Source organism: Rana temporaria, chromosome 3 (assembly GCF_905171775.1).
Source record: "Rana temporaria chromosome 3, aRanTem1.1, whole genome shotgun sequence".
Classification (NCBI taxonomy): domain Eukaryota; kingdom Metazoa; phylum Chordata; class Amphibia; order Anura; family Ranidae; genus Rana; species Rana temporaria.
In genome coordinates this window covers 43,818,378-43,953,866 of record NC_053491.1, presented here as the reverse complement: position 1 = coordinate 43,953,866, position 135,489 = coordinate 43,818,378, and the positions used below count along the sequence as shown (strand labels likewise).

The 135,489-nt window shown below is 48.6% G+C and overlaps 3 protein-coding genes across 4 annotated transcripts; 1 reads left to right on the top strand and 2 right to left on the bottom strand.

Annotated features, from left to right (window-relative positions):
* Window positions 1-39,635: 39,635 nt before the first annotated feature.
* On the bottom strand, window positions 39,636-45,785 carry LOC120930284 (protein kinase C theta type-like). Its single transcript, XM_040341506.1, has 3 exons — window positions 45,631-45,785; window positions 41,354-41,539; window positions 39,636-39,836 (listed from the first exon to the last, which is right to left on the bottom strand). Exons 1-3 carry the CDS (start codon window positions 45,673-45,675, stop codon window positions 39,642-39,644), a joined length of 426 nt encoding a protein of 141 aa, XP_040197440.1. The 5' UTR covers window positions 45,676-45,785; the 3' UTR covers window positions 39,636-39,641.
* A 21,560-nt stretch (window positions 45,786-67,345) lies between these two features.
* Window positions 67,346-124,018, bottom strand: VPS33B (VPS33B late endosome and lysosome associated). Of its 2 annotated transcripts, XM_040342470.1 has the most exons (24): window positions 123,914-124,018; window positions 120,304-120,420; window positions 120,012-120,092; window positions 119,865-119,926; window positions 116,597-116,646; window positions 111,065-111,132; window positions 110,934-110,979; window positions 109,503-109,597; window positions 107,655-107,759; window positions 105,895-105,991; window positions 100,743-100,820; window positions 99,409-99,482; window positions 96,066-96,152; window positions 93,976-94,066; window positions 93,627-93,701; window positions 89,556-89,620; window positions 88,142-88,196; window positions 88,006-88,052; window positions 86,217-86,349; window positions 83,474-83,547; window positions 72,265-72,366; window positions 70,380-70,449; window positions 70,159-70,275; window positions 67,346-67,895 (listed from the first exon to the last, which is right to left on the bottom strand). In XM_040342470.1, exons 2-24 carry the CDS (start codon window positions 120,394-120,396, stop codon window positions 67,816-67,818), a joined length of 1,845 nt encoding a protein of 614 aa, XP_040198404.1. In that variant the 5' UTR covers window positions 120,397-120,420; window positions 123,914-124,018; the 3' UTR covers window positions 67,346-67,815. The 2 variants fall into 2 exon arrangements, with proteins under 2 accessions (XP_040198404.1, XP_040198405.1); XM_040342471.1 differs by lacking the exons at window positions 116,597-116,646; window positions 120,304-120,420; window positions 123,914-124,018 and having other exon boundaries at window positions 120,012-120,097.
* A 63-nt stretch (window positions 124,019-124,081) lies between these two features.
* NGRN (neugrin, neurite outgrowth associated) lies at window positions 124,082-134,758 on the top strand. The gene is made up of 3 exons (XM_040342473.1): window positions 124,082-124,373; window positions 128,129-128,239; window positions 134,085-134,758. Exons 1-3 carry the CDS (start codon window positions 124,183-124,185, stop codon window positions 134,710-134,712), a joined length of 930 nt encoding a protein of 309 aa, XP_040198407.1. The 5' UTR covers window positions 124,082-124,182; the 3' UTR covers window positions 134,713-134,758.
* Window positions 134,759-135,489: the final 731 nt, after the last annotated feature.

Sequence of the window (135,489 nt, the reverse complement as noted above, 5' to 3'; positions counted from 1 at the left end):
AGTGATGGAATTGCAGGGTGTCACCAAAACTAGTGTCCCCTCGTTAGAACATTTCCCCCATGTTGCTGTTCTTATATAGCTCCCAACTGTCCCCGATTTTAGGCTGCATTCACATCTAGACGGACGAAATCGCGGCGTTTTGTCGCCGCAAATCGCGGTAAAAATAGCGGCGTTTTGTACCGCGATTTGCGGCGACAAAACGCGGGTATTGTCCGCCTAGATGTGTCCCAAGATGACCCCCTCTATGGAGATGATTGCCATCTCCTAGCCGAACGCTCGAAGACGCCTGAAAAAAAGGTCCGGGACCTTTTTTCACGCCGCATGCGACCGGCGTCCCGCGTTCGGCGTGGAGATGTGAACCATCTCCATAGAGGGACATGTATTTCCAGCCCTCTGGCGGCAGAGGCGTAGCGCTACAGGCGTAAAAACGCCTAGATGTGAATGGGGTCTTAGGGAATGCCAGTCTATAGAGCTGAATTTGCATGGCACACGGATCAAACTCACAGGACCCTTTTTTTCCCCACAGCGTAGATTCGCACCGTCCTGATGGCACTAAGGCTAGGTTCGCACTACTGCGAATTCAAAATTGCGATTTCGTGGCCACGTTCTTTCCGCGATTCGCGGCCGCGATTTCAGGGAATGCCAGTCTATAGAGCTGAATTTGCATCGCACACGGATCAAACTCGCACAGGACCCTTTTTTTCCGCAGCTTAAATTCGCAACGCGCTGATGTGAACGGCACTAATGTTAAACTATGTCATTTAAATCACTTACGAATTTGAGAAATCGCAACGGCTCAAATTCGCAATAGAATTCGCAGCAGTGTGAACCTAGCCTTATGGAAAACAATGTTATTTTAATGACTTGCGAATTTGAGCGATTGGGTTGGGTAGGCTGCACACTGTTGGTTGAAGTGGTTTATAGGAGGTCGAATTTTGTGGAGCCTACCAAATTCCGGGTCACCCCCAGGACAACAGAGTTCATTGTCGTTGAAGTGCATAAACCGCAAGATCTGCTCGTATCTAGCCCTGGCCATGGAGGCAGAGAACACGGGCATATGGTGAATTGGGTCAGTGGATCAATAAGACCGCAACTCACTTTTTTAAGTTATGCCAATGAGGAGAGATAGGCCCAGAAAGGTCTTAAAGCGGTTCTCCACCCTAAAGTGGAGTCCCGCTGATCGGAACCCTCCCCCCCTCCGGTGTCACATTTGACACCTTTCAGGGGGGAGGGGGGTGCAGATACCTGTCTAAAGACAGGTATTTGCACCCACTTCCGGCCACACGATACGGGCATTCCGTCACATCCCGTCTGTCGCCCGTTGTGTGCTGGGAACACTCGGCACACAGCGGGAGCCAATCGGCTGGCGCGACTCGCGCATGCGCCGTAGGGAACCGGGCAGTGAAGCCGCAGCGCTTCACTTCCTGGTTCCCTCAGCGTGGATGGCGGGGGGAGCAGCAGAGAGACGAGCGATCGCTCGTGCTCTGCTGCGATCGGCGCTGGACTCCAGGACAGGTAAGTGTCCTAATATTAAAAGTCAGCAGCTGCAGTATTTGTAGCTGCTGGTTTTTAATATTATTTTCCCGTGGCACATCCGCTTTAAATTCAGAAATCGTAATAGGTTTCCAATCTCTGGCAAGGGTCAACTGGGGATTAGCGGCAATGAAATGACCAACATACAAATTGCTTTGTTCCACAATAGATTTATAGAGATCTTCCGTGAAAAATAGTGAATAAAAATCAAGGGACGGAAAAAAAAGTTTCCGGGTTGGCCAGTGAATGGGGGAAGTACGGGCGCTGCAGAAGTGGTGGGCTCCCAATTAGAATTAACAAATGCAGCGGGAAGGGCACTATGGGCTCGACGGGCCTGTGTTTGCCTTATTCTTGGTGAGTGCGGGGCACTACCTGTGCTTGCCACCGCACCAGCTTGAACTGCACTTATGGGACTTGCCACGTCACCACGTGATAGTGCAGTGCTGGTTTGACTATGACCAGGATGTACTAGGCCGCTGGTGCTTGCAGTTTACAGAAGGATGAGAGGCACAAGTACCGTCTCTCTGCTCCATTCAAGAGCCCTGCGGTTCTTGCACCTTAACAGTAGAGGAACGGTGTCGGGTACCCCTGACCTTAGCAGGGACCACTACTCCGTTGTCAGAGCTATCGGTCAGGGTGCAGCTTCTATCTACTAGTTTGTATGCCTCTTCATTCTCATCTGTCATGCTCAGCAACGTGTAGGCCTATTCACTAGTGTACCTCTGTTTGGACATTTTGGCCTCTAAATTTATAGGTACAGCTAGTGCTACTCACAGACAAAAAGAGCACTTGATTGTCAGAGCTTGCTTCAATCGCTACCAAAAACTGTTAGCGTTCACAGGGATCAGGCCTGACTCTGCAAACGCTGCAGTTCTGTGTGTTGTGTTTTGTAAGTGACAATGATCGATTGATACTGCACATTGAGTGGGTTGGGCTGGGCGGAGGGGCTAAACGCAGGTGCTAGCAGGTATCTGGGCTGATCCCGGTAATGCTGCATTTTTGGAAACCCTAAACTACTGGGGATGCTAGTATAGATCTGATCAGATCAAATATATTGATTTGTTCAGACACTATACTACTAAGGGAGGTGTATGGGTGCATGGGTGTTAGAACTACTGGCATTAATCTGACGCTGTGTGGGACAGACGCTGACCCTAACTGATGCTAAAACCTAACTGATGTTACCCGCTGGGTGATCAGGGGGTTAAACCTTTATTGGGTAATATATGGTAGGTGCCCTGACGCTATAACAAACTAACTAACCAGCGTCACCCGTAACACTAATACAGTGATCACTGGTGACTGGCTAAAAGGGGTTGTAAAGGAAAACATTTTTTTTTCATAATGAGCATCCTTTACCTGCAGACATTCCTCTTTTCACTTCCCCATTGTTCGTTTTTGCTCAGAAGTTGCTCTATTTCTTCTCTGTTCTGTTCACTTCCTGCTTTTCTGATTTTACTGACCACCATGAAGGGAGGCTTTACTGTGGTGGTCAGTAACATGCTCACCCCCTCCTGGGAACTACATCTGTGTGGCAGGACGCTCTCTACATGTTAGAGAATTCAAGGAGGTGTGAATTACTGGGCGTGCCTCAGTTCATACTGGGAAATGTAGTTCTTACATGAACGAGCGATGCAAACCAGGAAGTGAATGAGAGAACAGAAACTAGAACGCCGGAGGTGAAATAGATGAAGGAATTTAATAGGTATTTACTCGTTTTTTAACAGAATTACACTATTCTGTCTGTCTACCTTGCAGACATTTTTTTTAGGCAAAACTTTTTTTTCCTTTACAACTCCTTTAAGTAGGGGACAATCAAGGGGTTAAAACTAGGGTTGTCCAGATACCGATACCAGTATCGGTATCGGGACCGATACCGAGTATTTGCAGGAGTACTCGTACTCGCGCAAATACCCCCGATACCTAAATAGAATACTTCCCCCCCCCCTTCCCCCCCCCACTGCATCGTGCCGCCGCATCGAGGGACATGGCTAGAGGGACATTGCTGCATATGTGAGGGACATGGCTAGAGGGACATTGCTGCATATGTGAGGGACATTGCTGCATATGTGAGGGACATGGCTGCATATGTGAGGGACATGGCTGCATATGTGAGGGACATGGCTGCATATGTGAGGGACATTGCTGCATATGTGAGGGACATGGCTGCATATGTGAGGGACATGGCTAGAGGGACATTGCTGCATATGTGAGGGACATGGCTAGAGGGACATGGCTGCATATGTGAGGGACATGGCTAGAGGGACATGGCTGCATATGTGGGGGACATGGCTGCATATGGGGGGGACATGGCTGCATTTGGGGACACATTTAAAAAAAGTATCGGTATTCGGTATCGGCGACTACTTGAAAAAAAGTATCGGTACTTGTACTCGGTCCTAAAAAAGTGGTATCGGGACAACCCTAGTTAAAACCTTTATTAGGTAGTATATGGGGGTACCCTGACACTATAAAAACCTGAAATCATTGGCCTGGACCTGAAGACTGATCAGTTCTGTAACAAATCAGATCACCGCAGGCACAAGGGGGCGTGCGTGAGCGAGGGACGTACGGGCATGGGATAGCAGTCAGCAGATTTGACACAATAAAAACACTAAGGCCCCGTACACACGAGAGGATCGATCCGCTGAAATTGATCCGCTGACCGGTTTCAGCGGATAGATCCCCTGGTGTGTACAATCCAGCGGATCTGTTTCCGCGGATTTTTGTCCCCGGGGATGGATTTCCAGCGGATAAAAATTTCCTAACATGCTAAGAAATCTATCCGCTGGAATCCATTCCAACGGATTGATCCGCTGGTCTGTACAGACTCACCGGATCAATCCGTCCGAATCCATCCCCCGCATGCGTCGTAATGATTCGACGCATGCGTGGAAGTCCTTATATCACAGCGTCGCGTCACCGCAGACGGAATTCCGCGGGGATTTTGATCTCCTGGTTAGTACAACCAGGAGATCAAAATCCGCCAGAGGATTTATCCTCCGGACCGTTTCCGCGGATAAATCCTCTCGTGTGTACTAGGCATAATACCTTTGGTTGGAAAATATTTGGCTGCGGCCTTTATTATTACAAGGGGGGGGGGGGTGTATTTTTTACATACAGTACTGTAATCTATAAGATTACAGTATACTGTATGTAAGGTGTTTGTTTACCTTTTTGAATTTGGCGCCGTTCTCCGCTCCCGTGCTTCATAACGTCGCAGGGAACGGAGATCGGCGGCACACAGAGGCACTGTGTGAATCGAGCGAGCACCCGCTCGCTCACACAGCGCGGTGGCATCGCTGGATCCAGGGACAAGGTAAGTAAACCCTGCCTATGGATGCTGCGAGGCGAGCCCGAGTCTGACTCGGGGTTACCGATCGCAGCAAAAAAATGTAACCCCGAGTCAGACTCGGGAATACCGCCAGGGGGGTTAACTTTGTATCCAAAAACTGTCCCCATTAAAAGGTAACACTAGCCACATAATAAGGCCTCATGCATACTGGAGGTTAAAATAACGTTATAAACATGCCAGTAGCTTTGCAGTAATCTTTTGAATTTTTTCAACGTTTTTGCAATATCGTTTTTTAGCCTGTTTTTTAGTTTTTTTCTTTTTTTGCAGAATTATATTTTTTCAATGGATCAGAAACGTTAAAAAATGCTGGTGAGTGAAGTTTTTGAGCGCTTATCAACATTTATCAGCGTTAGAGTGTTTTTACAGCTGAAAACGTCTCTCAGAACCCACTATTTTTTTTTGTTTTTTTTTACTGCTGAAAAAGTCACTGCCCAAAACTGCTGGTAACAGCCTATGTGTTCATAGGCACATAGAATAACATGATGGAGAGTTTAATAACTGTAGAAAAAAATGTCTACAGACAAAAACAGCTGCTGTAAAAACTAGGGTTGTCCCGATACCGATACTAGTATCGGTATCGGGACCGATTCCGAGTATTTGCGGGAGTACTCGTACTCCCGCAAATACCCCCGATACCAGAATAGAATACTCCTCCCCCCCCCCCGCCGCCGCCGCCGCCAATGCCAATGCCGTTACGCCGCCGCCAATGCCGTTACGCCGCATCCCCGCTACCGCCGACTGACTGTGTAATACGCGCGCCGTTCCATTACAGCTTTGAATAGCTGTAATGATTGGCGCCGCGTATAGACACTCCCCCTTGCTCGGGTGAACTGTCCAATCCCAAGCGAGGGGGAGTGTCTATACGCAGCGCCAATCATTACAGCTATTCAAAGCTGTAATGGAACGGCGCGCGTATTACACTGACTGTCGGCGGTAGCGGGGATGCAGGACAGGTAAGCGGGACATGGCTGGCTACATGGGGGGAGACATGGCTGGCTACATGGGGGGAGACATGGCTGGCTACATGGGGGGGAGACATGGCTGGCTACATGGGGGGAGACATGGCTGGCTACATGGGGGGGAAACATGGCTGGCTACATGGGGGGAGACATGGCTGGCTACATGGGGGGAGACATGGCTGGCTACATGGGGGAGACATGGCTGGCTACATGGGGGGAGACATGGCTGGCTACATGGGGGGAGACATGGCTGGCTACATGGGGGGAGACATGGCTGGCTACATGGGGGGAGACATGGCTGGCTACATGGGGGGAGACATGGCTGGCTACATGGGGGGGAGACATGGCTGGCTACATGGGGGGGAGACTTTGCTGGCTACATGGGGGGGAGACTTTGCTGGCTACATGGGGGGGAGACTTTGCTGGCTACATGGGGGGGAGACATGGCTGGCTACATGGGGGGGAGACATGGCTGGCTACATGGGGGGGAGACATGGCTGGCTACATGGGGTGGAGACATGGCTGGCTACATGGGGGGGAGACATGGCTGGCTACATGGGGGGAGACATGGCTGGCTACATGGGGGAGACATGGCTACATGGGGGAGAAATGCTGCATGGGGGGGAGACATGGCTACATGGGGGAGACGTGCTGCATGGGGGAGAGACATGGCTACATGGGGGAGACATGGCTACATGGGGGAGACATGCTGCATGGGGGGAGACATGCTGCATGGGGGGGAGACATGGCTACATGGGGGAGACATGCTGCATGGGGGAGAGACATGGCTACATGGGGGAGAGACATGGCTACATGGGGGAGAGACATGGCTACATGGGGGAGACATGCTGCATGGGGGAGAGACATGGCTGCATGGGGGAGAGACATGGCTACATGGGGGAGACATGCTGCATGGGGGGGAGACATGCTGCATGGGGGGGAGACATGGCTACATGGGGGGGAGACATGGCTACATGGGGGAGACATGCTGCATGGGGGAGAGACATGGCTGCATGGGGGAGAGACATGGCTACATGGGGGAGACATGCTGCATGGGGGGGAGACATGCTGCATGGGGGGGAGACATGCTGCATGGGGGGGAGACATGGCTACATGGGGGGAGACATGCTGCATGGGGGGGAGACATGCTGCCTGGATATGGGGGGGACATGGCTGCATATGGGGGGGACATGGCTGCATATGGGGGGGACATGGCTGCATTTGTGGGGAGACATGGCTGCATTTGGGGACACATTTAAAAAAAAGTATCGGTATTCGGTATCGGCGACTACTTGAAAAAAAGTATCGGTACTTGTACTCAGTCCTAAAAAAGTGGTATCGGGACAACCCTAGTAAAAACGTCAAAATACATCCAGTGTGCATGAGGCCTAAAGTGTAACGCTGCAACATAGGGAGGGTGGGAGGGAACACCACAGCTGAGGCGACTGAGCCTCTGGGGCTCTGAACCCCTCTTTTTATTGAAAATTCTCCACAGAAAACCGCCTAAACTGCCCAGATACAGTGGTCACCTGACCAGTTCAGAGCAGAAAAGGGCCAATGGGAAGGCTTCCCGCACTTTTTTAAACTTGAGGAGGTTATCCAATAATACACTAGAAACTCCTAACACTGCCCAGATAGAGCCTGACCTTTTCCAGAGGCCAAGGACCAATGGTAATTCTTCCCGCAAATTTAACTGTGAGGGGAGACTAAAAACCCCGCTGCCGCAATCTCCCCCCTTTTCCTTGCAGAGGATATTGTAGCCAGAGGAGCCGTGTTATTCAACACAGGAGCAGGTAAAGCTATCTCTGTACTTTCTCTGACAGCATTCAATTCTCTAACAGTCCTAACTAAAACAGAGGAAAATAAATTGAGTAATTGTGGCGCAAACTCACCAGTGCCAGGTACAGCAGCAGCAGCACCTGGCTGTTGCTTCCTTGATGTGCAGACCCCCAGGATAGGATGTCCTTTGGGATGCTGACCAACCTCCAGAGGTGCTTGACACGCCGGCTGGGATCCGCTGTCTTTCATTGCCCCTTGCGACACAGGCAGCGCTATCCTCACCGGGCTCCTTCTTCCTGCGTTGTGCTCCCCAACCCCGCTTCCAGTCGTGCTACCCTTAGGCCCCTTTCACACAGACGGTTGTTTTGCCGCAGCTAAAAGCATGTTTATGTTTTGCTGGAATTCAAGACTCCAGGCACAGCGATTAGCTGCATTTGTACAGTACTTTTACCTGAGGTTGCGTTTAACCACGGCACGATATTGAACGGGGATCCGACTTGGATCCCTGCCAATATCAAGCACTGTGTCTGGTATGAATATTGAGATGGAACTCCACGCCAAATTTCAAATAAAAAAACGGCATGGGTTCCCCCTACAGGAGCATACCAGGCCCTTGGGTCTGCTATGGATTTTAAGGGGAACCCACGTACACCGAAAAACCGGGTGGGGTTCCCCCCAAAATCCATACCAGACCCGTATCCGAGCAGCAGCCCGACCGGTCAGGAAAGGGGATGGGGATGAGCGAGCGCCCCCCCTCCTTAACCGTGCCAGGCCGCATGCCCTCAACATGGGGGGTAGGTGCTTTGGGGCAGTGGGGCGCCCTGTTGCCCCCCACCAGAGGTGTATTTAGGTTTTGTGCTGCCCTAGGCCTGACTAAACTCGTGGACCCCCTAATTTAAATATGACACACCCCTTCCTGGCAAGGTCACGCCCCTTTCTGTTTAAGACCTGCCCATAAAAAAAATGAGTGGGGACACTAGTTCTGAGGGCCGGTTGGGGGGGGCAATGAATTCAATTAATTTGCATAGATTTCCTCTCACTTCCTGTTTGGCTATGGGGTAGGAAGTGAAGGGAAATTTCTGCAATTTGGACGGGGATGGTAAAAAATAAACTGTCAGGGGCTAACCCCCCCCCCCTTAATCTATCCAAAATTAAAAATAAAGTGTAGCCTATAGTTCTACTTTAAGCACAAATGTCTGATAATTTTATGGAGAGGACTAAGAAGATATAACCATGCCAATGGTGCAGCAGAACCCCCCCCCCCCCCACAGTTGCAGAATGCCGGCCGCCTGCATACCAGAAGCAGTGCGGCCGCTTTATGAGGGCGCTAGACTAATTTGCCTCTCAGCCCAGTCTGCCCCATAAGTCTGCCGCTACACTAACAGTGTAGCGCAAGCCGGCGGGGACTCTTTCTGTGCTGCCCCCCTGCAAAGTGCTGCCCTAGGCCTGGGCCTTGTTGGCCTAGGCCAGGATACAGCGCTGCCCCCCACCCCAAAGCACCTGTCCCCATGTTGATGAGGACAGGGCCTCTTCCCGACAACCCTGGCCGTTGGTTGTCGGGGTCTGCGGGAGGGGAGCTTATCGGAATCCGGGAGCCTCCTTTAATAAGGGGGCCCCCAGATGCAAGCCCCCTCCTGGGCTTCTTCAACGTCTTCTGCAGGGGGGGTCCCGGTTTTTATCGTCGTCTGGTTCTCTTCCGCCAGTGGGGGGGGTCCCGGTCTTCACCGCCGTCTGGTTCCCTTCCGCCGGGGGCCGCGGGCGAGCATGCTGGGACTGTGACGTCATTAGAGGCCTATATAAATCGGTGCGAGCCACGCGCACGGCATTACAGCGGGAGGAAGCGACGTGTCAACATCAAAGAAGAAAAGAGAAGAAGAAGAAGGCGGCAGAAGCCCGGGAACCCCCCTTGTAAAAGAGCTAAAGAAGAGAGCGGGGCCCCCGGCGGAAGAGAACCAGACGGCGGTGAAGACCGGGACCCCCACGGTGGAAGAGAACCAGAAGGCGGTGAAGACCAGGACTCCTCCCCCAACCCTCCCCCCGCAGAAGACGTTGAAGAAGCCCGGGAGGGGGCCGCTGTAAAAGAGCTAAAGAAGAAAGTGCCCCCCCCCCCGGCGGAAGAGAACCAGACGGCGTTGAAGACCGGGACACCCGGCAGAAGACATCGAAGAAGCAGGCCCCCCCTTGTAAAAGAGCTAAAGAAGAGAGGGGGCCCCCGGAGCTGACTAATAAATGACTTTAAAAACCCTGTGTAGTGTGTTTTTTTACATTTTTTTTTCTACCAGGTGAATGGGTAGGGGTACGATGTACCCCATACTCATTCACCTAGGGTGGGGGGGCCGGCATCTGGCGGCCCCCTTATTAAAGGAGGCTCCCGGATTCCGATAAGCTCCCCTCCTGCAGACCCAGACAACCAAAGGCCAGGGTTGTCGGGAAGACGCCCTGTTCTCATCAACATGGGGACAGCCTCATTACCATACAACACGCCCCCTCCAAGACATTTGAATTTGGCGCCCTTACGCCCGCCCGCTTTAGGCTACGCCGCCGTATATTAGCAGGCAAGTACATTGAGAATCATTACTTGCCTAGCTAACTTACGGCGGCGTAGCCTAAACACGCTAAGCTACGCCGCCGTAACTTTATTCCATTCTACCTGTATTCGGCCCCCTCGAACTTTGCGACCTTTTGCCACATTTCAGGCTTCAAACATAAAGATATAAAACTGTAATTTTTTTTGAAGAACCAACAACAAGTGGGACACAATCATGAAGTGGAACGAAATTTATTGGATATTTCAAACTTTTTTAACAAATAAAAAACTGAAAAATTGGGCGTGCAAAATTATTCAGCCCCCTTAAGTTAATACTTTGTAGCGCCACTTTTTGCTGCGATTACAGCTGTAGGTCGCTTGGGGTATGTCTCTATCAGTTTTGCACATCGAGAGACTGAAATTTTTGCCCATTCCTCCTTGCAAAACCGCTCGAGCTCAGTGAGGTTGGATGGAGAGCGTTTGTGAACAGCAGTTTTCAGTTCTTTCCACAGATTCTCGATTGGATTCAGGTCTGGACTTTGACTTGGCCATTCTAACACCTGGATATGTTTATTTGTGAACCATTCCATGGTAGATTTTGCTTTATGTTTTGGATCATTGTCTTGTTGGAAGACAAATCTCTGTTCCAGTCTCAGGTCTTTTGCATCAGGTTTTCTTCCAGAACGGTCCTGTATTTGGCTCCATCCATCTTCCCATCAATTTTAACCATCTTCCTTGTCCCTGCTGAAGAAAAGCAGGCCCAAACCATGATGCTGCCACCACCATGTTTCACAGTGGGGATGGTGTGTTCAGGGTGATGAGCTGTGTTGCTTTTACTCCAAACATAACGTTTTGCATTGTTGCCAAAATGTTCAATTTTGGTTTCATCTGACCAGAGCACCTTCTTCCACATGTTTGGTGTGTCTCCCAGGTGGCTTGTGGCAAACTTTAAATGACACTTTTTATGTATATCTTTAAGAAATGGCTTTCTTCTTGCCACTCTTCCATAAAGGCCAGATTTGTGCAGTATATGACTGATTGTTGTCCTATGGACAGAGTCTCCCATCTCAGCTGTAGATCTCTGCAGTTTATCCAGAGTGATCATGGGCCACTTGGCTGCATCTCTGATCAGTCTTCTCCTTGTATGAGCTGAAAGTTTAGAGGGACGGCCAGGTCTTCGTAGGTCTGATACTCCTTCCATTTCCATATTATCACTTGCACAGTGCTCCTTGGGATGTTTAAAGCTTGGGAAATCTTTTTGTATCCAAATCCGGCTTTAAACTTCTCCACAACAGTATCTCGGACCTGCCTGGTGTGTTCCTTGTTCTTCATGATGCTCTCTGCGCTTTAAACGGACCTCTGAGACTATCACAGTGCAGGTGCATTTATACGGACACTTGATTACACACAGGTGGATTCTATTAATCATCATTAGTCATTTAGGTCAACATTGGATCATTCAGAGATCCTCACTGAACTTCTGGAGAGAGTTTGCTGCACTGAAAGTAAAGGGGCTGAATAATTTTGCACGCCCAATTTTTCAGTTTTTTATTTGTTAAAAAAGTTTGAAATATCCAATAAATTTTGTTCCACTTCATGATTGTGTCCCACTTGTTGTTGATTCTTCAAAAAAAATTACAGTTTTATATCTTTATGTTTGAAGCCTGAAATGTGGCAAAAGTTCGCAAAGTTCAAGGGGGCCGAATACTTTCGCAAGGCACTGTAATTGATTTCAATGAGGCTGGTTCACATATGTGCGATGCATTCGCACTGCGCATTGCTGAAAAAACATGTGCGTTTTCTAGGCATTACGGTGCGGCTCAGGTGCGAATTTGTTAGGCCCATTATCTTCTATGGGCACGCATCTGATTCGCAGATGTGTTAATTTTTCTTCAGGATTTTTCTCATTCACCTCAATACACTTCCTCCCTCCCCTCTCCCAGGTCTCCAAATTTGCAGCTAAAACGGAGATGATCTGCTGAACAGTTCTCTTATCTCTCTGCAGAGATAAGAGAGCTGAAATTTGCTAGTGTGAATCCGGCTTAAAGCGGTAGTTCACCCTCTCGTACTTGATGTTACCATCGAGACAGGCATTGTAGCGCGAGCTACAGTATGCCTGTCCCGATTTTTTTAACCCCGTACTCACCTCGTAGTCGTCCATCGTAGATTCCGGCTCCCGCGGGGAATGGGCGTGCCTATGGAGAGGGAGGATGATTGACGGCCGGCCCTGGCACGTCACTCTCCCCGAAGACAGCCGGAGTAGGTCTCGGCTCTTCACGGCGCGTGCGCACAGGCTATGCGCACGCGTCGTGAAGACCAAGCCTATTTCGGCTATTTCCGGAGAAGCGTGACGCGCCAGAGCCGGCCGTCAATCATCCTCCGTCTCCAGAGGCACGCCCATTCCCCGGTATCTTCGATGGACGACTACAAGGTGAGTATGGGGGGAAAAAATTCGGGACAGGCATACTGTAGCTCGCGCTACAATGCCTGATTTAAAGGTAAAAGGAAAAAAAAATTTTTTTTTCCCGTCGATAGGGTGAACCCCCGCTTTAAACAAGGCATTCCCCTGTTCTGCCTAGTGACATGTCACTGATCTACTGTTCCCCGTGATCGGGAACAGTGATCAGTGACGTGTCACTGGTAGCTCCTCCCCCTAACAGTGAGAATCACTCCCTAGGACACACTTAACCCCTTCAGTGCCAACTAGTGGTTAATCCCTTCACTTGCACGACAGTTCACACTGCCATATGCGAACTGATGGGGAGTGTCATTAAATGTTAATGACACCCCCATTTCAGCTCGTGTATCGCACTGCGAACTGACAGTTCGGATCACATATGTGTGAACACCCATGCGATCCGATTCTGGTCCGAACAGAAAAAAGGGTCCTGTGCGCGTTTGGACCGAATGCGGTGCGATATCAGCCATACTATATGTATGGCTGAAATCGCATGGCACAGACATCGCATGTAATGTGAACAGCAGTGCGCTGCGAATCAAATGCGATGTCTGGCATCGCACAAGTGTGAACCGGGCCTCACGGTCACTTTTTAAAATTGAGAATTTTACAATTATTTTGGAGACTAGAGAAAGGCTTAGATTGCCTAAAGTCTAAAGCATAGATTGTGAGGGCAGAAAAACACATTTAGGTAGATTCAGGTAGATGGGCGCATATTTGGGCCGGCGTAACGCAACATACTTGCGCTACGCCGGCATAATCCGGAGAGCAAAGTTGATGATTCACAAAGCATTTGCGCGCCAATGTGCGCCGGCCGAACCTAAAGTTAGTAAGTGGAAGTGGGTGTCAACTTATGCAAATGATTGTCTGAGCGTGGTGCAGTGGCTTACGCCCGGCCTAACTTCAACGGAGCATGCGCAGTGATGTTTGAGCCGGAGCGCTTTCTTGTGCGCGCATCTAGGTGGGCCGAACTTCCTGTTGTACGCCGGCCTATTGGCTTGCGTCGAGCGTATAAATACGGCCAGACATGCGTCCGTCCCACGCAAAATTACATCCTGCTTTCCCCCCCTGAGCTTGGTAATTTTGCCCCTGGCTTCTAAATTTGGATTTAGGATGTCTGCTCCCGTGGCTGCTCCAGTGGCTGCTCCTGTCACCCATAGGAAAAAAAATTTAACTGCCCAGGAGAGGGCTATTATCATCACAGGGATGGAGGAGTTTCATGAGTCCCTCCATGGCCCTGAAAGCAGGAATACCACGCGTGCCAGGAGGCAGGAGATCCTTGACACTATTGCCACTAGGGTCAATGCCCTTGGCAATGTCCCCCGCATTGCTAAGGATATTTTGAAGAAAATCAATGATATGCGGCTTCGGGTGCGGGAGAAGCTCGCTAAAATTAACAAGCACAGGACTGGCACTGGGGGTGGACCACCCTGTAATGTGGAGCTGACCCCGGAGGATGAGCGGATCGCCCAGTGTCTGCACAGGGAGCAGGTGGAGGGTATTGAGGGGTTTGATTCCCGGCAAGAGGGCTTGAGGACAGGTAACTGTGTTTTATATTTCCTATCTGGTGTGTAGCATGTGTGGGTGGGGGAAGGGAACATGTGACAAGTGTGTGGGTCCCCCAACATGTGACTGCTTTATGTCATCCACAGATGTCCAGGAAGGGGCGGGCCCATCTGGGGTTGTTGGCCGTCCCACCACCTCTTCCGAGGAGCCTCATGAAGACCCCCAAGATACTGTGGTGGAGGGGACAGTCCACACCACGCCTATCGAGGTGGTGTTGGATGAGTCGGTGGACCTGAGCCAGATCGGGCTGATTATTGAGGAGACCATGTTCATGGTTCGGCCCTCTACCACCTCCACCCCCATGATAGGAAACCCCTCTCCCTCACCCACCAGCAGGGCAACCACCACCAGGACCTCCCCATACACCCGCTCAGTCGCCTCTTCTGGCCCCAGGATGGCGACCAAGAAGACCAGGGGTGTAGTGGGCGATGTCCAGGAGCAGATCGCCCAGGATCAAACCCGGCAGACCCGGCATATGGGGGATATTGCTGGGGATCTGCGGAAGATTTCAGAGGATGCTGGTCATCTGAGGGAGGCAGTGCAGGAGATGAGCTGTAACAGCTCTGCTGTAGCCACCTGCATGGTAGACCTGCAGGCCACCACGGCCAACCTTGTAACCAAGGTGGATTGCCTTTGTGAGGCAGTAAAGGCAAACACCACTGCGGTTCAGGCTGCCATACAGGAGGAAGGGAGACGGAGGCAGCAGACTGAGAGAGCCAACCTCACCAGACAATTGAGGATGCAGGCCCAGACAAACCTCTTCCTCAGCAGGATAGCGGTGGCCTTGGAGGCCAGGCAGCCGTCACCTGGCAGGAGTGGGCCACCTGCTGATGAGCCACCTGCCGATCAACCACCCCCCCACCGCCCCAGGCTCTGCCAATGCAGCTGAGGAGCCAATCAGCTGCCACCAGGCGCAGCCAAAGGAAGGCTTGTTTGTTTTGCTCAGGTGATGAGCTTTATGATTTATTTATTTGCTCAGGTGATGAGCTTTTTTATTTTTTACTTTGCTCAGGTGATGAGTTCATTTGATTTCTGCCAGCACACGGTGAGGAGTGCTGCTTCAGTGTGACTGGTGTGTGAATGGGGGGGGTGTCACTCCTGCTGGCAAAGGGGTGTCACCCTCTGCCGTGTGAAAGGTGTATGAATGTACAGTGACATAATTGGAGCCTTGGCGTGGCGTTGCTGCTCCCAAGTCCCGTGCGGTGTCCTTGGGTCTAATCCAATTAGATGAGGATGAAATGTGTCTGTGCTAGGGACCACAGTGGTGTGCATGCATGCATTCTCATTGTGACATGATTAATGTGTCTGTTTAACGTGTAAATATCTCTTCTGTGAGGCGTCTTCTGATTGCGGCTTCCACAGCAGACGGGTTATCCTCAGTTATGGGGGGAATGTCTGGTTCGGGGGTCAGGTCATCACGTAAATCAATCTGCAGGCTCTTTCTCACGGCGTAGTTGTGCAGAATGCAACATGCCCCGATGATCTGGCACACAAAGTTGGGGGAATACAACAGGGTACCCCCAGACTTATCCAGGCATCGGAAACGGGACTTCAGGAGGCAAAAGGTGCGTTCCACCACTCCACGGGTATGTGCATGTGCTTCATTGTATCTTCGCTCTCCTGGGGTTTGGGGATTCCGGAATGGAGTCATGAGATGGGGTCCAAGTGCATATGCAGAGTCACCTGGAAGGGAAAAGACAGGAGGATGTTAGTTGTGCATATGCCCCTCATTATGTCTGCATCATGGGGGGGGGACAGTCATGCCTGACACCCATGTCACTCACCAACCAGCCAGGTGTCCCCATACACGTTCTGGTCAAAATCTGTTGGGATATCGCTTTGACGGTATATGAAGCTGTCATGGCTGGACCCTGGGTGTTTGGCACGGACATGCCATATGAGGCATTGGGCATCGGCTATCACCTGTACGTTGATGGAATGCCAGTGCTTCCTATTGCGGTAAATGTGCTCTGTCTCACGGGGGGGCCGCAGTGCCACAGTGTGTAATCAATGGCCCCCACGGTGCGTGGGAATCTGTCAATTCGATAGAAATCCTCCATTGCCTTCTGCTGCAGGTCCTACTGGGTGGGTCTGATGAAGTGGTGGGACATGCGTCTGAGGATTGCGGGGACTACCCGGTGCACACATCTGCTCATGGTGGTTTGTGACATCCCAGCCACAGCTCCACTTGTACGCTGAAAAGATCCACTGGCAAGGAAATGGAGTGTTGCCAGGACCTTGACCAGTGGCTGCACTGCATGTCCACGATGTGTCTTGCTGGTGATGTCATCATGCAGGATTGTGGCTAAATCCAGGATGGCTTCACGGCTGAATCTGTAGATGCGATACACCTCTGATTCCCCCATGGCAAAGACGTTCATGCGCGTGCGGTATATCCTCTCCCGTGCCCTCCTACGAGTCCGTGGACCCATTAGTAGGGCAAGGACCACGCCTGCCCCTGGCATGTTGGCACACAGATGTGTTGTCCTGCAAGTGTGGGTGCTCTGCTTGCTCAGCTCGTCCGTAACGCTGCTGCTGGAGCTGCTCTCCAGCTGACCTGTGTCCGTCTGGTGCAAAGTTATTCCACCTTTTTGGTGGAATAACTTTAGGCCTGACATAACACTTGCGCGCACCGGGCTTAGCCTACATCGGGCGCACTTTCATTTGGGAATCGCCGCATCTCCGTAATTTGCATATTTAAATAGGAAATCAATGCAAGCGGAAGATGCGTCGCGCCTAAATATGCGCCCGGCTTAGAAAAGTTGCGTCGGTTGGAGAAAGCCTATTTTCAGGTGTATCTTGTTCTGTGGGTACGGAACAAAAGCGTGCCGGCGCATATTTACACCTACGCCGCGTATCTGTAGATAAGCCGGCCTAACTCTTTCTGAATCTACCTACTTTTCTCTAATAGAGCAGATCCTCTAGCCCTGGATAACAGGAAGGAATTCCCTATATATTTTGCGAGTGGAATGTGTAGGAATATAAAATTAATAAAAAAATAATATAAAATTCCCTGAGAACGTGATATCTTTTCCTAGTAAAGGTGAATGTTTCATTACAGGATTTAATCGTATATCCTGTTCTTGGGGTGAAGCTAGAAGACCCCTGATGTCTCCATTGAGAGGACCTTGTCACTACTGTCACATAAGGGGCTTGTCAGTGTATACTGTAGTAGTGTGGTACCCCAGGGGTGTGGTGACCCAGGGTTTTCAACTGGACTGGTTAAAGGGGCTCCAGGGAGCTTGCAGTTTACAGAGGAAACTGGCATTCCAGTTTCCTCAATTGTTAATAAAGTCCACTTTGGGACCCTGGAGCCTGGGGATTTCGTAGAGATCTGGGTGGGATGAAATCCCCCAGTCCTGGGTCCAGATTTTCAGGTTTACCAGCACACTGACTGGTCAGGTGTGTGCTGGCCTTTTTATAGACACCTGACCATGGTTCTGGGCTCCACCCTCCCGAGGAGTCCAGGCTTGGAAGGGAGAACCCAGAGGGCCAGATTCACGTAGATCAGCGGATCTTTAGATCCGCTCGATCTACCTGATTTAAGATCCGCTCCCGCAAGTTTGCGAGGCAAGTGGGTAATTCACAAACCACTTACCTCCAAACTTGCGGCTGCGAATCGTAAATCCCCCAGCGGAATTCAAATTCCGCGGCTAGGGGGAGTGTACTATTTAAATCAGGCACGTTCCCGCGCCGATTTAAATGAGCATGCGCCGTCCTCGGAATTTCCTGGCGTGCATTGCTCCCACTGACGTCACTAGGACGTCAGTGGTTTCGACGTGAGCGTAACTAGCGACGCGCGGGTTTCTAAATCAGCGTACGCAAACGACGTAAAAAAAAAATTAAAAGTGACGCGGGAACGACGGCTATACTTAACATTGGCTGCGCCTCATAGAAGCAGGGGTAAGTATACGCCGGGAAAGCCGCTACGGAAACGTCTTAAGAACACTGCGTCGGGTCCGCGTACGTTCGTGAATTCACGTATCTCGCTGATTTACATATTATTCAACGTAAATCAGCGGGAACACCCCCGGCGCCATTTTCAAATTGAAAATAAGATCCGACAGTGTAACACAGTGTAACACTGTCGGATCTTGGCCATATCTATGCGTACCTGATTCTATGAATCAGACGCATAGATAGGACCAGTTTAAGTCAGAGATCCGATGGTGTATCAGGAGATACACCGTCGTATCTCTTTGTGAATCTGGCCCAGAGAGTGCAGGTGTGCACTGAATTAGCTGGAGAGTGCAGGCTGCACTGTGACACCCCAGAGACCTGAAAAAAAAATGTAATTTTTCATCATGAAAAAAAACGAAATTTTTCCAACTTCATCATTAAAAATTATGTTGCCCACACACCATCATTTTTGAAAAATGATGAACAAAGCGACGGCACTCTAAAGGGGAAGTTCTATTCGCCTTGAGGCTACTTTTAGCTGGTTACTTGTTAGTAAAAAAGTTAGCTTTTTTGTCTGTTACAGCGTGATGAATGTGCTTACTCCATTATGAATGGTAGTTTACCTCCCGTCTCATAACTTGCTTCTGGGCATGTTTAAAACGTTGTTTTTGCCCACACACGATCATTTTTTATGACACAAAAAATGACATTTTAAAAAATGACATAAAAAATTGAATCATGTTAGAATTTTTTTTTGTCGTTTTTCAGAAGACAAAAAATGATGTTTTGCCCACACACGATTATTTTAAATGACGTTTTTAAAAATGTAATTTTTTTTTCATCACAAAAAGTGATCGTGTGTACGGGGGAAATAAGGTTACTGACAGGAGTCAGGAGGGCTCCATGCTGGAGCCTGAGCAGTGGTGCTACTGCTGAGGAGAGCCAGGTGGCTCGGTATTTTCTGTTGCACGTGTAAGCCAGGAGGCTGAAGGTATCATTTTGTATGGACAGTGAAAACCCCCTGCGTGGGAAACCAGTGTTTGGATTTTTGTTTTTTTGCCTTTTTAATAAAAGTGGGCCAACAAGCCCTTAAATATAATTCCGGACTGGCGCGAATCACTCAAAAACAGCTATACCACGAGAGTTAAAAACCCCCAACGTTACAATACATATATACTGTACATGGTTAGGACATATGCTAATATATAAACACCTATTACACATCCCTATACACACCAGAAGTGGAAGAAGTAGCCATAGAGCCCCTTCCAGCCTTGCAAATGTGGGCCTGTGCATCCAAGTGGTAATGACCCCCGGTCATGAAAGGAATAAATAAAAGAGGAAGCAATTCAAATGTAAATATACCAAATTTTTATTGTGTGTTTATGAAATTATAATTATGGACCAATACAGGCACGGACTGGCCATTGGGACTACCGGGAGTTTCCCGGTGGGCCGATGGCTTAGTGGGCCGGTCAGGTGCAGTCCTCGAGCCGCTCCTCTCTGACAGTGAGTAATCGCAATTTCACTCCTGTCAAGAGAAGCAGCAGCCATCACTTGCTGGAGTGAGTATTAGCCTTTCTGCTCCCTCTCGCCCTATAGGGGGAGATAGACAGCCGGCAGACTTTCCTTCCTCTCTCCGCTTATCACTTGTCACTTATCACATGACTGGAGGGAGGAACAATGCTGCCTTTCTGGAGAGCTGTGAATGAGTACATGTGGGAGAGGGAGGAAAGGGGGCACTCTGATTCAAGGGGGGGGGGACACTTTGATGGGGGACACCCTGGTGCAATGGCGGACACTCTTATGCAAGGGGGAAACTCAGATGAGGGACACTCTAATGCAATGGGGGACACTCTGATGCAAGGGGGGCTCTCTGATGCAATGGGGGACAAGCTGATGTAAGGGGGGACACTCTAATGTAAAGGGGGCTCTCTGGTACAAGGGGGGACTCTGGTACAAGGGGGGCACTCTGATGCAAGGGGAAACACTCTGATGTAAGGGGGACACTCTAATGCAAAGGGGGCTCTCTGGTGCAAGGGGGGACACTCTGATGCAAAGGGGGGGACACTCTGATGCAAGGGGGGCACTCTGATGTAAAGGGGGACTCTCTGATGCAAGGGGGGACACTGAAGGGGAACACTAATGCAAGGGGGACTCTCTGCAAGGGGGATCTCTGATGCAAGGGGGACTCTGATGGGGGACACTCTGATGCAAGGGAGACTCTGATGGGGGATACTCTGATACAAGGGGGGCTCTGATCAAAGGGGGACTCTCTGATGCAAGGGGGGCTCTGATGGGTGGACACTGATGTAAGGCCCCGTACACACGAGAGGATCTATCCGCTGGAATGTATCTGCGGATCAGTTCCAGCGGATAGATCCGCTGGTGTGTACAACCCAGCGGATATTTTTCCACTGATTTTTCTCGGGCCGACCGATTTCCAGCGGATAAAAATTTCTTAGCATGCTAAGAAATCTATCCGCTGGAATCGGCTCCAGCGGATCGATCCGATGGTCTGTACAGACTCACCGGATCGATCCGTCCGAAACCATCCCTCGCATGCGTCGTAATGATTCGACGCATGTGTGGAATTGCTTATATGACAGCGTCGCGCACGTCGCCGCGTCATCATCGCGGCGACGGCGCGTCACGTCACCGCGGTGTGAATTCGGCGCGGATTTCGATCCGATGGTGAGTACAATCCAGCGGATCGAAATCCTCAGAGGATTTATCCGCGGAAACGGTCCGGAGGACCGTATCCGCGGATAAATCCTCTCGTGTGTACTAGGCATTAGGGGGACTCTGATGCAAGGGGGACACTTAAAATTAAAGTGGGCCGGTCTGGATGAAGTCCAGGGCCAAAGTTCAGTCCCAGTCCAGCCCTGAACCTATACACATTTTTTCCTTTTACAACTATATAAACTCTGATTAAACCAAGAGTCCTTTGGTAAAATCAATTGGCCAGAAGTGAAGATCTAGTGATATTCTCGCCCGTTTGCTGGCACACTGTTGACCAAGAGATTCCAAGCCTGCCCACCACGGCAAGGTAGACTCTTCTAGGGCAGGACCTACACTAACTACACTAAGCTACCCTACTGGATGCTAGTCATCCTTTTTCTAATGTTGGATGTATGTTTGTAGTAGGCCTCATCCTATAATCTGTGTGTGCGATCTACTCTCTCCTAATTGGGTTGTCTGTCTGTGTGCATCTCTCTAAAGCATGGAGCGGTCAGTTTATGTACATCTGGACGTCCTCTGTTAGTGTAGGTCAGTGCATGCAGTCATTGTATGTTGTCCAGTGTTGCTTATTCATAGTTTAATATGTAGCATTGGGCAAAAATAGCGGCCATAACGGCACTCCATCCCCCCCCCCCCCTTATTCAATTTTTTTTAAATTATTATGGGCCATATTCTGAGTAAGGATACGATGGAGTATCTCAGGATACTCCATCGTATCTCTCTTTTTTGGCCCGTGTATCTATGCGACTGATTCTTAGAATAATTTTCGCATAGATACACTTAAGGGGCCAGATTCACAAAGAGATACGACGGTGTATCTACAGATACACCATCGTATCTCTGATTTTTACTGGTCCTATCTATGCACCTGATTCATAGAACCAGTTACGCATAGATAGGGCTGAGATCCGACAGTGTTACACTGTGTTACACTGTCGGATCTTTTTTTGGATTTAAAAATGGCGCCGGGGGCGTTCCCGCTGATTTACACTGAATAATATGTAAATCAGCGAGATACGCGAAATTCACTAACGTACGCGGACCCGACGCTGTGTTCTTACGTCGTTTCCGTAGCGCGGTTCCCGTCGTATACTTACCCCTGCTAAAAGCAGGGGTAAGTATTGTTAAGTATGGCCGTCGTTCCCGCGTCGAATTTGAAATTTCCTACGTCGTTTGTGTACGCCGATTCACGAACACGCGCGTCGCAAGTCCCGCTCACGTCGCAACCACTGACGTCCTATTGACGTCAGTGGGAGCAATGCACGCCGGGAAATTCCCCGGACGGCGCATGCGTATTTAAATCGGCGCGGGAGCGCGCCTGATTTAAATAGTACACTCCCCCAGCCGCGGAATTAGAATTCCGCCGGGGGAGTTAGGATCCGCCGTCGCAAGTTTGGAGGTAAGTGTGTTGTGAATTTGACACTTTCCTCACAAACTTGCGAGGGCGGATCTTAAAACACATAGGTTACACGGATCTAAAGATCCGCTAACCTTTGTGAATCTGGCCCAAGATCCGCCATGTGTAAGTCACTTACACTGTCGGATCTTAAATGTAATTACTCCGCCCGCCGCTAGATGGCGTTTACGTTCAGGTCTCATTTGTTTATGCAAATGAGCCTGATACGCCGATTCCCGAACGAATTCGCGTCGCGTAACCGTCGCTAACGTCGTTTGCGTAAGCGTAAACTTACCCCTGCTATATGAGGGGGTAAGTTTACGCAAGTCCCACGTAGGCCATGTTAAGTATGGCGTCGGGTCCGCGTCGTGTTTTTCCGTCGGCTACGTCGTTTCCCTAAGTCGTTCTTGAATACGACTTTACGTCAATGACGCACACGTCGGCGTCATTGACGTTTTACGCCGAGAACTGGAGCATGCGCACTGGGCTATTTTAAGCCCGGCGCATGCGCAGTTCGTTAGAATCGGGGGCGCGCTTAATTTAAATAGAAGCCGCCCCCTTGGAGATACGCGTGGCTACGCCGGGCCACTTACACTCCGCCGCCCCAAACTACGGAGCAAGTGTTTGGGGAATACAGCACTTGCTCCTGTAGGTTGGGGCGACGGAGTGTAAATGGCTTACGCGCCGCCCGCGGGAAATCTAAGAGAATATGGCCCTATTTATTTAATTGCTGGAAATAGCGGTAATGTAATGAATGTAATGTAATGTAATGAAGGGATACTGCTTTATCAAGGGGGGTACTGTAATGTAAAGGATGGCTGTCATGTAAAGGGGCAACTTGATATGTAAAGGGTGTGGGGGATGCATTGAAAAGAGTGGCACTGTGTAAAGGGGTGGACTGTGGGTACTGTGATGTATATGGAGGGAGTGTGATGCAAATCAGGACTGTAATGTAAAGGAAGGTGCTATAATGTAATTTAAAGGGGGGCTGCAAAGTAAAGGGGTGGCTGTGATGTAAAGAAAGCTGTAATTTAGAATGAGGGCTGTAATGTAAACAGGGGGACTGCAATATAAAGGGGGGGCTGCCATGTAAAAGGGGGCAGTGTTGTATATTATGATTGTATTGTAAAGGTGTACCACAATGTAAAGAGGAGCCCTGTGATGTATATGGAGTAACTGTTATGCGAATAGGGGACTGTTCCGTAAAGGGAGGGCTCTGTGATGTTATGGGAGCTATCACAGTGGCGGCCCATCCATAAGCGGGTGTGGCTTATGAGAAGTGGGAGGGACCAAATGTGGAGGGGTGGGGTCTTGCGCCCCCCCTATTCTAAAACTTCACCAGCCGCCACTGCTCTGGACCCTCTTGGTGGTAGATGAGTGCATATAGGTGGGGCCAGGGGGTAGTACCATTACGCTGGGCGTGGGGGAGTGTGGACAGATGAAACTTGGGTGGAAGTTCCACTGGCCACACTCACCCTATACTCAGGGTGGTAGCGTACACTCTTGGTGGTAGATGAGTGCATATAGGTGAGGGCAGGTGGTATTACCAGTACGCTGGGCGTGGGGGAGTGTGGACAGATGAAACTTGGGGGAAGTTCCACTGGCCACTCTCACCCTATACTCAGGGTGGTAGCGTACACTCTTGGTGGTAGATGAGTGCATATAGGTGAGGGCAGGTGGTATTACCAGTATAATAGGCATGGGGGAGTGAGGGCAGATGAAACTTGGGGGGAAGTTCCACTGGCCACTCTCACCCTATACTCAGGGTGGTAGCGTACACTCTTGGTGGTAGATGAGTGCATATAGGTGAGGGCAGGTGGCATTACCAGTATGCTGGGCGTGGGGGAGTGTGGACAGATGAAACTTGGGGGGAAGTTCCACTGGCCACTCTCACCCTATACTCAGGGTGGTAGCGTCCCCTCTTGGTGGTAGATGAGTGCATATAGGTGGGGGCAGGTGGTATTACCAGTACGCTGGGCGTGGGGGAGTGTGGACAGATGAAACTTGGGGGGAAGTTCCACTGGCCACTCTCACCCTATACTCAGGGTGGTAGCGTACCCTCTTGGTGGTAGATGAGTGCATATAGGTGAGGGCAGGTGGTATTACCAGTATGCTGGGCGTGGGGGAGTGTGGGACAGATGAAACTTGGGGGGAAGTTCCACTGGCCACTCTCACCCTATACTCAGGTGGTAGCGTCCCCTCTTGGTGGTAGATGAGTGCATATAGGTGAGGGCAGGTGGTATTACCAGTATGCTGGGCGTGGGGGAGTGAGAGCAGATGAAACTTGGGGGGAAGTTCCACTGGCCACACTCACCCCATACCCAGGGTGGTAGCGTCCCCTCTTGGTGGTAGATGAATGCATATAGGTGAGGGCAGGTGGTATTACCAGTATGCTGGGCGTGGGGCAGTGTGGACAGATGAAACTTGGGGGGAAGTTCCACTGGCCACACTCACCCCATACCCAGGGTGGTAGCGTCCCCTCTTGATTCATAGAACCAGTTACGCATAGATAGGGCTGAGATCCGACAGTGTTACACTGTGTTACACTGTCGGATCTTTTTTTGGATTTAAAAATGGCGCCGGGGGCGTTCCCGCTGATTTACACTGAATAATATGTAAATCAGCGAGATACGCGAAATTCACTAACGTACGCGGACCCGACGCTGTGTTCTTACGTCGTTTCCGTAGCGCGGTTCCCGTCGTATACTTACCCCTGCTAAAAGCAGGGGTAAGTATTGTTAAGTATGGCCGTCGTTCCCCCCGCGTCGAATTTGAAATTTCCTACGTCGTTTGTGTACGCCGATTCACGAACACGCGCGTCGCAAGTCCCGCTCACGTCGCAACCACTGACGTCCTATTGACGTCAGTGGGAGCAATGCACGCCGGGAAATTCCCCGGACGGCGCATGCGTATTTAAATCGGCGCGGGAGCGCGCCTGATTTAAATAGTACACTCCCCCAGCCGCGGAATTAGAATTCCGCCGGGGGAGTTAGGATCCGCCGTCGCAAGTTTGGAGGTAAGTGTGTTGTGAATTTGACACTTTCCTCACAAACTTGCGAGGGCGGATCTTAAAACACATAGGTTACACGGATCTAAAGATCCGCTAACCTTTGTGAATCTGGCCCAAGATCCGCCATGTGTAAGTCACTTACACTGTCGGATCTTAAATGTAATTACTACTCCGCCCGCCGCTAGATGGCGTTTACGTTCAGGTCTCATTTGTTTATGCAAATGAGCCTGATACGCCGATTCCCGAACGAATTCGCGTCGCGTAACCGTCGCTAACGTCGTTTGCGTAAGCGTAAACTTACCCCTGCTATATGAGGGGGTAAGTTTACGCAAGTCCCACGTAGGCCATGTTAAGTATGGCGTCGGGTCCGCGTCGTGTTTTTTCCGTCGGCTACGTCGTTTCCCTAAGTCGTTCTTGAATACGACTTTACGTCAATGACGCACACGTCGGCGTCATTGACGTTTTACGCCGAGAACTGGAGCATGCGCACTGGGCTATTTTAAGCCCGGCGCATGCGCAGTTCGTTAGAATCGGGGGGCGCGCTTAATTTAAATAGAAGCCGCCCCCTTGGAGATACGCGTGGCTACGCCGGGCCACTTACACTCCGCCGCCCCAAACTACGGAGCAAGTGTTTGGGGAATACAGCACTTGCTCCTGTAGGTTGGGGCGACGGAGTGTAAATGGCTTACGCGCCGCCCGCGGGAAATCTAAGAGAATATGGCCCTATTTATTTAATTGCTGGAAATAGCGGTAATGTAATGAATGTAATGTAATGTAATGAAGGGATACTGCTTTATCAAGGGGGGGTACTGTAATGTAAAGGATGGCTGTCATGTAAAGGGGCAACTTGATATGTAAAGGGTGTGGGGGATGCATTGAAAAGAGTGGCACTGTGTAAAGGGGTGACTGTGGGTACTGTGATGTATATGGAGGGAGTGTGATGCAAATCAGGACTGTAATGTAAAGGAAGGTGCTATAATGTAATTTAAAGGGGGGCTGCAAAGTAAAGGGGTGGCTGTGATGTAAAGAAAGCTGTAATTTAGAATGAGGGCTGTAATGTAAACAGGGGGACTGCAATATAAAGGGGGGCTGCCATGTAAAAGGGGGCAGTGTTGTATATTATGATTGTATTGTAAAGGTGTACCACAATGTAAAGAGGAGCCCTGTGATGTATATGGAGTAACTGTTATGCGAATAGGGGACTGTTCCGTAAAGGGAGGGCTCTGTGATGTTATGGGAGCTATCACAGTGGCGGCCCATCCATAAGCGGGTGTGGCTTATGAGAAGTGGGAGGGACCAAATGTGGAGGGGTGGGGTCTTGCGCCCCCCCTATTCTAAAACTTCACCAGCCGCCACTGCTCTGGACCCTCTTGGTGGTAGATGAGTGCATATAGGTGGGGCCAGGGGGTAGTACCATTACGCTGGGCGTGGGGGAGTGTGGACAGATGAAACTTGGGTGGAAGTTCCACTGGCCACACTCACCCTATACTCAGGGTGGTAGCGTACACTCTTGGTGGTAGATGAGTGCATATAGGTGAGGGCAGGTGGTATTACCAGTATAATAGGCATGGGGGAGTGAGGGCAGATGAAACTTGGGGGGAAGTTCCACTGGCCACTCTCACCCTATACTCAGGGTGGTAGCGTACACTCTTGGTGGTAGATGAGTGTATATAGGTGGGGCCAGGTGGTATTACCAGTACGCTGGGCGTGGGGGAGTGTGGACAGATGAAACTTGGGTGGAAGTTCCACTGGCCACACTCACCCTATACTCAGGGTGGTAGCGTACACTCTTGGTGGTAGATGAGTGCATATAGGTGAGGGCAGGTGGTATTACCAGTATAATAGGCATGGGGGAGTGAGGGCAGATGAAACTTGGGGGGAAGTTCCACTGGCCACTCTCACCCTATACTCAGGGTGGTAGCGTCCCCTCTTGGTGGTAGATGAGTGCATATAGGTGAGGGCAGGTGGCATTACCAGTATGCTGGGCGTGGGGCAGTGTGGACAGATGAAACTTGGGGGGAAGTTCCACTGGCCACTCTCACCCTATACTCAGGGTGGTAGCGTCCCCTCTTGGTGGTAGATGAGTGTATATAGGTGGGGCCAGGTGGTATTACCAGTATGCTGGGCGTGGGGCAGTGTGGACAGATGAAACTTGGGGGAAGTTCCACTGGCCACTCTCACCCTATACTCAGGGTGGTAGCGTCCCCTCTTGGTGGTAGATGAGTGCATATAGGTGAGGGCAGGTGGCATTACCAGTATGCTGGGCGTGGGGGAGTGTGGACAGATGAAACTTGGGGGGAAGTTCCACTGGCCACTCTCACCCTATACTCAGGGTGGTAGCGTCCCCTCTTGGTGGTAGATGAGTGTATATAGGTGGGGCCAGGTGGTATTACCAGTACGCTGGGCGTGGGGGAGTGTGGACAGATGAAACTTGGGGGGAAGTTCCACTGGCCACTCTCACCCTATACTCAGGGTGGTAGCGTCCCCTCTTGGTGGTAGATGAGTGCATATAGGTGAGGGCAGGTGGTATTACCAGTATAATAGGCATGGGGGAGTGAGGGCAGATGAAACTTGGGGGGAAGTTCCACTGGCCACTCTCACCCTATACTCAGGTGGTAGCGTCCCCTCTTGGTGGTAGATGAGTGCATATAGGTGAGGGCAGGTGGTATTACCAGTATGCTGGGCGTGGGGGAGTGAGAGCAGATGAAACTTGGGGGGAAGTTCCACTGGCCACACTCACCCCATACCCAGGGTGGTAGCGTCCCCTCTTGGTGGTAGATGAATGCATATAGGTGAGGGCAGGTGGTATTACCAGTATGCTGGGCGTGGGGCAGTGTGGACAGATGAAACTTGGGGGGAAGTTCCACTGGCCACACTCACCCCATACCCAGGGTGGTAGCGTCCCCTCTTGGTGGTAGATGAGTGGGTGTGTTGGGTTGTGAGGCAGTTGATCCAGAGGAAGGCGAAAAAACCCCAGAAAAGCATGATCAATGTGCTCAAGCTGGGAAAAAAATTCCTTCCTGATCCCCCGAGAGGCAATCGAATATCTCCTGGATCAGCCATGTGAGTGAGGGAGGGCGGGCAATTGGAGCCCCACCCTCGGTGGTAAGTGAGTGGAGATGTGGGTGTCAGTGTGTGGAGAGCAGGGGAGGAGGGACAATCCCCCACACAGAGCTCCAGAGGGAGGAGCCATTGCCCAGACTACAGGTGGGTCTCTCCTGCCCCCCCTCTCTCTCTCCTGCCCCCTCCCTCTCCCCCTCTCTCCTGCCCCCCCCTCTCTCTCTCCTGCCCCCTCTCTCTCTCTCCTGCCCCCTCCCTCTCTCTCCTGCCCCCTCCCCCTCTCTCCTGCCCCCCTCTCTCTCCTGCCCCCTTACCCTCTCTCTCCTGCCCCCTCCCCCTCTCCTGCCCCCTCCCCCTCTCTCCTGCCCCCTCCCCCTCTCTCCTGCCCCCCTCCCTCTCTCTCCTGCCCCCCTCCCTCTCTCTCCTGCCCCCTCTCTCTCTCTCCTGCCCCCTCCCCCTCTCTCCTGCCCCCTCTCTCTCTCCTGCCCCCTCCCTCTCTCTCCTGCCCCTCCCCCTCTCTCCTGCCCCCTCTCTCTCTCCTGCCCCCCTCCCTCTCTCTCCTGCCCCCCCTCCCCCTCTCTCCTCCCCCTCCCTCTCCTGCCCCCCTCCCTCTCTCTCCTGCCCCCCTCCCCCTCTCTCCTGCCCCCTCTCCCTCTCTCTCCTGCCCCCTCTCCCTCTCTCTCCTGCCCCCCTCCCTCTCTCTCCTGCCCCTCCCCCTCTCTCTCCTGCCCCCTCCCCCTCTCTCTCCTGCCCCTCTCCCTCCTGCCCCCCTCCCTCTCTCTCCTGCCCCTTCCCCTCTCTCCTGCCCCCCCCCTCTCTCTCTCCTGCCCCCTCTCCCTCTCTCTCCTGCCCCCCTCCCTCTCTCTCCTGCCCCCTCCTCCTCTCTCCTGCCCCCCTCCCTCTCTCTCCTGCCCCCCTCTCTCTCTGTTGCCCCCCCCCCCTCTCTCCTGCCCCCTCCCTCTCTCTCTCCTGCCCCCTCCCTCTCTCTCCTGCCCCCTCCCCCTCTCTCCTGCCCCCCCTCCCTCTCTCCTGCCCCCCCTCTCCTGCCCCCCCTCCCTCTCTCTCCTGCCCCCTCCCTCTCCTGCCCTCTCCTGCCCCCTCTCTCTCTCTCCTGCCCCCCTCCCCCTCTCTCTCCTGCCCCCCCTTCCTCTCTCTCCTGCCCCCTCTCTCCTGCCCCCCCTCCCTCTCTCTCCTGCCCCCTCCCCCTCTCTCCTGTCCCCCACTCTCTCTCTCCTGCCCCCCTCCCTCTCTCTCCTGCCCCCCTCTCTCTCTCTCCTACCCCTCCCTCTCTCTCCTGCCCCCTCCCTCCTGCCCCCCCTCTCTCTCTCCTGCCCCCTCCCCCTCTCTCCTGCCCCCCTCCCTCTCCTGACCCCCTCCCTCTCTCCTGCCCCCTCCCCCTCTCTCCTCCCCCTCCCTCTCTCTCCTGCCCCCTCCCCCTCTCTCCTGCCCCCCTCTTTCTCTCTCCTGCCCCCCTCCCTCTCTCTCCTGCCCCCTCCCCCTCTCTCCTTCCCCCCACTCTCTCTCCTGCCCCCCTCCCTCCTGCCCCTCCCCCTCTCTCTCCTGCCCCCTCCCCCTCTCTCCTGCCCCCTCCTCCTCTCTCCTGCCCCCCCTCCCTCTCTCTCCTGCCCCCCCTCCCTCTCTCTCCTGCCCCCTCTCTCTCTCTCTCTCTCCTGCCCCCTCCCCCTCTCTCCTGCCCCCCCTCTCTCTCTCTCTCTCCTGCCCCCTCCCTCTCTCTCTCTCCTGACCCTCCCTCTCTCTCCTGCCCCCCTCCCTCTCTCCTGCCCCCTCCCCCTCTCTCCTGCCCCCCTCATTCTCTCTCCTGCCCCCCTCCCTCTCTCTCCTGCCCCCTCCCCCTCTCTCCTGCCCCCTCTCCCTCTCCCTCTCTCTCCTGCCCCCCCTCCCTCTCTCTCCTGCCCCTCCCCCTCTCTCTCCTGCCCCCTCCCTCTCTCCTGCCCCCTCCCCCTCTCTCCTGCCCCCTCTCTCTCCTGCCCCCCCTCCCTCTCTCTCCTGCCCCCTCTCTCCTGCCCCCCTCTCTCTCTCTCCTGCCCCCCCTCCCCCTCTCTCCTGCCCCCTCTCCCTCTCTCTCCTGCCCCCTCTCCCTCTCTCTTTCCCCCCACTCTCTCTCCTGCCCCCTCCCTCTCTCTCCTGCCCCTCCCCCTCTCTCTCCTGCCCCCTCCCTCTCTCCTGCCCCCTCCCCCTCTCTCCTGCCCCCTCCTCCTCTCTCCTGCCCCCCCTCCCTCTCTCTCCTGCCCCCCTCTCTCCCTCTCTCTCCTGCCCCCCTCCCTCTCTCCTGCCCCCCTCCCCCTCTCTCTCCTGCCCTCTCTCCCTCCTGCCCCCCTCCCTCTCTCTCCTGCCCCCTCCTCCTCTTTCCTGCCCCCCTCCCTCTCTCTCCTGCCCCTTCCCCCTCTCTCCTGCCCCCTCTCTCTCTCCTGCCCCCTCTCCCTCTCTCTCCTGCCCCCCTCCCTCTCTCTCCTGCCCCCTCCTCCTCTCTCCTGCCCCCCTCCCTCTCTCTCCTGCCCCCCTCTCTCTCTGTTGCCCCCTCCCCCTCTCTCCTGCCCCCTCCCTCTCTCTCTCCTGCCCCCTCCCTCTCTCTCTCCTGCCCCCTCCCCCTCTCTCCTGCCCCCCCTCCCTCTCTCCTGCCCCCTCCCCCTCTCTCCTGCCCCCCTTCTCTCCTGCCCCCCCTCCCTCTCTCTCCTGCCCCCTCCCTCTCCTGCCCCCTCTCTCTCTCTCCTGCCCCCCCTCCCCCTCTCTCTCCTGCCCCCTTCCTCTCTCTCCTGCCCCCTCGCTCTCCTGCCCCCCCTCCCTCTCTCTCCTGCCCCTTTCCCCTCTCTCCTGTCCCCCACTCTCTCTCTCTCCTGCCCCCCTCCCTCTCTCTCCTGCCCCCCTCTCTCTCTCTCTCTCCTGCCCCCTCCCTCTCTCTCCTGCCCCCTCCCTCCTGCCCCCCTCTCTCTCTCCTGCCCTCTCCCCCTCTCTCCTGCCCCCCTCCCTCTCCTGACCCCCTCTCTCTCCTGCCCCCCCTCCCCCTCTCTCCCCCCCCCTCCCTCTCTCTCCTGCCCCCTCCCCCTCTCTCCTGCCCCCTCCCTCTCTCCTGCCCCCTCTCCCTCTCTCCTGCCCCCTCTCTTTCCTGCCCCCCTTCCTCTCTCTCCTGCCCCCTCTCTCTCCTGCCCCCCTCCCTCTCTCTCCTGCCCCCTCCCCCTCTCTCCTGTCCCCCACCCTCTCTCTCCTGCCCCCCTCCCTCTCTCTCCTGCCCCCCTCTCTCTCTCTCTCTCCTGCCCCCTCCCTCTCTCTCCTGCCCCCTCCCTCCTGCCCCCCTCTCTCTCTCCTGCCCCCTCCCCCTCTCTCCTGCCCCCCTCCCTCTCCTGACCTCCCTCCCCCCTCTCCCTCCTGCCCCCCCTTCCTCTCTCTCCTGCCCCCCCTCTCTCCCTCCTGCCCCCTCCCCCTCTCTCCTGCCCCCTCTCTCTCTCCTGCCCCCTCCCTCTCTCTCTCTCCTGCCCCCTCCCCCTCTCTCCTGCCCCCCTCTCTCTCTCCTGCCCCCCTCCCTCTCTCTCCTGCCCCCCCTCCCCTCTCTCCTGCCCCCCCTCCCTCTCCTGCCCCCTCCCCCTCTCTCCTGCCCCCCTCCCCCTCTCTCCTGCCCCCTCTCTCTCTCTCTCCTGCCCCCTCTCCCTCTCTCTCCTGCCCCCCTCCCTCTCTCTCCTGCCCCTCCCCCTCTCTCTCCTGCCCCCCCCCCTCTCTCTCCTGCCCCCTCTCCCTCCTGCCCCCCTCCCTCTCTCTCCTGCCCCCTCCTCCTCTTTCCTGCCCCCCTCCCTCTCTCTCCTGCCCCTTCCCCCTCTCTCCTGCCCCCTCTCTCTCTCCTGCCCCCTCTCCCTCTCTCTCCTGCCCCCTCCCTCTCTCTCCTGCCCCCTCCTCCTCTCTCCTGCCCCCCCTCCCTCTCTCTCCTGCCCCCCTCTCTCTCTGTTGCCCCCTCCCCTCTCTCCTGCCCCCTCCCTCTCTCTCTCCTGCCCCCTCCCTCTCTCTCTCCTGCCCCCTCCCCCCTCTCTCCTGCCCCCCTCCCTCTCTCCTGCCCCCCCCTCTCCTGCCCCCCCTCTCCTGCCCCCCCCTCCCTCTCTCTCCTGCCCCCTCCCTCTCCTGCCCCCCTCTCTCTCCTGCCCCTCTCTCCCCTCCCCCCTCCCCCTCTCTCTCCTGCCCCCCTTCCTCTCTCTCCTGCCCCCTCTCTCTCCTGCCCCCCCTCCCTCTCTCTCCTGCCCCCTCCCCCTCTCTCCTGCCCCCTCTCTCTCTCTCCTGCCCCCCTCCCTCTCTCTCCTGCCCCCCTCTCTCTCTCTCCTACCCCCTCCCTCTCTCTCCTGCCCCCTCCCTCCTGCCCCCCCTCTCTCTCTCCTGCCCCCTCCCCCTCTCTCCTGCCCCCCTCCCTCTCCTGACCCCCTCCCTCTCTCCTGCCCCCCTCCCCCTCTCTCCTCCCCCTCCCTCTCTCTCCTGCCCCCTCCCCCTCTCTCCTGCCCCCCTCTTTCTCTCTCCTGCCCCCCTCCCTCTCTCTCCTGCCCCCTCCCCCTCTCTCCTTCCCCCCACTCTCTCTCCTGCCCCCCTCCCTCCTGCCCCTCCCCCTCTCTCCTCCTGCCCCCTCCCTCTCTCCTGCCCCCTCCCCCTCTCTCCTGCCCCCCTCCTCCTCTCTCCTGCCCCCCCTCCCTCTCTCTCCTGCCCCCCTCTCTCTCTCTCTCTCTCCTGCCCCCCCCCCTCTCTCCTGCCCCCCCCTCTCTCTCTCTCTCCTGCCCCCTCCCTCTCTCTCTCTCCTGCCCCCTCCCTCTCTCTCCTGCCCCCCTCCCTCTCTCCTGCCCCCTCCCCCTCTCTCCTGCCCCCCTCTTTCTCTCTCCTGCCCCCCTCCCTCTCTCTCCTGCCCCCTCCCCCTCTCTCCTGCCCCCTCTCCCTCTCTCTCCTGCCCCCCCTCCCTCTCTCTCTCTGCCCCTCCCTCTCTCCTGCCCCCTCCCCCTCTCTCCTGCCCCCTCTCTCTCCTGCCCCCCCTCCCTCTCTCTCCTGCCCCCTCTCTCCTGCCCCCCTCTCTCTCTCTCTCCTGCCCCCCCCTCCCCCTCTCTCCTGCCCCCTCTCCCTCTCTCTCCTGCCCCCCTCTCCCTCTCTCTCCTGCCCCCTCCCCCTCTCTCCTTCCCCCCACTCTCTCTCCTGCCCCCCTCCCTCTCTCTCCTGCCCCTCCCCCTCTCTCTCCTGCCCCCTCCCTCTCTCCTGCCCCCTCCCCCTCTCTCCTGCCCCCTCCTCCTCTCTCCTGCCCCCCCTCCCTCTCTCTCCTGCCCCCCTCTCTCCCTCTCTCTCCTGCCCCCCTTCCTTCTCTCCTGCCCCCTCCCCCTCTCTCTCCTGCCCTCTCTCCCTCCTGCCCCCCTCCCTCTCTCTCCTGCCCCCTCCTCCTCTTTCCTGCCCCCCTCCCTCTCTCTCCTGCCCCTTCCCCCTCTCTCCTGCCCCCTCTTTCTCTCCTGCCCCCTCTCCCTCTCTCTCCTGCCCCCCTCCCTCTCTCTCCTGCCCCCTCCTCCTCTCTCCTGCCCCCTCCCTCTCTCTCCTGCCCCCCCTCTCTCTCTGTTGCCCCCTCCCCCTCTCTCCTGCCCCCCCCTTCCTCTCTCTCCTGCCCTCTCTCTCTCCTGCCCCCCCCTCCCTCTCTCTCCTGCCCCCTCCCCCTCTCTCCTGTCCCCCACTCTCTCTCTCCTGCCCCCTCCCTCTCTCTCCTGCCCCCCTCTCTCTCTCTCTCTCTCTCCTGCCCCCTCCCTCTCTCTCCTGCCCCCTCCCTCCTGCCCCCCTCTCTCTCTCCTGCCCCCTCCCCCTCTCTCCTGCCCCCCTCCCTCTCCTGACCCTCTCTCCTGCCCCCCTCCCCCTCTCTCCTCCCCCCCTCCCTCTCTCTCCTGCCCCTCCCCCTCTCTCCTGCCCCCCTCTTTCTCTCTCCTGCCCCCCTCCCCCTCTCTCCTGCCCCCTCTCCCTCTCTCTCCTGCCCCCCCTCCCTCTCTCTCCTGCCCCCTCCCTCTCTCTCCTGCCTCCCCTCCCTCTCTCTCCTGCCCCCCCTCTCTCCTGCCCCCTCTCTCTCTCTCCTGCCCCCCCTCCCCCTCTCTCCTGCCCCCTCTCCCTCTCTCTCCTGCCCCCTCTCCCTCTCTCTCCTGCCCCCCTTCCTCTCTCTCCTGCCCCCTCACCCTCTCTCCTTCCCCCCACTCTCTCTCCTGCCCCCTCCCTCTCTCTCCTGCCCCTCCCTCTCCTGCCCCCTTCCTCTCTCCTGCCCCCTCCCCCTCTCTCCTGCCCCCTCCTCTCTCCTGCCCCCCCTCCCTCTCTCTCCTGCCCCCCTCTCTCTCTCTCCTGCCCCCTCCTCTCTCTCTCCTGCCCCCTCCCTCTCTCTCTCCTGCCCCCCTCCCTCTCTCTCCTGCCCCCCTCCCTCTCTCCTGCCCCCTCCCCCTCTCTCCTGCCCCCTCCCCCTCTCTCCTGCCCCCTCCCCCTCTCTCCTGCCCCCCTCCCCCTCTCTCCTGCCCCCCCTCCCTCTCTCTCCTGCCCCCTCCCCCCTCCCCCTCTCTCCTGCCCCCCTCCCTCTCTCCTGCCCCCTCCCCCTCTCTCCTGCCCCCTCTCCCTCCTGCCCCCCCTCTCTCCTGCCCCCTCCCCCTCTCTCCTGCCCCCTCTCCCTCCTGCCTTCTCTCTCTCCTGCCCCCCCTTCCTCTCTCTCCTGCCCCCTCTCTCTCCAGCCCCCCCTCCCTCTCTCTCCTGCCCCTCCCCCTCTCTCCTGCCCCCCACTCTCTCTCTCTCCTGCCCCCCTCCCTCTCTCTCCTGCCCCCTCTCTCTCTCTCCTGCCCCCTCCCCCTCTCCCTCCTGCCCCCTCCCTCTCTCTCCTGCCCCCTCCCCTCTCTCCTGCCCCCCCTCTCTCTCTCCTGCCCCCCTCCCCCTCTCTCCTGCCCCCTCTCCCTCTCTCTCCTGCCCCCCCTTCCTCTCTCTCCTGCCCCCTCCCCCTCTCTCCTGCCCCCCCTCCCTCTCTCTCCTGCCCCCCCTCCCTCTCTCTCCTGCCCCCTCCCTCTCCTGCCCCCTCCCTCTCTATCTCTCCTGCCCCCTCCCTCCCTCTCCTGCCCCCTCCCCCTCTCTCCTGCCCCCCTTTCTCTCTCTCTCCTGCCCCCCCCTCCCCCTCTCTCCTGCCCCCTCTCCCTCTCTCTCCTGCCCCCCTTCCTCTCTCTCCTGCCCCCTCTCTCTCCTGCCCCCCTCCCTCTCCTGCCCCCTCCCCCTCTCTCCTGCCCCCTCCCCCTCTCTCCTGCCCCCCACTCTCTCTCTCTCTCCTGCCCCCCTCCTTCTCTCTCCTGCCCCCTCCCTCTCTCCTGCCCCCTCCCCCTCTCTCCTGCCCCCTCTCTCTCCTGCCCCCTCCCTCTCTTGCCCCCTCCCCCTCTCTCCTGCCCCCCTCTCTCTCTCCTGCCCCCTCCCCCTCTCTCCTGCCCCCTCTCCCTCTCTCTCCTGCCCCCTCTCCCTCTCTCTCCTGCCCCCCTCCCTCTCTCTCCTGCCCCTTCCCTCTCTCTCCTGCCCCCTCCTCCTCTCTCCTGCCCCTCCCCCTCTCTCCTGCCCCCCTCCCTCTCTCTCCTGCCCCTTCCCTCTCTCTCCTGCCCCCTCCTCCTCTCTCCTGCCCCCTCCTCCTCTCTCCTGCCCCCCTCCCTCTCTCTCCTGCCCCTTCCCTCTCTCTCCTGCCCCCTCCTCCTCTCTCCTGCCCCCCCTCCCTCTCTCTTTTTTGCACACATATTTACATATATACATACTTAGCTACGTATTTCAGACTTATACAACCATTTTAGCACCAATTTCCAAACATATACAACCATTAAAATTGGTAAACATACTGTTCTCAGTCCCCTCCATTACTGTTCTCAGTCCCCTCCATTACTGTTCTGAGCCCTCCCATTACTGTCCTCAGTGACCCCATTACTGTCCTTAGCTCCCCCCAATTACTGTTTTTAGTCCCCTCCACTACTGTCCTCATCAACCCCATTAATGTCCTGAGCCCTCCCATTTCTGTTTTCAGTGACCCCCATTACTGTCCGGTGCCCCCCCATTACTGCCCTCAGTGACCCCATTACTGTCCTCAGCTCCCCCCATTACTGTAGTCTCCCCCATTACTGTCCTTAGTCCCCTCCATTACTGTCCTCAGCAACCCCATTAATGTCCAGAGCCCTCATATTTCTGTCCTCAGTGACCCTATTACTGTCCTGTGCCCCCCATTACTGCCCTCAGTGACCCCATTACTGTCCTCAGATCCCCCCATTACTGTAGTCTCCCCCATTACTGTCCTCAGTCCCCTCCACTACTGTCTTTTGCCCCCCCCCCCATAAATGTTTCCTGAGCCCTCCCCCACCCCATTACTGTCCTGAACCCCCCTATTCCTGTCCACTGCCCCTTCATTACTTCCCTCTGTCCCCTCTATTACTGTTCCCTCTATTACTGACCCCTCTATTACTGTCCCCTCTATTACTGTCCCCTGTTCCCTCTATTACTGACCCCTCTATTACTGTCCCCTCTATTACTGTCCCCTGTCCCCTCTATTACTGACCCCTCTATTACTGTCCCCTCTATTACTGTCCCCTGTCCCTTCTATTACTGACCCCTCTATTACTGTCCCCTCTATTACTGACCCCTCTATTACTGTCCCCTCTATTACTGTCCCCTGTCCCCTCTATTACTGACCCCTCTATTACTGTCCCCTCTATTACTGTCCCCTCTATTACTGTCCCCTGTCCCCTCTATTACTGACCCCTCTATTACTGTCCCCTCTATTACTGACCCCTCTATTACTGTCCCCTGTCCCCTCTATTACTGTCCCCTCTATTACTGTCCCTTCTATTACTGACCCCTCTATTACTGTCCCCTCTATTACTGTCCCCTGTCCCCTCTATTACTGACCCCTCTATTACTGTCCCCTCTATTACTGTCCCCTGTCCCCTCTATTACTGACCCCTCTATTACTGTCCCCTCTATTACTGACCCCTCTATTACTGTCCCCTGTCCCCTCTATTACTGACCCCTCTATTACTGTCCCCTCTATTACTGACCCCTCTATTACTGTCCCCTCTATTACTGTCCCCTCTATTACTGTCCCCTCTATTACTGTCCCCTCTATTACTGTCCCCTGTCCCCTCTATTACTGACCCCTCTATTACTGACCCCTCTATTACTGTCCCCTCTATTACTGTCCCCTCTATTACTGTCCCCTCTATTACTGTCCCCTGTCCCCTCTATTACTGTCCCCTCTATTACTGTCCCCTCCATTACTGTGTTGAGCCCCCATTACTGTCCTTAGCCCCCAATTACTGTATTGAGTTCCCCATTATCGTCTTCAGTCCCCTTCATTACTGTCCTTGGTCTCCCCCATTACCGTCCTGACCCCCCCCCCCCATAACTCTCCTGAGTTCCCCGTTAACTGTCGTGTCTTAATAGTGAGATGTCAGGGGTCTGTTTAAAGTCCCGATTTATAAGGTTAAATAATGGTTGCTGAATTTAATGCGGGTAGATGCTTGAAAAATAGTACTATGTCTGAAATGCTTTGCAGTGATTTATGTTTTCCATAAGCTAGAAGTTGGTGTGTTAGCTCATCGCTTCAGCTTCTGCATGGCTGTCCATTCCTCGGTGACAAAGGGAACGTCATGGAACAGCAGCTGATCTTCGGGTAAAACACACAAATAAAACATTGACATATCGTGCATGGGTAATTCCTTTCTTGTCATGTTCCTGAAGCACTGAAAAAGAAAAATAGAGAACAATGAGATACACTAATAATTAGAAGAAATGCCTCTATGACCTCTGTGGGCCATTAAAGTTCATATGATTGTGGGATGTCAGATATAAGTTACCACTGTGCCTACACAAGGATATGGATTTTCAATACTAGAATTGAGCAGATTCCCTTCTGAAAAGGTTATATTTATTTCATTTTACTCACTTCTCTTGAGTCTTCAGGTTGAGAGTCGGGGTGAGAGGGCTAGGGTTGCCACCTGTCCAGGATTCACCCGGACAGTTCGGGTTTTGAATCATGTGTCAGGGTTTCAGTCCACCTGAAACCCGGACACATTGGCCCAGATTCAAGAAGCAATTGCGCCCGTGTAACCATAAGTTAGTTACACGGCGCAATTGCTTACTTGCTCCGGTGTAACGAGTGCTCCTGATTCAGGAACCTAGTTACACCGACTGCAGCCTAAAATCTGCGCGGCATAAGGCACTTATGCCTCGCAGATTTTAGGCTGCATTCTTGTGCTTGCCGCTAGGGGGCGCTCCCATTGTGATCAGCGTGTAGTATGCAAATTGCATACTACCAACTGATTCACAAACTTGCGCGGGCCCCGCGCAAGCCAGGTACGGAGTTTCCGTACGGCAACTTTAGCGCAAGGCTGCCCCTTCTAATAGTAGGGGCAGCCAATGCTAAAGTATAGCCGCCGCTCCCGCGACGTGAAATTTGAATTTCACGTCGTTTGCGTAAGTGCTTCGTGAATGGCGCTGGACGCCATTCACGTTCACTTTGAAGCAAATGACGTCCTTGCGACGTCATTTGCCGCAATGCACGTCGGGAAAATTTCCCGACGGAGCACGCGCTGTACGCTCGGCGCGGGAGCGCGCCTAATTTAAATGAGTCCCGCCCCCTGCGGAATCATTTAACTTGCGCGCGCTTACGCCGGGCAAATTTGCCGGCGCGCCCTCGCAATTCACGGAGCTACTGCTCCGTGAATCGAGGGCAGCGCAAAATATTTGCGGGGGCGCAGGGCAAAATCGTTGCCCTGCTCTCCCGCAAATATCGCGCAATTCTACCTGAATCTGGGCCATTATTCAGAACAGGCTGTGTCTCCCCAAGTGACCGAGATAGTCATACACAGATCTGTTGCCGCTGTGGGTGGCTGTTTGGGGGACAAGTTTGGCAACACTGAAGGGTGGGGTAATGAGGTCAGCAAGGGCAATTTGGCCACGCCCACTGGCGCGCTCTGTGCACTACATTACTACTATCTTTGGGGCACCCAAATGTGTCCCAGGTCTTTTATAATCCTATAGTCTTTACTGCAAAAAAAATTACCCTGTAGTTGGCTGAAAAAAAAAGGTGGCAACCCAAATGAGAGCTCATCTGAGGTCTGTTATTTGCTATACTTTCACAGTTTGACACCCGGTCTCCCAGCTTCACCCAGACTCTCAATCTGATGAGTCACATTCCAAGTACAGCTAAGATGGCAAATAAAATTGCTGCACAATTATAATAAGTGAACTTGCAATATTCAAATTCTTTCATAAATATGGTTTCTCTCAAGGCACAATGATACTGTCTCACAAACATAATTTTTCCCCCTCTAAATCCCCCCCATAAAAAAAGTGTCGTCATCGGTCACAGCCGTGTGTACAGTGACAAGCTGGCGGACCAAACATACAGCGCAAAACTTTTACTTACCTTTCGACGTATAGAAAATGGCGGGGGAGCTTCCCTTGCCTCCACCTCCTTCCAATTTATTTCATTGAAAAATGGATCCTCTCGAATCTTGGCAACTTCTTCTTTGCGCACCTGCGGATCTTTGCACAGGAGCTAGTGGGAAAAAAAGAGAAAAGCATAAGATGATAGTAATGACACAACATTGCAAGCAAAGAGGTCTATATATAAGGCCCCTTTCACACGGACAGACCAATCAGGTCTGCCTGTCAGTTTTTTAGGTGGACCGGATAGGACCATTCATTTCTCTCTATGGAGCGGCTGATATGTCCGTTGACACAGACATCCGATCTGATCCTGTCCACTAAAAACAGATATGTATTCGTTCCCCATCCATCCTGCGAATCGGATCAGCTGACAGCCGGATGAAAACGGACAGGCGTTCCATCTCCATCTTACAGCCCATAGATTACAGTGGGCTGTGTCCGCTCTACATCAGTGGAGTGGATACGGACCTGTCATCCGCTGGATCAGTGGAGAGGCCCGCTACTGAGCAGGCGGACCCTACCACTGTGAAAGGGGCCTAAAGATCTGCAGCTTCCACTCTCCACACATCGCAGGAAATACTCCACACGGCGCTGGTCATTTATATCCTATTCATAAAATACAGAGCGCAATGTGGAGTCTGCGGTGTGTTCTCCGCATAATGCTGCAGAGAATGCTTGTTCATTGGAGGAGAGCGATGTTGCATGACATTATTCAAAGTCATGTGACAGGTTTCCTCCACCTCTTAGCACACTTTTTTTTTACAATCATTAGAATGAATGGGGTTTCACTTACTTCAGCGTCCCAAAGCGAGTCAAGTGAAGTTAAGCCCACATTAAAAAAAAGGGCACTGGCTCATTGGCTGAGCCTATGGGCCAGATCCTCAAAAGGGATACGCCGGCGTATCTACTGATACGCCGTCGTATCTACTGTTCCGCCGTCGTATCCCTGTTTCTATCTTTGGAACTGATCCACAGAATCAGTTTCCAAGAGATAGACAGAAGATCCGGCAGGTGTAATAGTTTTACACTGCCGGATCTTAAGATGCAGTACCGCGACCGCCGCTGGGGGCATTCATCGTCGAAATTACACGTCGGGTATGCTAATGAGGAGTTACGTCGATCCTCAAAGCTTTTTCGCGTTCGCTACGTCGCCGCTACGTTAGTTTCCCGTCGCTTAGTTACACTTTTGTAAACCAGCCCTAATTTTACACAGCAGGTGTACTGCTGTGTAAAGTATGGCCGTCTTTCCCGCGTCAAATTTTTAAATTTTACATCGATTGCGTAAGCCGCACGGGAATACAGAACTACGCTACGCGCAAAAAATGACGTCACGTCGCGCAAAGCACGTCGGGAAAATTGCGTCACAAGCATGCGCAGTACGTCCGTCGCGGGAGCGCGCCTAATTTAAATGGGACTCGCCCCATTAGATTAGGAACGCCTTGCGCCGGACGGATTTGAGTTACACCGCCGCAAATTTCCAGGTAAGTGTGTTGTGGATCGATACCTAACTTAGGAAATTTGCGGCAGTGTAACTTAAATCGGTTAAATTACGTTGCGCTGTGGGGCTGTGGATCTGGCCCAATATGTCTACTTTCCTTGTCCTGCTGGGACTGTGTCACTACTTACCTTGTTTAGAAAGCTGACGAGGATGGGGTCAGCATTGTCTGGGTAACATGGCTCGAGCAATAATATGGGGTGCTGAAGTTGACCCTCCTTGTGTGTGAAAGGTTCTTTACCAAAGGCTGCTTTAAATAGTAAGATCCCCAATGCAAAGTAATCTGCGGCTAGTTCATATGGCATTCTGGAGTGTATCTGTGGGGAAATCAGAGAGAGAGAGAGAGAGAGAGAGAGAGAGAGAGAGAGATTAGGATCAAAGCGACAAATCAGATTAGAAAGCAACAGCATCACTTGGAACAAGGCGCCACCCAAACATTTTTCATTTATAATTTGTAACTTTAATTTACAAGCATTCAACTCCTTTGTGTAGCAGCAGACATAATCTAGCCATTACACCCTGTCCATTGTCTGTACACACAGAGCTATAAGTACAATTCTCTGCCCCTATCGGGCACATGGGACCCCCAGGACTGGATGGCTCCTGAGCTAAACTTCCAGTTCCAGGATACTATAGGAATGTGACATTTCTATAGTCTTGATTTTTACTTCTCTTAGATGTCATTCAATTAATAGCACATTCAAGAGAACCTGTCACCATGAATTAATCCTGTCCCATCTGAAACTTTCTATGTTAAAAATGTTGGCCCACATTCAGTAAGCAATTGCGCCTGCGTAACCATAGTTACGCAGCGCAATTGCTGACTTGCGCCGGCGTAACAAGTTCTCCTGATTCAGAGAACGCGTTACGCCGATTGCAGCCTAAAATCTGCGTGGCATAAGGCTCTTATGCCACGCAGATTTTAGGCTGCATTCTTGCGTTGACCGCTAGGGGGCGCTCCCATTGTGGTCAGCGTATAGTATGCAAATTGCATACTTACGCCGATTCACAATGTTTCACAATGTTGCGCGGGCCCTGCGTACGCAAGTTACGGAGTTTCCGTACGGCGTCTTTAGCGTAAGGCTGCCCCTTCTAATAGTAGGGGCAGCCAATGCTAAAGTATACCCTCCGTTCCCGTGTCGTGAAATTTGAATTTCACGCCGTTTGCGTAAGTGATACGTGAATGGCGCTGGACGCCATTCACGTTCACTTTGAAGCAAATGACGTCCTTGCGTTTCCCGACGGCGCATGCGCTTTACGATCGGCGCGGGAACGCGCCTAATTTAAATGATACCCGCCCCCGGCGGGATCATTTACATTGCGCGCGCTTACGCCGGGCAATTTTGCCGGCGCGCCCTCGCAATTTACGGAGCTACTGCTCCGTGAATCGAGGGCAGCGCAAAATATTTGCGGGGGCGCAGGGCAAAATCGTTGCCCTGCGCCTCCGCAAATAGAGCGCAGATCTCTTTGAATCCGGGCCGTTGTGTTTTTTCAACCTCCAAAAATGGTTCTGGTTCCAGGACAGGCCACACCTCCAGGGAAGGGCAGATGTAGGGACTAGCCAGCCATGGAACCAGCACTGCTACTGGAAGTCAGTGGCTTCCTTCAGGGACCCTCAGCCGAGATGATAAAGGTCCTCTCTGGTCAATATTTGCCATGTTTATACAGCTTCTCTATCATCTAGGCCCAGTCTGGTTCATTATTGCTCTTTATACACAGGTTCTCTTTAACCACTTCCCGACCGCCGCATGTATATGTACGTCCACAGAATGGCACGTAAAGGCAAATGGGCGTACAGGTACGTCCTTGCCTTCTAGCGGGTGGGGGGTCCGATCGGGACCCCCCCGCTACATGCGACGGTCGGATTCCCGCAGGGAGCAATCCGGGACGACGGCGCGGCTATTCGTTTATAGCCGCTCCGTCACGATCGCTCCCCAGATCTGAAGAACGGGGAGAGCCGTATGTAAACACGGCTTCCCCGTGCTTCACTATGGCGCTGCATCGATCGAGTGATCCCTTTTATAGGGAGACTCGATCGATGACGTCAGTCCTACAGCCACACCCCCCTACAGTTGTAAACACACACTAAGTGAACACTAAATCCTACAGCGCCCCCTGTGGTTAACTCCCAAACTGCAACTGTCATTTTCACAATAAACAATGCAATTTAAATGCATTTTTTGCTGTGAAAATGACAATGGTCCCAAAAATGTGTCAAAATTGTCCGAAGTGTCCACTATAATGTCGCAGTCACGAAAAAAATCGCTGATCGCCGCCATTAGTAGTAAAAAAAAAAAAATAATAAAAATGCAATAAAACTATCCCCTATTTTGTAAACGCTATAAATTTTGCGCAAACCAATCGATAAACGCCTATTGCGATTTTTTTTACGAAAAATAGATAGAAGAATACGTATCGGCCTAAACTGAGGGAAAAAAAATTATATATGTTTTTGGGGGATATTTATTATAGCAACAAGTAAAAAATATAGAATTTTTTTCAAAATTGTCGCTCTATTTTTGTTTATAGCGCAAAAAATAAAAACCGCAGAGGTGATCAAATACCACCAAAAGAAAGCTCTATTTGTGGGGAAAAAAGGACGCCAATTTTGTTTGGGAGCCACGTCGCACGAACGCGCAATTGTCTGTTAAAGCGACGCAGTGCCGAATCGCAAAACCTGGCCTGGGCATTTAGCTGCCTAAAGGTCCGGGGCTTAAGTGGTTAATGCAGGCTTAATTTGGTCTACAGTAGTGGTTCTCAACCTCGGTCCTCAAGTACCCCCGACAGGCCATGTTTTGGGAATTTCTCTTAGATAAAATAGTTGTCCAAAATACTAAGCCATTGGGCCAGATTCACGTAGATCAGCGGATCTTTAGATCCGCTCGATCTACCTGATTTAAGATCCGCTCCCGCAAGTTTGAGAGGCAAGTGGGTAATTCACAAACCACTTACCTCCAAACTTGCGGCGGCGGATCGTAAATCCCCCAGCGGAATTCAAATTCCCGCGCCGATTTAAATGAGCATGCGCCGTCCGCGGAATTTCCCGGCGTGCATTGCTCCCACTGACGTCGCTAGGACGTCAGTGGTTTCGACGCTTACGTAAACGACGTCCATCCGTATTCGAGAGCGACTTACGCAAACGACGTTAAAAAATGTAAAATCGACGCGGGAACGACGGCTATACTTAACATTGGCTGCGCCTCATAGAAGCAGGGGTAAGTAAACGCCGGGAAAGCCGCTACGGAAACGTCGTAAGAACACTGCGTCGGGTCCGCGTACGTTCGTGAATTCGCGTATCTCGCTGATTTACATATTATTCAACGTAAATAAGCGGGAACGCCCCCGGCGCCATTTTCAAATTGAAAATAAGATCCGACAGTGTAACACAGTGTAACACTGTCGGATCTTAGCCATATCTATGCGTACCTGATTCTATGAATCAGACGCATAGATAGGACCAGTGTAAGTCAGAGATACGATGGAGATACACCGTCGTATCTCTTTGTGAATCTGGCCCATTGACTCTGATTTAAAGTATCTAGGTTGAGAACCACTGATCTATAATATCTCTGGCCCAGATTCAACGAGATCTGCGCTATATTTGCGGAGGCGCAGGGCAACGATTTTGCCCTGCGCCCACGCAAATATTTTGCGCTGCCCTCGATTCACGGAGCAGTAGCTCCGTAAATTGCGAGGGGGCGTCGACAAAATTGCCCGGCGTAAGCGCGCGCAATGTAAATGATCCCGCCGGCGGCGGGAATCATTTAAATTAGGCGCGCTCCCGCGCCGAGCATAGAGCGCATGCTCCTTTAGGGAAACTTTCCCGACGTGCATTGCGGCAAATGACGTTGCAAGGACGTCATTTGCTTCAAAGTGAACGTGAATGGACGCCATTCACGAATCACTTACGCAAACGACGTGAAATTCAAATTTCACGTCGCGGGAACGGCGGCTATACTTTAGCATTGGCTGCCCCTACTATTAGAAGGGGCAGCCTTACGCTAAAGATGCCGTACAGAAACTCCGTACCTTGCGTACGCAGGGCCCGCGCAACATTGTGAATTGGCGTAAGTATGCAATTTGCATACTATACGCTGACCACAATGGGAGCGCCCCCTAGCGGTCAACGCAAGAAGGCAGCCTAAAATCTGCGTGGCATAAGAGCCTTATGCCACGCAGATTTTAGGCTGCAGTCGGCGTAACGAGTTCTCTGAATCAGGAGAACTCGTTACGCCGGCGCAAGTCAGCAATTGCGCTGCGTAACCTTCGTTTACGCAGGCGCAATTGCTTACTGAATCTGGGCCTCTGTTTCTACAGGTTCTCTTCAACTCTGGACAGGCTCAATCTGGTCTTTTATTGCCATGTTTATACATTTCTTAAGGACTAATATAAATGATATTTTACTTACCTCTGGAGCTGCAATTTCTGTGTCTCCAACTTGTCCAAGCACCATGTTAGATCCAAATACGTTGGCTACTGACAGGCCGTAGTCAGCAATTTTCACATGACCAGTGCCATCTATAAGAATGTTTCGTCTCGTCAGGTCTCTGCGGAGAGAAAAAAAGTGTCAGGTCTACAGTTCAGACAATAATCCCCCTTATATCCCATGTATCCAAGTATTACTGATTTATAGAAGGGTCGAGATTTACAAAGTTCCCTTTTCTAGCAGTGTGCACCACTGTATGGAGAAAGTCTTTGGGCAACTGTTGTGCCCTCTAACCACTGTGTACTGAGCCATCCTTGGAGGTTCAGTATACAGACACAAGTGTGCAGAGCTGGTCTTAGCGGCTCTGTACCTTGTGATAGCTGTGCTGACCAATCAGTGGGCCGGATTCAGGTAGAATTGCCCATTATTTACGGAGGCGCAGGGCAACGTTTTTGCCCTGCGCCCCCGCAAAGTTGCTCCGCTGCCCTTGATTCACGGAGCAGAAGCTCCGTGAATTGCGCTGGCGCGCCGGCAAAATGCCCGGCGCAGGAGCACGCAATTTAAATGATCCCGTAGGGGGCGGGAATCATTTAAATTAGGCGCGTTCCCGCGCCGATCGTAGCGCGCATGCTCCGCCTGGAAACTTTCCCGACGTGCATTGCGGCAAATGACGTCGCAAGGACGTCATTTGCTTTAAAGTGAACGTGAATGGCGTCCAGCGCCATTCACGATTCACTTACGCAAAGTACGTAAAATTCAAATTTCGCGACGCGGGAACGACGGGTATACGTAGCAGGGGCAGCCTTGCGCGAAAACCGCCGTACGTAAACGACGTAAATTGCGTACGCAGGGCTCGCGCAACGTTGTGAATCGGCGTTAGTATGCAATTTGCATACTATACACTGAGCACAACAAGAACGCCACCTAGCGGCCACCGCAAGAATGCAGCCTAAGATATGCGGGCATAAGAGTCTTATGTCGCGCAGATCTTAGGCTGCAGTCGGCGTAACAAGGTTCCTGAATCAGGAGCATTCGTTACGCCGGGGCAAGTAAGCAATTGCGCTGTGTAACCTATGGTTACACAAGCGCAATTGCTTCTTAAATCTACCCCAGTGATTACATGGCTTGTCCCCCATCCTCTTACAATAAAGGTGGAACAGGAATTGTAGTAAACTCATGAATGAGAATGAATGGATCTGCAGCAGCTGAGCTGACTGTGGGATTCTTTCTTTTTTTTTTTTTAACCCTTTTACTCCCCCTCCTCCCCCATACATCTGATCTCAATTTTTTGTCTATGTGATATATTACCCTTTCACCTCCCTTATCCTGCACATGTGTATATTAACCCCCTCATCTCCATCCTCCCACTGTATGTGACCTGTACATTAACCCCTTCACTTACCCTTTTCTGTACATTTAAAGTATTCAGTGCATTATCACAAAAGTCCATGTTTTAACCAGCTCATTGCCAGCATGTTTCTTTATTTCCAAAAATTGTGCAAAAGTAAGGGATCTCCTTGGGAAATCTAGGGCCAGATCCTCAAAAGGGATACGCCGGCGTAACTGCTGTTACGCCGTTATATCCCTGTTTCTAACTATGGAACTGATCCACAGAATCAGTTTTCCATAGTTAGGCAGAAGATCCGGCATGTGTAAGGGACTTACACTGCCGGATCTTAGGATGCAGTACCGCATCCGCCGCTGGGGGCATTTCGTGTCGAAATGCCGCCTCGGGTATGCAAATTAGCACTTACGGCGATCCACAAAGCTTTTCAGCTTCGTTTTTTCTTCGTAAGTTTTAGTTTGCAAACGCAAAATTAGGGCTGCTTTTACAAAGTGTAAACTGTTTACACCTTGTAAAAACAGACCCTTCTGTCCAGCGGGAGCGCGCCTCATTTAAATGGGAATCGCCCCCATGAAAATAGGAACGCCTTGCGCCGGCGGAATTTAAGTTACACAGCCCAACATTTCTAGGTAAGTGCTTTGTGGATCGGGCACTTAGGTAGAAATTTTAAGGCAGTGTAACTTAAATGGGAAAAATTAAGTTACGCCGGACCTTTGTGGATTACCCCCCTAATTTCCAAAAAGTGGTCAATCAGTTTTCCTATTGGCCTGGCATTTTTACTTTAACGGGCGGTAAGGGAAAGTTTTATTTTTTTTATATATTTGTATAGAATTTTTTTTAAATCCAATGCAAAAAAACATTTCTTCCTGTCTGAAGAAATGATGTAAAGTAGCTTTGGGTAAAGTTTGTATGACAGAGTAATTAGCAAAGCTTTGCAGCACTGAAAACTGAAAAACACCCTGGTAATGAAGGGGGGATTACAGGCCGGTACACAACTGGTGAAATAATTACATCAGAATCGATCAGTCCTGGTGGACAATCCAATCAAATCTGACCAAATCACCCCTTTTCTTTATGATGTAAGTGTGAAATGTTTCAGATGATACAATGTATGTTCTACTGTCCACTTATCCTTATGTGAGCGGGCCAGCAGAAGGTCAGCTATAGACATTGGCCCAGATTCAGGTACATTTGCGCTTTATTTGCGGAGGCACAGGGCAACGATTTTGCCCTGCGCCCCCGCAAATATTTTGCGCTGCCCTCGATTCACGGAGCAGTAGCTCCGTAAATTGTGAGGGCGCGCCCGCAAAATTGCCCGGCGTAAGCGCGCGCAATGTAAATGATCCCGCCGGGGGCGGGAATCATTTAAATTAGGCGCGCTCCCGCGCCGAGCATACAGCGCATGCTCCGTCGGGAAACTTTCCCGACGTGCATTGCGGCAAATGACGTCCAGCGTCATTCACGAAACACTTACGCAAACGACGTCAAATTCGAACGGTGCGACGCGGGAACGACGGGTATCCTTTAGCATTGGCTGCCCCTGCTTTTAGCATGGGCAGTCTTACGCTAAAGACCCCGTACGCAACCGACGTAACTTGCGTACGCAGGGGGCGCGCAACATTGTGAATCGGCGTAAGTACGCAAGGACGTCATTTGCTTCAAAGTGAACGTGAATGGCATCCAACGCCATTCACGAATCACTTACGCAAACGACGTGAAATTCAAATTTCACGTCGCGGGAACGGCGGCTATACTTTAGCATTGGCTGCCCCTACTATTAGAAGGGGCAGCCTTACGCTAAAGATGCCGTACGGAAACTCCGTACCTTGCGTACGCAGGGCCCGCGCAACATTGTGAATTGGCGTAAGTATGCAATTTGCATACTATACGCTGACCACAATGGGAGCGCCCCCTAGCGGTCATCGCAAGAATGCAGCCTAAAATCTGCGTGGCATAAGAGCCTTATGCCACGCAGATTTTAGGCTGCAGTCGGCGTAACCAGTTCTCTGAATCAGGAGAACTCGTTACGCCGGCGCAAGTCAGCAATTGCGCTGCGTAACTATGGTTACGCAGGCGCAATTGCTTTCTGAATCCGGGCCATTGGATGAAGGAAGAGTGTGTAGTGTGCACTCACCATCCTCCTTTTCCTCATAAATTGGATTTGATAGCAGTTTAGTTGTGGAGGAGGGGAGGGGGCAATTGTAAAATGATTGAAGAATTTATTAAATACCTGTGAAGTACTCGTTTGGAATGCAGGTGCTGCAGACCACACAGGAGCTCCGCTGACAGGAGTCTGAGGGTGGTCAGGTCCAAAGTTTTCTTGTTGTTTAACACATGAGATAGATCTCCTCCGCTCATATAGTCCATAACGTAGTACAAGCATTGCTGTGGAAAGGATAACAGAGAGGTTAGTAAAAGAATTTCATTAGAAGGTACAAATGAAAAAAACATGTTTTAATTCTCTACCAAAGTGCACTTCATGACGTCTATCTATATCTCCCTATATCTCTATCTATCTACATCTACAGATATCTAACTTTTTATCTATATAGGGCATCTTCACTCACTGGAAGAGATTTACTGAAACTGCAGCACTCATGCATGGTAGCCAATCAGCTTCTAACTTCAGATTGTTCAGTTAGGCTTTGATAATAATACCTGGAAGCTGATTGGTTTCTATGAAGAGCTGCACCATATTATGTATAGATATAAGTGACTCCATTATATAATCTGTTGTATGGTTTCACTTTCAGGCAGTTGCTGTAAATACTGGAGGGTTCCATGGTGAAAGGAGACACACATACTAAACTAATTACTGTACATTCTTTGGAAACTTGGGGCCAAATCCTCAAAAGAGATACGGCGGAGTAACTGCTGTTACTCCGTCGTATCCCTGGTCCTAACTATGGAACTGATCCACAGAATCAGTTTCCCATAGTTAGGACGAAGATCCGACATGTGTAATTGAATTACACTGTCGGGTTTTAGGATGCAGTACCGCATCCGCCGCTGGGGGCATTTTGCGTCGAAATGCCGCCTCGGGTATGCAAATTAGGACTTACGGAGATCCACAAAGCTTTTCAGCTTCGTTTTTTCTCCGTAAGTTATATTTTGCAAACGCAAAATTTGGGCTGCTTTTACAAGGTGTAAACTGTTTACACCTTGTAAAAACAGACCTTTCTTGCTCGCGACGCGATTTTTTTTAAATTTCCCTTTTTTTTTTTGGCCCCGTATCCTTTTTTTTTACCCAACGCAACTTTATTGTCACGTCACAATCCACAAAGCCTGACGTAACGTAATTTCGCGCTATGCACGTCGGGAAAATGACGTCACGAGCATGCGCAGTACGGCCGGCGCGGGAGCGCGCCTCATTTAAATGGTAATCGCCCCCTGGAGAAGAGGAACGCCTTGCGCCGGCGGAATTTAAGTTACACTGCTGCAAATTCCCAGGTAAGTGCTTTGTGGATCAGGCACTAACTTGGGAAATTTGCGGCGGTGTAACTTAAATGGAAAAAGTTAAGTTACGCCGCCTGGCTGAGGATTTGGCCCTTGTTTCTGGTGTCTTCCCCTACATCTGAATAATCTTATTTATTTGTATTTGAGCAATGTTTTTGCTCCTGTATATTACGATTTATATATGCTGTTCATTATTTATTTTATCTTTTTATTTTTCCCAGACTTACCTTTGTCTCGAACGTTGCATAGGCATAGATGCAGTAAGGATTGCCCCTGGCAATCTCCATGATTTCGCGCTCAACGCGGACACTGTCTTCATCCATTTTTTCAAGTAGAAGCCGTTTGCAGATCACCTTCACAACCATCAGTCTTCCAGTGTCACGGTGTGTTGCCAACGCCACCTGTAGGAGAGAGAAGGTTAGTACATCATCTTTTCCATATGCTCAAGCGGCAACATTATTCCTTAACATTCCTCCTATTACTAAACATTACTAACCCCCCCCCCCCCCTGTACTGCAAGAGTTTAAAGTGATTTCAAAGGCTCAAGGTTTTTTACCTTTTAGTATTCTATGCTTAAAAAAACTTCAATGTGCAGCTGTGCCGTCAGATCCCCCTTATACTTACCTGAGCTGAGCTCCATCTCGATCCAGCGATGTGCACAAGAGCCTTGGCTCTACGAGGACTCTCCTCTCTCATTGTCTGAGATAGCAGCAGGTGTCATTGGCTCCCAATGCTGTCAATCACAGCCAGTGAGCCAATGAGGAGAGAGGGGTGCAGGATTGGAGCCACAGCTCTGCATGTGAATGGACACATGGTGCTGTGGCTCTGAAGCGAGCCTGCTGGGGTGTCCCCATTGCAAGGTGCTTGCTATGGGGCGCTTGGCAGAATTGAGGTGTCAGGAACACCCGTGGGGAAACCAGGAAGAGGTGGATTAGGGCTGCTCTGTGCAAAATCATTGCACAGAGCAGGCAAATATGACATGTTTGTTATTTAAAAAAAAATAAGCCTCGTTATATTGCTTTAATTGCTCGTTGTACCTATGGAATGATGAATTTGGTGACATAATTAAAGCAGAGTTCCACTTGTTTTTATTTTTTTCTAAAAGTCAACAGCTATAGTAAGTGTAGCTGCTGACTTTTAATAAACACACACTGACCTGTCCCAAGGTCCAGTGATGCGGACGCCCGAACACTCGATCCTCTCCCCGGCATCGCAAGTGTAGGCAACCGACTGTGCCAGCTTGCGACTTCACAGCTGGGTGTGCACTGCGCATGTGCGAGTCGCTCTGCGCCTCCTCAGTGACCGGGCAATCTTTTGGGACCTATGACATGTCCCAGAAGATTGCAGGGAGGGAGGGGGAGAGCAGAAGTGGGAGCTGGGTATCTGTCAAAACTAGGTACCGACCCCCCCCCAAAAAAAAATGACATGCCAAATGTGACATGTAAGGGGGTGAGCCGTCCTTAATTGGAGCTTCCACTTTTGGGTGGAACTCTGCTTGAAAATAGATCATTAAGTAAAACTTATTTTTTTCATTTTGGATGGAGTAGAAGGGGGTTATAACCCCAGTAAGGTTTATTTTTGCCATCTTTGTCCGATTGGGGAGATCTACTTTCGCTTCCTGTCCCATAGCCAAACAAGAAGTGCAAGGAAATCTCTACAAATTAAGGGAAACTCTTGGGGACCCCGAGGTAATCAGAAATAGCGTCCCCATCGGAAGATTTCCCCTATACTACTTTTCTAGGGACAACCAGACATTTTGGGATTTTCTTTTACCTTCAAAGATGATAATAAACGGGACAATTAATGGGGAAAAAGATAGCAATAAAAACTGACAGGTGTTCTAATCCATCTCCACTATATCCGAAACTAAAAAAAAAGTTTTACCATTAGTTATACTTTAAAGTGGTGGTTCCCCCTTAAAAACAACTTTTTTTTATTCCACTGCCCCCCCACATTACAATCGAATTAAGGCTCTTATTTTTTTTTTGCTGCTGTACATACCTTGATACAGCATCTTCACCCGTGCATCCGGGTTGCGAGTCCCGCGGGAGTGGGCGTTCCTCACATGCTGTTGATTGACGTTTTGCCCAAAAACGAGCTCTCCCCCCGTCGCGTAAGCCGCGTCTCAATTGGCGAAAGGAGCCGAACGGCGATGCGCATGCGCAGTATAGCGCCGACTCGCCGTTTGGCTCCTTTCGCCAACCGTGACGCGGCTTACGCGACAGGGGAGAGCTCGTTTTTGGGCAAAGCGTCAATCAACAGCATGTGAGGAACGCCCACTCCCGCGGGACTCGCAACCCGGATGCACGGGTGAAGATGCTGTATCAAGGTATGTACAGCAGCAAAAAAAAAATAAGAGCCTTAATTCGATTGTAATGTGGGGGGGCAGTGGAATAAAAAAAAGTTGTTTTTAAGGGGGAACCACCGCTTTAACCTTCCTTACTACTGTAAGCTTCCTCCATGCTACATGGCCGCTCCCTCCAAGTCTCCTACCTTGACTGCCCAGCCGGTCCCAGCTCTCTGTCACCCTCCATATGGTGCAGACTCAGGAGTCCAGCATTATACAGGAGGATGCAGAGGGTCAGGGAAGCTGAGAACAGAGCTGGCTGCCGGGGAAGCCAATCATTTAAAGTGGTTGTAAACCCTCTGGGGGAAGTTACACCTACAGGTAAGCCTAGATTAAGGCTTACCTGTAGGTGTTTACAATACCTACACGGTTTAGGAGATATTTGCCAAAAAGAATACACCGATGTCTACGGCGCCTGTGCGCCATAGACATCGGCGCAGGCGCACTGCAAAGGACGGTTTTATGAATTGATAATGCCGGCTTTGACGGCTCCCAAGCACATGCGTGGAGTGACGTCATCGCCGCTCCGGCCAATCACAGCTGGAAGTAACCTTACGGAGAGATGTCTGCACCTGGAGGGGGAGACGAGGATGGCTTTGGGGGTTTCGATCTAAGGTAAGTAATTCATAATGAGCTAGTAGGCTAGTCATACTAGCTCATTATGCCTTTGTCTTGCAGGTTTTTATTTAAAAAAATTAAATAATAATTCTGCATTTACAAACACTTTAAGGGGAATCATTTAAAGTGACACTAAAGGTTCCTTTTTTATTTAATATAAATAACAAACATGTCCTGCTTACCTCAACTGTGCAGTTTGTTTTGCACAGAGTGGCTCTTCTGGGGTCCCACAGCTCCTCCCTGCTAGAGCTAACCCCCTCTGGGAAGCTCTCTCCCGAGGGGGTTAGCTTGCGGGCGTGCTCCCGTGTCATACAATCGGCATCCATAGCCGCCGATTGTATGACTTCCTAAAAGCCTTTCCTCCTGGCAGAGAAAAACTCCTGACACATGGCGCGTCTACAGGTGCCAAGTGCTTGTGTGTTAATTCATTTCATTGGGCGGAATAATATTGTATCGTGGCGACTGAAATCAACTAACACTCAAGCACTAAACGTGCCTAGTGTTAAAACGCATTTACAAGCGCCAAACGTTTTTTTCCTCCCAAAATCCTGCTGCTCCTGGATGCACTGGCAGTGAGGGTGGATTCTGCCCTTAAAAACCCCTGCCACTAAACGGCTGACACCCGTACAAGCAGCTGCAAATACATCCAGTGTGCATGAGGCCTAATTCTTATATAGTTACACAGTTATAGCTAGATTCACAAAGACCGCCCTAACTTTGCGGCGGCGTAGTGTATCCTGTTTACACTACGCCGCCGTAAGTTAGCGAGGCAAGTACATGATTCACAAAGTACTTGCCTGCTAAGTTACGGCGGCGTAGCGTAAATCGGGCGGGCGTAAGCGCTACTAATTCAAATTCGGCTGAGGGGGCGTGTTTTATGTTAATGGGGGTTGACCTGACGTGATTGACGTATTTTACGAACGGCGCATGCGCCGTCCGTGTACATATCCCAGTGTGCATTGCGGCAAAGTACGGCGCACGGTCCTATTGGTTTCGACGTTGACGTAAATCCCTATTCACGGACGACTTACGCAAACGACGTAAAATTTTCAAATTTTGACGCGGGAACGACGGTCATACTTAACATTACTATTTCAGCTATTTGATGGAATAACTTTAGGCCTGAAAGTGCGTTACGTAAATGGCGTATCTTTACTGCGTCGGGCAAGCGTACGTTCGTGAATCTGTGTATCTACTCATTTACATATTCTAGGCCGGCCGCAATGGAAGCGCCACCTAGCGGTCAGCCTAAAAATTACACTTTAGGATACGACGGTGTAAGACACTTACGCCGCTCGTATCTGAGCCTAATTTAAGCGTATCTGGTTTCCACTGATACGCCGGCCTGTGAATCGCCCCCATAGTCTGATTGAAAAAATACACAAGTCCATCCACACATTGTACGGTGAGATTGTACTGTGTATGGTGACCCTTAGAGAGAGGAGTAGTGAGGCACGGCCATTATAAAGAACTAGTAAGCAGGAAGCTTATCTTTGGTCACTTACCTTCCCAAAGTTTCCTTCTTGAATTATCCTGTGGTAGATGAAGCTGTGCAGATTCAGGGAACCCGGTGTATATTCTTCATATTCTTCATATTCTTCATCACTTTCTATGGTGTCCATTAATCTCCGGTCTTCTCCTAGAGAAAGAAAGAAATTACATTTATTACCTCATCGCCATACAAATCATCTTACTGTGCTTATTTCTATTGGAAATTGAATGCTCCTAAACAGGGAGAACTGATATGCTTAAAGCGGAGCTCCACCCAAAAGGGAAAGCTCCGCCTGTCTGCCCCCTCCCTCCGCTGCCACATTTGGCACCTTTTGGGGGAAGCAGGTACCCACAAAGAGGGGGGTTCTTCATCATAGGAACAAACTATATTACATGATATTGTAGTTTACCAATCATTGGATGTGATCGGTGCATTTCTTTTTTTTTTTTTTTATCAAGATTGTATTCCTTTATTTTCATGTGATGATTGGCCAGTAACACCCCTCCTGTTTTAGGGTGGTTACATTCACTCCACCGCTGTATCTATGGAGGAGCGTTCAGCAAGCAGCAATGTAACCACCGTTGGAAAGCAGCATTGTCAGTCAGTGGAGAGGGTCGTGTTAGATGGACTATTAGATTCACATGGACTTTACATAAGTGACTAATAAATTAAAGCCAAACTCCAGCTAACACTTTTTACAATATATTTTATTTCTTTTTTGTGATAAAGATTGTACATGAATGAATAAAAGATGACTATTGTAAGCACCCTTGTCAGTGTTAAATGGTTTGTCCCAACCGTTCAAATGTAACTTTTGCTGGACAGCGTGTTCTGTTAAAGAAAATTTAAACTTACAGGTTTACTGGCCGGATCACCAGGTAATAAACTATGTTATCGGGAAAACTGTTACAGGGGAGACAAGGACTGCGGTGTTAAAGCAGTATTAAACCCAAAAGCAGATATTTATTGGAGCATGGATGAGACAAACCACTTAACATTGGCAGGGGGGGTTAGTGATCAGCTTTTGTGTATTCATGCCAGGGCTGGACTGGGACAGAAATTTGGCCCTGGACTTCATCCAGACTGGCCCACTGAGCCATCGGCCCACCGGGAAACTCCCTGTAGTCCCAATGGCCAGTCCATCCCTGATTCATGCAAAACTTTCATCCCAACAGGAAAAATAACTGTTTGCTGTAACTGATTATACAGTGAGAGCTGACGTTTGCCTTCAATTTGTTAATGCATCTAAATTTTCTAAAACGTTTAACGCTCCCTTCCCGCCAGAATGACCATGGTGCTGTCTGCTGTGCATCCTCGGCTCCTTCTTACAGAGTTGTGTCTCACTAATACAGGAGGTCACCAGGTGATAACAGAAGGGAATGAATCCTCAGAAAAGGAAAGAAATGCAGCCACCACATCTAATGATTGGTAAGCTGCTATATATTACATATTTGGTTTGGGGTTCAACCACTTCAGCCCCGAAAAATGTACCCCTTTCATGACCAGGCCTTGTTTTGCGATACGGCACTGCATTACTTTAACTGACAATTGCGCGGTCATGCGACGCTTTACCCAAATAAAATGTATGTCCTTTTTTCTCACAAATACAGCTCTCTTATGGTGCTATTCGATCACGTCTGTGTTTTTTTATTTTTTGCACTATATACAAAAAAGGCCGACAATTTAAAAAAAAAAATTGTTCCTTTCTGCTATAAATCTTATCCAATAATTTTTTTTTTTAAATCTAATTTCTTTATCAATTTAAGCCAGTATGTATACTGCTACATATTTTTGTTAACAAAATCCCAATACGTGTATATTGATGACACTGGCAGGGAAGAGGTTAACATCAGGGGCTTTCAAAGGGTTAAATATATGCCCAAGTTGTGCTTACTAACTGTGGGGGATGGGTTTTGACTGGGGGAATGTAAAGATCTGTGTTACTGCTTAGCAGGAACACAGGATCAGCACATTCCCCTCTCACAGAGCTTTGTAAACAAGGCACACCGCCGTTCTGCCTTTATCCTGAACTAGGTATGTGATCTGGCACAGACCAGCCGCCCTGCTGCAGTATATCTGTATGGGTTGGTCACTGAGCGGTTAATACCGCTGCAATGCTACTGACAGCCTGTACCTTGTATGCCAGTTTTTATTTTGGCTACACTCACTTTTCTAAATCCTCCTGATAACAGAACAAATCTCTGCTTTTTTAAATTCCCTTCTATCTAATGTTCAAGTTGATGGAGAAATATCCCCTACTCCTCCCTATATACTATATGAAAATCCATCATTATAATACATACCTGCTTCTTCTGATCTTCTCCTCTTCATTACATGACTCTCACATTCTGTCTCTTTATCACATTTCCTCTTCTTTTCTCTCTGTTCTGCAGGGCTCTGCGCTGCCCTTCTCCTCTTCCTCACAGGACTCTCACATTCGTTCTCTTGATCATATTTCCTCTTCTTTCCTCTCTGTTCTGCAGGGCTCTGCGCTGCCCTTCTCCTCTTCCTCACAGGACTCTCACATTCGTTCTCTTGATCATATTTCCTCTTCTTTCCTCTCTGTTCTGCAGGGCTCTGTGCTACCCTTCTCCTCTTCCTCACAGGACTCTCACATTCCTTCTCTTGATCATATTTCCTCTTCTTTCCTCTCTGTTCTGCAGGGCTCTGCGCTGCCCTTCTCCTCTTCCTCACAGGACTCTCACATTCTTTCTCTTGATCATATTTCCTCTTCTTTCCTCTCTGTTCTGCAGGGCTCTGCGCTGACCTTCTCCTCTTCCTCACAGGACTCTCACATTCGTTCTCTTGATCATATTTCCTCTTCTTTCCTCTCTGTTCTGCAGGGCTCTGCGCTGCGCTTCTCCTCTTCATCACACGACTCTCACATTCTGTCTCTTCATCTGACTTCTTCTTTCCTATCTGTTGTACAAGTCTCAGCGCTGTCCTTAAGCTCCTGATCCCAGGACTCTTACATTCTGTCTCTTCATAAGATTTCCTCTTCTTTCCTCTCTGTTCTGCAGAGCTCTGTCCTGTCTCTGTAGCGTTGTCACATCTGCTTTGCTTCTTCAGACTTGCACCAGTCTCCTCCACACGGCTCTGTTCTGTGTCTATGATGCGATTCAATTCTTCCAATAAGGTCAGCTTTCTGGTATACGGCTTTGAAATGTCAGTTGTTACACAGGAGATGTTCCCAAGTACACGTTCATACTTCTTCCTAGGTTCTCCCAGGAAGAGTGGAGTAATCCTGAACTTGCCTCCTTCTATCACCTGCTTCCACCACCCTCCTTTTTTACGTGCAGGCATTTTTTTTAAATGTAGTAAATAACCCTTTTCCTCTTTAAATTAGTGTCTCCTTTCTCTAATATCTCTAATATATATTCTGTGATTTAAATCTAGCAGAATAAAGCAACTGTTTTTTCTCTGAACTGGAGCAACAGAAAATATGTCTTCACTCTCCGGCTGTTTCTGAGAAATAACTGCCAAACCTTCTGCTGGCCCTGGCAGCTATTTAAAGGGTAGGATCTGCTGTGATGTCATAACACCACCTGTTACCACGGCAACAGAAGCAAACTGCTTCTGAGAAATACCAAACAAACAGTTATCTCAACAACTTCACCTGTTACCCTGGCAACCTATTGGCCAATGAAATAGCTGCATTTCTTCAGGTACAAGGAATGCTAAGATTTGTAGCATATTGCAGATTGGCCAAGGATCAGGTTTCTTTCTTGTATAGGTCAGGAAGTAATAAATATCTTCTCATGTGTTTCACAGAATATTTGGTTTATTTTGATACCAGAGTTATGACTGCATAAAGGTCTGACATACTCTGTTGCATTGTACAATCGTACTCTAAGGCCCCATACACACGATAGAATCCACCCGCTGAAAAATCCCAGCAAATGGGTTTCAGCGGATAGATCCTATGGTGTGTACACTCCAGCGGATCTGTTTCCGCGGATATATCTCCCCTGGGATGGATTCCAGCAGATCGGATATTCGCTGACATGCTAAACAAATCTATCTGCTGGAATCCATCCCAACGGATGGATCCGCTGGTCTGTATAGACTCACCGGATCCATCCGTCCGAAGGGATCTCCCGCATGCGTCGTAATGATTCGACGCATGCGTGGAATTCCTTATATGACAGCGTCACGCACGTCGCCGCGTCATAATCGCGGCGACGGCGCGATACGTCATCGCCAGAGGATTTCGGCGCGGATTTCAATGCGATGGTGAGTACACTCCATCGCATGGAAATCCGCTGAAATCCTCAAGAGGATTTATCCGCGGAAACGGTCCGCTGGAACGTATTCGCGGATAAATCCTCCCGTGTGTACGGGGCCTAAGGCTCCACGCACACTGGACGCTAAAATAATGTTATAAAAATGCCACTAGCTTTGCAGTGAGTCGTTTAACGTTTTTTCAAGTTTTTGCGATAGTGTTTATTAGCATTTTCTGCTTTAGCATTTTTTATTTTATATTTTTAATGGATCAAAAACATTAAAAAAGAAGCTGGTGATCCACATTTTTGAGCGTTTTTCAACGTTTTTTTCAGTGTTTATGAGGGTTTACGAGTGTTTGGCGGTTTTTGTGGTCAGAAAAACGACTCCTGAACGCGATTTAAGGGTGTTCAGAAAACAGCCCATAAACTCCACTGCTGATAAACGTCCAAAAACGTCCATGTGTGCATGGACACATAGGATAACATAGTGGAGTTTATCGGTTTTTAAAAAAAAAATGCCCAAACTCCAAAAAACTGACGTTTATAAACTCCAGTGTGCATGGAGCCTTATATGCTGTATGAGTACATCTGGAGCACTATGTATATGGAGGCTGTGTCTAGAGCCATGTGTGTGTAGCATTACAGTGTTATTAACCACTTTCATACCAGGCACTTGCGCACCTTCCTGCCCAAGCCAATTTTCAGCTTTCAGTGCTGTCGCACTTTGAATGACAATTGCGCGGTCATGCTACACTGTACCCAAACATTTTTTGTATCATTTTGTTCCCACAAATAGAGCTTTCTTTTGGTGGTATTTGATCATGTCTGCAATTTTTATTTTTTGCGCAACAACTAAAAAAATACCGAAAATTTTGAATTTTTTTAATTTTTTTCTGTGAATTTTTTTGGTAAATAAGTACGTTTTCTACTTTGATTACGGGCACCGATGAGGTGGCACTGATGGGTGCCGATGAGGTGGCACTGATGGGCACCGGTGAGGCGGCACTGATGGGCACCAGTAAGGCAGCACTGATGGACACTGATAGGCGGCACTGGTGGGCACTGATAGGCGGCGCTGGTATGCGGCACTGATGGGCACTTATAGGCGGCACTGATAGGCACTCATAGGCGGCACTGATGGGCACTCATAGGCGGCAGTGGGCACTCATAGGCGACACTGGGCACTCATGGGCGGCACTTATGGGTGGCACAGATGGGCACTGGGCATGGAGGGGCACTGAGGGGTGGCACTGATGCTCACTGAGCGGTGGCACTGATGGACATTGAGGGGTGGCACTGATGGCATTGCTGGGCATCCTTGTTTATCCCAGTGCCCATGTTGCCAGTCAGTGCCTGTTTGTGGGCACTGATTGGCATCTATTCTCTTTTATTTTTTATTTTTTACTGCCCTTTTTTTTTTTTTACTGCCCTTCCCTGGTAGTCCAGTGTGGGCTTCCCTGGTGGTCCAGTGTGGGCTTCCCTGGTGGTCCAGTGTGGGCATCCGGAGGGGGGGCTGCGCTGATAAACAATCAGTGCGAACCCCCCCTGTCAGGAGAGCCGCTGATCGGCTCTCCTCTACTCACGTCTGTCAGACGCGAGTTACATAGTTACATAGTTAGTCAGGTTGAAAAAAGACACAAGTCCATCCAGTTCAACCACAAAAAAATAAACAAACAAAATAAAAAAACACAATACAATCCCATACACCCAACTCCATACCCACAGTTGATCCAGAGGAAGGCAAAAAACCCCAGCAGAGCACGAGATCCAATTTGCTACAGCAGGGGAAAAAATTCCTTCCTGATCCCCCGAGAGGCAATCGGATTTACCCTGGATCAACTTTACCTACAAATCTTAGTACTCAGTTATTTTATGTACATTTAGGAAAGAATCCAGGCCTTTCTTAAAGCAATCTACTGAGCTGGCCAGAACCACCTCTGGAGGGAGTCTGTTCCACATTTTCACAGCTCTTACTGTGAAAAAACCTTTCCGTATTTGGAAATGAAATCTCTTTTCCTCTAGACGTAAAGAGTGCCCCCTTGTCCTCAGTGTTGTACATGTTGATCATATCCCCCCTTATTCTCCTCTTCTCAAGAGTGATGATTTAGATTTAGTTCTTCTAATCTTTCCTCATAGCTGAGCTCCTCCATGCCTCTCATCAGTTTGGTTGCCCTTCTCTGCACTTTCTCCAGTTCTCCGATATCCTTTTTGAGAACTGGTGCCCAAAACTGAACTGCATATTCCAGATGAGGTCTTACTAATGATTTGTACAGGGGCAAAATTATATCTCTGTCTCTGGAGTCCATACCTCTCTTAATACAAGAAAGGACTTTGCTCGCTTTGGAAACCGCAGCTTGGCATTGCATGTTATTATTGAGCTTATGATCTACCAAGACCCCCAGATCCTTCTCCACTACGGATCCCCCCAGTTGTACTCCCCCTAGTATGTATGATGCATGCATATTCTTAGTCCCTAAGTGCATAACTTTACATTTATCAACATTAAACCTCATCTGCCACTCAGTCGCCCAATTAGACAGAGCATTGAGGTCGGCTTGTAAATTGGAGACATCCTGTAAGGACGTTATTCCACTGCATAGCTTGGTGTCATCTGCAAAGACAGAAATGTTACTTTTGATCTCAGACACAATATCATTTATAAATATATTGAAAAGTAAGGGTCCCAGAGCCCAGTGAGGAAGAGCCATCAACAGCTCTTCCTGTTTACATCGTGATCAGCCGTGATTGGACACGCCTGATCACGTGGTAAAGAGCCTCCGCCGGAGGCTCGTTACCGAGATCGGAGATGCAGGGTGTCAGACTGACACCCCGCATCACCGATCGCTGCGCTGTGCGCCCCCACAGGCTCGCGCGGCATGTAATCCTGCTGGACGTCAATAGACGTCCAGTCAGGATTTCACAACCACTTCCCGGACGTCAATTGTCTATTGACCGGGCGGGAAGTGGTTAAACAAGTTCATCTTTTGGGATAAATAATAAATGCACATATTCTTGCATGAAAAAAAATGTGCATTTATAATTTTTTTCCCTAAGAAACCTGGAAAGCATTGCACCCATGATCAGTGGATATGGCCGGCGCGGGAACGACTGCCATACTTAACATTAGCTACCCCTCATATAGCAGGGGTAACTATCCGCCGGAAAAAGCCGAACGCAAACGACGTAAAAAAAAAGCGACGGGCGGGCGTTCGGTCTTGAATCGGCGGTTCTCCTCATTTGCATATCCGACACGTAAAAAACTGCGACGACACCTAGCGGCCGGCGGTAGATTGCAGCCTGAGATCCGACTGGTGTAAGGCACTTACACCAGTCGGATCTAAGGGAGATCTATGCGGAACTGATTCTTTTGAATCAGTCGCATAGATCCGACCGCGGGATCTCAGAGATACGTCGGCGGATCAGGAGATCCGCCGTCGTATCCCCTTGATGAATCTTCCCCTGTGTCTCTACTTTTATACCATCTACGAAAGCGGCCAAAGATAGGTTCATCCAGCCTAAATCGGATGTCCGCTGAAACAAAAAAATATTAAAAGTCAGCAGCTACAAATACTGCAGCGGCTGACTTTTAATATTAGGACACTTACCTGTCCTGGCGTCCAGCGCCATCCGCAGCAGAGGACGAGCGATCACTCATCACTCTGCTGCCCCCCGCCATCCTCGGTGAGGGAACCAGGAAGTGAAGCTCACCGGCTTCACCGCCCGGTTCCCTACGGCGCATGCGCGAGTCGCGGCGCGCCTGTTGATTGGCTCCCGCTGTGCTCTGGGAGCCGAGTGTTCCAAGAACACAATGGGAGGGGGGACAGGAACTTACGTTCTGCCCGCAGACTGTGTGGCCGGAAGTGGGTGCAAATACCTGTCTTTAGACAGGTATCTGCACCCCCCTCCCCCCTGAAAGGTGTCAAATGTGACACCGGAGGGGGGGGAGGGTTCCGATCAGCGGGAGTTCCACTTTAGGGTGGAGCTCCTAAAGCGGGGGTTCACCCAAAAAAAAACATTTTAACATTACATTCAGGCGAGTTGTTATAATGACATTAGGCTGTTTTTTTTTTAAATCCTTGCCGTACATACCGTTTTATATATATATATGTTCACAGCGACTTCCGGGTATAATCTGCGGGACTGGGCATTCCTAATTGATTGACATGCTTCCGACCGGCGCATACAGCGCGTCACAAGTTGCCGAAAGAAGCCGAACGTCGGTGCGCAGGCGCCGTATAGAGCGACTCGCAGTCCCAGTCCTGGGGACCGGCTGCGTGGAAGAAAATTATGCCAAGGACCGGGGGGGTATTTTCCGCGGGCAATGGCTGGTTTTGGCGCTCATCACGGCACAATGGTTGATATGGTGTCAGGGTGATTGAAGCGCATTATTTCTATTATTACATTGTAGTAATAAAATAAATAGTTCAACTTACCATAATGTAGAATCAGTGGAAGCCCTGAGCGTGTCACTTGCCACTGTCGCCTGTCACCAGATGCGGAATGTCACTTGCCACAAGATGTGGATTGTCACGTTCCACATCACCTGCCATGCTTACTGCCACAAGATGTGGATTGTCACTTGCCACGTTGCCTCTCACCAGATGCGGAATGTCACTTCCCACATCACCTGCCACAAGATGCAGAATGTCACTTGCCACATCACCTGTCACACTGCCTGCCACAAGATGTGGATTGCCACCTGCCACGTTGCCTGTCACCAGATGCGGAGTTAGTGGAGCGCCCCTTGTGGTATATCATGCAGACAGCTGAGGGGGTGAACTACAAGTCCCAGCACACCTCACCTGTACTCTCACACACACCTGTCACCGTTAACATCACATCTCTGTGGGATCGCCCTTCTAGATGTAACAAGGTGTCTCCCTCCTCATGCTGCAGCGGTATCACCTGGCAAAGGGAGAGTCCAGGACTCATTCGTCTGTCACTCTCTGGCTCCACCCTTCTGCTAATTCCTGCTTAGCTGTCCGGGGGGGGGGCAGGCAATCTGTGCCGCTGAACAAGGAATCCAAGTTCTCCCAGCGAGGAGCCGCAGGAGAGCGGCGATGCGGGGCAGGCAGTGTGAGATGATGTCATCTCTCTGCTCCCCGCCCAACCTCCAACACTGAGGCAGAGCACTGGCTTTGTGGGCAATAGAGCAGTGATGCAGGGGGCGGAGAGAGATGATATCTCTGCTTGCCCGCCCGCCCGCTCACTTCTTCCATCCACCCAGCGCTCTCATGCCGGCAGCCCTGCATGTCTCGTGACGGCCGCCCGCACCCACGGCCCGCCTGCAGAAGGGCCACGGCCCGGTAGTAGGCCACAGAGCGGGGGTTGACGACCCCTGCACTAGGGTCAAAAAAAGATCTAGTCATATTCATCCATTCATGGCAAGTAAATCACAAGTATGTAGCCTATCGTGGTTTATAGGGCAGTGTGCACTAAGTTCCTCTGAATCCCCCCTCCCTTGCACATCACTCACAACTGAGGGATGTAACCTCTTATTAGCTCTCTCATCACCTCCTCCCATGCTCTCCTTCAGGACTTTTCCAGAGCCTCTCCAATCCTATGGAACCCCTTACCCCAATCTGTCCGATTACCTCCTACTCTATTAGCTTTTAGACGATCCCTGAAAACCCTTCTCTTCAGGTGCACTATGAACCCTTGCGCCTATTAAGATCCAAGACCCAACATTTAGCCACAGTTATTCCATCTAAACTTTCTTCCATGGGAGGCAAACGACTCCAGAGTAGGGGTGCCATGCTGTGGAATGCCCTCTCCTTGGAACTTAAGATGACACCTAACCTGCTCCTCTTCAGAAAAAAACTGAAGACGGAGCTGTTCGTCCAGGCTTATCGATACATTTTTTTTTTTCCTTTTCCCTCTCATAGTCCGCCCCCTCATTGAAGGGGCCACTTGCCTCTCTAATAAATATGATGTCTTCTACCCCTCCTCTAGTATCCCCACTGTTCCTTTTTTCTTTTCTATTTTTCTCTCATACATTTCACGGTTCTTTCCTCTTGCTCCCCTAAGGGCTGGATACCCTTTCCTTTCACCGCCCTCTCCTCTCTTTTCTCTCTCTTCCTCACCATGGATTGATTCAAAGTAACATCTCACCAGCGGCGCTTAGACGCTCACTTCACAGTGGGCATTTGGCGCCTAACTAAGCTCAATAATCAATCAATCAATCAATCAATCAATCAATCAAGCCTTTCCTACCCACACCTAACAACTGTATTATCATTTTTTCCCATCTGATCACCCCCCACATCTACTACCCTATATTCCACTTGACCCTCCCTTCTAGATTGTAAGCTCTAACAAGCAGGGCCCTCTGATCCCTCCTGTATTGATTTGTATTGTAACTGTACTGCCTTCCCCCATGTTGTAAAGTGCTACACAAACTGTTGGCACTAAATAAATCCTGTATAATAATAATATTAATAATGGCCCAGATTCAGGTAGGACTTGCGCTTTATTTGCGGAGGCACAGGGCAACGATTTTGCCCTGCGCCTACGCAAATATTTTGCGCTGCCCTCGATTCACGGAGCAGTAGTTCCGTAAATTGCGAGGGCGCGCCGGCAAAATTGCCCGGCGTAAGCGCGCGCAATGTAAATGATCCCGCCGGGGGCGGGAATCATTTAAATTAGGCGCGCTACCGCACCGAGCGTACAGCGCATGCTCCGTCGGGAAACTTTCCCGACGTGCATTGCGGCAAATGACGTCGCAAGGACGTCATTTGCTTCAAAGTGAACGTGAATGGCGTCCAGCGCCATTCACGATTCACTTACGCAAACAACGTAAAATTCGAACGTCGCGACGCGGGAACGCCGGGTATCCTTTAGCATTGGCTGCCCCTGCTTTTAGCATGGGCAGCCTTACGCTAAAGACGCCGTACGCAACCGACGTAACTTGCGTACGCAGGGGGCGCGCAACATTGTGAATCGGCGTAAGTATGCAATTTGCATACTATACGCTGACCACAATCAGTGTCATCTTAAGAGCATTATAGGCCCCCGGGCAATACAGTGCACTGGGGCCCTGTCTACACAAACACGCACGAGAATTTACTGACAAAAATCATAAAATTTACTGGCAGAACCACATTTTCTATTGCCACTGCAAAAAAAAGTACCTAAAATTACAGTTTTCAGTGCCGAACAATGCAAATGTCAGTATTTAAACTATAAACATATAGCTAGTGCTATTAGCAATGTGTTTAAGTTAAACAAAAGTAAAAAAAAAATAAAAAAAATGTCTTCATTGACATGAAGGTCAGGTTACTATAACCCAGCCAGCACAGAGTTTCCTCTTACATCAGAGTCTGCAGGATTCCCCCTTACAGTGAAAGGGAACTCTTATGTAAAGGGGAACGCTGCAGATCATGATCTAAGGAGGGAACTTTGATGTGGAGGGGGGCTCTGGTGACCAGAGACCACCTTATATCAGAGTCCACTGCTTTCTCTTTCCCACTTACATCAGGGTCCGCAGACTGAGTTCCCCCTTGCATTGTAAGGGGGAATCCTGCAGACTCTGATGTAAAGGGGAACTCTGATGTGGGGGGCACTCTGGTGACCAGAGACCACCTTCCGTAGAGTAAATACACTAAGGTAAGGGGGGTCACTATTATAGGAGGGGGAACCTTTATATCAGTGCCCCCTTACATTTTTGCATTCACTCCCCCCTTACATCAGCAACCCCCCACACTCGTGGAGGACCAAATATTCTCTGTGATTTCCGCAAACTGGGCATGGGCAGTTCTAACCTGTCACTCTCCACAATTTTTTACTGGGGTTGCTGGGCAGCCGGTGGGGCCCCCCAGGCAAGCGGGGCCCCCGGGCAACTGCCCAGCGTACCCAATGGAAAAGATGGCCCTGAAATGGGAGTGCCCCCTAGCGGTCAACGGAAGAATGCAGCCTAAAATCTGCGTGGCATAAGAGCCTTATGCCACGCAGATTTTAGGCTGCAGTCGGCGTAACAAGTTCTCTGAATCAGGAGAACTCGTTACGCCGGCGCAAGTCAGCAATTGCGCTGCGTAACTATGGTTACGCAGGCGCAATTGCTACCTGAATCTGTGCCAATATTAATATCCACTTTATTGGCTTCACAATGATTTCATAGTGCTAAAATACAGTTAGTTCCAAAAAGCAATCTTCAATCTCAGTGGCAAGAGATTCAAATTGCCTGTGCAGCATAGACAGAGAAGACAGGAAGCATGTGCTTGTAGAAAAGCTCATTTGGCCTGATACATTTTAATAGATAAAACTTGACCCATAGACTTACACTGAGAGAGAGGAATGGAAGCAAAGTCATTGATTAGCACTAATGAGCAAGCAGCAGAACCTGTACGGTGCATACAGTATATTTAAAACTATACACAGCTAAAATACAAAAGTTAATTTGTAGTATTATTTACGGTAAGCAGATCACAGTCACATACAATATATCTGTAAACAGGTTTTAAAAGACTACAGTTTCCCTTTAACAGACGTTTATTTGATGAAGAAAGGATCTGTTATTAATGGAGTTCCTTTAAGTATTTCCCATGTACAGTATGTACAATTAGTTCTTTTTGGACTTGTCAGTTGCAGGGAATGTTTTCATACTAATGAGTTCACATGTTATGAGAATTCGGCAAGATCATGGTTGTCCAGTGTCACCGTCTGTAAGAACATGGCAATCCCCGATGGGTCATGATTTAGTCTCTGTCAATGATTCCATCATCCGTGCAGCATTTGTAATAGACGTGGTTAGAAAAACAAATCTGTAACCTATAAAGAAGAAAACATACACAGTAAAACCTTGGTTTGAGAGCATTTTTACAAGACAAGCAAAATGTTTAAATACATTTTGACTTGATATACAAGCGATGTCTTGATATAAGAGGAGCGTCACGTCACAACCGAGTATAAAAGAAAAGAGAGGCGCCTCTAAGTGCAGCAATCTGGTTACATTTAATGAAGGTACAAAATTTGGAAACTCACATGGTTGATGATTAAAACAGGCCCATCTAAGTATGCAGGCATCCGGGGTAAAGCCGTCCACATAGACCGTCCTCCGCGCCGCCATTGATGTTGTCCCTTCCACGCTGCGCTCCACTAGCGGTTCCAGCCTCACTTTCAGATCACTCTACTGCAGGGGAATCTTCCCGGTCACGATTGCAGACTGACAGTGGTAAGAGCCGGCAGTGTGGCTGATGGTCTATGTGGACAGCTTTACCCCGGATGCCTACGTACTTAGATGTCCTTTTTTTTTAATCATCAACCATGCGAGTTTCGAAATGTTGTACCTTCAATAAATGTAACCATATTGCTACACTTAGAGGCGCCTCTCTTCTCTTTTATACTCTGTATGTATGGATTGCTGGATTTTGCTTCTAATCCCCTTGTGGATGGACATTTTATGGTTACACAACCTATCACATTGCTAATTATAATCATTTTTATAAACGGAAGGATTTATGAATAAATGGTTGTGGAATGAATCATTTGTGTTTCCATTATTTCTTATGGTAAAATTTGCTTTGATATACAAGTGCTTTGGATTACAAGCATACTTTCAGAATGAATTATGCTCGCAATCCAAAGTTTTACTGTACTCTAATGCCGCATACACACCATCACTTTATGTGATGAAAAAAAACGACATTTTCTGTGAAGTAAACAATGAAGTTTTTGAAACTTAAATTTTCAAAGACGAAGTTGCCTACACACCATCGTTTTTCTCACAATGTTCTAGCAAAGCGAGGTTACGTTCTCACCACTTTTTCCATTGAAGCTCGCTTCATAAGTAGCTTCTGGGCATGCGCGGGTGAAAAAACGTAGTTTTAAACGACGTTTTTTGCTACACACGGTCAATTTCTGTGAAGTAAAAAACGACGTTTTGAAAAACGACACAAAAAATTGAAGCATGCTTCAATTTTTTTTGGTCGTTTTTTACAAGACATAAAACGACGTTTTCCCCCACACACGGTCAATTAAAGTGACGTTTTTAAAAACGTCGTTTTTTTTTCATCACATAAAGTGATGGTGTGTACGGGGCATAAGTAATGTAAAGTGAATTGATCACACTGCCATTTAAATACATTATTAGAGGAAAACATTTACAGAAAATAAAGTGTTATGATGCGTTAGCCATAGAGAGTAGTAGAAAGTATAAATGTAGGCGATGCCTTTCATGTCGCTAACTGAATATCATTTTAGATGCAAGCTTTGGAAAACACTTTGGGCCAGATTCTCAGAGATCTGCGTATCTCTGCGGCGGCGTAACGTATGTAATTTACGTTACGCCGCCGCAAGTTTTACAGGCAAGTGCTTTATTCACAAAGAACTTGCCTGTAAAGTTGCGGCGGCATAGCGTAAATCCTCCGGAGCAAGCCCGCGTAATTCAAATGAGCCGTGTAGGGGGCGTAGAGCATTTAAATTAGGCGCGTTCCCACGCCGAACGTACTGCGCATGCGCCGCCCCTAAAATTTCCCAACGTGCATTGCGCTAAATGACGTCGCAAGGACGTCATTGGTTTCGACGTGAACGTAAATGGCGTCCAGCCCCATTCACGGACGAGTTACGCAAACAACGTAAAATTTTCAAATAGCGACGCGGGAACGACGGCCATACTTAACATTGGCTGTGCCTCATAGACCCAGGGGTAACTATCCGCCGGAAAAAGCCGAACGCAAACGACGTAAAAAAAAAGCACCGGGTGGTCGTTCGTTTCTGAATCGGCGTAACTCCTCATTTGCATATTCGTCGCGTAAAAACAACGAAACGCCACCTAGCGGCTGGCCTGGAATTGCAGCCTAAGATCCGATTGTGTAACACAGTTACACCTGTCGGATCTTAGGAATATCTATGCGTAACTGATTCTCTGAATCAGTCGCATAGATACGACCAGCAGAACTCAGAGATACGACGGCGTATCAGGAGATACACCGTCGTATCTCTTTGTGAATCTGGCCCTTTGTTCTTTTCTTCAACCATAAATACCCAAATGTTCCAAACAGTTATCAAGATATGAATAAATAATATACAGTACCTGTCTCTTTTCCCAGAAACCTCAACGCTGAGATCTCTGAAAATGTGCATCCTCCAAGGAAAACTGCCAGGATGATCCTCTGTGATTCCGAATATGAATTCCTATCCGAGATTTGCTCTGTAGTAGTAAGAATTACAGTCACATTATGCATACAACTAAACTACAGTAAGAGCTGCCTACTTATCATGTAAGAATAAATGATTTATTAAAAACTTCCATACCTGCAAACTCATTGCCATTAAGCAGACGTGTGACTTCTTCAAGACCCGTCCAACCTTTACGAGTCAAAACCTGAAAAATAGTTTATTCTTTGGCATTAGCTCAGAAAAATGCAATTAAAAACAATGGGCTAGATTCACAAAGACTTACGACGGCGTATCAGTAGATACGCCGTCGTAAGTCCGAATGCGGCGCCGTCGTATCTATAAGCGTATTCTCAATCTGAGATACGCTTATCTGTTGCTAAGATACCACCGGCGTAAGTCTCCTACGCCGTCGTATCTTAGCTGCATATTTACGCTGGCCGCTAGGGATGTGTACGTCGATTTACGCCGAGAATATGCAAATGATCAAGATACGCCTATTCACGAACGTACGCATGCCTGTCGCATGTAAGATACGCCGTTTACGTAAGGCGTTTTCAGGCGTAAAGATAAACCACCAAAAAGATGGCGCAGCCAATGTTAAGTATGGACGTCGGATCAGCGTAGAATATTCCAAGTTTTACGTCGTTTGCGTAAGTCGTCCGTGAATGGGGCTGGGCGTAAGTTACGTTCACATCGAAAGCATTGAGTATTTGCAACGTGATACTGAGCATGCGCGCGCATGCGCCGTACGATCGGCGCTTCATTTACATGTATGGTAATGAATCGTGAATTCATTACCATACAACTAGCCCCCTACCTGCCTATTTTGAATTAGGCGGGGTTACGCCGGGCCATTTGCGCTACGCCGACGTAACTTAGGAGGCAAGTGCTTTGTGAATACAGTACTTGCCTCACTATCTTACGTCGGCGTAGTGCAAAGGGGATGAGCTACGCCGACCTAAAGAAGCGCCGCTGTACCTGAATCTAGCTGATAGTGTTCTACTGAAGCCGGAAGAGTGACTATGTCAGTTAAAGTGGTTGTAAACTCTCTCTCAAAAAAAACAAAAAACACAACCTGCAAGACAAAGGCTTAAAAGGGTTGTAAAGGAATTTTTTTCCCCCCTAAATAGCTTCCTTTACCTTAGTGCAGTCCTCCTTCACTTACCTCATCCTTCCATTTTGCTTTTAAATGTCCTTATTTCTTCTGAGAAATCCTCACTTCCTGTTCTTCTGTCTGTAACTCCACACAGTAATGCAAGGCTTTCTCCCTGGTGTGAAGAAAGCCTCTTGAGGGGGGAGGGGGCAAGCAGGAGTATCAGGACACGCACTAACACACAGCTCCTTTCTCTATCTGCAAAGTAGAGCGTGTTCTGACTTGCCTGCTTGCCCCTCCCCCTCAAGAGGCTTTCTCCACACCAGGGAGAAGGCCTCGCATTACGGTGTGGAGTTACAGACAGAAGAACAGGAAGTGAGGACATTTAAAAGCAAAATGGAAGGATGAGGTAAGTGAAGGAGGACTGCACTAAGGTAAAGGAAGCTATTTAGGGAAAAAAATAATTCCTTTACAACCCCTTTAATGAGCTATATTAGCTCATTATGAAATACTTACCTTAGATCGAAGCTGTTGCAGCGGTCCGCGTACACCGATGTGACCGGCGACATGTCTTCCGGAGTTAATTCCGGGTTCGCGGGCTCCGACGCTGTGATTGGCTGCTGGAGCCGTGATGACGTTACTCCCGCGTATGCGCACGGGAGCAGCCGGTCACAGTATGGCTGCTCAAGAAACAGCACAGGATCGTTTCTTCAGTGCACATGTGCCCATAATGCCAGCACATGCGGATACAAGTAAATATCTCCTAAACGGTGCAAGTTTCGGAGATATTCACGGTACCTACAGGTAAGCCTTATTATAGGCTTACGTGTAGGGGAAAGTGGTAGTACAGGGATTACAACCACTTTAAGATACGTTGCACTCATATATGTTATCATTTGATTATGAATGAATGGAATGTTCACTTACCTGCTCTATTAATTTACAACTTAATGGAATGTAAGCTCCACTATAGACATACGCCATGTCCTTTGGGGTTTTCAGATCATATTCTCCATCCACACGTGGAATCTATCAAAACATTTGTTCAATCCAGTTTATTAATAATAATAATAAAAAAAAAAGGACATCACAGATTTATAGTACATGCGGGAAAAGCTATATACACATTTTGTCATGTTATTATAGAATTGGTTTGTCTTTCCTGTCATTGCAGTGTTGTCACCAAGTTCTCTTAACCACTTAAGGACCGCCTCCTGCACATATACGTTGGCAGAATGGCAAGGCTGGGCACAAGCACGTACCTGTACATCCTCTTTTAGTGCCCAGCCGTGGGTCGCGGGCGCGCTCCTGCGACCCGGTCCGAAGCTCCGTGGCCGCGGGACCCGCGAACCCGATCGCCGCTGGAGTCCCGCGATCGGTCCCCGGAGCTGAAGAACGGGGAGAGCTGTGTGTAAACACAGCTTCCCCGTTCTTCACTGTGGCGCCGTCATTGACTGTGTGATCCCTTACATAGGGAATCACAATTAATGACGTCACACCTACAGCCACACCCCCTACAGTTAGAAACACAGATGAGGTCACACTTAACCCCTTCAGCGCCCCCTTGTAAACAATGCATTTTCTCTTTCGTTCATAGACGGACACAGCCTTCATTGACCTTAGGGTTATGCTTCTTCCTACCAGGAGATTTAGGCAGAATTCTACAGCACTTAAGGTGTTAAAAACTTTCCTTAATGCCGCTCCTCCCAGGGGGCGTGGCTCCCCCAGGCATAACCCACACCCTGCTTTAGCAGCCTCAGTTTGTTTTCTGCCTAACGACAGGAGGTCAAGGCTATCTCTGGAGTTCCTGGACTCTGGAGTTTTTTTCTGGCGATTTTTCTCGCTTTTTTTATTATTTTGTTCCTGCATTTTTGAATCCTGCGATTCTTCTATCAACAGCTGACTGGGTGACAGGCTGGGTCCTCGACTCTTGTAGTCCCCCCAGGTTCGGCCTTCGAGCGTGTGCCGGCCCTCAGCTCCGCTTTGGGACGTCCACGACAGGCCCCATTGCTCCAGGGGCGGCCGGGGAACTTCGGTTCTAGGGCACACATATGACCGGTCTCTATGGCTTTGTCGCAGTGTGTCTGGCCGACAGCCATGCCGTTTACGGACGTTGGTTCTGTCTGGGATACCTCCAGCTGGGTAGTCGCAGGACAGGTAAGTAGTGGCCCCTTACTCAGGTAAGTGGTCTGGCTGGTGGTTTCCCTGGGGAGGTCGACTGAGGGTCCGCCCTGCTTTCCTCTCTCCCCTTCCTCTCCCTCCTTCCCCTGACTGGGTAGTGGCTGTGAAGGGGGGCCTCCTGGGTTTTCTTTGTTACCACCGGGGCCCGTGTGTTGTTAGGGGGACTGTGTTGTTACTCTGGGGGGTGCTGCTGTGTGCTGCTGTGTTCTATGAGGTAATTTTTACCTCAGACAGCGGCCGTCTTGGAAATCTCCTTGGTAACGCTGTGATTCTTTTCTGAGGTAACAGACAAAGCAGTCAGTGCTGCTGTGTTCTATGAGGTAATTTTTACCTCAGACAGCGGCCGTCTTGGAAATCTCCTTGGTAACGCTGTGATTCTTTTCTGAGGTAACAAAGCAGTCAGTGCTGCTGTGTTCTATGAGGTAATTTTTACCTCAGACAGCGGCCGTCTTGGAAATCTCCTTGGTAACGCTGTGATTCTTTTCTGAGGTAACAGACAAAGCAGTCAGTGCTGCTGTGTTCTATGAGGTAATTTTTACCTCAGACAGCGGCCGTCTTGGAAATCTCCTTGGTAACGATGTGATTCTTCCCTGAGATGACTCGGCACAGCCTCTGGTCAGTTTTAGTGCTGTTACAGTTTTAGTGCTGTGAATCTTCCATGAGGTGAATACACATCACAGTCAGCACATCAGAGCACACCTGAGGTTTTTCAGCTCCCTCTGCAGCTGGGTGGGGTGGTGAATACCGGGGGCCCCCATGCTCTGCAATAGCAGCAAGGAGGTGACCAGTGGGTTTTTTTTTTTTTTTTTTTGTCCTGCCTTGCAGGGTGGGTGACTCAGCGCTGACACTATGGAACTCAAGCTATGCCTGAGTTAACCCTTAACGCCCCTCCCCCTGCCACATCTGTTATGTTGGCTGTCCTGGGTTTCTTGCCAGGTTTGAAGCAGCTAGTGCCCGGATGGGGGGTAAAAAAGCGCCCCCTCCCTGAAGCCTGCTTCTGGGGATGACACAGAATCGCTGTTTTTTTCTGGTTCTGTTATGTCAGAGGCTGCGGGTTTTAACCCTTATGGATAGTGAGGATGACTCTGCTGCAGTCAGTTGCTGGCAAGAATTTGTTGGAGCTCTTGTTTCTGCGGTGCGTGAGACTCTAAAAATTGAGGATGTGGCGGAGACACCTCCGTGTCAGTACCAGCACACTACCACGCACCGCTGAAGTGTTTCCTTGTGTTCCTTATTTGGACTATATGTTATACAAGGAATGGGATGCACCGCAAAAAGTTTGTCAAAAAACTTTGCAACCCGTTACCCCCTTGAGGGGGGCTTTAAAAAAAAAAAAAAAAAAGTAGGTCTCTCCTCCGCCAGTGGACCCCCCTGTGTCCAGACTGCGCAAGGCCACCACATTGCCTGTGGAAGGGGCTCCTGCATTTCAGGATCCCGCTGATAGGAGAGTGGAGGCCGTGGCCTGCTCCCTATTCACGGTGGTGGGTTCGGCGGTGAGGCCGGCTCTGGCCGGGGCCCTGGCAGGCCCCGACTAAAAGGGCGAAGCTCCTGCTGCAGGAGCTGGAAGAAGGACCTCTAAGGTGGCCTTGGTGATGGCCGTTAAGGGTGAACGGTCCTTTTGGGTCTTCCCTGACTGGCATCATTGAGGATGCCACAGGTGGTAAGCGCATGCTGTTCCCACGGTTTGGGAAGGGCTAGGGACCTCGCCCTGTGCAAGGACCCTCCTTGCCTACCTCCGAGCGTTTTTTTTGCTCGCCCTGTGCGGTGGGGGTAGGTCTACATGGTGCTTGAATCCCCGCTGCGGGGTAGCAGCGCACCGGATACCGCATGCCTAACAAGTCTGCGGACATACCTGCTTCCGCCTGAAGGTCTGCTCCCGCCCGTGTCTCGGGTGGGAGACTGGCTTCGCATTGCGAAGTGTTTTCCTTGGGGTACAAGATTGAGTTTCTCTCTTGTCTGCCAAACAGGTTTTTTCCCTCCGGCTTCTGGCCTCCTCCGGTTCGCCGGTTGACTCCGTCAGGGGCTGTGCAGGATCTTCTGGTCAGGGGAGTGATTGTGCCAGTTCCCTCGTTGGAACGGTCTCGGGGTTTTACTCCATTCTGTTTGTGTCCCCATGGAGGATGGAGCCCGGTCGATCCTGGGCCTCAAGTCCCTCGTTTTGTTTTGTCAGGTTTTTCTGGCATCCTTGGATGTCATGAACGTGTACCTGCATATCCTCAAACCACCAGAGATTCTGTGCTTTGCGGTCGGGGGGGACCATTTTCAATGGTGTCCTTCCCATTCGGCGGGTTTTCGCCAAGGTGCTCGTACCGATACTGGCCCGGCTGTGACAGCGGGGGTTTGTTATCATGGGATGTCTGGACGACATTCTCCTACGAGCTTCTTCGAGCTCTGCATTGGTGGAGCCGTGTCTATCACGTGTCAGGCTCTCCGAGTGTTCGGCTGGTTTCTGGATTGTCCTGAAATCAGGGTTGATTCCGTCTCAGGGATACCTGAGACTGGTCCTGGATTCCTCCGGGGCGGGAGTGTTTTTCTCCTAGCGGAAAAACTTCAGACTCTGCTATCTGCTGTGCAGCAGTTGCCGACCCAGAAGCGGTCATCTCTGCGATTCTGCAGGAAGGTTCTGGGTCAGTTGGTAGCCTCTTTCGAGGCGGTTCCGTATGCCCAATTCCACGCCAGGGTACTACGGAGGGAACTGCTGTCACGATGGGACTAGCTTCCGTCATCTCTGGATTACCAGATTCAGTTGAGTCATCTGAACATGTCTCCCCTGGTATGGTGGCTGGCGTTTCCGGTGCTTCGGGCCGGAAAGTAATTTTTCTGCAGGCCACTGGACAGTGTTCACGACGGATGCCAGCCTCTCCGGTTGGGGAGGGGCGCTTGGGGCACCCAGTCAGCCCAGGGGCACTGGACTCAGGTGGAGTCCTGCCTACTGATCAACGTTCTGGAGCTCCGAGCAATCAAGCTTTGCCTTACCAGGTGGTCCCTGGATCTACAGGACCGACCGGTCAGGATCCTGTCCGATAACACCACGTCCGTGGCGTAGGTTGATCATCAGGGAGGCACACGGAGTTCTGTTGCAGCGACGGGGGTCACGCGCATTCTTTCGGTGGGCCGAAGGGTCCGTTCCGGCTCTATCGGCCAGGTACATTCCGGGAATACGGAATTGGCTAGCCGACTACCTAAGTCGCACTGCACTGGGCCAAGGAGAGTGGTCTCTCCACCCGCAGGTGTTTCGGGGTCTGTGCCGAAAGTGGGGCACTCCGGACGTGGACCTTCTAGCGTCCCGTCTCTATCGGTAGGTACAACGGTTCGTGGCCAGGTTTAAGGACCCGTGGGCGGACGCGTCAGGCGCGTTGGTGGCTCCTTGGGGTCGCTGTCGCCTACTTTACACCTTCCCTCCTCGGAAGCTTCTTCCTCGCCTGCTGCGCAGAGTAGAAGCTGTAGGGATTCTATCGGTCCTGATTGCCCCAGATAGGCCGCGTCGCTTCTGGTACGCGGACCAGGTGCGTCTGCTGGCAGACGCCCCCTAGCGTCTTCCCCTGGGAATTGATTTTCTGTTACAGGGTCCAATCTTCCACCCTGTTTCACAGCCACCGGCCTTAGCGGCGTGGCTGTTGAGAGCCAGGGGCTTAAGGACCGAGGCCTATTGGGCTCGGTGGTCTCTACCGTGCTGCCTGCACGGAGGTCTACCTCACGTAGGTTTTTTCCTCATACATGGAAGGCCTACTTCTCTGTGTGTGGGGAGATGAACTGGCACTCTCGTACATGCGTTGTGTACAGGATTCTGCTGTCTTTGCAGCAGGGAGTGGTTCAGGCTCTCGCCTTACGTACGGTTAGGAGCCAGATTTCTGCTCTGGCTGTTTTTTACTTGCAGCGACCCTTGGCATCGCACTCCTGGGTGCGTGCGTTGGGTCAGGGGGTCTGGCAGGTGGCCCCTCTGGTGCGCCCTCCATTACCCCCATGGGACTTGAATTTAGTCCTTTCAGTGCTTCGGGATGCTCCCTTTGAGGACATTCGGGAGGTTTTTTGTTTTATTGTCACAAAAGGTGATTTTATTTCTGGTAGCAATTACCTCGATCAGACGGGTGTCTGTCTGTTCTGGCGGCCTTGTCTTGCAAGGCTCCCTGCTTGGTCATCCGTAAGGATGAGGTGGTGCTGCGGCCGCAGCCGTTTTTCTCCCTAAGGTCGTTTCGGCTTTTCACTTGGATGTGGACATTGTTCTTCCATCCTTGTGTCCTCAGCCGAAGAACCCGAAGGAGGCCACTTTACATTCTTTGGATGTGGTTCGGGCCCTTCGAGTTTATTTGTCGGCGACAGCTCCGTTCCGGATGTCGGACTCGCTGTTCGTGTCTGTGTCCGGTCCCAGTAAGGGCCTGGCAGTTTCGTCGGCCACCATTTCCAGGTGGATCCGACGGATTGTGCTTCAGGCCTATGCCCTGAAGGGCGGGCGCCCCCCTTTCGGGTCATGGCGCATTCGACCAGGGCGATCGGGGCCTCTTGGGCTTCCCGACACCAAGCCTCTGTGTTACTGGTGTGTAAGGCTGCGACCTGGTCGTCGGTCCACGCTTTTTCAAAGTTTTATATGGTGGATGTGAGTGCATCTTCGGATGCCTCCATTGGCCGCAGGGTGTTACAGGCGGCAGTTTAAGGTTGGAGTTCCTCCGTTGAGTAACTCCGGTTTTTGTTTGGGGTGTAACCTGTTTTTGCTGTGTTATTTTTCCCACCCCTCGAATTTTTTTGACACTGCTTAGGGACGTCCCTAAGGTCAATGAAGGCTGTGTCCGTCTATGAACGAAAGAGAAAAAAGGATTTTTGTACTCACCGTAAAATCCATTTCTCTGAGTTCATAGACGGACACAGCACCCACCCCTCCTTTGTTTGTACTGCTTGTTACGAACTGAGGCTGCTAAAGCAGGGTGTGGGTTATGCCTGGGGGAGCCACGCCCCCTGGGAGGAGCGGCATTAAGGAAAGTTTTTAACACCTTAAGTGCTGTAGAATTCTGCCTAAATCTCCTGGTAGGAAGAAGCATAACCCTAAGGTCAATGAAGGCTGTGTCCGTCTATGAACTCAGAGAAATGGATTTTACGGTGAGTACAAAAATCCTTTTTTTACTGCATTTTTTGCTGTGAAAATGACAATGGTCCCAAAAATGTGTCAAAATTGTCCGATGTGTCCGCCATAATGTCGCAGTCACAAAAAAAAAAAAATCGCTGATCGCCGCCATTAGTAGTAAAAAAAAAAAAAAAATGAATAAAAATGCAATAAAACTATCCCCTATTTTGTAAACGCTATAAATTTTGCGCAAACCAATCGATAAACGCTTATTGCGTCTTTTTTTTACCAAAAATAGGTAGAAGAATACGTATCGACCTAAACTGACACATTTTTTTTTATATATATATTTTTTTGGGGGATATTTATTATAGCAAAAAGTAAAAAACATTGAATTTTTTTTAAAATTGTCGCTCTATTTTTGTTTATAGCGCAAAAAATAAAAACCGCAGAGGTGATCAAATACCACCAAAAGAAAGCTCTATTTGTGGAAAAAAAAACAACGCCAATTTTGTTTGGGAGCCACGTCGCACGACCGCGCAATTGTCAGTTAAAGCGACGCACTGCCGAATCGCAAAAACTGGGCAGGTCCTTTAGCTGCCTAAAGGTCCGGGTCTTAAGTGGTTAAAGAGACAGTGTCAAGTTTCCCATTTTCCATGTAGAGCAAAGTGATAGTGTCATTGCAAAGACCCCTCTGATCCCCTTAGAAGTGGTCCATAATCGTTCCTTCTTTCTCCGAAGCTGTCCACAACACCTGACACTTCCAGGTAGGGAGGTGCAAGTGGCCTCCTCCCCTATCACAGTACTTGGGTCCAGCAGCCAATTGCAAGGCCAACGCACATGACCGGAGAAGTGACATCACTGATCCCTGGGTCGCAGGTACTTGTCATTTCAGTGCCAGCTGGGGAAGAGATAGGAGCAGCAAGGGAGTGCTGGTAACGGGAGTATGGGGTGTTGGGGACCTTTATTAAAACAGTCACTTTGCCCTGCATAGGATGCAAACAATTTCATTATAAGATATTGAGTTATCAAACATCTTATGAGAGCATGCTCCCTTGTATAGAAAGAAACCTTTTACAGTGTCGCATAGTACAAATATAAAGTGCAATTTCTTAACAAGGAACTCCAGTCTGTTCACATAATTTGCCATTCTGAAGCTTCCCTCCAACCACTTTGCATATTATTTTATATATACTGAGATTCTGTACTTGCCAAATATGCTGCAGAAATCTCCCTCCACTGAGTCTGGCTGCAGCCATTTTAACTGTGGGCAGCTGAAGCTGCTGTCTGTTCACTTCCTGGATTTACACAGACACTTAGAGGCACACTTCCAGCTCTGCAGCTCTCATTGGACCTCCTACATCCACCCTCCCTTACTGGAAAACTCTCACAAGAGTGAGAGAGAGAGAGAGAGAGAGAGAGAGCTGTACATGATGTCATAAGCCTAGGCTAATTAACAGACAAGAAACAGGAAGTGGGCTGTATAAGGAATTTACTGGCAGAAATGACATAGAGTGATATACAGTGGTAGCACTATACTCTTCCCCTTAGTGACTGTGCTCAAGTTCCTATGCTCCCTTGTATGCACACATCAGTCACATGACCACTGGATTTGGCGTATGCTGTATATTGTACATTCTGAATATTATATGCTGTGTGCTTTGTATTGAGTCTTGTGTATGCCTTATTTTTATACTAGGCCAGGGGTCTCTAAAGTACGGCCCACTGGCCACATGCAGACCAACTTTTATTAGCCCCCATCTAGGGTTAGGGTGTATCCTTATTGTACACAGCTTGAGGACTTTGGTCAACAGAGGCTGTCTATTGGTTCCCACTTCAAATCTCCCACCTTTCATGTAATGGGAGACTTGGATTAGGACCCTGATAAGGAGATTCTGATGAGGGCTGAGATACAAAGAAGACTTTAATGTGAACCCTGATGCACAATGGGGTTTGATGCAGATTCTGATGTATGTTGGGGGGGGGGGGGGGGGGGGCTCTGGAAGGGACCCTAATGTAACGAGAGGTATAGACTCCAAAAAGAAAGATAATTTTGCCCATGTACAAATCATTAGTAAGACCTCATCTGGAATACACAGTTCAGTTTTGGGACCCAGTTCTCAAAAAGGATATCGGGGAACTGGAGAAAGTGCAGAGAAGGGCAACCAAACTGATAAGAGGCATGGAGGAGCTCAGCTATGAGGAAAGATTAGAGGAACTGAATTTATTCACTCTTGAGAAGAGGAGAATTAGAGCCCTTTCACACTGCTGTCGCCCATATCGTTGGCGTTAAAATAGCGGTAAAAGGCTGCTATTTTACTGTCGGATTTGAGGTGCATTTCGGCCGCTTTTAACCTCTGCTAGCAGCCGAGGAAGGGTTAATACCGTCCGCAATGTGCCGCTACAGTGGCGTATTGACGGCGGTACTGCGCCATTGATTTCAATGGGCAGGAGCGCATTAGGAGCGGTGAGTTCACTGCTCCTAATGTGCTCCAAAGAAGCTGCTGGCAGGACTTTTTCTGACGTCCTGCCAGCGCAAAACCCTCAAGTGTGAAAGCCCTCAGGCTTTCACACTGGAGACAATAGGGCAGTTGTTTAAAGGCAGATTACAGGTGCTATTTTTAACGCTATAGAGTCCTCAGTGTGAAAGGGGTCCAAGGGGGGATATGATCAACATGTACAAATATATAAGGGGACCATATAGTGAACTTGGTGGTGAGTTATTCACTTTAAGGTCATCACAAAGGACAAGGGGGCACTCTTTATGTCTAGAGGAAAAAATATTTTGGCCTGGATTCAGATACAATGGTGTATCTATCGGCGGGCGTAACGTATCTCAGATACGTTACGCCTCCGTAAATTAGGGCGCAAGTTCCGTATTCAGAAAGAACTTGCGCCCTAAGTTAAGGCGGCGTAACGTATGTGGTCCGGCGTAAGCCCGCGGCCGTCCGTGAACGTATCCCAGTGCGCATGCTCCAAATTAACCCGCAAAAAGCTAATGCTTTCGACATGAACGTAAATTACGCCCAGCCCTATTCGCGAACGACTTACGCAAACGACGTAATCGACGGAAAATACGACGCTGGCCCGACGTCCATACTTAACATAGGATACCCCTCATATAGCAGGGGTAAATTTACGCCGGAAAAAGCCTAATGTAAACGACGTAAAAAAATGCGCCGGGCGGACGTACGTTTCTGAATCGGCGTATCTACCTAATTAGCATATTCCTCGCGTAAATCTACGGAAGCGCCACCTAGCGGCCAGCGTAAATATGCAGCCTAAGATACAACGGTGTAAGAGATTTACGCCAGTCGGATCTTAGGTAAATCTATGCGTAACTGATTCTCTGAATCAGTCGCATAGATGCGACCCCGCAACTCAGAGTTACGACGGCGTATCCGGAGATACGCCGTCGTAACTCCTATCTGAATCCGGGCCCTTATCTCCAAATACGGAAAGGTTTCTTCACAGTAAGAGCTGTGAAAATGTGGAATAGACTCCCTGCAGAGGTGGTTCTGGCCAGCTCAGTAGATTGCTTTAATAAAAAGGCCTGGATACTTTCCTAAATGTACATAATATAACAGAGTACTAACATTTATAGGTAAAGTTGATCCAGGGAAAATCTGATTATCTCTGGGGGGAACAGAAAGAGTATTAATACCAAGTTTATCACATTTACATCTGTAAAACAGCCTTTAACCACTTAAGGACCAAGTCTGTTTTTCAGACTCTGTGGACCAGATTCAAGTACAAAAGCGGCGGCGTAACGTATCGCATTTACGTTACACCGCCGCAAGTTTTACGGGCAAGTGCTTGATTCACGTAGCGTAAATCCCTCCGGCGCAAGCCCGCCTAATTCAAATGGGGCGTGGATCATTTAAATTAGGCGCGTTCCCGCGCCGAACCGACTGCGCATGCTCCGTTTTGAAATTTCCCGCCGTACTTAGCGCGAAATTACGTCGCACCGATGTGATTTTTGGAACGTCGATGTGAGTTACGTCCTTTCCTATTCACGGACGACTTACGCAAAAAAAAAAAAAAATTAAAATTTGACGCGGGAACGACGGCCATACTTTAACATGGCAAGTCTAAATATAGGCCAAGAAATAGCAGCTTTAACTATACGCCGGGAAAAGCCGACTAGCGACGACGTAAGAGAATGCGACGGCCGCGTGTGCCTTCGTGAATCGCCGGAAAAAGCTAATTAGCATACCCGACGAGGAAAACTACGCAAACTCCACCCAGCGGGCGCCGAAGTATTACACCTACGATCCGAAGGCGTACGCCTGTCGGATCAAAGCCAAAAGCCGTCGTATCTTGGTTTGAGGATTCAAACTAAAGATAGGCCCTGTGTTTACAAGTTTAAGACAGTTTTTTTTTTGCTAGAAAATTACTTAGAACCCCCAAACAATATATTTTTTTTCTAACACCCTAGACAATAAAATGGCGGTCATTGCAATATTTTTTGTCACACCGTATTTGCGCAGCAGTCTTACAAGCGCACTTTTTTTTGGAAAAAATTCACTTTTTTGAATTAAAAAAATAAGACAACAGTAAAGTTAGCTCAATTTTTTTTATATTGTGAAAGATAATGTTACGCCGAGTAAAATGATACCCAACATGTCACGCTTCAAAATTGCGCCCGCTCGTGGAATGGCGTCAAACTTTTACCCTTAAAAATCTCCATAGGCGATGTTTAAAACAATTCTATAGGTTACATCTTTTGAGTTACAGAGGTCTAGGGCTAGAATTATTGCTCTCACTCTAACGATTGCGGCAATACCTCACTTGTGCGGTTTGAACACCGTTTTCATATGCGGCCGCATAGAACAACATCAATCTAGTAGCACAGTGTATGGTGCCTGAAGTTGTTTAATCAAATCCTAAACCACTTACTAGTCCAAGTCTTTTGCTGATGCCTCGGAAATGGCCCTTCTTGGCTAAAGATGAGAACGCATCAGTAATTTTTCCTAAAGGTAACATAAGGTGGGATATGAAATACAGGAAATTCAGAGAGATAATATAGCAAACTGTTCAACCACAATCTCATTTTGTGAACTTTGAAGTTGCTTGAAAAACTTCTAGGGATGTAATACATTTTTTTATGAATTGTACTGAAAGTGAATGTGCATAAAAACAAAAACAAATACACCTGCTGGACCAGCAACATTTCAGTCAATGTGTGGCCTCTCACGCAACACAAGTAGATTATTTAACAGGGTTCTGTTAAAGCAGGCATGTCCAAAGTCCGTCCCGGGGGCCAAATGCGGCCCCCCTGTTGATTTAATATAGCCCCCCTGGGGATTTGGATATATATATTGTTTTTGGCCCCCCAGGGCCACAAAAGATATATACTGTATTTTTTGGTGCTGCCTTGGAGGGGACAGGGAGGGGGCAGGAAGAGCGCCGTCAGATTACATGAAGAGAATCTCCTGTTTACTCAGCAGCGTCTCTATTGGAAGTCCCGTCTCCTGGGATGCCATTGGACGACTGTTCTGTCTATCATAGGAGGCGGGACTTTGTACTAAAGAGGCCACAGAGTAAACAAGAGATTCTCCTGTATGTAATCTGTCGGCACTCGTCCCGCCCCTCCCTCTGCCCTCCGAGGCTGCAGATGGGCATCGTTTAGGCTGCACTAATGGCAATGGTAAGGCTGCATTCATGGCACATGTGAGGCTGCATTGGTTGCAATGGTAAGGCTGCATTGGTTGCAATGGTAAGGCTGCATTGGTTGCAATGGTAAGGCTGCATTCATGGCACATGTGAGGCTGCATTGGTTGCAATGGTAAGGCTGCATTGGTTGCAATGGTAAGGCTGCATTTTTGGCACATGTGAGGCTGCATTTATGGCACATGTGAGGCTGCATTTATGGCACCTGTGAGGCTGCATTTATGGCACATGTGAGGCTGCATTTATGGCAATGGTAAGCCCATGCGTGTTATACGCCGATAAATACGGTATAACCAAATAACACGCCCAAGCTCATCCTTAGTCCTAAGCAGCGCTCTGGGATTCGTTGGGGCCACAAAAGAAATATATACTGTATATTCAAATAACATGCCCGAGCTCATCTCTTCACCACACACAGCCACAGAGGCAAGAGAATTATTGTTGGGCAGTGTAGTAGTGCGAACACACTTAGACCAAATTTTAACGGTTCAAAGAATTTTAGGCAAAATGGTCGGCCCTCACGCATGTTCACTTAATTAAATCTGGCCCTCTTTGAAAAAAGTTTGGACACCCCTGTGTTAAAGGGACAGGTCCTAAAAATTCCGGCGATCAGAGGCTGTAGCCAATCAGCTGCAGCCAGATGATTAGTGTATTCTGACAATGACAGGGGCTGTAATTTACTGTAACATGCAATGCAATATGGCTACCTAGAGGCATTCTTTACACAGATGGTGTAGAGAACGTCCCCCTAAAAATGAAATTTTCAACTTGTGTGATTGGCTCACTGATTTTCCCAGAAGACTGCACTATGATACAAGTCAGATTTTGGGCATCCTCTGCAAACAAAAATGTAATTTCTGGTGAGATACTCCCAATAGGAAATCACGTCTAAAGGGATGAAGACCCTGACACTTTCCTCATTAGAACCCTGTAAGTGCAGCAGCTGATCGATAATTATGAAATCACTCCAATTCGCATTCACTCAGCACATGGACAGATTTTCCTTAGAATAACAAAAGGTAGGAATCTGCACTTTTTTTTTTAAATCACTGGAATGTACATAGATCACCCAGAGGGGGATATGATTTTTTCCTCAACACTGTGGCCCAGATTCACACAGCAATTACGCCAACGTAAGTGCAAATGTGCGCCGGCATATGTGTGCGGCAGACCCACAAACCAACATGCGCCTAAAAACAGGCTACACCCCGCCGACGTAGCTTGCACACGCTGGTGTAGGGTGGGCGCACATATGGGCTTGGCGCATGGTGCTGCTCCCATTGATTAGCCATTTAAACATGCAAATGAGGGAAATACGTCGATTCACGAATGTGTGTGTGCCTGGCGCACGCTACGCGAGATGCGCGCAAGTTGTACGTCCGGCGTAAAGTTATTCCCCATAAATGAGGTGCAACCCGGCAACAGACATGCACAGGTCTACACCAGGGAACACAAGCCGGCGTATTGTGCGTTGGAGGTGTGTCTGGCTGGGCGTACGTTATGTTAACGGCGTACGCGGTGATCCTGCATAGCTTAGGCAGTTGTGCCGGCATGGTTGTGAGCAGGCGCAGGGGGGTGCTGTGCATGCGTCCACGTCACGGCGCATGCGCAGTTCATGATACGTACCGGTCTGGCGCTCGGCCCATCATTTGCATGGGGTCACGCCCACTTCCACCTACGCCGGCGTGCGTCTTCGAAACCCACGCCACGCTGGCACACCATTGGGAGCACTGGCTTGCTGAATGCAATGCTTGCCTCTCCGCGCTGCGTTGGCGTGGCGTACGGTGTTTGCTTTACGGCGGCGTAATGTGCGCCTTGCGCTCTGTGAATCTAGGCCTGTATGTATCAGAACATACTATTGCATACTCCTATAGTTACTCTATATGTATGCGCTTTCGCTGGAATTTTGATTTGCGGGGATTACATAGGCCTTTGCTACAACAGGTTTGCTTTAGGGAAATTCTCTCACCTGCTGCTTTGTCTGTGACCAGTTTGCTGACTCTGCTCTCCACAGCAGTCAGCGTCTCTCCCGGGACTTGTTCAGTGAGGAGGCCGGTTCGTTTTAGGTTGGAGAATGTCAACAGATGCTCTGGGCCATAACTCTACAAAAAATATAGGATGCAAAGTCATTATAAATATATGTTAGGAAGCTGTGACCCCCGAAAGGTGTTTCACTGTACATTTCTGGGGTACTTAGATGAGCAGACATGATATTTGTACAACCTGAGAGTAAAGAAGAAAAACGAATCAGAAACGTTAACAGAATTTTGAAGAAAAGGCGTGCAGTGCTGGGCAGGCTACACTGCAAAGATCTTTGTGGACAGAGCACAGGTAAGTATGGGACTTAAAGGGGTTGTAAATGTTAGTTTTTTTATTTTCTAAATAGCTTTCTTTAAGCCAGTGCTTTGTTGGTTCACTTACCTTTTCCTTCCATTTCTCTTCTAAATGTCTGAATTTCTCACTTCCTGTTCCTCCTCAGTAAGCTTGCCCCCATCATCCAAACTGTTTTGGCTGGAGGTTAGTCAGCGTGCTCGCCCCCTGCCTTGGGACTACATCCCTGCGGGGAGACGCTGTCACAGCGTCTCACCGCAGGGATGTAGTCCCAAGGGAGGGGGCAAGCATGCCGAGTAACCCCCAGCCAGAACGGCTCGGACGATGGGGGCAAGCTTACTGAGGAGGAACAGGAAGTGAGAAATTCAGACAAAGAAAAAGAAAATTTAGAAGGAAAAGGTAAGTGAACCAACAATGCACTAGCTTAACCACTCAAGGACCGCCTCCTGCACATATACGTCGGCAGAATGGCACGGCTGGGCACATGCACGTACAGGTACGTGCTGTGCTATTGTCCAGCCGTGGGTCAAAGGAGCGCGCCCGCGACCCGGTCCGAAGCTCCTTGACCGGGATCCGATCGCCGCTGGAGTCCCGCGATCGGTCCCCGGAGCTGAAGAACGGGGACAGCTGTGTGTAAACACAGCTTCCCCGTTCTTCACTGTGGCTCCGTCATCGATCGTGTGATCCCTTTTATAGGGAAACACAATCGATGACGTCACACCTACAGCCACACCCCCTACAGTTAGAAACACAAATGAGGTCACACATAACCCCTTCAGCGCCCCCTTGTGGTTAACTCCCAAACTGCAATTGTCATTTTCACAGTAAACAATGCATTTTTAATTTGGCCCTGGACTTCATCCAGACTGGCCCACTTTGACAGGTCTCTCCCATGAGGGCCGGACAACTCCCGCACCCCCCCCCCCGGCCACCCAAGCCCCCTCTCCCCCTTCACTAGCCACTAGCTATTATACTTTATTAGAGTAGAACGGCTGGTACTGGTATTCTTATAGGCAGTACCAGTGGGGAAGCTAGACATTATTTCACCCGGGGCAAAGAATCAGTTCGGTGCCCCCCCCCTTATGGGACAAGATAAGGCAGAAGTGAGAAACTCCCAGGCCATAGCTGTTGAGTCAGATGTCTGTCCCCTCCCCCATGCTCCTCTGTCATCCCCCCTGCTCCTCTGGTCCTCCCCCTGCTTCTCTGTTTCCCCCAGGTGAGCACTGCAGGGAGGGAGAGGAGGTGAGCGCTGCGGGAAGGGAGAGACAGAGGAGCGGAGGGGGGCGGCAGTCCGCTGTCACTGGAAGGTAAATGGAAGGAGATCTACATCTCTGCATATACATTTTATTAAAAAGCAGATTTCCATGGACCCCACAGAAGAAAACATTTCTAGGGTTACTGATGAAACATTTATTAGCATCACACACCTGTAAGTATTGAGTCTTCAGTGATTTGTAATCTTTAGGTATTAAACCTGCAAACATGATACAGTTAGTAACGGCACGAGACACAAATTCACAACGTTCTACAGATAAAGTTACAGGAATACAAGATCACACCTACCATTCTCTGTGATGGACAGCAGACATAGCAAGCGTAGGCTATCTATGGGGGAGATCTACAAAAAAGGATGCCAACCGTTAAAAGAACTAACATTTTTTGTGTCTCTTTACATAGTTGGTAAGGTTGAATAGACACCAGTTCAACTTGAGCGTGTGTGTGTTTATATCAATACCATTTCCCATATCCCTGTACAATGCGTTCTAGAAGAAACATAGCTAAAAAAAATGCATTTATCTACACTCCTCACTGACACCACCAACTGTGGAAGGGAATTCCACATTCTTACCACTCTAACAATAAAGAACCCGTTACACAGTTTAAGACTGAACTGCCTCTCCTCCATTGTGTGGCCATGTGTCTTTTTTAGAGACCTTCGATTTAAAGGGGTTGTAAAGGTAAAAAAAAATTCCCCTAAATAGCTTCCTTTACCTTAGTGCAGTCCTCCTTCACTTACCTCATCCTTCCATTTTGCTTTTAAATGTCCTTATTTCTTCTGAGAAATCCTCACTTCCCGTTCTTCTGTCTGTAACTACACGCAGTAATGCGACACTTTCTCCCTGGTGTGGAGAAAGCCTCTTGAGGGGGTAGGGGGCGAGCAGTCGTGTCAGGACGCGCTCTATGTTGCAGATAGAGAAAGGAGCTGTGTGTTAGTGGGCGTCCTGACACTCCTGCTTTGCTGCCATGAGCGCAATGGTTTATTTCATTGCAGGGATGGGGGTGCCCTGTGCCAGATGCTTCTGTTACAAGGCTAAAAGGAATAAATGACAGCGACATCACTGCTCACCCCCTAACCTTAAGGGAGTGGGGGGAGGCGCAGTTTGGCATCTTTGCCATGGGAGTTGGATGACCTTGTCTTGGAACTGGGGACCAAAACTGGACAGCTTACTTAATTAAAGGGGGGGTTCCACCTGCGATTTTTTTTTTTTAAAGTCAGCAGCTACAAACACTGTAGCTGCTGACTTTTAATAAGAACACTTACCTGTCCTAGGTGCCCGCGATGTCAGCTGCCCCCGAGTCCGATCCCTCGATGCTTGCAGCTCCCGGCGCCGCCATCCTCAGTAAGGGAAACAGGCAGTGAAGCCGTGCGGCTTCACTGCCCGTTTCCTACTGCGCATGCGCGAGCCACGCGGCTCTTTGTGAATGGGCCGGCTGCTCTCTGGGATACACACAGTTCCCAGAAGGCACAGCAACTAGGAAGGAGGAAGAAGACCCACCGCGGATGATGAAGAGGCAGATTACAGACTTACGCATAGCAACCGCTATTTCTGGTAAGTATAATAAAAAAAGAATAAAAAAAAAAATTCCATTTTTTTTTTTTTTAGGATTTTTGGAAAAAAAATAATTTTCAGGGTGGAACTCCACTCCAGTCTTATATCTTACCCTTAAACTATGATGTAATGTATGGTTGACTCACCTGTCTGTTAATGTGCTCTTCTATTACACCGATGCTCTCTCGAATATCAAAGCCCTCCAGTAGCGCTATATATACAAATATTGTGACAGAATACAACATTAGAGGCTTTTTAGTTCATCAGTGGATCACAAAAAAGGATTTATTCATCAACACAGCACTAAGAATAAAGATGTAGTAGTCATTGCCACCTATCAGATTTCACAAGTAGTCAGAAAAATTAAATTGAAAAAATACTTACCCTGTCTCCAATCTTAGCTAATCCACCCTTAACCCATCTACATACTAATGCCCTGTACACACGATAGGTTAGTCTGATGAAAACGGTCTGATGGACCGCTTTCATCAGACTAACCTATCGTGTGTGCGCCCCATCGTTTTTTTATCCATCAGTCAAAAAAAATCCTCAGTTTAGGCCGATACGTATTCTTCGACTTATTTTTGGTAAAAAAAAAATTGATTGCAATAAGCATTTATCGATTGGTTTGCACAAAATTTATAGTGTTTACAAAATAGGGGATAGTTTTATTGCATTTTTTTTTTAATTTTATTTTTTTACTACTAATGGCAGCGATCAGCGTTTTTTTTTGTGACTGCGACATTATGGCGGACACTTCGGACAATTTTGATAAATTTTTGGGACCATTGTCATTTTCACAGCAAAAAATGCAGTAAAAATGCATTGTTTACTGTGAAAATGACAATTGCAGTTTGGGAGTTAACCACAAGGGGGCGCTGAAGGGGTTAAGTGTGACCTCATCTGTGTTTCTAACTGTAGGGGGGTGTGGCTGTAGGTGTGACGTCATCGATTGTGGTTCCCTATATTAAAGAACACACGATCGATGACGGCGCCACAGTGAAGAACGGGGAAGCTGTGTTTACACGTGGCTCTCCCCGTTCTTCAGCTCCGGGGACCGATCGCGGGACTCCAGCAGCGATCGGGTTCCGCGGCCACGGAGCTTCGAACCGCGGCTGGGCACTTAAAGAGGACGTACCTGTACGTGCTTGTGCCCAGCCGTGCCATTCTGCCGACGTATATGTGCAGGAGGCGGTCCTTAAGTGGTTAAAGATGGCAGAGATTTACAAAGGCTACGGCTCATCCTTTCCTGCACACAAGTTGTATCATATCAGGCTGACAATGGGGGTGCCTGCACTGCTTTCCGAAATGAGAGAGAAGAGGCAGAGCAGGGAAAACTGGCACAAAATCACACATGCAATTGCTCTTATCTGTTGCTGTTGTATATGTCTTTAAACAACTTCAGAATTCAAGTACAGTTCAGGCAAGTTCCAGGAGGCAGAGCTGAGACTTCCTACAGAAATAATAATGTAATGTAGGGCTTAATTTTTGTTTCCTATAAATTATCTAGTGGACTACAGTGAGAAATACAAGGATTACTTTACAATTGTATACTACTTATCATCGACAGCAACACCATCCAAACAGGGTAACAGCTTTACCCAATGGTAATGTATGTGTGACGTGACCCTTAGGCCTCGTATACACGACCGAACATGTCTGCTGAAACTGGTCTGCGGACCAGTTTCAGCGGACATGTTCGGTCGTCTGTACGTCCGACCGGACAATTTTCCGGCGGATCGGACAGGTTTCCAGCGGACAAATGTTTCTTAGCATGCTAAGAAACATGTCCGCTGGAAGCCTGTCCGTCGGACATGTTCGGTCGTCTGTACGACTTACCGGACATGTCCGCTCGGCCGAAAGCCCTCGCATGCGTCAAAGTGATTCGACGCATGTGTGGAAGCATTGACCTTCCAGGGTCGCGCACGTCGCCACGGCGACGGCACGGCCATGTCACCGCGTATCCTGTACGCAGGGATTTTGGTTTGATGGTGTGTACAACCATCAGACCAAAATCCGTCAGCGGACATGTCCGATGAAAACGGTCCGGAGGACCATTTTCATCGGACAGTCCGTCCGTGTGTAGGAGGCCTTACTGCTCTCTGATGTCAGAGTTTAGCAAAATTGCAGGCATTTCAGGCATGGATATTTGTACTGTTCACAGAAAGTATTGGTGGTTTCCTGAAGTGGCTTAAACAAAAGTTTTTGAGGTAGTAAGCTGTGATTTGCCATTGAAATAAATAGTTTTTTAGGGACAAGTTCATTTCTTAAAGCGGAGTTCCAGCCGTTTCATGTTTATTAAAAGTCAGCAGCTACAAAAAGTGTAGCTGCTGACTTTTAATAAACAGACACTTACCTGCTCCACGGTCCAGCGATCCGGCCTCCCGGAGCGTCGCTCCTCCTCCCTCTCCGCCAGCGCTTCCATTCATATTGTGGGCACCCTGCCATGACAATTTTCGACTTCACGGCCGGGCACTCACTGCGCATGCGCGAGTCGCGCTGCGCTCTATGAATGGACAGGCGATCTCCTGGGACCAGTCACGTGTCACAGGAGATGGCCTAGAGGGAGGGGCCCCCTAAGGCGAGAGGAGGAGTCGCCGAGGCGGTCCCTGGGCAGAAGAAGGAAGTGGAACAGGAAGTTCCACTCCTACCGAAGCCCCCCACCCCCACCAAAAAAATGACATGCCAAATGGAGGGGGTCCTCTGGTTTACTACATGCTACCAGCAATTTTTCAGCAGTTTTTATTTTCCATATATTTGTTTTGTTATTGTTCTGATATGTTTTAATGTTTGTACTAATTGATATGTTTCTTGATGTTTTCTTGTTCATGTCATATCCTATGTACTATTAGACCGTTATGCTCCTGATGAAGCGTCTTTTCAACGCGAAACATGTTGAGTAAAAGCGAGTAAAAGCAACCCCCATCACTCCGCATATTCAACGCAGTTCCAAGGATCTAAAAGTTTTTATATAATTTCTGGTGCTGTATGATTTCTGTTCCATTAACATACATGCACTAGTATCAACTTTTATGAAATTTCTCCTATGTATGTACTGTGAATAATATGCCGATATTATAGTATCATGTTCACAAAGTTTTGTATTTAATTTGTTGTTCTGTAAATTTTCTACTTTTATGAATAGATATACCCATTTGTACGGCGGCGCAGCGTATCGTATTTACGCTACGCCGCCGCAACTTACAGGAGCAAGTGCAGTATTCACAAAGCACTTGCTCCGTAAGTTGTGGCGGCGTAGCGTAAATGGGGCCAGCGTAAGCCCGCGTAATTCAAATGTGGAAGGGGGGGCGTGTTTTATGCTAATGTGTGATGACCTGACGTGATTGACGTGTTTTAGGAACGGCGCATGCGTCGTCTGTGTACATATCCCAGTGTGCATTGCTCCCAAAGTACGCCGCAACGACGTATTGGTTTCGACGTGAACGTAAATTACGCCCAGACCTATTCGCGAACGACTTACGCAAACAACGTATAAAATTCTCATTTCGAAGCGGGAACGACGTCCATACTTAACATTGGCTGCGCCACCTAATAGCAGGAGCAACGTTACGCCGAAAACGCCTTACGCAAACGACGTAAAAAACTACCGCCGGGCGCACGTACGTTTGTGAATCGACGTAACTAGGTAATTTGCATACTCTACGCCGAAAACAACGGAAGCGCCCCTAGCGGCCAGCGTGAGAATGCACACAATTATACGCCGCCACATTCAAGTTACGTCGGAGGAGGAAGCCTATTTTTTGGCTGTATCTGCGTTGGAGAATCTGCGTAACGATACGCCAATTACGGTGGCGTATCTGGAGATACGCCGCCGTAAATGCTACCTGAATCTAGCCCAGAGTCCTTTCCTCTCTCCTTGCTTTGAGTGACAGGTTATTTACATATCTAGCTTGGACATGGTTTTCTCAGGGAGTCTGAGAATGCAGCTGGTTCCACCAGCTGACCATAGAGCTGATCAGAGACCGATGAACGAATAAATGATTGCTGAATCTAGCCCATAGTATTTTTACTATATCTACCTGTACCGTCTAAAGTCCATTTCATTAGCCCAACTCTATTCCTAGTTACATGCCAAATGTGGCATGTAAGGGGGTGAGGAGTGCTTAAAGCGGAAGTTCCACTTTTGGGTGGAACTCCGCTTTAAGTGAATTGGTCCAAACACACACAGAAATATTAAAATCTTGGAAAATACTCACAGTGCTCTGTTTTTAGTAATTCTTGAAAATCTTGTTTGGTTTTCCTCTTCATTATAGATTCACAGGCCCCAATATCTTTATTAAAAAAAAAAAATATATGAAAGTTATCATTAACCTCTTTTTATTTTTTTGCATTTTTCCAAAATAAATGCAAGGAGCATTTGTTGACATGTTTTATCCTATGTTCAAAAACAGCAAGAAACAGTTGAATAAAATACTTGATTTACAAAACAGCAGGGTGACGGCTCTTTCCATAAAAATAGAAAAATCCGTATAGAACCCTTTTAGGTGCTGTGCAGTAATATGTGCAGTAATATAAAGTAAGGAGTTGAGAAGGATTACCACATACGTAAACTCAGTAACCGATGTTCTTGTTTCAATCCCTTCAGTTCTTGGGAAACAAAAGACTTCATTTGTTTAATGTCCATTCCTTGACGTTTCTAAGATTGAGTAAGAGAATGCAAATCAACGACGAATGTGCCCAATACATGTCTGTAAACAAGATTAATTGGATCCACTGGCATAAGCATAGGGGTAGCTTTAGTTCACACTCACATTAGTCTACATATTCTGTCACCAGGGACTTACATAAATTAAAATTGTGCTAACAAGAACATGTTTTTTTTGCTGCTGTAGTACAATTTTTTTTTTAGCATTTTTATACATGTATTCCACAATGAGGTTACTATCAAAAAGCTGTGATCAAACACCTATTTTGATCAGATTAAAGTGATTGTAAAGTCAATTTTTTTCCCCTATAAAACTAACAAACATGTTATACTTACCTGCTCTGTTGCAGTGGATTTGCACAGAGCAGCCCCAATACTCCTCTTCTTGGGTCCCTCTTCTGTGATCCTGGCCCCCTCTCCTGTTAAATGCCCCCACAGCAAGCAGCTTGCTTAGGGGGGCACCTGAGCTGAGTCACAGCTCCCTGTGTGCATTCAGACCTCCAGGCCCCGCCCTCTCTCCCCTGATTGGCTAGCCACCTTTGATTGACAGCAGCGAGAGCACAGGGAGAGCATACAGACGTCATGCACACATATGCTTGTATATGTCCATACATTAGATTATCAGAAAAAAGCTGGGACTTGAGGCCACACTTGGGAAACACTATATTAGGGAAAATACAGCAGATGGCTCTCTGTTATAAACTGGCCAAATGAGCCTGTAACGGAATGGCCCGTGATACCCAGAGACTTTTGAAGGATGCAGGGTACTCCTGTGGCAGCTTCACTAATGACTCTTGGGTCTAGGGTCATCCTATGTCCAATAGGGGCATAGGATGACTGAGAAATTATATCTCGGATTACATGAGATGGGACAGTAACGATAATTCATGTATTGCAGGATATCTTGAAATATTACAGGTGGTTAATTCTGACCACAACAGGTCAACAGCAGAGTGACTCATTCATGTGGGGACACATAGACTGTTGAGGTGCTAATTAAGTCTACCTGGCTGTAGTGATGAAAGCTGTGATTGCATTCTATTGTCTATTGTGTTAATTAAGCCTGGCTCCTAAGATATTTCATGGTGCTAGGTGCTATGCTAACTAACCCTGTATTGTGTGAAAGTTCTATTGATGATAGATATGTGTTGGCAGTCTGAAAGGTCAGATGTCTGACCTTTCAGGTGTAGTGGATTAGCATGTCAATTATGTTTACTAAAGGAATGTGTTTTATGTAGCAGGTGAGAATAACTTAACGCAGAGTCAGAACGTCTGGGTAATGATGAGTAATTAGCTTATCTGAATGTCAATATCTAACGGAATGTGTATTGAGCACCCCTTTGTGTGATGTTGTGGGTGGAGTGTTTCATTGTCCCTGTGATTACTGCAGCATGCTTTGTAACTGTATATAACCAGCCTGAGTTTACCATTAAAGTGTCATTCATTTTGGAACCAGAGACAGAGCTGTGTGTGTCTCGTTTCTGGGGGAAATCCAATGGGTCCTGTCTGCTGGATTGTGGAGTGTCGGATAAGCTGTCTTGGGTAAATGGAATATCGTAAATGGCGTTAACCCCTGACCATTACACACATATCTGAATCTAGAAGCTACTAAGCTGGCCAGAGGGGAATGTGTGAACTCCATAGCATGGTAGGATAAAGAACAATGTAGTAAAAGCAGCACAGGGATGAGGTCAGGTGTGTCCAGGCACAAGTCCACATGCACGCCCCTTGTATACATGTGGATGCAGGCTGGGCATGCTTCTGACACCTATGATTGTCTTTGTACTTTGACAGCTTCCTCTCACCATAGCTCAGGAATTTTGGACTCGTGTCTGAACCCGCTGAAGCTCACCCCTAATCTTGAAGGTTGTGACTAGAGTAATAGACTGAGAACCTGCTCACTTTTCCACCTTTAACTGTAGAAGTTACATTTTAATTATGGCTGCAATTTGGACATGGACAGTTGACTTGCATAAATCAAATTACTTACATCATACTGACTTTGCAGATTGCGAGCTTTCTGACTCAGAAAGCTGAAGATATTGGAAAAATGTTCATTCCGAATTTCACCAAATACCTAGAAAGATCACAAAAAAATCAGCATGTCATCTGTACATGTTATACATTATGGGCCAGATTCACGTAGATGGGCGTATTTGTGGGCGGGCGGGCGTATTTGATTTACGTTACGCCGCCGCAAGTTTATCAGGCAAGTGCTTTATTCACAAAGCACTTGCCTGTAAAGTTGCGGCGGCGTAGCGTAAATCACCCGGCGGAATTCAAATTCGGCGGGTAGGGGGCGTGCTTCATTTAAATGATGCGTTTCCCCGCGCCGAACGAACTGTGCATGCGCCGTCCCATAAATATCCCGGCGTGCATTGCTTTAAATGACGTCGCAAGGACGTCATTGGTTTTGACGTGGACGTAAATGGCGTCCAGCCCCATTCACGGACGAGTTACGCAAACAACGTAAAATTTTCAAATTGCGACGCGGGAACGACGGCCATACTTAACATTGGATACGCCACCTAGGGAGCATGTTTATCTTTACGCGGCGTGTCTCTTACGGAAACGGCGTATCTTTACTGCGACGGGCAAGCGTACATTCATGAATCGGCGTAACGACTCATTTGCATATTCTACGCCAAACTCAATGGAAGCGGCACCTAGCGGCCAGCGTAAATATTGCAGCCTAAGATACGACGGCGCAGGCCGTCGTATCTTAGGCATGTTTAAGTGTATCTCAGTTTGAGAATACACTTAAACATACAACGGGCTTAGATTCGGAGTTACGTCGGCGTAACTCTTTGTGAATCCGGCCCTATGCATTTTTCAAAGATGTGTAGAAGTTCAAAGATAGTATCATTCACTAATGTCAGAATTGACTTAAATTACAATCTAGTGTGGGATTCTAGCCAAGTTTCCAGGAGAGTGTTTGGGACTACTTCTGTAAAATAATGGCGTTTGAAAGATTATGGATCACTAAGACCAACAGTTTCTGCTCAATTACAGCAATCTTCTATATGGTCAAGATTTAAAGCGATATTAAAAGCAGAATAAAAAAAATATAAAAAAAAAGGAACAAAACATGTCATACGTACAGCCTCTGCTCAGTGGTTTTGCACAGAGCAGCCCCGTTGCTCCTCTTCTCGGGTCCCCCACCAGCCCCCCTGCTGAGAGCTAACAGCCTGCTATCGAGGCTCTGTGTGTCCATTTACATGCAGAGCCGTGTCTTGGCCCTGCCCCTTTCTCTCGTCATTGGCTCACTGGTTATGATTAACAACAGCGGGAACCAATAGTGCCTGCTGCTCTCTCTCATAATGAGGAGAGGGAGTCATCGTACAGCCGAGGCTCTCGTGCTCATCGCTGGATCAAGACGGTGCTCAGGTATTGGGGGGGGGGGGGGGGGGGGGGCTACTGCGGCAGCGGCACACAGAAGGATTTTTAATTTCATGCATAGAATAATTGAAGATAAAAAACCTTGAGCCTTTAGAACCACTCTAAATATATTTTAGATGCACCAATATTTATTTCTGCATTTGGCAAGTGGTATCAATGAAAGCTGTGAAGGAGACTAAAGAAATGTCCAACGAGTCACAGTTTTGTTGTGTTCTATACCTAAATATTAAATGGGACCCAACTAGAAATGATCTTCCCCTGTAAAGTGACTAGCAGATGTATAGATTTCCCCAGTTGTTCCATCCCACTGGTTTACCGCAGGAAGCATGATGTTTGCAGCTGGATGTCAACTTGGCTCTAGGGCTTCTGACTAGATTGACTCATGGACGATCCAGATCTGGTTATAGATCATCTGAAGTCTGAAAGTTGCTGCCCGATCTCACACATTTAGAAGATGATTATGCAGGATCAAATCAGTTAACAGGCAAGCAGCTGTCAGACTTCAGGTGTTCTCTGACCCCTCCGAATGCCCCGACTATGGCAGCTCCCTTATTTCCATCCTGACAGATTCTGCTGGGCTGTCTATGTACGGCAATATCATGTAAGAGGAAGGCGTCAGCTAGCTCAGTATCGGGCATTAATACTGTATTTATCGGCGTATAACACGCACTTTTTTCCCCTTAAAATCAGGGGGAAATCGTGGGTGCGCGTTATACGCTGATGTCATTTTCTTTTACCAATGGGGGGGATGCGGGGATTGAGCGGGGGTGTCGTGCCGGCCATCCCACCTCTCCTGGTCCTGGGACAGCCCGCCGGCGTACTAAAAAGATTTTAAAAATCGATCGTCCCTTCTCTCCTCTTCTTGCTCCTCCTCCCCCTCCGAGTGTAGCTTTAGATTGGAGGAGGAGAGCGATCATGTGACCAGCCGAGGGGAACACAGGAGGGAACACAGTATGTATATCTATTGCTTTCAGAATATTTGTATTTTTTTTTTCCTACAAAGCAGCTCCCTCATACGTAAAAGAGAATCATTAAAAGTCTCCTGGGAGTGCAAGGGGGCGGTGTAATGTAAAGGAGCTGTGTACTGTGCAGGGGGACAATGCTGAGATCTGTGTGTAATGTGCTGAGATCTGTGTGTGATGGGCTGAGATCTATGTGTAATGTGCTGAGATCTGTGTGTAATGTGCTGAGATCTGTGTGTAATGTGCTGAGATCTGTGTGTAATGTGCTGAGATCTGTGTGTAATGTGCTGAGATCTGTGTGTAATGTGCTGAGATCTGTGTGTAATGTGCTGAGATCTGTGTGTAATGTGCTGAGATCTGTGTGTAATGTGCTGAGATCTGTGTGTAATGTGCTGAGATCTGTGTGTAATGTGCTGAGATCTGTGTGTAATGTGCTGAGATCTGTGTGTAATGTGCTGAGATCTGTGTGTAATGTGCTGAGATCTGTGTGTAATGTGCTGAGATCTGTGTGTAATGTGCTGCGATCTGTGTGTAATGTGCTGAGATCTATGTGCTGAGATCTATGTGTAATGTGCTGAGATCTGTGTAATATGCAGGGGGGGGGGGGGCTTTGGTCTGTGTAATGTGCAGGGGGGCTTTGGAATATAAAAGGGGCTGTTGAAAGTTTTTTTCCTAAAACTTCCCTCTTAAAATTAGGGTGCGCGTTATACGCCGGTGCGTGTTCTACGCCGATAAATACGGTAGTTTATAAAAAAAAGGATGTGTCCTGCGCTTAAGATGTTTGAATGAAAAAGGCTGCTGCCCCCCTATTAAATTCCCCAAAGGGGAACCTGTAGTAGAAGGAAAAAAGAAGGGGTACGTGGGGGTAGTGGCGTTGCCTTTCCTTCTACTGGAAAATAGTTGTACTGGGTCTCCTGCAAGTTAAGTTAAAGGTCTTACATATACATAAAAAAAAGAGAGTAATTTTTTTACCTTATCCTGAGAGTTTAGAAGAACTTTAATACTCTTATCAGAAGATGTGACTTCTGGTCCAAACTCCACACTTCCTATACATAAAAAAACATTATATTTAATGTAAGCATTATCACTAGAAACCTCACATAACCCTCCTGACCCTAGGGATCAAAAAGATGTGCCATCAGTTGAGAAGCATAGACTCCTAAATGCCCCAGTGTCAGGGAACTGTCCGCAGAAGGTCTATCAATGTCCAGCAGAATCGCGGATCAACAAATGCAATGCGCATGCACGTGCGCACACAAGCAAGAACGGTCAGGAAGTTACGTTCTCCAGTGCGCACGCGCGTGCGCCATAACGCACGCAATACGTGATTGACTCTAGGCGTTCAGTGGCCTATTTAAAGCCTGTTGCAGCAGTCAGTAACTGCTGCATGATCTTCAGCCTTCCTGTGTGTTCCTGAGCTCCTGACCCTGCTATCTTGGATTATCGTTATCGATGCGGCTTGCCTAACCAGTCCTTATCTGTGTGTGACACCGGCTTGACCCTTGGCTTGTTCCAGTTTATCACTTCTGTCTGCTGATCCCGTGTATGACCCCGGCTTGATCCTCGAACTGTTCCAGTGACTCTGTTTGCTAACCTGTGTATGACTTCCGGCTTGGCTCCTGACTCCACTTCTGGTTTTCCCCCGCTGCACAGCCTCATCTGGTACTTCCGAGGTACCCCTGCCATGCTGTCTACTCTGCTCGTCAGCTGACCTCCAACAGACATCTCATCACCACCTATTGCAGCTGGCAACCTCTGCCTCTTTGTGTATAGCACTCCCTGTGCCACCTTCAGGGGGCGCTCTGCACTTAGTCGTAAGGGAAGCCCTCCCAGCACTTCGGCCTCTGAGAAAGGTACGTGACACCCAGTCATAATTACCAATACCATTCCAGGTGTCCTCCCGGTGGTTCTCTTCTAAAAGAGTCTTTTTTTTTTTTAAAGTGTAATTCCAGGCAGGCATGAAAACACAATTTAATCCAGATAGGTATTCATTGGAAACTAATGTATTTTTACAAAGAATACCCTAATCTTTCTTGATGTTAGTCTCCTGTAATATCTGCAATAGAGACTGCACTAGGCAAAGTTAGCACACTGAGTCAATCAGTATTGTTTAGCTTAGCAGTAATGTTAGTCTAAAGCCTCATACACACGATCGGATTTCCATCGGACAAATATGCACAATTGTCAGTTAAAGCGACGCAGTGCTGAAGTGGTTAGGTGCTGCACATGCATTGCAATTTAAAAAAAAAAACAACAAAAAAAAAACATGCGGAGGACACAATTCTTGAAAAACAGGAAAAACTTACCACATTTAATCCGGAAAATATCATCAACAAGCCCTTCATACACCACCTGCGAGCACAATGGAGTGACGTAATCCACATCTGCAATTTAACAAAAAAGAAAATGTTTAATATGTACCCCGTGTGCCCATAAGCATCGGCTATATCACTCAGCCTTGCAGCCTGCCTTGCTCTAAGGTCCACAATTGTCTTGTACTTTATACACAAGAATCTATCCTATTCTCCAATAGCAATAATAGATCTCACTATGTCTTCACAGCTCTGAAATCTGTGTGAAGAAAAATGACTTAAAAGTGTTACTAAACCTAAAATATTTTTTTTTACCTTAATGCGTTGTTTGCATTTAGGTAAAAAAAAATTTTAGTGTCCCTGTGCCCCCCCTTTCCTGTGTGAAGGGGAAGAGGGGGGAAAATAGATCAGCGCTGTTCAGGGCTGCATCTATTCTCCCCTTACTTCCTCTTTACACAGCATTTGAGCAGCAGCAGGAGGCATTGGCTCTTGCTGCTGTCAATCAGAAGAAGTGGGGGGCGGGCCTAAGTCTCACTGTGTAACTCTTTTGCCGCGTACACACCATCACTTTATGTGATGAAAAAAAACACAACGTTTTTAACCACTTGCCGCCCGCCAATGACAGATTGACGTTGGCAAAGTGGTTGTAGAATCCTGACTGGACGTCATATGACGTCCTCAGGATTCTTAGCCGCTGCGCGCCCCCGGGGGCGCGCATCGCGGCGATCGTTGTTGCGGGGTGTCAGTCTGACACCCCGCAACACCGATCTCGGTAAAGAGTCTCTCACGGAGACTCTTTACCACGTGATCAGCCGTGTCCAACCACGGCTGATCACGATGTAAACAGGAAGAGCCGTTGATGGCTCTTCCTCACTCGCGTCTGACAGACACGAGTAGAGGAGAGCCGATCGGCGGCTCTCCTGACAGGGGGGGTTCGCGCTGATTGTTTATCAGCGCAGCCCCCCCTCGGATCGCCACATGGACCACCAGGGATGCCCACCAGGGAAGGGCAAAACAAAAAAAAAAATGGGGAAAAAAAAGTAAAAAAAAAAAAAAAAAAAAAGTCTGAAAAAAAAAAAAATAAGTCTGGAAAAAAAAAAAAGATGCAAAAAAAAGATGCCACTGGCTGGCAACAAGTGACTGGCAACAAGTAAATCAGTGCCTCCCCACAGTGTCAATCAGTGCCACCCCACAGTGTCCATCAGTGCCACCCCACAGTGCCCATCTGTGCCACCCATAAGTGCCACCCCACAGTGCCCATCTGTGCCGCCCATGAGTGCCCATCTGTGCCGCCTATGAGTGCCCTTCAGTGCCGCCCATGAGTGCCCATCAGTGCCGCCCATGAGTGCCCCATCAGTGCCGCCTATGTGTGCCCATGAGTGCTGCCTATGTGTGCCCATCAGTGCTGCATACCAGCGCCGCCAATCAGTGCCACCTCATCTGTGCCCGTCAGTACTACCTCGTCGATGTCCATCAGTGCCACCATATCAGTGCCCGTAATTGAAAGAGAAAACTTACTTATTTACAAAAAAATTACAGAAAAAAATAAAAACATAATTTTTTTCCAAATTTTCTGTCTTTTTTTAGTTGTTGCGCAAAAAAAAAAAAATCGCAGAGGTGATCAAATACCACCAAAAGAAAGCTCTATTTGTGGGTAAAAAAGGACGCCAATTTTGTTTGGGTACAGTGTAGCATGACCGCGCAATTGCCATTCAAAGTGCGACAGTGCTGAAAGCTGAAAATTGGCCTGGGCGGGAAGGTACGTAAGTGCCTGGTATGGAAGTGGTTAAAAACGTCAATTAAAATGACCGTGTGTGGGGGAAAACGTTGTTTTATGTCTTGTGAAAAACGACAAAAAAAAAATTGAAGCATGCTTCAATTTTTTGTGTCGTTTTTCAAAACGTCGTTTTTTGTGTCACAAAAATTGACTGCGTGTAGCTAAAACGACGTTTAAAACAACGTTTTTATACCCGCGCATGCTCAGAAGCTAGTTATGAAGCGAGCTTCAATGGAAAAGAGTGGTGAACGTAACCTCGCTTTGCTAGAGCATTTTGAAAAAACGATGGTGTGTAGGCAACGTCTTTTTTGAAAATTAAGTTTCAAAAACGTCGTTTTTTTACTTTACAAAAAATGTCGTTTTTTTTTCATCATATACGTAAAGTGATGGTGTGTACGCGGCATATGGAGTGTGGTTCCGTAGACAAACAGCTCGGGATTGTGGGGACTATCTCTCCCCATAGCCAGCAGCTGGCTATGGTAGTCCCGCAAAAGAAAAGGAGGAGCCAAGATTGCGGCCAGGGACCAGAGAAAAGGAGGACCGGGGCCACTCTGAGCAAAAAAATGTTTTACTATCCAAAGTTAGAACAACAAGGTCAGATGATTTAATAGATGGAAAGTTGAAAAAAATTACTGAACTTCCGCTTTAAAGTTTAGTCTTTCAAGTTACAGTGACATTTTCTTCAATTCCCAGCAGGTTAAATAATTTTTCCTTTATGGTGGACGTTAGTCAAAGGGGAAAAGAGGGATTGAGGGACAAAGAATTTTTTTTTATTTTTAACACAGAATTTTAACAGATGCTCTCCAAAAATTGCTAGAAAACAATAAGAGGGATTTGCAAGGAAGCAATAAAGAGCCTCTATGTACAGATAATATTATCTGGTTTTATTAACCGCTTGCCGACCGCCCACCGTAGTTTTACGGCGGCAGGTCGGCTTGGCTGCGCAAAATCACGTAATGGAACGTGATTTTGCATTGAGGCCACTAGGGGCGCGCGCACGCCTCCTGCTTGCCCCTAGTGCTGATGCGAGTGCCTGGCGGGCGCGATCACCGCCGGGCACCTGCGATCGCTCGTGACAGAGCGAGAACCGGGAGCTGTGTGTGTAAACACACAGCTCCCGGTTCTTTCAGGGGGAGAAATTACTGATCGTATGTATGAACAGCGGTCTGTCATTTCCCCATGTCAGTCCCATCCCCCCTTCAGTTAGAACACAATGAGGGAAAATAATTAACCCCTTGATCGCCCCCTAGTGTTAACCCTTTCCCTGCCAGTGACATTTTTACAGTAATCAATGCATTTTTATAGCACTGATCGCTATTAAAATGTCAATGGTCCCAAAAATGCGTCAAAAGTGTCCGATGTGTCCGCCATAAGGTCGCAGTTCCGATAAAAAAAAAACAAAAAAAAAAAAAACATAAAACTATCCCCTATTTTGTAGACGCTATAACTTTTGCGCAAACCAATCAATAAACGCTTATTGCGATTTTTTTATGAAAAATATGTAGAAGAATAAGTATCGGCCTAAACTGAGGAAACATTTTTTTTTTATATATATTTTTGGGGGATATTTATTATAGCAAAAAGTAAAAAATAGTATTATTTTTTTCCAAATAGTCGCTATGGGCCAAATCCTCAAAAAAGCTGCCTAACTTAACTTTCAGCAGTTAAGTTACACAGGCGTTAAATTTCTACCTAAGTGCCCGATCCACAAAGCACTTACCTAGAAATTACACGCCGTGTAACTTAAGTGCCTCCGTCGCAAGGCGGGCGTCTGATCAAGGGGGCGATTCCTATTTAAATGAGGCGCGCTCCCGCGCCGGACGTTCGGCGCATGCGTGTGACGTCATTTTTCCCGACGTGCATCGCGCGAACGTACTTTACGTCGGGCTTTGTGGATTGCGACGGGACAATAAAGTTGCGTCGGGTAAAAAAAAAGTTACGCGCCGGGAAAAAAATTCCGAAATTTTAAAAAAAACGCGGCGATCGAAAAAAAGGTTTGTTTTTACAAGGTCTAAACAGTTTAGGCCTTGTAAAAGCATCCCTAATTTTACGCATGCAAAACGTAACTTACGCAGAAAACACAAAGCTAAAAAGCTTTGTGGATCTGCCTAAGTACTCATTTGCATACGCAAAGCGGCATTTCGACTCAAAATGCCCCCAGCGGCGGATACGGTACTGCATCCTAAGATCCGACAGTGTAAGGCCGGGTACACACGAACAAACATGTATGGTGAAAGAGGTCCGTCGGACCGTTTTCACCATACATGTCTGCCAGAGGGCTTCTGTACGATGGTTGTACACACCATCGTACAGAAGTCCGCGCGTAAACAATACGCGGGGCGTGTCCGCGGTGTCGCCGCGTCGATGACGCGGTGTCGCCGCGACAATGACGCAGCGACGTGGGCGGCCCGCCTTTAAAATGCTTCCACGCATGCGTCGAAGTCAATCGACGCATGCGAGGGACGGCGGGCGCCTGGACATGTACGGTAGGTCTGTACTGACGACCGTACATGTCCGAGCGGGCAGGATTCCAGCGGACTGTTTTAAAACAAGTCCAGGAATATTTGTCCGCTGGGAAAAGGCCCGGCGGGCAAATGTTTGCTGGAATTCGGCCCGCTCGCGCCCACACACGACCAAACATGTCTGCTGAAACTGGCCTGCGGACCAGTTTCAGCAGACATGTTTGGTCGTGAGTACGGGGCCTAAGTCTATTACAGATGTCGGATCTAATGCCTATCTTTGGAAAAATCCTTCTGAGGATCGTTTCCAAAGATAGGCACAGGGATACGCAGGCTGAACAGCAGTTCCGCCTGCGTATCTCCTTTGAAGATTTGGCCCTATATTTTTGTTTATAGTGCTAAAAAATAAAAAACTGCAGAGGTGATCAAATACCACCAAAAGAAAGCTCCATTTGTGGGAAAAAAAGGATGCAATTTTGTTTGGGAGCCACGTGGCACGACCGCGCAATTGTCAGTTAAAGCGACGCAGTGCAGAATCGCAAAAAGTGGCCCGGTCATTGACCAGCAAAATGATCTGGGGCTGAAGTGGTTAAAAATTTTTAATACTATAGTAAAAAAGCAAACTGTATATATAAGCGTGCTGAACTTTTGCAATTGTTCAAGGTCTTCTTACTTTAAATTTTTTTTGCATTCCTTCTGCATTACAGTGAATTGTTGGTGTACTCTGTGTGTACCTTTTTCATTCTTAACCTCATCACTTTACTAAAAGTAATAACCCCGGTGTGTAGCCTGTATATGATGTTGTTACCAATGCCCTCCACTGATTAGTGTACTGTACAACATTCACAATAAGATGTTGTAAGATACCAGTCCATATTTGTGGTATTGTATTCATTGCAACAATCCAAACCTCTGTCAATCATGAATACATGTCCGATTTCTGGCTTTCGGTCTTTCCGATCGCTTTCCTCCTGATCTAGGTACGCCTGCCATATGTCAAGGACCATCTGCATAAAAGTATAAAAATATATTGTCAGATAAATTTTTGCAGCAAATCATTTATTTTCTATAACCCTCCTTGCCACTAATAATAAAATCTTAAATGGTCATGCAGATCTCCAATCTTTCACTTGGAACAAGAAAGTCGACTACATTGCTCAGCCTGCATGCAGACACAGGTTGTGTAACCCCTCCCCCCTACACATCTTATTTAACCACTTAAGGACCGCCTCCTGCACATATACGTCAGCAGAATGGCACGGCTGGGCACATCAACGTATATGCACGTTGATCTTTAAGCCCAGCCGAGGGTCGCGGACGCGACCCGGTCCGAAGCTCCGGGACCCGATCGCCGCGGGAGTCCCGCGATCGCTCCCCGGAGCTGAAGAACGGGGAGAACCGTGTGTAAACACGGCTTCCCCGTTCTTCACTGTGGCGGTGTCATCGATCGTGTGATCTCTTTTATAGGGATCCACAATCGATGACGTCACACCTACAGCCACACCCCCCTACAGTTGTAAACACACATTAGGTGACACATAACCTCCTTCCGCGCCCCCTTGTGTTTAACTCCCAAACTGCAACTGTCATTTTCACAGTAAACAATGCATTTTAAATGCATTTTTTGCTGTGAAAATGACAATGGTCCCAAAAATGTGTCAAAATTGTCCAAAGTGTCCGCCATAATGTCGCAGTCACGAAAAAAAATCGCTGATCGCCGCCATTAGTAGTAAAAAAAAAATATTAATAAAAATGCAATAAAACTATTCCCTATTTTGTAAACGCTATAAATTTTGCGCAAACCAACCGATAAAACGCTTATTGCGATTTTTTTTACCAAAAATAGGTCGAAGAATACGTATCGGCCTAAACTGAGGAAAAATAATGTTTTTTTTATATATTTTTGGGGGATATTTATTATAGCAAAAAGTAAAAAATAATGAATTTTTTTCAAAATTTTCGCTCTATTTTTGTTTATAGCGCAAAAAATAAAAACCGCAGAGGTGATCAAATACCACCAAAAGAAAGCTCTATTTGTGGGCAAAAAAGGACGCCAATTTTGTTTGGAAGCCACGTCGCACGACCGCGCAATTGTCTGTTAAAGCGACGCAGTCCCGAATCGCAAAACCTGGCCTGGTCCAGCTGCATTTTGGTCCGGGGGTTAAAGCCGGGGTTCACCCAAAAAAAATGTTTTAACATGACATTCAGCCGAGTTGTCAGAATGACAATCGGCTGTTTTTTTTTTATTTCATTGCCGTACATACCGTATTTTCACCGCCGCTTCCGGGTACGTAATCTGCGGGACTGGGCGTTTCTAATTGATTGACATCCTTCCGACCGGCGAGTTGCCGAAAGAAGCCGGACTGCGAGTCGGCTCTATACGGCGCCTGCGCACCGACGTTCGGCTTCTTTCGGCAACTCGTGACGCGCTGTATGCGCCGGTCGGAAGGATGTCAATCAATTAGGAACGCCCAGTGCCGCAGATTACATACCCGGAAGCGGCGGTGAAAATACGGTATGTACAGCAATAAAGTGAAAAAAAAAAAAAAAAACAGCCGATTGTCATTCTGACAAGTCGGCTGAATGTCATGTTAAAAAATTTTTTTTTGGGTGAACCCCCGCTTTAAGCGGTTAAAACAATTTCCAATAATGATTTTATATAATCCTTACCTTAGAACATCTTCCTATTCCGTATATCTTCGAGATTGGGCCAAAGATGGAATTCAATAAATTAAGCGCTCGGGGGACAGTGGCAATCCACCTCTGGTCTCCTTCCTTGGAAAAAAAATGAATGAATAAATTGGTCTGTCCATACAGTACAAAATATTACAGCAATGATACAATTATATATTTGTCATAATCACTTGCAAGAATGATGTAAATAGTATACGCATGTCATTTTGTACAACACTGAACACCATGCATCCTTAAATCAGTAATAAACACGGAAAAAAAAACATTTGTCCCCCCAAGCGGTTTAAGTTATAATGTGCTAGTATGCACTGCATACTAGCACATTATGAAAGACTTACCTCAACACTAAGCCCTCCAGCTGCGCGCTGTCACCAGTGCTGTCGCCTCCATCTTCACCCAGTCTTCCTTGCAGGTTCACGGGCTCAGGCCTTTTGAATGGCTGGGCTGCAAAGACCTCACTCCTGCACATGTGCATCGCGGCACAGTGATCTCAATGGACGTCATACTCCAGTGTGCCATCCATTCAGAGCGCAGTGTGCATGCGCCGTTAATGTCACATTCTGCTACAAATGTAATTATCTCCAAAACGGTGCAAGTTTAGGACGTATGCACTGTACCTGCAGGTAGGCCTTATTATTATAGGCTTACCTGTAGGTACAAGACATAAAGCGAAGGTTACAACTGCTTTAACAATTCTCAGCTTATAAGCAATGTGTAGTAATAGAAAATACTGTATGTAGAAATAAAATATTTGAATTGCTCTTTTCCAAAGTTTGTGTCCAGGGTAGGGGCGTCCATTAAGGGCAGAGACACAGTGGCTGCATATGATGGGCACAGACTGAGGCTGCAATTGATGGGGCACAATGGCTGCAATTGATGGGGCACAGAGGCTGTAATTGATGGGGCACAGTGGCTGCATTTCACGGGGCACAGTGGCTTCATTTCACGAGCACAGTGGCTGCAATTGATGGGCACAGTGAATGCATATGATAGGCACAGTGAATGCATATGATGGGCACAGTGGATGCATATGATGGGCACAGTGGATGCATATGATGGGCACAGTGGTTGCATTTCATGGGGCACAGTGGCTGCATTTCATTTCAAAATAAAAAAGTTCATTATACATATAGATTAAAAAGGTTGTGAAGGTAACATTTTTTTCCCCTAAATAGCTTCCTTTACCCTAGTGTAGTCCTCCTTCACTTTCCTCATCCTTCCATTTTGCTTTTAAATGTCCTTATTTCTTCTGAGAAATCCTCACTTCCTGTTCTTCTGTCTGTAACTCCACACAGTAATGCGAGGCTTTCTCCCTGGTGTGGAGAAAGCCTCTTAAGGGGGGAGGGGGCGAGCAGGAGGGTCTCTACTTTGCAGATAGAGAAAATAGCGGTGTGTTAGTGGGCGTCCTGACACTCCTGCTCCCCCCTTAAGAGGCTTTCTCCACACCAGGGAGAAAGCCTCGCATTACTGTGTGGAGTTACAGACAGAAGAACAGGAAGTGAGGATTTCTCAGAAGAAATAAGGACATTTAAAAGCAAAATGGAAGAATGAGGTAAGTGAAGGAGGACTGCACTAAGGTAAAGGAAGCTATTTAGGGAAAACATTTTTTACCTTTACAACCCCTTTAAGGCTAGCATACAGATATATTTTTTGCATTAAATGTTTTTGGACGATTCAGATTTATATACATACAGTACCAAGAATTTTTCAAATATTTTAACAGAGTCCCTGGCTTTAGCATTTATTACTGGTCAGAGGTTTGTGCATGCCTGATGCTCTTTGCTTAGTTTACACATTATTATGAGGATCACTGGTATTACTTACTAGAAAATAGTCCCGAAAAAATTCTGGCAGCTCCATGCTGATAATATCATCATCCAGTGGAAGGAGGTAAAAAGACCATTCATCAGTGGTCACATCTGTATATAGAAAATACACATACACTTGCAATGACACAGATACAGACTGAAATATGCATAACACGTGGCAGTTAAAGTGGAACTAAATATAACTACAATACTAAGATAAGCAGGGCAATAACCTTGCAAGAAGATCTGAACAAATTAATGGGGTGGGCAACTACATGGCAAATGAGGTTTAATGTAGAACATTTTTAAATAATGCATTTGGGTGGCAGAAATATGAATGCAATCTACTCACTAGGGGGAGAACCTCTGGGGGAATCTAGGATGGAAAAGGATCTGGGGGTCCTAGTAGATGATAGGCTCAGCAATTGCCTGCAGTGCTGTGGAGGGGGTGGGATCAGTAGGCTCAGGCTCGCTGAGAGGCTGAGCCAGGTTCTGGTCCAATTATGTGGGCGGATCTTGACCATATGGTTGTGATCTTGCTCCAGACTGGACCGGTGATCTGCCGAGCTGGTTACGGCTATCGTGAAAGTTCCTGCGCAGGCGCAATCTGATCTGCCGAGATGGTTCCGGCTAACGGGAAAGTTCCTTCAAGGACTGCGCAGGCGCAAACTTGCCGACGGAAATCTCCGAACCTCGGCCGGCATCCAGGGCGATGTGGATTTCGAGGAAAGTGGCCAGTCGGCCTCACTTCGCTCGGACGGCTCGCTCCGCTCGGCCTCCTGGCTTTTTTTTTTAACATCCTCCAATCCACTGGGATGTTAAAGAATGAGCCTGGATGGCGGGCGAGGTTCGGAGATTTCCGTCGGCAAGTTTGCGCCTGCGCAGTCATTGAAGGAACTTCCCCGTTAGGGGAACCTTAAGGACAAGTCACCGGCTCTGTAATGTCAGCCGACAGTGGGATTCAGCTCGCTGTCTGCTGAAAACGGGTCACAGACGTGCAAAACTAACTGCACTCCTGTGATCCACAGGAGAAGTACAGCCTAACAAGCTTTGACTGTACCTCTCCTTTAAGAGGCTGATTCAGTGAAATTTCAAGTGCACTTTGCACTTGTAGTGCAAAGTGGATTTGCCTTTTGTAAATAACCCCCTTTGTCTTGCTCTCCAACTGAAGATCTATACCTCAGTACGGACAGAGTGCTGGAGGATAAGTGAGCAGGGCCTGGCATTGCACCACCAATTTGCAGGCAAATTTACAAACAATAATAAATGCACATTCTTTTCCACAAATATGTGAAATTTTCGATCAAATTACTCCTCAGTGCTTGCAGGGTGTGGAATAAGAGAGACCTATTTTCATGATTTTTAAGAACATCGACTTAAAAAGGTAAAATCACTTTAATTTATTACAATGTATGCAAATCAGCAGAATTTCATAAACAACACTTACCACCATATATCCCCTCCTGCTCCAGAATCATGTCACATGTATGAAACTGAGGGACAAAGAAAGACAATGTAATAAAGGTTCAAGAAGAAAAAAAAAAGTCATTGGCAAATAATAAAAATTATAAAGCTTACTTTTTGGGGGCTAAATATGATCTTGTACTTTCTACTGATTTTAGATTTCTTGTCTTTATTTACAAGGTCTGTAAAAAAAAAAAAAAAGCTAAGAACAACCTATATACTTTTTCTGCGATAATGAGTAAATGACAGGTTAAGTCAGGCTCACATATGTAAAAGTTATCTTTGTACAGGAGGAGAGCCACCTTTGTTTATTACATAAGCAGGTAATCCTTCCTGGTTTTGCCCTGGCCACTTTTTATTCCACTAGAAGTCTACCAGACAGGGTGAGTGAGTGAGCGAGCAAGGGAGTAACTTGTATAGTGCTATAAATGCGAACTAGGCGCTTTTTGCAGCCAGTGTCCGCCTGGGTCTTCAGAAGAGGTGGGTCTTAAGCTTCTTCCTGAAGGCCCGATGGTTTTCTTCCATGCGGATGTCCATGGGTAGGGATGAGCCGAACACTCCCCCGTTCGGTTCGCACCAGAACCTTCGAACGGACCGAACGTACGCGCAAACTTTTAGAACCCCATTGAAGTCTATGGGACTCGAACGTTCGAATTCAAAAGTGCTAATTTTAACCACTTAAGCCCCGGGCCTTTAGGCAGCTAAATGCCCAGGCCAGGTTTTGCGATTCGGCACTGCGTCGCTTTAACAGACAATTGCGCGGTCGTGCGACGTGGCTTCGAAACAAAGTTGGCGTCCTTTTTTCCCCACAAATAGAGCTTTCTTTTGGTGGTATTTGATCACCTCTGCGTTTTTTATTTTTTGCGCTATAAACAAAAATAGAGCGACAATTTTGAAAAAAATGCAATATTTTTGACTTTTTTCTGTAATAAATATACCCCAAAAACATATATAAAATTTATTTTTTTCCTCAGTTTAGGCCGATACGTATTCTTCTACCTATTTTTGGTCAAAATAAAATCGCAATAAGCGTTTATCGATTGGTTTGCGCAAAATTTATAGCGTTTACAAAATAGGGGATATTTTTATTGCATTTTTATAAAAAAAATTTTTTACTACTAATGGTGGCGATCAGCGATTTTTTTCATGACTGGGACATTATGGCGGACACTTCGGACAATTTTGACACATTTTTGGGACCATTGTCATTTTCACAGCAAAACATGCATCTAAATTGCATTCTTTTTTGTGAAAATGACAGTTGCAGTTTGGGAGTTAACCACAGGGGGCGCTGAACGTGTTAGGCTTCACCTAGTGTGTGTTTACAACAGTAGGGGGGTGTGGCTGTAGGTCTGATCTCATTGATTGTGTCTCCCCTATAAAGGGGATGACACGATCGATGCGCCGCCACAGTGAAGCCATGTTTACATACGGCTCTCCTCGTTCTTACGCTCCGGGGAGCGATTGCGACAGAGCGGCTATAAACGAATAGCCGCGCCGTCGTCCCGGATCGCTCCACGAGGTAAGCCGCCAGCCGCACGCAGCGGAGGGGGTCCCAATCGGACCCCCGACCCGCGGAAAGGCAAGGACGTATATATATGCCCATCTGCCTGTCCGTGCCATTTTGCGGACGTAAATAGTCGTGCGGCGGGCGTTAAGTGGTTAAAGGCTGATATGCAAGTTATTGTCATAAAATGGGTTTGAGAACCCGGTCTTGCCCCAGGGAACATGTATCAATGGAAAAAAAAGTTTAAAAACTGTAGTTTTTTTTCTGGAGCAGTGATTTTAATGATGGTTGAAGTGAAAAAAAAAATTGAAAAATTCCTTTAAATATCGTACCTGCTGGGTGTCTATAGTATGCCTGTGAAGTGGCACGTGTTTAGAACTGTCCCTGCACAAAACGACATTACTATAAGAAAAAAGTCATTGAAAACTGCTTGCGGCTTTAATGTAATGTCTGGTCCCTGCAATATGGATGAAAATCATTGAGAAAAATAGCATGGGTCCCCCCCCTCCCCCCAAGTCATTACCAGCCCCTTTGGCCCTATATACTTTGAACAGCAGTATACAGGGGGTGCAAACAAGACAGGGACTGTAGGGACTGAAGTAGAATCTGTTTGTAATTTTGAACTCGTACTTTTTTAAAGTGTAGCTCCAGCCAAAAAATCTATTTTTAAGCTTTTTGGAAAACATAGAGAAGGGTTATCACCTGTAACATTTTTTTTTGCTGTCTGTGTGCATCTGTTCAGAAGATTGCACCTCACTTTCTGTCCCAATGACAAAAGATTTTTTTGAAAATTCGTTTTTTTTTAGTGAAACAAGGATTGGTGATAAAGCATTAGTAGACAGGAGACACCTCTTACAGAAGAGAATTTCCCTTCCTAGGGGTAGATTTCCTCTCACTTCCTGTTCTCTCCTTCCGTTTGTAAGTTGGATGTTTGAAAGTAGGGGTCTGCCGTATATACTCTGCATAAATTTGGTCCCTAGGTGTTGGTGTTGCCACAACACTGTAAGCCCTCACAGTTAGTCTTGGTGGGCGCTGGAACGCCCTGTTGTGAACTATTATATCAAGAATTGTAATTACATGTCATTGTTAAACAGGGGTAGAAAAATTGGGCCTTTGTTGGTGGTAGTGGTGCTGGTGCCACAACACTGTAACCCCTCACAGATACTCTAGTTGGAGCGCAGCAATGAGCCCGCTGCAAAGTATTGCATCACAAATTGTAATTACACGCCCATGTTAAACAGGGGCAGAAAAATTGGGCCTTAGCCACTGGTGGCGGTGCCCAGAACCAAAAATGTTCTTACAAGCTATCAGCATGATCATTGAGGAGGAAAAGGATAGTCACTCAGCATAACAGGATAGTCACTCAGCATAGGCAGTCTTGAAGGGATCTGACATTTCAAAAAAAATTATTCAGTTACATCAGCATCAGGTGCTTGGTAGCTGGTGGTGATCCAAGCCTGATTCAGGCGCACCCTGTGATCGGTTACAAAGCCTCCAGCAGCACCGAATGTGCATTCTGAAAGAACGCTGGATGCAGGACAAGCCAGTAGCTCAATTGCATACTGTGCAAGCTCTGGCCAGTGATCCTTTTTTTCTGCCAGAAAACTCCTCTCAAAAACACAATCCAGAAGGGTTTTTTCTTCCTCCAAATGTTGAGCTTAAAATATGCCTCTAAAAATCCTAATCTGCATGGACACATAGGATAACACTGAGCTGCTTCTACAGGCAAAATGCAAAACTCCTGTAGGAGCCGCGATTTGAAGCCCAGTGTGCATTTACCGTATTTATCGGCGTATACCGCGCACTATTTTGCCCTGAAAATCAGGGCAAAATCGTGGGTGCGCGATATACGCCGATACCCGCTTTCCCGCCACGAGTTTGAATACTGCGCCGGCATATACCGAGCGTACAGGACGTCAGTGCGACAGTTGCCGAGCCTGCCCGACGATACACGAGTGTACTGCGCTCGGTATATGTCGGCGCAGTATTCAAACTCGGCGCGGGAAACGAGCGGGGAGGACGCCGCAGAAGGACGCCGGACCCGCCAAAGAAGACACCCGACCCGCGGAAGAGGACACCCGACCCGCCGAAGACGGACGCCGGACCCGCCGAAGAGGACACCCGAAGCCGCAGAAGGATGCCGGACCCGACGAGGCCGCGGATGGACGCCGCGCAAGACACCAAAACTGTAAGTACAAAAAAACTTTTTTTCCACAGGATTGGGGGCCACTTTAGGGGTGCGCGGTATACGCGGGAGCGCGTTATACCGCGATAAATACGGTATGTTTAGCACATCAGCTGATATCTGGTACTTCAAGAAAAGCTCTGTTTTGCAGGAATCTCTGCCTGAAGGCTGCAAATGTTTGATCTGATCATAAAGAAATAAAAAAAAGTACATATTTATTTTTTTAAACACATTTTTAGAAATATGTCAAGAAAAAACAAACTTGCTAGGCAAGTGATGTGAGTAAACATTAGGGTATCATGAGGAGCGTGCCTGTAGGCTTTGGTAAAGCACGTTTGGCTCCATGGCTCCATGGGAATAGAGTTAAATCAAAAAGATAAGTAAAGAACAACTTTGGTGTAAACAAGTCTGAAATACGGTCTGTTAAATTACAACAGATACAGTACATTTTTCTATAATGATATTTTGGAAAGCATTCATCGTGATGGTAGACCATAGGTGTTTAGACTTATTTGTTTTTGCAAAAACTGCAGCAACCGATAAGCATTCACCTTCCATAAACTGAGAGCAGTCGTGAAAATGAAAGACGCTCACTGGTCGCAATTGGTTATACCACCATGTTCCTACATTTTATTTTTTTAGATAAGCAAGAATGCCCACTGAAAACCACCCAGCAAATGGGGTAAAAAGTGCTCAATGATTGATCAATTTCTTATCAGCAATTGCTTCAGACAACCGTAACTATAAAAATAGTATAATTAGTACATTGACTTATTAAAGCAAATAGTATTTGAATTATTAAAGCCGAATTGCAGATCCAGCTTGAATGAATGTAAATATGTATGTGACATAACTGTGGTATCCCTGTGGAAGCAGGAAATAGGTGTTCTAGACACTGCTACTCCACTAGCTTCTGGGACCCATACTGGGCAACTGCCCAGCTGCCCTAAACACAGGGGCACAATCGCTTGGCATTGGTGCCATACAGAGAACACACTGCATTTTGTATTGGTCCAATCAGAGAATACTTTGAATTCATTGAGAAAATACAACGTTTTTCCTGTACAGGGTCCATATCGAGCGAATGACCCCTGGGTTCACAATGCAGTAGGGCTCGGCACAGGACCCACAAGATAGTGGAGATCATGATAACATCTGTGCCTACTACACCGATTTCCAGCTTCCACAGGGATCCCACATATATACTTACATTGGTCCAAGATGGACCAGTATAACAATGTAAAATAATGCATAAATGCCTAAACTTCAGCTTTAAAGCGGAGTTTCAACCAAAAGTGGAATTTCGGCCTATCTGCTTCCTCCCCCCCCTCTGGTGCCATATTTGGCACCTTTCAGGCGGGAGGGGTAAGGAACGGGTACCTGTTTTTTGACAGGTACCCCTCCCCACTTCTTGGAGACGGCACCACGGCGCAATCCCTCGGAAGTTCAGCCCCCCTTCTCCTTCCCCTGCCGCAAGGCCAGATAGAAAGCACAGTGCCCTTTGTGCATGAGAAGTAGGGAACCGGCTGTGAAGCCAAAAGGCTTTACTGACGGTTTTCCTTACCAGGAGTGGCGGCAGCAGCAGCCGGGGAGCCGATCGGAAAATCTGCTGGGGTGCTGACATCATGAACTCCCTGGACAGGCAAGTGTCCATATATTAAAAGTCAGCAGCTACAGTGCTTTTAGCTGCCAACTTATTTATTTATTTCCCCCAGGTTGGAACTCCTCTTTAAATATCATACAAGGGACATTATGGTAAATAAATTCAAATATGCTAAAGATATAACCACTTGAGGTCAAGGCATAGTTTTGAAAACTAAGCACACTATGATTGCCTATACCCTACAGAATACATACAAATTACTTTTAGAATTTGACTGGCTACAAAAAAACTTCATTACATTTAGAGATGGCAGGAGGTATCTGTAAGAAGGAATAAAGCAGATACACTTACTGGCAATATTCTTCACATGTTTAATACGAGGCCTTATTAAAAAGCACAATCTGGAGACAAAAATACCCAAAATGTTATTGCAAGTTAATGGGGAGAGGGTAACACAATGTTGTGAAACAGCAAAACCTGAAGAACTTAGTTAGAAAAGTGCTCCATGATGTGTAATGTAAATGTATAAAGGTTCAATCATTTTAATCACATGGGAATCACTGCAAAGACTCAGACTTCTTACATTTATGGTGCATGCAGACCCCCCCCCCCCCCCCCCATAACCCCTAAAGCCCAACTCTAGGCAATTTTTTTTTACCATGCAGTGGGGCTGGGCCCACAATGCATAAGTCAACTGCTTGTTTTTTCTAAGGCACAACGTTTATACCTACCTGATCCTTCAATCTCTGGAAAACCGCGATCCCTGCGGTGGACTGTTCATGTCTATGGAGCGTGTTGATCCATTTTCAAGACTGCTGGAGTGCGGGGGTGCTGGACTGGTCTTGTGAAGGGTGGATCATTCCCTCCCCTAGTATAAAACAAATAGTTAACCCATGCAGTGCGGGCACAGCCCCACTGTATGGGAAGAAAAAAAAATTGCCCGGAGTTCAGCTTTAAAAGCGGAGTTCCATCCAGACAGAGGGGTTGATTTACTAAAAGGTAAACTAAAGACTGTTACAAACTGTGCTGTTTCTCATTTATTGTTATTTCAATAAAATTCTTATTGATTTAAAAAAAAAAAAAAAAAAAGACGTTGCAAGCACAGTTGCTCCAGAGCTTAGTAAATGAGATAAAGCTTTGCATAGAAAATAAAAAACAGCATTTTTGCTTGCACATGATTGGATAATGGAAGTCAGTAGAATTTGCCGTCATTTACTAAGCTCTGGAGCAACTGCACTTCCAAAGTTACCTTTAGTAAACCAACCCCATAGAATATTCATACGTGAACTGTTTTATTTATCAAATAAAAAATATTTTTATTCTGTTTGGTCAGCTTTGTTTTTTTACACACAATTGTCACATTGCATAGTCAGGTTAATTACACTATTCACTACTGCAGACTTGCAGCTTCCTTTGTCACCTTTGTCAAAGACTATCATTGCATGTGGCATTGTTAAATGCAATACAGCATGACTGGCTCTCAGGCCGAGTACTCACGAGCAGACATGTCCAATGAAACCGGTCCGCGTACCGTTTTCATCGGACATGTCTGCCCGGGGACTTCTGTTCGATGGCTGTACACACCATCGAACAGAGGTCTGCGCGTAAACAATACGCGGGGCGTGTCCGCGGTGTCGCCGCGTCGATGACGCGGTGTCGCCGCGACAATGACGCTGCGACGTGGGCGGCCTGCCTTTAAAATGCTTCCACGCATGCGTCAAAGTCATTCGACGCATGCGAGGGATGGCGGGCGGCCGGACATGTACGGTAGGTCTGTACAGACGACCGTACATGTCGGGGGGACAGGTTTCCAAACCTGTCCGACCAGTTTCAGCAGACATGTTTGGTCGTGAGTACGGGGCCTCAGAGATACTGAACTCTGAAACTTGTGTCCAAAAAGGTAGGCAAAGAGCAAGAGAACTAATCACTAGCATTGACTGTGGTTTCCATGCAACCATTTCTATAAAGTGGTTGTAAAGCCCTAAGGTTTTTCACCTTAATGGATTCTATGCATTAAGGTGAAATACCTTCTGTGCTGCAGCTTCCCCGCAAGACCCCCCCCCCCTTATACTTACCTGAGGCCAATCCAAACTAGCGATGTGAACGAGCGCAGCAGCTCCAGCCGCATTCACTCTCCTCTTTGGACAGATTGATAGCAGCGGGAGCCATTAGCTTCCTCCGCTGTCAATCATAAGCTGTGACACGGGAGCAGGGGGCGGGGCAATACAGAATGACTGAGTCGCAGAGATACTAAACTCTGAAACTTGTGTCCAAAAAAAAGTAAAGGTAGGCAAAGGGCATGAGAACTAATCACTAGCATTAACTGTGGTTTCCATGCAGCCAATTCTTTAAAGTGATTGTAAAGTACTGTACTGTACTGTCTTCCCTGATGTAAAGCGCTGCGCAAACTGTTGGCGCTATATAAATCCTGTATAATAATAATAATAATAAAGCACTAAGAATTTTGACCTTAATGCATTCTATGCATTAAGGTGAAAATCCTTCTGTGCTGCAGTTTCCCCCCAGACCCCCCCCCCCTACTTACCTGAGGCCAATCCATTCTAGCGATGTGCATGAGTGCAGCAGCTCCAGCCTCCGTCACTCTCCTCTTTGGACAGATTCATAGCAGCAGGAGCCATTAGCTTTATATGCTGTCAATCATATGTTTTGACACAGGAGCAGGGGGCAGGGCCGAGTCAATGGACCCACTGTTGTGCGCTGATGAGGCTGCACTGATGGGCACTGATGAGGTGGCACTAATATGCAGCACTGATAGGCGGCAATGATTGGAATCACTGGCAGGCATCGCTGATGGCATGACCAGTGGCAGCAGAAGGCAGCAGTGAGTCTACAGGGAACAGCAATGGAAAGCATTAGACTGCCTTTTTTTTTTTTTTTTTAAGCTATTGGTGGGTTATTTATATTTTTATTATTGTTAAAGTGGGGGTTCACCCAAAAATAAACTTTCTTACATTAGCAACATCCCTCCAGCATACTGCTAACATCTGCAGTATGCTGGTTTTTTTTTGTACTTATCGTTATACGAGCCCTTGTTATCCGGCTCCAAGCGGGGGATTACTTCCGGGTATAGGCGTTCCTAAGCGAAGAGGAGTTGATTGACGGCTGCTAAAGCGCGTCACGCCTTCCGGAAATATCCGAAGTCACACTCGGGTGTTTACGGCGCCTGCGCAGTCAGCTGTACAGGGCAGGCGCAGGCGCCGTAAACGCCCGAGTGTGACTTTGGGTTTTTTCGGAAAGCGTGACGCGCCTTAGCAGCCATCAATCAACTCCTCTTCGCTTAGAAACGCCCATTCCCCGCTGGATTCCCCGCTCGGAGCCGGAAAACAAGGGCTCATATAACGATAAGTACAAGAAAAAAAAAACAAAAAAAAAAACCAGCATACTGCAGATGTTAGCAGTATGCTACAGCTAATGTCAAAAAGTGGATTTTTGAGTGAACCTCCGCTTTAATTAGACCTGAAGTTGACTTTTGAAATATCCCCAATGACTATTTGAGGATTAACTGAAATACAGAGTTTTTTTTAAATATCTGCTTTCATTCCAACTTTAAAATGAAAGATTCTAATTACTAAGGAAAAATTGAATTTAAATTACTTACTGGTCAGCGTTGGTGTAAATGGGTTTGTTGTCAATCTTATACAATTTGTCAACATCATGTTGCTAAAAAAAAAAAAAAAAAAAGTGATAAAACAATGATCAATTTTGCACACTGATAAAAAGAGAAATGTACACATTGAAAACGTACCTTCAGTATTGAGACATTGGCAATCCGATCCAGAGGGCTCATCAGCTCAGGTTCAATAAACAAATCTTTTTTTCCAGGGAGCTAAAAAAAGTGATGACAGCGGCTGCACATTATTACACATTTTGTTTGCTTTTACTAATTAGATACCAAGTAGTATCTATGAGCTTAATCAATCATATTAAAAACAGACTGCCTGATAAAATACCAGCCTACAAGTCTTCAGAGACCATCAATATACACAGCAGGTACCTGGGCGGGTATCAACACAAGATTGAAAGGCAAGGACCCATACCTGCTCCAGGAGGTAGATCAGCTGGTCTCGAGCCAACCTTTTAAGAATGGTGAAATCTGGCAAATTTGGAGGATCTAGCCTTTCTGATGCCATGTTTGTTGTTTATTGGCAGCACACCTACAGAAAAAAAGAAAGGTTCAATATCTCAGCAAGGCAATACCGAGCAGCAAGAGAAATATGAATTCATGATATGATTATATGTTAAATAGTTTGTACAGTAAATACTCTATTTCAAGTCTTCAAGTCTATGCAATGTGAACATTAAGCTAGCAAAAGAGTGCCTATTCCAAAACAGGAAACATTGGGAATATAAGAAACAATGCTAAAGAAGTGATTTAGCAGGCAGTATGTGCCATGGGGCCGTATGGGCAGGAGAGGAGTGCGGGGGGTATGCCATGGGGCATTTCACAGTCGGCATTTGGCGCCTAATTAAGCTCAAAAATCAATCAGGAGTACAGTATGTCATGGGCCAGTATGTGCAGTAGAGGAGTGTGAAGGGTAAACCATGGGGCAGTATATGTGGGAGAGGAGTGAGGAGGGTATGCCATGGGGCAGTATGTGCGGGAGAGGAGTGCATGCCATGGGGCAGTATGTGCAGGAGAGGAGTGCGGAGGGTATGCCATGGGGCAGCATGTGCAGAAGATGAGTGGGGAGGGTATGCCATGGGGCAGCATGTGCAGAAGATGAGTACGGAGGGTATGCCATGGGGCAGCATGTGCAGAAGATGAGTGGGGAGGGTATGCCATGGGGCAGCATGTGCAGAAGATGAGTACGGAGGGTATGCCACGATACAGCATGTGCAGGAGATAAGTACAGAGGGTATGCCATGGGGCAGCATGTGCAGGAGATGAGTACAGAGGGTATGCCATGGGGCAGTATGTGCAGGAGATGAGTACAGAGGGTATGCCATGGGGCAGCATGTGCAGGAGATGAGTACAGAGGGTATGCCATGGGGCAGTATGTGCAGGAGAGGAGTGCGGAGGGTATGCCATGGGGCAGCATGTGCAGGAGATGAGTACGGAGGGTATGCCATGGGGCAGTATGTGCAGGAGAGGAGTGCGGAGGGTATGCCATGGGGCAGTATGTGCAGGAGAGGAGTGCGGAGGGTATGCCATGGGGCAGTATGTGCAGGAGATGAGTACGGAGGGTATGCCATGGGGCAGCATGTGCAGGAGAGGAGTGGGGAGGGTATGCCATGGGGCAGTATGTGCAGAAGACGAGTGGGGAGGGTATGCCATGGGGCAGTATGTGCAGGAGAGGAGTGCGGAGGGTATGCCATGGGGCAGTATGTGCAGGAGAGGAGTGCAGAGGGTAAGCCATGGGGCAGTATGTGCAGGAGAGGAGTGCGGAGGGTATGCCATGGGGCAGTATGTGCAGGAGAGGAGTGCGGAGGGTATGCCATGGGGCAGTATGTGCAGGAGAGGAGTGCGGAGGGTATGCCATGGGGCAGCATGTGCAGGAGATGAGTACGGAGGGTATGCCATGGGGCAGTATGTGCAGGAGAGGAGTGCGGAGGGTATGCCATGGGCCAGTATGTGCAGGAGAGGAGTGCGGAGGGTATGCCATGGGGCAGTATGTGCAGGAGATGAGTACGGAGGGTATGCCATGGGGCAGCATGTGCAGGAGAGGAGTGGGGAGGGTATGCCATGGGGCAGTATGTGCAGAAGACGAGTGGGGAGGGTATGCCATGGGGCAGTATGTGCAGGAGATGAGTACAGAGGGTATGCCATGGGGCAGCATGTGCAGGAGATGAGTACAGAGGGTATGCCATGGGGCAGTATGTGCAGGAGAGGAGTGCGGAGGGTATGCCATGGGGCAGCATGTGCAGGAGATGAGTACGGAGGGTATGCCATGGGGCAGTATGTGCAGGAGAGGAGTGCGGAGGGTATGCCATGGGGCAGCATGTGCAGGAGATGAGTACGGAGGGTATGCCATGGGGCAGTATGTGCAGGAGAGGAGTGCGGAGGGTATGCCATGGGCCAGTATGTGCAGGAGAGGAGTGCGGAGGGTATGCCATGGGGCAGTATGTGCAGGAGATGAGTACGGAGGGTATGCCATGGGGCAGCATGTGCAGGAGAGGAGTGGGGAGGGTATGCCATGGGGCAGTATGTGCAGAAGACGAGTGGGGAGGGTATGCCATGGGGCAGTATGTGCAGGAGAGGAGTGCGGAGGGTATGCCATGGGGCAGTATGTGCAGGAGAGGAGTGCAGAGGGTAAGCCATGGGGCAGTATGTGCAGGAGAGGAGTGCGGAGGGTATGCCATGGGGCAGTATGTGCAGGAGAGGAGTGCGGAGGGTATGCCATGGGGCAGTATGTGCAGGAGAGGAGTGGGGAGGGTATGCCATGGGGCAGTATGTGCAGGAGAGGAGTGCAGGGGGTATGCCATGGGGCAGTATGTGCAGGAGAGGAGTGCGGAGGGTAAGCTGTGGGGCAGTATGTGCAGGAGATGAGTACAGAGGGTATGCCATGGGGCAGTATGTGAAGGAGAGGAGCGCTTTGATCTCAGGTAAGTGCCCTATAATGAGCTAGTACAGTGTTTCTCAACTCCAGTCCTCGGGGCGCACCAACAGGTCTTGTTTTCAGGCTTTCCATTATTGTGCACAGGTGATTTTATCAGTTTCACTGCCTTAGTAATTACCACAGCAGTTTGATCTGAGGGAAATCCTGAAAACATGACCTGTTGGTGCGCCCCGAGGACTGGAGTTGAGAAACACTGAGCTAGTATGCTATGCATACTAGCTCATTATTAGGGTGACCAGACATCCCCAGTTTCAGGGGACAGTCCCCTGATTGAGGACACTGTCCCTGGACCAAGTCTGTCCCTGGTTTTGTCCCCAGATTGGATTTAATAGGGGGCAGGGGCAATTTCAAAGACAATCAGTGCAGAATTAAATAAAAAAAGAAATTAGAATTATACAACCCCACTCCGCCGTGCCTACTAGCATAGGGGGGTTGCGTTTTTCCCCATTATCTGTGCCCCTTTCTGATGATCATGTGCTGGTCGGAGCGGAGGGAATATTTCTTCAGCTTCGCTCGCATGTTATTCATCCTTGGCTCAAATCCTGGCCAGCCACCTGCCTATCTCCTTGCCTTCCCTGGCAGAGTGATCTTCCTCCGCTCCCCATCCAGTAGTAGCCGGGGCCCAGAGAGTAAGACTTGAGAGGTGGGCGGCGACGGGCAGAGAGTCGCTGATTGTTGCCATTACTATTAAAGAAAAAATATGTCCCCGGATTTCATTTTAAAAATCTGGTCACCTTACATTATGCCTTTCTCTTGCAGGGTTTTTTTTTTTTTTTTCAGGAAAAAAAAAAAAAGACATTTATGTTATAGAAGGGATGACCTGATTGGATACAAATGTAATGCATTGTTTGGGTTTGTCCTCCTATGACACAGTTCTGTTAGAGCTGAAGGAGATTGTACAACCACACGGTGTGATGTCTGACCAGCTTTAGGGGATATATTGTGAACTGAGAAGGGAGAGGTGTTCTGGCAGAGATGAAATGACAGCTGTCACTCTGCACTTCCGGTCAGTCCTGTGTCCTCCCCAATAAACCAGAAGAGGAACCTCATCCCTCTCCTATACAAAGCAGCCAGCAGCCCCTCCACTCACCTAGCACAGCTCTGACCACCTCGATCACTCAGGAATCCCCCATGCAGAATCTGCAATAACTTCCCTAGGAACCAAAGTGAGATGGTGCAGGGGAAGGAGAAACGAAGAGGACTACTTCCGGGTTGGTCAGTAGAAAGATTCAGTCTCCATAGGAATCCCAAGGGGGCGTAACAGATGTCAAAGAAAAGCCAATCAGCACTCTGTTACTGTACAGGAACAGCGCCCACAACTCCACACTGCAGCGTGTGTGTGTCAGGCACAGGCCAGGCATGAGCAATCGATATCCAGTGATGGCGGCTTCGATTTTATGGTCGCTGAGGAGGCTTCAGCTTTTTAGCGGCTCCCATCCGGCTGTGCTGGGTTGTCGTGGCCTGCGGAGCCGTCCTCCGTTCAGTCCGGTGCCTTTGGATGAGGAGGAGCTGGAGGAGAGTGAATGGAATGAGGAGCAGGAAGTCACGAGGTAGGAGGAGTGCATATCCGGTGTCACCTGTATGACTGGCTCTCACAGGGGTGTCACCAGTACAGGAAGTGAGAGGTTATGTCCTCACTGGGGACACATTTTACTTGTGGGTGTTACACGGAGCACATCCCTGTGCTGAGGACATGAACACCAAACATTATAAAATCACACAAAGGCTTTGGCTTTAACCCTTTCACCGTCAGCAGTTTTGTGTGATTTGTTTTTGCACGTGCTAACTTTTTTTTGCTAGAAAATTACTCAGAACTCCCTTAAAAAAAAGTGTGTGTGTGTGTATGTATGTATGTATGTATGTATGTATGTATGTATATAAAAAAAAAATCTGAGGCCTTGGAGAAGAAAATGGCGGTCATTGCATTTTTTTTTTATGTCGCACGGTATTTGCACAGTGATTTTTTTCACAAAACACAATATATTACTTTTTTTTCCCTAAAAATAAATAAATAAAAGTTGATATTATGCCGAGTAAATAGATACCTAACATGTTATGCTTTAAAATTGCGCACTTATGCAATGGTGCCAAACTGCATTACTTAACCACTTGCCGCCCGCCAATGACATATTGATGTCTGCAAAGTGGTTGTAGAATCCTGACTGGACGTCATATGACGTCCTCAGGATTTTGAGCCACTGTGCGCCCCCGGGGGCGCGCATCGCGGCGATCATTGTTGCGGGGTGTCAATCTGACACCCCGCAACACCGATCAAGGTAAAAAGTCTCTCACGGAGGCTCTTTACCACGTGATCAGCCGTGTCCAATCACGGCTGATCACGATGTAAACAGCAAAAGCCGGTAATCGGTTCTTCCTCACTCGCGTCTGTCAGACGCGAGGAGAGCCGATCAGCTGCTCCTGTGACAGGGGATGCCCACTAGACCACCAGGGATGCAAAAAAAAAAAAAAAGGTATGCCACCAGGGATGAGAAGGACACAAAAAATGGATGCCAATCAGTGCCGCAATGGATGCCAATTAGTGCCCACAATGGGCATCACTGATTGGCAGGCATTGTTTGGCACTGATTGGCATCCATTAGTACAACACATACGATAGTGCCACCTATCCGTGCCACCTATCCGTGCCGCCTATCAGTGCCCATCCGTGCAACCCATCAGTGCTGCATATTAGTGCCCATCAATGCCACCACATCAGTGCCACCTCATTGGTGCCCATCAGTGCCGCCTTATCAGTGCCCATCAGTGAAGGAGAAAACATACTTATTTACAATGTTTTATAACGGAAACAAAAAATACGTTTTTTGTTTTTTTTTTTTCAAAATTTTCGGTCATTTTTTTAATTTTTTTTGCAGAAAATAAATATCCCAGAGGTGATCAAATACCACCAAAAGAAAGCTCTATTTGTGGGTACAAAATGATAAAAATTTAGTTTGGGTACAGTGTAGCACGACCGCGCAATTGTCATTCAAAGTGCAACAGCGCTGAAAGCTAAAAAATTGGTCTGGGCGGGAGGGTGTATAAATGCCGGTATGGAAGGGGTTAAAAATGCTTTTCTAATTTTCTACGGGTTACCAGTTTAAAGTTACAGAGGAGATCTGGTGCTAGAAATATTGCTCTCTGATGTTCACGGCAATACATCATATGTGTGGTTTGAACACCATCTACATATGTAAGCGTGACGTATGCGTTCACCATTGCACGCAAGCAAAAAAAAACGACAACCTTTTTAACACTGATCAGTTTTATTCCAATCAGAAGGAATGTAAACATTCCTTGTATTAGAAATAAGCAGTCGCAGGTCCTCCTTTCTATGGAGAGATTTGAGTCAATAAGATCCCCACCATCTCTCCTCTACAATGTAAGACAGGGGTTGACAAATTTGCTTGGAATCTAGGAGCCAGCTAAAAAAGTTAGGAGCCAGAAAACGCACCCCGTCCCGACGAGCTTGCGCACAGAAGCGAACGCATACATGAGCAGCGCCCGCATATGTAAACGGTATTCAAACCACACGTGAGGTATCGCCGCGATCGTTAGAGCGAGAGCAATAATTCTAGCCCTAGACCTCCTCTGTAACTCAAAACATGCAACATGTAGAATTTTTTTAAACGTCGCCTATGGAGATTTTAAAGGGTAAAAGTTTGTCAGCATTCCACGAGCGGGCGCAATTTTGAAGCGTGACATGTTGGGTATGAATTTACTCGGCGTAACATTATCTTTCGTAATATTAAAAAAAAATGGGGATAACTTTACTGTTGTCTTATTTTTTTATTAAAAAGTGTAATTTTTTCCCCAAAAAGTGCGCTTGTAAGACCGCTGCGCAACTACGGCGTAACAGAAAGTATTGCAACGGTCACCATTTTATTCTCTAGGGCAGGGGTGGGCAACCTCGGCCCTTCAGCAGTGGTGAAACTACAAGTCCCATGAGACATTGCAAGACCCTGGCAATCACAGACATTACTCCTGAAGGCAGAGGCATGATGGGATTTGTAGTTTCGCCACAGCTGGAATGTCAAGGTTGCCCACCCCTGCTCTAGGGTGTTAGAATAAAAAATATATAATGTTTGGGGTTCTAATTAGAGGGAAGAAGATGGCAGTGAAAATAGTGTAAAATGACATTAGAATTGCTGTTTAACTTGTAATGCTTAACTTGTAATACCAACGGCCACCACCAGATGGCGCCAGCTCACAACTGGTGGTAATAACTTGTAATACCAATGGCTCACCACCAGATGGCGCCAGCTCACAAAAAAAAAATATATTTTTTTTTTGCCCACCTTCCAAGCCAAGTCGCCAGGACACTATTTCTAGTCGCCATGGCGACCTGGCACCCGGGATTTGTCGATCCCTGGTTATAGCATATTGCTGCAGCCATAACTCCGGTATTCCGCCTCCTACTGAGGATGTCTTTTGACTATGGCCTGGTAAGGATATGGTTAAAAAAAATAAAGAATTTGGGGCCCAAAGATTAGTCAAAACCCCCCAAACATGATATATATTCTGAAGGTAGAGACCTCGGAGAATAAAAGCAGTTGTTCCAAGTTTTTTGTATGCCACACGATAGTAGTGTCATTGCTAGTAGTAGTTGGGGGCAGTTGACATTGAAGGGTGTTTTTTACCTGTAGAGAATGCATTAAGATTTTTAGTATTCAAGCTGAATTTCAGGTATGGGTTTTATTGCGGTTACATTGGTCCAGCTTGGGTTCCTGTAGGTATGTATATTTCATAGCTGTGGGAGACGATATCTCTGTAGTGATTGCTGCTATCTTCTGGGTCCCAACTGCCCTTCTGCATAGTAACCACTGGGGGGCGCCCATACAGCATGGGTGGCACACAGAATGACTTGTTCTCTGATTATACAAGGTCAAGAGATGTGGTGGTGATGTCACCATCTCACCCTCGCCCAATTGTAGAAAGCGAGGAACTCGGTCTGGTTACTAATGCAGCTGATCGGCATGGGACAGTGATAATCTCTGTAGTAACAGCAACTACTACAGCGATTTCCAGTTTCCACAGGGATCCCACCAGTATTGTGTGTCCTTGCATATCTGACCAATGTAAACCAATTCACACCTGGAATTCAGCTGTATTGGCTTTTCTTGCAGAGATTGCTCAAGTTTTATTTTTCTGCCACACCTTTTTGTATTGGAAAAATATAGTGACATAATCACAATATATTGCCCTGTCAGTATACAATATTACTGTGGATCGTACATTAAGTAAAATCAAGGTATTATTAATAGATCCATTTATTTATTTTTATTTCGATTTTTATTTTTTTACCTAGAATACTGAAGAGACGTGGGGAAGCAATCCGGTTCAAACATATAAAGAAGCAGATGGAACCCCCGGGGTCTCCTGAAAGGCGGCTGACCTGGAATGCAATGGAGCAGATCAGGTAATAATAATAAAAATAATAATCATAGAAAAAAAAAACCTAAACCGGCACTGCATACAGTTAAAAAAACGTATAGAATCTGCTTTACCCTTTAAGAGGTGATTGGACAAGTAAGCAGCAGCACATTGACGAGGTTCTACCCATTACCTCTATGGAGAACATGTGACCCTTTCCTCAGGATAAAGCACGGGGTGATTAAGTACCGGTAGCTGAGAAGCTGATCAGTAGGCACCAGTGCTGCCACAAGAGGACAGGGAGAATGAACTCTTTGCATACCTTGTGTAAGGTTTGGTCAGAGTGACTTGGAGCTTACATATGGCTTCTTCTCATCCCTGTAGGCAAACGGTGCAGCTAGGAAGTGAAGGGATGGTAAATATAAGCAGCTTGAGGAAAGTGCAGTTAAAGTGGAATGAAAGCGTTACCACAGGGGTGTCCAAACTTTTTTCAAAGAGGGCCAGATTTGATGAAGTGAACATGCGTGAGGGCCGACCATTTTGCCCGACATTCTTTAAACCATTAAAACTCGGTCTAAGTGTGTTTGTTCGAGCAACTAATACACGGCCCAACAAGAATGCTCTTGCCTTTGTGGCTGTGTGTGGTGAAGAGATGAGCTTGGGCGTGTTATTTGGATATACCGTATATATTGGCATATAACACACACCTTCACTTTAAGAGTGAAGTTTCAGGAAAAAAACTACAATTTTTAAATAACTTTGAAGCAAAATAAGTGTCAGTGCCCATCAATGCAGCCTAATCGGTGCCCATCTGCAGCCTCGCTATTGACATGGGTGCAGCCTCGCTATTGACATGGGTGCAGCCTCGCTATTGACATGGGTGCAGCCTCGCTATTGACATGGGTGCAGCCTCGCTATTGACATGGGTGCAGCCTCGCCATTGACATGGGTGCAGCCTCGCCATTGACATGGGTGCAGCCTCGCCATTGACATGGGTGCAGCCTCGCCATTGACATGGGTGCAGCCTCGCCATTGACATGGGTGCAGCCTCGCCATTGACATGGGTGCAGCCTCGCCATTGACATGGGTGCAGCCTCGCCATTGACATGGGTGCAGCCTCGCCATTGACATGGGTGCAGCCTCGCCATTGACATGGGTGCAGCCTCGCCATTGACATGGGTGCAGCCTCGCCATTGACATGGGTGCAGCCTCGCCATTGACATGGGTGCAGCCCCGCCATTGACATGGGTGCAGCCTCGCCATTGACATGGGTGCAGCCTCGCCATTGACATGGGTGCAGCCTCGCCATTGACATGGGTGCAGCCTCGCCATTGACATGGGTGCAGCCTCGCCATTGACATGGGTGCAGCCTCGCCATTGACATGGGTGCAGCCTCGCCATTGACATGGGTGCAGCCTCGCCATTGACATGGGTGCAGCCTCGCCATTGACATGGGTGCAGCCTCGCCATTGACATGGGTGCAGCCTCGCCATTGACATGGGTGCAGCCTCGCCATTGACATGGGTGCAGCCTCGCCATTGACATGGGTGCAGCCTCGCCATTGACATGGGTGCAGCCTCGCCATTGACATGGGTGCAGCCTCGCCATTGACATGGGTGCAGCCTCGCCATTGACATGGGTGCAGCCTCGCCATTGACATGGGTGCAGCCTCGCCATTGACATGGGTGCAGCCTCGCCATTGACATGGGTGCAGCCTCGCCATTGACATGGGTGCAGCCTCGCCATTGACATCGGTGCAGCCTCGCCATTGACATCGGTGCAGCCTCGCTATTGACATCGGTGCAGCCTGATTGATGCCTATCTGCACCCTCGGAAGGGGATAGGCAGGGTGGTGGGACGACCGCCGACAGATTATATATAGAAGAATCTCCTGTTTACATGGTGGCCTCTTTAATACAAAGTCCCGCCTCCTATGATGGACAGAACAGTCATCCAATGGCAGCCAAGGAGACAGGACTTCCGAATTACAGCCGCCGACGAGTAAACAGGAGATTCTCCTGTATGTAATCTGATGGCGCTCGTCCGACCCCTCTGAGGCAGCACTGATAAATACAGTATATATCTTTTGTGGCCCTGGGGGCCACAAAAGATATGTATATCCAAATTACCAAGGGGGCCACGTTACGGCCCGCGGGCCGGACTTTGGACATGCCTGCGTTGCCAGAAAAAACTGAGCAGACTGGCTGGTCTCTTCTGAAATAAAAGAAACAAAATAAAACAAAATAAACCCTATCTCCCAGCTTTAAGACCCCTTTCACACTGAGGGCGTTTTGCAGGCGCTATAGCATTAAAAATAGCACCTGCAATCTGCCCTCAACCGGCTGCTCTATTCACTGCAGTGAAAGCCCGAGGGCGTAAATAGTTACCTCGCCTGCAGCTACACCATCAAAAGCTGCTTTAATGATGAGGAATCTTCTACTGAAGTCTCCTTTTAAAAAAAAAAAAAAAAACTGACATCTCAGGGATTGTCGATCTTTTGATCCCCCCCCCCCCCTCCTCTTGCCTGCTAGTGTCCTGTAGTAACATAGGGGTCACAGCAGGAGATGTAACCTTTTTTGCAGATGCATTTATTACTCCAGCTGTTGGGTATAGTATTTGAACCTCCAGCATTTTTAGCTTGACACATTGAGCACAATAAAATAAACATTCCCCAATAATTATTTGTTAAAATTCTCACCCAACACTTGCAGTTTCAAAGCTGCTCTTCTCTCTTAACGCTGCTTTGCTGAACTTCCAGGCTTCACAGGAAAGAATTAGGGATGGACAGTGCAGTCTCTAGCTAGTCTGTTAGGTTGAATAAGGGAGGAGCAAAGGAGTACCTTGCTATTGAGCTGTGTGTTTCTATTGATGCACATAGCGTAGGGTGGCACAACTATTGTCCCTACATGCAAAGGTGACTCTATAGGATGCTGCAAGAGAATAGTCACCAAACAGGAAAACTGGGGCAGCAGTCATGGCATCAGCTTAAAGTGGAGGTCCACCCAAAAAAAAAAAAAAAAAAAAAAAAAAATTGCACCAAAAAATTTAATTTTTTTTCTATTTACTTACCAGAAATTGCGGTTGCTATGCAGATCTTCCTAATCTGCCTCTTCCCAGTCAGCAGCAGGTCTTCTTCCTCATCCTCCTCGCATTGTCTTCTGGGAACTGTGTGTATCCTAGAGAGCAGCCGCCCATTCACAAAGCGCCGCGAGACTCGCGCATGCGCAGTAGGAAATGGGCAGTGAAGCTGCAAGGCTCCACTGCCTGTTTCCCTTAGTGAGGATGGCGGTGCCGGGACCTGCCGCGATCGAGGGATCAGCTTCTGGGGGGCCGACATCGCGGGCGCCTAGGACAGGTAAGTGTCCTTATTAAAAGTCAGCAGCTACAGTGTTTGTAGCTGCTGACTTTAAAAAAAATAAAATCGCGGGTAGAACCCCCCCCCTTTAAACTGGAACACAGGCCAATGATTAACCCCTTTGCGCTGGCTCCTGCTAACCCTTAAAGGGGTTTGGCATTCTGGGTGGTGGGGCTTGTGACTGCCGTGATTGGCTGTTACAGCACTCACATGATCAAAAAAAACTTTTCGTGAGCTGCTGGGCCCGGCCCCCCAGAGCCAGCATGTTTGTGTGCGCTTGGCGCCTAGAGGTTAAAAGATTCTAATACAAAACCTTGCAAAGCTATTTACAAATGAAATAAAGGATTTTATTTTTCAATTTTGCACTTTTTAAAATACAACACTAAAGGAAAAAAATCGATATTAACGGTGATTAAAATAAAAGCAGTGCTTTCAGCTAGCGGCCGAAATAAAGCATTAATAGCGCCCGCAAATGGCTGTAGCACTTTGCAGGCGGTTCGGCAGCGGTGGCCATTGATTTTTAATGGCAGGGGCGGTGGAGGAGCGGTGTATACAGCGCTCCCGCACCACCCAAAATACTTTTTCTAACGTCCTGCAAGCGCACCGCTCCAGTGTGAAAGCACTTGGGCTTTCACACTGGGGCTGCAGGGGAGGCGTTTTTCAGACGCTTTACAGGCGCTATTTTTTTTTGAGGCTCTTCTAAACTGCCAGTAAAACGCTGAGCGCTTTTCAAGAGCTTTCCATTCATTTCAATAGAGAGGGGCAATTTTTTTCACCACCCTGCCAGCGCACTGCCCCAGTGTGAAAGCATTCATCGGTTTTAATGGAAATAGGTTTTCGCAAGCTTTTCAGGAGCTTTTTTTTTTTTGCGTAAAAAGCACCTCGGTGTGAAAGAGGTCTAAAGCATAAAATAATGATTGAACGGAAGCTGGGAATAACTTGTTAAATTTTATTAAAATTAATTCCCCCGCCCTTTTTCTTTTTTTCTTCTTTTTTTTTTTTTTTTTTTAGGGGTTTTTAACTGATGGCAGCCAGAATTACCAGCAGGGGCAGAACACCGCAGTGGGACAGACATGCTGCACCCGTTCTATGTACTATTATGACTTTTTTTTTTTTTTTTTTTTAAGTTGACAAACATACTATATATTGATGTATGTACACGGCAACCCCCCCGGCTTCAATTTCCAAGCCCAGAATTGCAGGCGGGGGATTTGGCAGAGGGACAGACTTACTACCCCTGTTCTGTATACTATGATAATGTGTTTTGGTTTTGTTTTTCTTAACGCCTCGTACACACGATCCAATGTTCTGGCCATAATTGTCTGACGGACGTGGTTGTGTCGGATAATCCGACTGTGTGTATGCTCCATCAGACAATTATTGGCTGAATTAACGACAACAAAAGTTGGCTGTTCATGCTCACCAACTGTTGGGCAATAACTCTGTTACGTCAGATTATCCGATCGTGTGTACGCAAGTCCGTCCAACTAAAATCCAAAGTACAATCACGCATGATCGCAAACCAATGCTTAAAGCGGAGGTTTACCCTAAAAACATGTATATACCATTACATTCAGCATACTTCTGACATGTACAGTATGCTGTTTTTTTTTTGCTGTACATACCGTATTATTGTTCTTTTCCACCCGGTTTCCAGGTTCTCACTCCTGCGGGAGTAGGCGTTCCTATGCAGCGGCGCAGTGTCACCTGGGACTTAGCCTAGATCAGGGATATGCAATTAGCGGACCTCCAGCTGTTGCAGAACTACAAGTCCCATGAGGCATAGCAAGACTGACAGCCACAAGCATGACACCCAGAGGCAGAGGCATGATGGGACTTGTAGTTTTGCAACAGCTGGAAGTCCGCTAATTGCATATCTCTGGCCTAGATTGACGTCTTGAGAAAAACTTTTCCCCGGCGGTTTAAGGCGCGTCACGAGTTCCGAAAATAGCCGAACTGCGAGTCGGCTCTATACAGCGCCTGTGCAGTCAGCTCTACACGGCTCCTAGTCGGTGCGCAGGCGCTGTATAGAGCCGACTCCCAGTTCGGCTATTTTCGGAAACTCGTGATGTGCCTTATCCGCCGGGGGAAAGTTTTTATCAAGCACGTCGATCATCTAGAATAAGTCCCAGGTGACATTGCGCCGCTGCATAGGAACGCCTACTCCCGCGGGAGTGAGCACCCGGAAGCCGAGTGGAAAAGAACAATAATACGGTATGTACAGCGAAAAAACAAACGGCATACTGTACATGTCGGAAGTATGCTGAATGTGATGGTATATACATGTTTTTAGGGTAAACCTCCGCTTAACATCAGACAACAATAGCAGAAGTTGCCCAAAGGGTGGCGATAAAGAGCTGAAAAGCGATGTGGTTTGGTGAATGTTGGCTGAAAATGTTGTGCCGTCTGTATTTAGAAAATGTTCACGGCCAACGCCCTTCGGACCAAAAGTCGGGTGGAAGTCCGATCGCGTGTATGAGGATTTACGTATGTCGCACATCCAATGTCCTTAACTGAATACTTTTTTTATATACAGATATTTGAACCAGGAGTTCCCTGAAGAGTGGACTTTACAGCGACTCGCTACCGGATTTAATGTTAGTACTGATGTCATCGGGAGAGTATTGAAGTCGAAATTTGTCCCATCAGAAGCTCGGAAGATGAAGCAGGACTCTTCTGTTTCCAGACACCTTGGACAAATCCCCTCGAGGACAAAGCAGGACCAGCTTAAGTTGTCTTCTAAACATCCAACACAACCTGTCTTAGGAGATGGGAAGAGTGACCGGCAACTGCTAGTCAGCCACTCGCCACCACTTCTTCCTTCTCCCAAAACGTCAGACGTCTCTCATGTAGCTGTGCGGGGGGAAGGTGCTCAGAGACACCGAGATCATTCCCTAATACCTCAAATCCCCCTTCACAAGGTCCGGGAGGCTCCACCTTCTCCAGCTCTGACTAGTGCAAATCCAAGTGTACCGGAAGAACCGGTGTCCGGTGTGGATGTGGAAGAAGACTTGGAGACACTGGATGAGACGTGGGATGGGGAGGTAATAAGTGATCATGAACTAGAAGAATTATCAAAGAGTGGACTTGAAAATAAAATCAAAGTTGTACAAAAAGGAAGTGAATATTGTGATAGCGATGGCAATTTTCTATACAGAATCTGAATATAAACAATGTACATTTCAATAAATAATTAGCTTTTTACTAAAATGTCATTTTATTTTCTTACAGCATAATCCTAATTAAAGCGGGAGTTCACCCATTTGTAAAAAAAAAAAATTTCTCCCCTTAGCTTCCTGCTCGTTCGGTCTAGGGGAATCGGCTATTTGTATTAAAATATGAGCATTACTTACCCGTTTTCGAGATGCATCTTCTTCCGTCGCTTCCGGGTATGGGTCTTCGGGAGCGGGCGTTCCTTCTTGATTGACAGCCTTCCGAGAGGCTTCCGACGGTCGCATCCATCGCGTCACTCGTAGCCGAAAGAAGCCGAACGTCGGTGCGGCTCTATACTGCGCCTGCGCACCGACGTTCGACTTCTTTCGGAAAATCGTGACGCGATGGATGCGACCGTCGGAAGCCTCTGGGAAGCCTGTCAATCAAGAAGGAACGCCCATTCCCGAAGCCCATACCCGGAAGCGACGGAGAGGATGCATCTCGTAAACGGGTAAGTACTGCACATATTTTAAAATAAATAGCCGATTCCCCTAGTAAAAACGAGCAGGAATCTAAGGGGAAAAGTGCCCTCTAAGGGTGAACCCCCGCTTTAACAGCAGGTTAGTACAGCTTTTTCTGTGGCTCCTACCAGCTTTAATAACTGGCCATAGACTATGCGCTTTTCTTTCCTGCAACCAGAAATGTATTTATTTCTTTTTCTTCCCATCAAAACTGTCCTTGTTTACTGGAGAATCCCTCCTGCAGAGCTATGTGTTCTCCTGGTGGGG

Excerpts from the sequence above, each read along its gene's own strand:
- LOC120930284 (XM_040341506.1), bottom strand. The coding sequence starts at position 45,675 with ATGGTGCTTGGACAAGTTGGAGACACAGAAATTGCAGCTCCAGAG. Across the intron at positions 41,540-45,630 it reads CAGAAATTGCAGCTCCAGAG|ATACACTCCAGAATGCCATA; the intron begins GTAAGTAAAATA and ends ATTTCCCCACAG. Across the intron at positions 39,837-41,353 it reads TCGTCAGCTTTCTAAACAAG|CTCCTGTGCAAAGATCCGCA; the intron begins GTAAGTAGTGAC and ends TTTTCCCACTAG.
- VPS33B (XM_040342470.1), bottom strand. The coding sequence starts at position 120,396 with ATGGCATCAGAAAGGCTAGATCCTCCAAATTTGCCAGATTTCACCATT. Across the intron at positions 99,483-100,742 it reads TATTTTCCGGATTAAATGTG|GAAGTGTGGAGTTTGGACCA; the intron begins GTAAGTTTTTCC and ends TTTTATGTATAG. Across the intron at positions 94,067-96,065 it reads ATCTGCAAAGTCAGTATGAT|AAACGTCAAGGAATGGACAT; the intron begins GTAAGTAATTTG and ends ACTCAATCTTAG.
- NGRN (XM_040342473.1), top strand. The coding sequence starts at position 124,183 with ATGAGCAATCGATATCCAGTGATGGCGGCTTCGATTTTATGGTCGCTG. Across the intron at positions 124,374-128,128 it reads GAGGAGCAGGAAGTCACGAG|AATACTGAAGAGACGTGGGG; the intron begins GTAGGAGGAGTG and ends TTTTTTACCTAG. Across the intron at positions 128,240-134,084 it reads AATGCAATGGAGCAGATCAG|ATATTTGAACCAGGAGTTCC; the intron begins GTAATAATAATA and ends TTTTATATACAG.